Raw genomic sequence first — 144,179 nt, 5'->3', positions numbered from 1 at the left:
GACCCACTCCTGTCTGTACCTGTTGGCAGCCGGCTGTCTCCGCAAACTGTTTCCAAACAGCTACCCATAGATCCCATAGATACATCCCATAGATACATCCCATACCCATACATGCCCATAGATCCCATTCTGCACTAAAGTGTGTTTTTCTATTCCTAAAGAAATGTACAACGCCTGTACTTGCAGTAAGGTCAATTACAAGATATCTACTGCATTGTTGCCACAAAGAGCCTTTACTCCAAAGAACATTATATCATGGCGGATGACCCCTAAATGAGGGAATCTTTTGGCTTTGTGGCCAACTACTCCCCCGAAGCATTTTTAAGGGTGCTAGGACCCTTTGTGTCTGCAACAGGATTATTATTACCTCCCAGACCCAACAGTGCACCCACAGACCAGTCAAGACAGTCATCCAACATAATTACACTGTTTATTACAGTACATCCATCTACTCATCACACAAGACCCATCACACGCAACACAAAATTTCTATAACTGCCTAACCTGCGCACATGACAACTTACAGAACAGTACAGGAACCCCAAGGAGACCCGAGTTTCCAAAACTAATGTCCCAAAGGAAAAGTCCATCATTCACATTATCACAGCATTATTCCCCCGAAAGCAGCTCCAGTAGGTGACCTGGTCTGCCACTTCCCGCCACTCCAAAGGAAGGGATGAAACTCAGTGCAGTACTTTGGTGGTCTTTAGTCCCGGTTGTCCTGAACAATGTGGTTTCTTATGCCCCCACCCTGTTTTTCTCCAAGCCGATCTCCAGGTAGGGGCGAAGGAAGGAAGGCTATGGCAGGATCTTCCTCCTCCGCAGAGTCCCTGGTGTCTGAGGTCTCTCCTGGATCCAGCACTGAAATCTGTGTCCCCTTCAGATCTTCCCTCTCAAATCCCCTCCCGAGTCAGACTCGCTCCCTGGGGGGGGGCGGGCGTGTCCTTTTGATGATTGGTTGTGGGCAAAGCATGAACTGGCTGTAGGCACACGGCCACGTCTAACATGCCCTGTCTATTCTTAACCTGCTCCGAAGCCCAGTTAGACATGTGTTGAAATCCCACATATCACCTCTGTGGTATTTAATCAGTGTCTGCGCAAAGATGATCTTTGATTACCGGCAATAAGCTCAAAGAACAAGGGTAGAAAAACAGCAAACTTTAGGGAGATACTGGGCATACAATACAAACATCAAGTCAACATAGTCCCTGACGCCTGTCGCCCCACAAACCTGTTTTTTCACTCTTGTGACATTTATTTCAGTTTTGATGTCACAACAGGATCTCATACATCACACGGAGTCACCTAAAAGGTTGTTTTGTGTGATTTCTTTCCCAGGAGCCAGCGTTCACAAGTTACAAAGGCCTTGCACTAGTTTGATACAATTAGCTTTTTGAGGCAACACCTAATTTGTACTCAAAACATATAATTCTACTTTACACACCTGGTATGAAATACACTGTCTTCATAATTCCAATATTATGTATATGGAGATAAATCTGCTTCGCTGTATTATATTTTAGGCTTATAACCTCGCACATTTAAGTTGTTCATTTCATCTGTGAGATTCGCAATCGAATAATCGATATAGATAAGAAGTTAACTGAATTAAACGTAGAACACTAGAAACCAAATACTGGTGGTCAAAATCTGAGAAATATTATTAGAAGTATTCTGCGCTTAAATAGGAAATGAGAGAAATACTGAATTATTCTGAATTATTTTAATTTCAAACATATTCTTTTCATTACGTTATGCAAAGTAAATCGCATGACACATAAACCTTGGGATTAAAAGACGATAAACTCAAAAACTGCGACATATAGCGCCCGCCGACCTTACCAACATGTGGGAAGGCCCTACCGGAAGCGTGGCAGTTTATGTTTCCGGAAAAGAAGGTCCGTTCGCAAAGGTGCTCCGGTGTAGATGTTGCTGAGCTGCAGAAAGGTGTAATAGGACGTAATGCCATCTGAAAGGTTTTTAAAAGACAATTCAGATTGGTATAGTTGACTGTCATTTCATATTATGTATGTGTTCAGAAAGAATTCGGAATTAGAAATGGACAATCAAACAGCAGAGGTAATGTCTCTAACTATCCACTCAGTAGTGAGTAAATCGTAGGCATTATGTTAGCCAGTTTGTATATTACTATAATTAAAAAAACATGTCTTGAATAAGAAACCATATTGCAAAACAGTGTAACCAATGGTGTTCAGTTCTGGGTTGGCGAAAGTAAAAGAACAGTGAAGTTTGTCTTAATTTTCAACGATTATGTAGGAGAGTAGAACAGATGTAAGGCTTACAAGTGGTGATTATTATGCATTGTACATAAAGGATGAGATAAATAACCGCATTTAAATGTTTTCTTAATATCTTTGTTTTAAAATACTTGAATTACATATTGGAAAAACGGACTACCGGAATTTATGAATTGATGTCATAAGGTGGGGTTTATGTTTCAGTGCTACACGATTAAGATGAACAAATCAATTCTCAAGATCTATTCGCTTTGTAAGCTCTAAGGAGCGCCTCATCAGGGAAGTTGGTGTAACTCCGGTTTATTCCAGTGACACCAGTTGAGCCAGTTATTATTATCACTTACTCAGCGCTGCAAAAAAGCTTGCATAGAACAGATGAGAAAACGGCGTGGATTTAGATTCATTTTAGGAAATGCTGATAAGATTACGCGTCTTTGAAAATGTATTTCCACGTTTTTGTCATATTTATGAAAGCTGTGAAATTCCTTTAGTTTTCGATCAGCGTACCAAAATGTCACTGTACAGCTGGCAGAACTGTATCATCAATTTCCCCACGGGATTAATAAAGTATTATCTATCACTCCTATATATATACTATAAAAGAGTGGTTGCAGACATAATTGTCAGGAACTTGTTTCCAAATTTATTCTCTCATTTATTAATATTGCCTTTTTAAAGTATACTTATTCCTTTATACATTTTTGTTTATAGAGAAATATAGTGTCATTTCTTGTGCCGAAACGTTTGCCTTGGCGGAAGAACAATCCATCACTCGCCGTGTCAGCTTGAAGCTGGTCTGAGAGCTTTAGCTTTTCATGTGTTTGTGGATGTGTTCTCCTTCCTCTTTCAGGAGATGGCCAGCGAGGCGTCCATAGAGCGAAATGGCATCAACATGTCCGAATTCTCAGATGAGATCTTGCTGAACATTCTGAAACACGTGCCCACCCATGACCTGGCTCTCAGCGTCAGGAGAGTGTGTAAAAAGTTTGCCACTTTGTGTCTGGACAAGAGCCTCACCAACTACGTGCAAGTTTCCAGGGATTATCAAGTAAGCCAATACTTTGTGGCTGTTTACTAATAATTGTCTCTTTGCTATTTTATTGATTTGAAAAAAAAATCCCAGTTCTTTATATTTATATTACTTATTTCCCATGTGATAACATCCGCCTAGTGTTGTGGTTGCAGAAAAGAGCTCTGTTATTTGAGACTTTGACCACAGGCACAATGGTGGGGTGTGTTTTTCCTTGGATGACACAGAGAAATATTCCTAGGGATTAAAATGTAGCGAGGCAGACCATTTTGAATCCAAGTTTCATCCCTTCCCGATGTCACAGTGAAAGCTGATTTTTGTGGTTATAGTTCTTAATGGGGAACTGCAGTCCCAGTTTCTTGAATCTTGGTAACAAAATAAATTCATTGACAGAGTAGTTAAATTTGACAAATTTCTAATTGAGCACAAAATCTTGAACTTTACTTTACTGTGAACTTTCGCCATGTTGTAGCAAACCCCTGGTCTCACTACAGGCAAGAGCGAGAGTTTGCGCAAATTGCAGCACGATGCGGCCCTTCCTGCTCACTAGTCACTGTGATGTAATGTGATGTACAAGCGAATAAATAGAGGTTGTGCAGCAGACATCTCACCGCAGAAATGGTCCAACGTGATCTGCAGGCAGAGTTAACAAATAAGTAGTATTGATTGGCAGAACTATCTCGAAATTGAGAGCAATATTTCTTTTCGATTAAAAGAGATTTATTCACAAGCCTGCTTGTTTACAATGTAATAGGGCCGCAATACGTCACTGGACGTTTTGTTGCCTTGTTCTGAATTGCAGAACGTGGTGTTGTGAATACCTGTACATTTTGTCTATTTTGTGATGTAAATTGGAGGTTTTACAAGTTACTGTGTACAATTTTTCTTTTATTATGGTTTGAAATGCACTCGTCAGTGCTGATTATTTCTAACCCCCCAAAATAATAGCGTCGACACTCCCCTTTAATTAGATGACGCCTGAAATAAAGAACATGAGAACATAGCAAAATAATGCATCTGGGTGTCTTCTTATCTTTTAGGTAAACGATGAGACTGTGAAGCAAGTGGTGAAAGAATTGGCTGCTGAAATCCGCACCCTCAGCCTGAGTGGCTGCTACTGGCTGTCTGGGTCGGTCATTGATCAGCTGTACAAGTGCAGGAACCTGGTCAAGCTGGACCTGTCGGGCTGTCGCCTGACCTCGCTGCGCCTCTCCAAGATCCTGTCCTCTCTGCGGGACCTGCGCTCCTTGGCCATCGACATCAACCACGGCTTCGACTCCAACCAGCTGAGCAGCGAGAGCAAGGCCACCCTGAGCCGCGTCACGGAGCTCAAGCAGACCCTCTTCACGCCCTCCTACGGGGTGGTGCCCTGCTGCACCAATCTGGAGAGGCTGCTCTTGTACTTCGAAATTCACGACTTCACCAGGGAAGGGACGACGGTGCCCTGCCAGCTGATGGTCGGGCAGAGCAGCGTCCCTCATTACCAGAACCTCCACGTGTTTTACGCCAGGCACGCCCCTGGCTATGTCAATCAGACAATCCTGAGCCTTTACCTAGCTGTGTTCAGCGTGCGTGTGCCAGACCACCTCAGGACTTTCGTCATCTCGATTCCGGGGAATTTTCCAGAGAGCGGGCCAGCTGCTAAGAACCTCATGGATGGCATGGCCAAAAACGGTGCCGTAGAGGCCTTGCAGCTTCCCAAAACCTGGTTGGACAGCTCCTCCCTTTTGCACATCCTAAAGCTCAGCACCCCTCGTTACTTGAATTTCAGCCGCTGTACGGTGTTTGGGAGCCACCTTATCCACCGTGTGCTGAACGATGGCAAGGACCTCAAGCACCTCGTAAGCCTGAACCTCAGTGGCTGTGTCCACAGCCTGGCCACAGAGTGCACGCGGAAAGCCGAAGATGATATAGACTGCCAGGTTCTGGAGACTCTTGTCAGGACTTGCCCCAACATCAGGCATCTTAACCTGTCCGCAGCGCACCACCACAGCCCCGCGGCCACAGAGAAGCACCTGTGCACGGTCCTAGCTAAGCTCAAAAGCCTGCGCTCTTTGGCGCTGCCCGTGTGTGCTGTAGCCGATGAAGGGAAGGGCTCGGACCAGTCGTCGAGCAATAACCTGCTACCGGTTTCGAACTCGGTGATGTTGGGCATCAAAAAGAGCGTCCGCATTGGGGTCCCAGCCTACAATCCCAAAGCCGGCAGCGAAACAGCTCACTCCAGCTTTAAAGTCCTGATAGAGGGCAACCCTTTCTTAGAAGAGCTGGAACTGATCGGCTCCAACTTCTCCTCAGCCATGCCCCGCAATGAGCCTGCCATCCGCAAAGAGCAGGCGCCGTGCTCCCGGGCGCGGCACATCGGGGATGAGGAGGTGGCCGGACTGGGGAAACTGAGGTTCCTGAGGCGCTTGACTTTGGCACAGCTGCCCGGGATTCTCAATGGGGCTGGGCTATTGCAGGTTGCCATGAGCTGCCGGGACTTGCAGGTGCTCTCGCTGTCCAACCTGGGCATGCTCAAGAAAATCACCTACATGCCAGCTCTTATGGAAGTGTTGGTTCACTGTAAGCAGCTGAAGGACCTCAGGTGAGGATGCAAATTTTTTGGCCTCATACTATCGACTCCATCAGCTGGAGTTAGTGCAGTCTGTTACCAAATGGCAAGTTCCAGTTCTATATCGTTGATTTATTATAGTATTCATTTCACTCATCAAACATCGTGCTTCTACATGATTCTTTCATACTGTACACGTGAAATGGCAAGTATTCAAGATGCCTCCTTTCATGCTACATTTGTGTTTATGTGTGTAATTCACAAGGCACAGTGCAGTTACACAATGCATATATGTGAAGGGAGAAAAAAGAACAAAAAGCCCAGCAGTCTGACTTCGTAAAACTAAGAATGCAACTAAATTCAGCTTTCAAAGCTGAATTAAAAAGATCTTCCAAGTGTTTAAGTGAGATTTAGGATGTCTCTAATGGATATGGGGAATAAGCTCCACAGAAGAGGTGCTTCTGCTCTGGAAGAAGGTTCTGTCGCTCATCGAGTCAGCAGATCCCAGGTTTATTTCACTGTATCCATGTTCATCCCAATGATAACCTGGACTAGTCAGTGTCTTGTACATGAGCAGGAAAACATTGATGTACTAAGGTAGCCAGTTTTGTTTTTTTATAAGAAATGAGCTACATCATTCTACGTAATATCTTGGGAGGTATTCCAGTATGTTAGTCTAATCTTAATGACATAAAGTCATGTATCAATACTTAAGCAATACTTAGGCAGAGGAAGGATCTTAACTCAGCCGTGATAATGCAGGTGGAAGAAGGATAAATATGGGATGTTCTTGATATTTGCTTCAAATGACACCACAAGGTCAAAGTAATACTAACGTTTGTGACTTTTATTAAGTGTTTGATTTCAGCACTCTGAACAACAACACTCAACTCACCAAGTACAACTTCAAAGTTGATGAATTTAGCGTATTTTTACAAAAGGCTTAAACATAGCATAGCACTGTAATACGCTGAAATAAAGGGGTGATTTCGTGGTCAGCAATATTTTATCCTAATTTCGTTTAATGAAGCAAAAGAAATTAGGAATTGTTATGTGGAACAACAAATGTTTGATAACGTTTTCAAAAACTCAGATGTTTTGAAATTTGTGCACCTTGAATGAATACCACACAAAACGGAAAGGGATGTTATTCTCGTGTTAGGAAACATGCACATTGTTAGAATCTTGGAAGAATGCAGGTCTGAAGGCCAGAGTCTGCCCTTTTCTGGCATCTGGATTTGAGATATGCTGCTTGTTTAGCATTGTGAACCAGATTAAGATAATCAGGGAGTCTATTTGTATTTCCGAAGAATACAAAATCTCTATAGCTCACGTTAAATGTTTCAGTTAAGCAACTTGAGTAAAACGTAGTCGAGAAGAACTTCTTCATTTTTCGTTTTTTGTTATATATAGGTGGCACAGTGACGCAGAGGTAGCAGTCCTGGGTTCAATTCCAGATCTTGGGCTGCTATCTGAGTGGAGTTTGTATGTTTGCATGTGTTACCTTAAACAGTCCAAAGACATACTGGTTGGATAATTGACTAATGGGAAAATAGGTAGATGGACAGATGTTATAGAAAATCTGCCTGGCCAAAAAACATCTTTCTACATACTGAAAGGTGAGAATCCTACCTTATTAAAATTGCCATCAGGTTGAATAAGGTTTTAAAGTGTGGTCTTGGAATTAGTATTTGCAGTTAGAATTTGTCATTCTGATTTTTTTTGTTACTTGACAAGAGGGATGTTGAATCCACTCTTGAAATTTCAATAAATTGGTATAACTATAAATAGTTCAACAACTGGAGAAGAAGCATTCCCCTTTGTCCAGGGATGGAAATGATTTCAAACCATTGTACCTTAAGCGAGATGCATGTTTTGAAACATCTGCCCCTGGAAATAGTGTTAAATTTGAACAGAAGTGAGCACCAGTCACTGTCTTGTAACAATATTTGACATCTTTGCTCCACTGACCTGTAGCCAGGGGATTTCAGAAAGCGTGGCATGATTTAAAGTTGCCAGCAGAGGGCACAGCTTCCCTGTTCTGAAGCAACAAAGATCTTGTTAATGGTTTAACTCTCCGTTTTAGAGTTATTAACATTGACCGGTAAAATTAGTCATTTCCTATGTGCAGTGTGGCTTTCCAAACACACTACAGTACTGGTTCAAGTCAGTTTAACTCCGTCATTTTAATAGATTAAAATGTGTAAATTGTGATAGGTTTTTAGAGGGAAAGAGGCAGGAGATTTATATCCTTTCAGATTTCAAATTGCCTGTTTTTGAGACCGTTCTGAAACTTATTAAGTGAGAAAACATCTGTTTTGAAAAAGGTGGGGTTTCTGTTGCATAACATGATCAATTAGGCTTAGTTTGTTCTGCTGTACTAGGGAAAAGTGACAACTACAAACCACATGCTTATTGTAGAGAATTTATTAATTACATCATGAATTCTGGGATTGAATAGCAGGTCTTGTCATTTCAAAATGCTCACAAGCTGACTAGTCTATACAGACAACACAACTAATTCTGCTTTTTCATATATGAAGAAAAAACATAAATGCAAAAGCAGAATTAGAAGTCTGTTAAGCTAGTTCTTCTTCCAAGCATTGTGAAAGAGTTTTGAGCTGATTAATGTTCATTTCCATAATTCGCTTGCTCTTAAAACACACCACACTTATGAATCACACTTCAGTTTTTTTTTACCTTAAACATCATTCTGTGTTTGTCTTTCTGTGTGCTGTGTTCTATCCTTTGCTGTCATTTTTGGTAAATAGTGATGTCTTAAGGCTTACAATTATGGATTTGTCCCTTTTACACTACACAGTCGCCAGTAACTATGCATAGTCACCAATGTAGTTCAAGTAGGTAGCTGCGTCAGCATGGGTAGGCTGTATAGGAACAAGGTGACACCCGAAGAAGGCTCCACATCTGAAACGTTGTGTTTCTTTTCTTCTCTTTTCTGCATGGAATAGTCACCAGTGTGCTTACCCTTGTGACGAACCATTATACCATTCCTCCAGGCGAAAGAAAATCAGAATGAAAACGTTTTCCACAGAATTTCTTTTCCTTTTATTTTGTATAGCTAATCAAGAGTTAATTGTTTTGGCAACCCAATAGGATACCTATGTATTTGCCTTTGTCATTTGTAACAAGCGATGGTTTGAAGCTTCTAAAGCTTTGGGGGGAATTCCTGTGGTATTTTTCAATTCGTTTTTTTTTTTCCCCAAATTTCCACCATGGTCGAGGAGGAGCTCATTATACCTTTTTCTCGCTTTCTCCCTGATTCCGGGTCCAAACCCTGGCTCCGCGCTCCCTCGCTCGCTCTGCTCGTAGGCTGGAGCAGCCGTACATCAGCGCCAACGCGCAGTTTTTCCAGGCCCTGGGTCACTGCCACTCCCTGCGTCGCCTCTGCATCATCTCTCGCAACGGGACCTTCCAGCCGGACGGAGTGCTGCACTTCATGTCCAGCTGTCGGGACGTCATCATGTGCCACATGTTCATGGGGGAGACCCTGGTGGCCTGCAAGAACCTGCAGCAAGCTCTTTTGCAGAGGTGAGACATCTTATTATAATAATAATGATGATGATTGATAGTCATTAATAATAATTCCTTACACTTATATAGCACTTTTCTGGACACTCCACTCAAAGCGCTTTACGGGTAATGGGGACTCCCTTCCACCACCACCAGTGTGCAGCCCCATCTGGATGATGCGATGGCAGCCATAGTGCGCCAGAACGCTCCCCATACCTACCTGTGGGTAGGAGAACAGAGTAATGAAGCCAATTCATAGATGGGGATTATTAGGAGGCCATGATTGGTAAGGGCCAATGGGAAATTTGGCCAGGACTTTGGGGTTACACCCCTACTCTTTTCGAGAAACATCCCTGGGATTTTTAATAACCACAGAATGTCAGGACCTCAGTTTTACGTCTCATCGGAAGGACGGCGCCTTTTTACAGTATAGTGTCCCCGTCACAGTATAGGACCCACACAGACCACAGCGTGAGCGCCCCCTGCTGACCCCACTACCACCTCTTTCAGCAGCAGCCTTAGTTTTTCCCCAGGAGGTCTCCCATCCAGGTACTGGCCAGGCTCATACCTGCTGAGCTTCAGTGGGCTGCCAGTGGTGAGCTGCAAGGTGATGTGGCTGCTGACATAGTAGTGCCTAGTAGTGAAGTTGTAAACACTCAATGTCTTTCAATTCCGCCTCTCTCGAGATTCAGAAACATGTCCTTTCTCAGGCAGTTATTGGCACTGGGGCATTTAACGAACTTTCAACAAACTTTTTTTGGGGTAACATGGCTGAAGATTTGTGTTGAATAGAAAAAAAATTGAAAATGGATTAAGATGCTACTGTACAAGGTTTGGTGGATCATCGTTACACCCACCCCATAATGTCAGAATATCACAAGGTGTCTTTACCAGCTGGCGACAAACGTAGAAAGGAAAACAGTACCTGGAAAAGGACAGGCTGTAGCTCATTTAAAAAATATATTTTTAATTTTTCTTTAAAAACAGTATTAATTTTTTAACTTATTTTACTGCTCACTATTTTAAAAAGGCAAATGAAGTAAGAGTGTTAACAGTGGAAAGGAAAAAGGTCGACATTGTTTGAACTGCACTAGAGACTCAAGGGGAATTTGTGTGCTGTGTTTTTCAGAACCCTGTTGCTTGTTCTTCAAGAGTGTTTGTCCTGCTTAAACATGAGGCTGCTCTGAATAATAACGTCATACAGCAGGAAACAGAACAAATAATTACATAACAAATGGACATACAGCACTTGTAACAGTTCTGCTGAAACATGACCACATCACAGAATTAATCTGCATTAACCGAAATCTTTTAAACCGCTTATTATATTTTGTGTAGTTTTACATTTTTGAGGAAAAAAAATGGTTCTTGTGTTTCGAAGCAGAAGCCCTGGGATTATTTCAGCGAAAAAAATCTTGAAACGGTCGTAAAAAATTCCAGTTGTTTCAGCCAGACTTGCCTTGACAGTTCTGAAACATGTGAATTACTTAGGCTACTTAGATTCAGGGTGCCTCCTTCCCAAAAACACTGCCTCCAGGAGGTCTAGAAACACTGCAGCTCAAGAAATATTAGTCATATAACGCATTTGTGAAAGGCTCAGCGTCTTCATTATTAATTTTGTGTTTAGACTGCAGATTAGAGATGGGATTTTATTATGGCACAGGCAGAAGTGACAGTGTCTTTATAACTATCGCTTTACTCCAGAGAAGCAACGAATGACCCAATTTGTAGCTGGAAGCGAGTGACTCACGACAAATTCCCAATACCTCATCCTTGTTCATGAATATAGAGTCTCTTTCAAAGGGGGAGAAAAATAGTAATGTTGTTTAAATGAGAATTTGAATGCTAGTGTTATTATCTTGCCTCGGCTTGTAACTATAGGGTGAATCTCGGTGTGGCTTGAAGGTTGAGCTCCAATTGATCGACTCTCATCATGTTAGAACAATGATCAGTCTGCCTGTCATCATATTCTTAAATGGTTTATTCTGAGACCGCAGTATTGAATATTTTTTTTTAAAAGAAGGCGTTATTTATCCTAGAGCAGATAGCTATCGATTGGGCTGGACACAATACTAGCCTAGTCATGTCAGATAAAAAGGCTTTACAACTGAGACGCAGACACCAGAGTGCTATTGATGGAGAGTGTCTTCCTTTTTTGTCTACTTGAAATTGCAAACTGAAATCAAGTCCGATTTTCCTCCACCCTGTTAATTCAAAATAGTCCGACTCTTCCCTTTTAATAATACTTGCTTTTCTTTTTGCTTGAAAGCGGTCTCCAAGTCTTTCACTTACACCTGGACCCTCAAAAACCTGTACTATGTAGTTTCTCCATGTGTCAGATAGTGCATTTGTGCCAAAGTAGCACATAATGTAAATCTGTGTCATAAGACTCATTGTAGAATTGAGGACCAGCCTTTACTTTTAAGAAAGGTACTGGATGTGGTTCACCATTTTTAAAGATCTCATAGGTCAGCTTTGTATTGCTTTTATTTTATTACCACACAGATTTTCAGCTTGACTCATGATGATAGCACTGGTTTCAGGTTCATTTTCAGATCACCTCCATCTCTGCAACTTCAATTAATGTCCCAATGGTTATTACCAGTTGCTGCTGAATCAAACAAGGTGTTGAATTCATTGGCTGAGGTGGCACCCATCGAGCCCCACCTATGGGATCATTTTTTTATCCAACAAAGAGCAAAACCAACACCTAGAAAATTCACTAATCACACAAATCTGTACCTAAGCACTCAGATGACTGCAGAGATGAAGAAACTTATTAGTGTGCCACGCCTTCTAATTGTGGTGTAGGTCAGCCATGCACAAAAGCTACAAAAGCCTGTTTTTCTTAAGCTCTCAGACTATAAATAACTTCTAAACAGCTAGATGTATGGCCCTGAGGTTTCTGGTATAAATTTCCGCAATTCTCAAGAAACCCTGCGTACCCCTTTTTTCTCTCATATGAAGGCTTTTAGGCTAAGAATTTAATATTTTTCTTTCAAGCCAGAGATGAAAAGCTGGTCGTAATATCAGGTTATATGATTTCATTATTGCAGTATTCAGAGACACATCCATTGTTTCTTAGTTGTTCTTAAGTTTCTGAATTATTTTGTGTGGTAAATGAGCTCTGTATGAAATACATGCTCAGTAGGAAAAAAGTGAATGGGAGGTATTTTAAGAAGACGTTACAGGCTTGTAGTGTTGGTTTAATGAAGCTTTGCTGTTGCCTGTCCTGGTTATTGAACTAAAATATTTGAATTGTTTTGGCAGTCGGTGAAAGCCACAAATGTATAACTGCAGTTCTTTCAAATGAGCTTTTCTGCAACATAGAAATTTTGCCAAAACTGCCCTTTGAAAGCCGTAAGATTGAAAGCTTTTCTTAATTATTTAAAAGAAAATACTTTCCTTTGCCCCGGCTTTCTTTCTCTCTTTCCCAATGTTTGGTTTAGGGGACAAGGAGATGTATTAACCCCTGTGACCTTCACTTGGGAATTGGTGGGTACAACCATAATGGTCACATCTATCAAAAGTCAAACGATCTATCTCCTCTTTACGATGGAGTCCTCATTAGGTTGTGCTTATTGAGAGTTAGGGAACAACAGTTCCCCACATCTATTCCATACCAGTCCTGCAAATCTGTAAATGATTCAGTAGATCTCTATCAGCTTAAATCAATAAGGAACATTGAAAAAACAAAACCCGCAGTAATTAAAAGACACTCAATGACGGAAACCCTGAGGTGAATCAAATAAAAGCTTGGTTTTGGTTCTTTCTTTTTCAGTGAGCAAAAAAATTGACCTCTATGGTATTGACCACGAGATGGCGCCAGTGTTCGCTGTTTGCGTTTAGTGCGGCTTCATTTGACGCGCCCGGCTATTTTTACTTGATAGCTCCCGCCATAGACAAGCCGTTGCATGGCAAACAAGCAAGAATTGAGATTTTTGCCTGTGGTAATAAGCTCCTTGATGCTGGATAACAGCCAAGATTTTGATTGTAAAGAGGGGAAAAAAAACAACAAAAACGAAATTGAACACATCTGAAAGAAAACGACGCAAAACTACCCAACAACAAAAAAAGAAAACTAAATTGCCTTCTTCAAACAGTGTGTGCTGATAATGGGCTTTTAGGGGGTGTTCTTTAAAGCTCTGTAAACAGTGCCTTTGTGGTTTTCCAAGCCTTGGGTTTCTAAACAACAGATTGGTGCCCCAGTTGCATATGATTTACAGCACACATCAATGTGTACTGACAAGGCTTGATGAAATATGATCAAGAGATAGTTAGCGCTACAATTCTCTGGGAGGATTTTAAATGCAAAGAACTATTTTCCGCCATCTCTCCCTCGATCTCTCTCTCTCTCCTTTACCTGCTCTAGGCAATTTCATACAGACAAGAAAAAGAGAGTTATAAAGTAGCTTAGAAATTAAATTACACCCTCTACCTCAAAGGATGGAACAGCACAAGGTGATGGACATATCGGGCCTGCTATAGAACGGTAAAATCTTTATTATTGCCAGTCTCTAAACGTTAATCTTCACGTGAACACTCACACACCCAGACAAAATGTCAGGTAATTTGTGTGTTTGGAATTTTTACAAATCTAGATACAGAGTGCTTTTTTGATTTTGATATGAAGCCAGGAGAGGCATTCTAGCCACCTTTTTTATTACCCAAGTGCTAAAACAACTGCATCTCCAGATTCGGTGGTGTCCGTAAGGGCTGTTTCCCTGAAACATCAGTCACTAGCATGGCAGTCGAAAGCGAGTCACATGCCTGCTTCATTAAACTGCCCAATACATAATGCATTTTTATTCATTCAAATGCATTCAACGTGCTGTAACCTTTTAAAGGACCTCCCGTCTCCCTAGGGAGCACTTTCTAAGCTAACGTTTGGGGTTCCGGACTGTGGGCCAGCATGCTAAAGCACTAATTCCGAAAATAAATAAATATAAGAACAAACTGATTAACACACCAATGGAAAATGAGCTTTAAAAAAATAACATTCCGTTCGGCGCAGTCTAATTTAGAGTCCCTGTCAGGAAACATTAAACGACTGCAATTTACAGGCTGTTTTGCATTCTATAGGTTGCTGTTCAGATATGGGCTGGCTGTTTTCACAGGGAACTATTCAAGCTCTGTCTGAGTACACATCTTCTGTTTGATAATGCAATTTTTTCCCCCGTTCTTGTTTTGAAAGATGTATGTGCACCTGTATATTCCAATAATTAGTCTATTCGAGGAGTCTCTTCCATCATGTCCCCTGCATGCGTTTGTTTACTTAATATCTTGTTTTCTTATTAACATTCCTTGAAATTAATAGGGTTCACGCATAAATAGGTTTATATAAAGAACTACAGAGGAGTGATATTAAATTAAAGGGCTGCTGGTGGGGGAGGTGTTTTTAAAATACTTTAGAAAGATGGGCTTTATATGTCTGGCTTGGACTGATGTGACATAAAGTCCATTGTATTAAAGAAATGCTTCTGGGCCCTTCTGAAATGAGTTCTGGAGGTCTCAGAGCAATTTCTCCAGGTCTCACAGCAATTTCACATAGAGCGAATGTTAGGAAAGTAGCATGACCGGTGCTGCAGACTTTCGCTGGCTGCAGAGCTGACACACCAGAGGAGAGAGAGGTGTAGTTGCAGAGGGCGATGTGACCACCAGTGTGCTTGAAATCTAATCTAACACTTAGAATCAATGTAAGTCTCCTTCGCCACCGGTAAGTTTAATATAGTCAAAAACAATTCTACTGACCAACGCATGTGGTGCATTACTCAGTGTTCAATATAAGATATACAATTCAACATTATTACTTGAAAAACACTGCTTTATTTTCCGTTTAGATCCATCGCTGTGTTGAATTTTTAAGGAACCACCTCGACTGATCTTTAGTAGACCATGGAATCTTAGCTAAGTCTGTTAGATAGATCTTTGCTCTGTTTCTAATAACAGAATCTCCTTTTTCAGTGTGATTCCTGGTTGTAAATTTCAGGGAGGTCATTGCGCACAGTGTGCTTTTTCCTGTACAGCACCTTGAAAAAGTATTCACAGCTTCCACATTTGTTGCTTTAAAGCTTTGCAGTACCACTCTATCTTAAAACCTTATCCATGCATTGAATGGAAAAGAAAACTAAAATAAATAGCTAATTAAAGTAAAAGAATAATCAAAAAGTCATGATTGCATACAAATTCAAGCCTTTTGCTGTGACAAACTAAATTAAACTAATTTAGGTGTGCAGAATTACCTTAATGAGCCATGCAATTAGTGGACTGACCTCTACCTGCAATATTAGTGGTTCTCATGATTTCAGAATAAAAGTACTTGCCTGTGTGAGGTTCCTTTGGTCAGGTAGGAAATTTCAAGCAAAGACTCAGCTGTGAAGACTTTCAAAGAAAGTCAGGGATAAAGGCACGGAAAGGCATGGATCAGGAGAAGGGTATCAAAAGTCTCTGTATAGCCCTGTGAGCACAGTCTACTGAGTCATCAAGAGCTGGAAGTTCTATACCACCCAGACACTGCCTAGATCAGCCTGACTGTCCAAACTGAGCAGCCAGCAAAGGAGGAATCTGGTACGAGATGGCACCAAGAAGCCAGTGACAGGTTTGAAAGCGCTACAATGGCTGTGATGGGAGAAAATGTCCCGCAGTCAGCAATATCCAGGACATTTCACAAAACTAGCCTATAGGCGGGATGGCCAGAAGGAAACCATTTCTTAAACTAAGCCATCACACAGCTTACGACGCAGCAAATACGTGATTCTTGAGGAGGTCAGATAAGACCAAAGTTAAGTCTTTTGGTCTCAATAGCCCAAATGGTACTTTGGCAACAGATCCAGTCAACCTCATCCCCATCACAGTCAATCCTGATGACTGCGGCATCATACTCTGCTCCTGCTCAAGAAACATGGGCAGAGCAAAGTACAGGCGAACGCTAAAGGAAAATCTAATTTAGTCTTCTAAAGACCTAAAACAGGGGCAAAAATTCACCTTTCCGCAGGACGAGGCCAAAGCTACACTGGAGTGGCTTAAAAATAGGAAAGTGAATGTCCTTGAGAATCTGTGGAAAGACTTGAGGACAGCTGTCCATTAGCAACCTGAGAGGGCTCAAGCAAATCTACCGGGAAGAATGGACAAAAGCACCAAGCCAGGGTGCAAGGTTGGTAGAGACTCGCTTTAAAAAACTTCCAACTGCAATTATGGGATTTCCACTATAAAAAGAGTTCACAGAACTGCATAAAGTTCTAAATATTTATGCAGTCCACATATTTCATTTTTTCTTTTTAGTTTTTGCTGAGATTTATTGTAACAGATTTTACCCAAATAAGTCTTTATTTTGAGCGGCCATGTTCTAAAATGTTCTAAAATATTAACTTGCAAAAATGTGTACGCAATTTGTAAAATCACAAAATGGGACATCATAGGAAGGGTCTGAATATGTTTACAAGGCATTGGAGATGCAGTGTTGAGTGGGGAGCTGCATTCCATCAACATGGAGGATCTTGTGATCCAGTGACGGTTACAAAACTTTGAATTATAGTTACATGTAGTTCTCAAAACGTTATCTGTATCATTCTATATCCTTTTAATTTAATTTATGTTAGAACAACATAATAACAGAGATATTTAAAGACAAGAATTCGTGATTAATGTAATGATATCCAAATTCATGATCAGAGATCCAGTAGGCACTCATTTTTTGAAAGCTGAACGTAATGGTGTTTTGGGGAAAAAAAATTCTTATTAAAGTAATAATCTGCAACTCTAGTCAGGATTGAGCAAAAGAATATTGATACTCTGATACTTAGAAGAAAGACTTTTGGGATCTTTTGTAAACGTTAGGACATTTTAGAGGTCTTAAGGAAGATTTAAATGTTTTTTAAATGTTTATTATGTAATGTTTATGTATTTGTAACTTTATTATTAAAATTAAGATGATTTTTTAACTTAATATAATTACAGCACAGGGTTAAAAAATGCTGCTTTTATAGACTGATTATGTCATGGGAAGTTAAAGCATTAGAAATAACATTGAACTTAATTGCAGTCTCGTGTCTTAACGGATCTATCTCCTTATATGTCCAATATTTTTACTTTCGCCTGTACTTAGTCAAGGCCTTTAATAACTGAAAACAAAGGCTATCTGTACCTTTCTGACTTGATCGAAAAATTGATTTCTACTTTTACGTGTTTGATTTCAGAATAGAAAGGCTGGGGGAGCAGTTCATATGAATGTGCAGGTTTAACGTTATGAAGGTAGCATGGACCTTACTGCTGTCTCTTCCTGGCTCCAGTGCATGCATACTCAGCAGAGAGAAGAGTGGTACTTACAGAGTGTGATGTGAATAGTACCTGTCTGAAGTCTAAGTAGATTTAAAGCGCTGTTTTCTCAAGCACAAGCAAAACTCTGCTGTCCAACAGCTGGTTAAGTGTTTGTGTTACAGCCCTGGGAAGTGTTTATGCTTCCAAAGGATAAGATATTAAAGTACTGTTAATGCCGGGGAAATGTCTGCTGTTCCTGTGTGTTTATTTTAACAAGCAACAGAGGATTATGTAAGATAGTGTCCCTGGCCTTACTAATGAAATAAAAATTCTGGACCGAATTCGCCAACTCTTTACTTGATGTTCAAATATTTGTTATAATATAGACCAGCCTCTTTTGGTGTTACAGTCCATCTCTGTTTTTTCATTGTCTGTATCCATGGGTCATAGCAGTCTAGCTGTCAGTGAAATATATGTTTTATAGCAGATAGGCTTAATTTGTTCTTAAGATAGAGTTGGAGATAGGCCGAAAACGTCTCCTGCCTTCAGGATTAGCTTGACAATGAGGCAGGAATCTGTCAATGGCTTCTCTGTGTCTTGCAATCAGAGCAATTCATCCTTGTCCATCTACCAGCCTGATTCCAGGTGCTAATGGGTTTGGGTGCAGTGAGGGAGACACTACCAGTTCAAAATTGGTATTTCAGCATTTTAGAAAAGCAGCAGTTCTTCAAAATGTTCTGAGCAGTGTAGGTTTAAATATGCATTCCTAATGATTTTTAATGATGAATTTAATACCTGAATTAAACCTAAGCTAAGAATAAATCCTCTAATATGGCAGCAGTTTTACTGCGATTCAAAGAAAGGATAACAAATTACTTAACGCCTCAGCAATTAAAGAGAATCTACAGAATTTGCAAGTTGTTCGTTTTTAATTATGTTCTGAAATATAAGCTGTTGAAATGGAATTATTCTGGCATTGCCCAGATTATAGCTCACCGTGAAACCTTCTTTAAAGACTTCACCCTGCCTTTTTTTTTTTTATCTTGGTCCCTATGTTACATGTAACGTTAGCCCTGCATGAGTCAAACTCATGACAAAAGGTCTTTTCTAACACTGTATGAGGTTTACCTTACTCAGGAGGTCTGAATGTAACATTGTTTGGTTTGTTATGTATTACGTGTCATGAATTAAACATCATTTTTCATTTGGATGCTAAAAAAAATGTTAGTGGTTTAAGCCTGAAATCGTCTGTGGGTTTAGACTTCAAAATAGTGCCTTTAGAAATTGGCGGTGTCCCTGAGTACTGTGTAGACCTGAGGTGGTTGAGGAAAAATGAAGCAGCCTCTCTTTCAAGATCTCCTGGTCTCAAAACAACCTCTAACTGATCTCTGCAACATTTCCCATTTCCTTCCGCAACAGGCGATAGCTTTGTAACATGCTGTTTATAGCTAGCCTTTAGCAGAGTGTGTGCGATTCCTTTCGCTCTGTTTTTTTTTCCCACTTCATCTCTCGTTTAGTGTGCGAGCTAAGAGAGTTCGCTCCGCACGCGGTGAACTGGAGATTGAAAGTAGCCGTGCAGGTTGTGACATGAGGGAAAAAAAAAAACACCTAAATACTCCTCCTTATTGCTCCTCTTTGGCGCTGAGGTGTTGAAGATGCCGGGAGAGGTTCTCTCTGACTTGCTCTTGCCTGCTTTCCTCCCCTTGCCTCCCAGGGTTTATTAAGCCAGGCCTTGTGTGTGCTTTGCTGGCTCTCCTGCTTGGTGTGCAAACCTACTTATTTTTGCTCTGACTTCACTGGAAGAGGTAGACCAAAGCAAAGCTCGCACACGGCACTGCCCAGTCTCGTGGGCAGAAGCAGGCAGCAATTAAACATTCCACTGGCCTTTCAGTTCAGAATGGGCCACTGTTCTTAGACTGGGCTGCCAGCCCTTCTCACTGTTATTTGTTATTTATGACCCTGGTCAGTAATGTCTGAGGCAAGGCCTGGTTGCAAGCCATTGCCTAATCGCTACCATTAATGTGTGATTAACTTGTTTATTTATAGTCCACCTTTATTTCGTATTTAGGTTGACTGACTTATTGAACTTGACTGTCGTGACTCTCTTTCAAGACAGAACTGGCTTAGAAAACCATAAAAAACTCAAACAATCATTGAGGCATTACACAGGAATTCATTGCATTTCAGTTTATTAAATGAGTCAGACTGTCCAGTCCTCCAAGTATCGGAGAGTTTAGCCATTCCAGTTACAAAGGGACTGTAGTACTTTGTTTCTGTGTAGATACAGAAACTTGATTATACACTGCATTTCTAAAGGCAAAGCTCAATTCCATGCCTTTTTTATTAAATGTATCGTTTACCTCAGAGGGAATCTATCACACCCAACTTTGGCAATTAATCCTGCTTCTGTAGTTTCTTGCGTGAAATGGAGCACGAAGATGCCTTGCTTCCATTAGGTTTGGTATGAAAAAGAATCATTACCCCATTCCCATTCATGTACGGTATAAGTGTAACAAGTTCCTTCAGCTTGCTTTTCGTTCCTCTATTGGCTGCTGCAGGCGTGGCGTGTCCGTACATGTCAGTATGTTGTAACGGTCAAAGTGGAGCTAACATCTGTAAATCAGCCGAGCCGGCGCAAATCTTTGAAATGAGATGTTTGCCACGTCCTTTTTTTTTACAGTGTGAAATGCATTTGGAAATCCAAGCAGAAACTGTTGACTTCAATCTTTCTCTGTGCATGACGCCCATCGACAAAAGGTCGGGGTATATTTAAATCCGAGTAAAAGCGGCTTCACATCCAATAAGTAGTTACATTAAGTTCCAGTGATTTTATTCAGTGTGTACAGCACACTGGATGTTTTGGGAAAAAAAAAAGTGAAACTCTTGATTCCCATCATCAGACGTGATGAGCCGCGGTGCCAGTTTCTGTGCGAACAGCTTGTAGTGGATCAGTATATCTCATTAAGGCCGACTAAAGTGTCTCCACTAGTCCTGACTGCCTATCATTTAGCACAGTGACAAACTGTCCATTCTACTGTTCCATCTGTCTTTGTTTTTTTCCTTTTTCTTTTTCTTTTTTTAATCCTTAGCTCCTACTTCAAATACTTCAAACATATCGGCATCCGACTCAGATCCTGAGAGGCCTGGCAGACCCCTCTTGAAAGAACTTAAAATTCGTCTCTGCTCTTATCTTTTGGTGAAAATGCATACTGTGCTATGGGGGCCACAGTATTATGTGTCTCATTGACATGAGATCACCACTAGTCGACCTAGAACTTGATTGAGTTTTAAAGCCTCCTGTGTTTTGTGTGAAAGTCCGAAAAAGTGTGCAAAAACACTGGTTACTCCCCCCCAGACTCAGCCTTCTTCTTTTGGGGTTTCCAACTCAGATCTCACAATTCACCTTCGCAGTGCTTCTCGCAGACAGTTCTGGCTGCTCTGATCTCGCCTACCGAATGTGTAATGGGCGATCATGTCTTTGCGTGTCGCCGCACAGTAACCACCCCTGTACTCACACGGGGAGAATGAGGGCATGCAGGCAGGCTGTCTCCCGCTGAGCCATGCATCTTTTAATAACGCCTCCAGATCTGCAGCCACACTCAGGAGGGTTAGTGCCCGTTGGTGAGGAGGCACCCTCCCTGACGTCACTGCGGGCCTGTGCCCGTGTTGTCAAAGGGCTTGCCCTTCCTCTGCTCCTTACCTCAGATGTTAATTTTCTTTCTGTTCATCCTGTACCGCAGAGTCCTACATGGCACCCACCACTGGCAAGTGAATTTTAATTCTCTGGTACCATCAATGATCTTAATGTTTACATTTTGTATGAACTTGACAGTATGTCAGGCGTTCCGTGGGGTCCCAAAACGGAAATTACGTCCGCTTTTGTATTTCTCGTTATTGTCTCTTAACTGCTCATCGAACCGGTCAGTTGTGTCCATGACTAACTGACTGGTAGTGGCAGAAATGTACACCCATCACTCCAGCCCTCTCTGGAGCTGTGTTGCTTTGTTAAGGGAACAATTTGCCAAGCCCGGTCTCCTAAGAAACACTTCACTCGGACATTTGAGACAATTATTTGTTTATTTTTGCATTGCCTTGTGCTTAGGTTAATACTTAAGGAAATAAAACTTTGTGCGCTTGTGCCTGGTGGGTGTGTTGTTACCCATTAAGTATTCAGTGAAACAATAACAGTGTAGTTCAAGTGCAGGTCTTTTGCTGCACATACATGTTTCCTGCTTCCAACACAGGTTTTACATGATCTCAGATTCCCTCCACTTGGTCTCTTCATCACTGTTTGAACGTTGCAAATCAGCAAATCAGTCTAGATGTTGAAATATTTTTTTTAAATATTGTAACCAGTCCTGAGTGGGTCTCAAAGAGCAGCAGTTGGATTTCATATCCAGTTATGAACATGTACAAGAACAGCAGTCAGTCTGGCACTTTGAGTGGCTACGAATCAGAAATAATAACTCTGTTAGGTTTAGTCCACATACAGTATGAAAGTGACTCGGTTGAAAGCTTGGAATCGACAGAATGCTAAATAGAGGCAGTGTGGCCTTCGTGGTTTTTTTTTTGCTGTCTCAAGATCGTCCGTCTTTAGAACTGATGCATCCTTCCCTTAATTCTCTCTCACCTGCATTTTATCCTTTTTTAAAATGTTCATTCTTTTCCTCACTCTTACTTGCCCTTAATCTCTCTTCTCCCCCTCCTCCTGGTGCCTGTCAGCTATACAGGAGATGACAAGACAGGAGCCATCAGGCAAATAATCCCCTCTTTGTTCTGCTAGGGAGTGTCACAGCTAACTAACTCATCAACAGCACGGGGACGAGATGGGCGTAGCGGAGCAGAACACTGCAGCAAATGGTGTGGTATTTTCCTCCCAGCTCCTGTGGCACCCTTGCTCTGGTGTAAACGTGCGGCACAAATTCTTTTCAGAAAGAAATGAGAGAGCAGGGCGAGGTGGGAGCAGTGGGAGGGGGGAGGATGATGGTGGTAGCACAGCGCCTCTTTTTCTCTCGTGTTTAATGGGTCGTTGGGTGGCAGGGTGTCGAGCAGGAGCATAGCTGCCTCACGGGTTCAAGTCCAGGCCAGGGCAGCTCTTAGGGGCAGTTTGCATGTTCTCCCTGTGTTCATGTAGGATTTCTTAGGGTGCTCTAGTCCAGTCATTTCCTTTAAACATGCAGGTTAGGTTAATTGGTGTCTCTTAATTGTTCCTGCGCTCACATACTGTATGCATGCAATCTCCTGCCTGACACCCTTCCCAGGAATAAGCATCTTTTTGCTAAAAGGTGGGTAATTGGTGGCCAATTTACAGCAACCAGTTCTGAATGCATCAAGCAATCTGAACCAAAACCTTAATGTCGTTCTGCTGCGTTTTCTTCCCCCATTCGGAAAGAATTTCCTGCTTTGGCCATAATTCGCGGCCAGGAGCTCCGGTTTCAAATTTACACTCAACCGTTTCAGCTGCTTGTTCATCATTTGTTTAAAGAAAAAAAGTTTGCTAACCTGTGATAACTTGGTTTTAGAGGCTGCGCTGCCTTAACAGAACAGAAGAGCTTCTCTTCAGAATTTAGGGCGGCCTGTCTCGGTGCACGGTTCCATGGTGGTCATGACGAAGTACAGCACTCGGTCTGTTTCTGCTAGTCTGAAGTCTCTTTGTGTTGCACGTATCTGTAGGACAGTTACTCAAGCGTAGTCAGTATCAGAATTTTGTGGGGCCTCAGTCATCTGTGATGCTTTTTGCTTTGACATTTTGAGCCCAAGTGCGCTTGGATTGCTTAACCTAAAAAGGAGTCATTAGATCCCTCATAATAAAAGTCCGTCAAACAGCTAACAGAGCAAGGCTTTGTGAGATATGTGTACAGCTGTTATTTTGAGAGCTTTAGAATGGGGAGCTTTGTCAGCTTGCGATCTGCAAAGAAACAAGTAGAGGTTAATTCAGCGTGGAGTTAACCTCTGCTTGTTCTTCTCCAGCTGTCATTTTATTTTTCTGTTTGTTTGTTGCCAAGCAAAGCAGCGAAATGTGTTTATGCTGCAGAGTGCAGGGTATTGAACTGTTTAGATTGCTGCAGGCCAAGGCATCTCCTTGTAATGACTGGAGCTGACCACCAAGATCAGCATCTGAATGAGAATGTGCAGCAGAGAGGTTGGTCAGACTCATGGTATCAGTGGGCTGAGAGATCCTGACTTAAATATACAATATATAATAGCTAAGACATCTGGTAACATGACTCTACAGAGAGACTCCATCAATATTGTGGTCAGCAGGACTTAAAGTGCCTTCCTCAAACAATTCTGATCCCTGCAATTACCATTGTTAAGCATGAATTGCAACATTTTAAAGCTTGGATTTTAAAATGTGCTGCTTTTAGCATTGGTATGATTGATTTTTCTTTTATTTTCGTTGATGGATGACTGTCCAGTGAGACTCAGTTTCCACACAGTTAGGCCGCCATTAATCTGTCTACCAACCCATATACCCATCATCAGCCTCATGTCTTCCAAAATAATGCGGTGTTTTCCGATTAATTGTGTTTCAGATTTTTGGCATTGTTCCTCATTGCCAGGTACCTTAAAGGCAGGGTAATTTGTTATTAATGTTAGTTTCATCAACAGAAACTACCCTAAAGGCAGTTGGTAGTTGTCTAACGAGGAACTGGGAAAGGATAGCCCAATAGGCAACTACAGAGCTTGATATATAATTCAATTCAATTCAATTCAACTTTATTGTCATTAAACTTACACAGGTGCATAGTATAATGAAAAGTGTTTCTCATTAGTCACTCAGGTGCAGTATATAAATAGGACAGAAGATGAGACAATAGACAGTTACACAATAGCAATAACAGTAACAACATGTAATAACATAACATAAATAACATGTAATCGAAAACTGTGCAAAATTCCGCAAACAGAGAAAATTTAACAGGACAAAAACAGTGCAAGGTAATTCTTGGAACAGTGCAAAAAAAAAAAAAAAAAAAAAAAAAAAAAAAAAAGGATAGTATGGTTAAAAGTAGTATGGTTAATTAATAAATATTAAATATTATTATGCCTGTTACAATTTTACTGGGCTATCGAGGGGACAGTACAATTTTGGCTTACATGTGTGTGTGGTGGTGTAGGAGTACAGTGGTTGTGGGTACAGGAGGATGTTAGGAGAGATCATAATAAGGTGGAAGGGAGTGGGGGCGTCACCAACTTGACAGCTCTGGGGAAGAAGCTATTTTGGAGTCTAGTTGTGTGTGACTGGAGTGACCGGAACCTTCTGCCAGATGGTAGGGGAACAAACAAGTTATGACCAGGGTGAGTGGGGTCAGACATAATATATGCCATTTGTTTTTCTTAGAATAGATCCCAATCATTTACTAGAGCCTGTTAGGGAAATAAAAATGTACAGAGATTCCATCTAACGAGTTCAGACTGACTACAATATTCTTTGTGATTTTTAATGTATTTAATTATTTTTGTGGACCTTGTGAATAAGCAAAACCTTTGTAGTGTATGTAATGACTTTATGCTGTTATGATTTCTAAATTAAGGTTCTGTAGTTAAGTGATCCTTAATATGAATCACACATTTGTGTTGTGTTCTGATGAGGTGGCTCCATTTTAAGTAGAGCATCTACACTGCAATCTACATAGCATAGATAAAGTAACACACGAAACACAAACTGAGAAAGTTTCAATATGTCTTTTAACACTTTCAAAAACATGTTATGTCAGGTGATAAAAATTGTCCCTCTTCAGATGTGTTGGTCAGACCCAGATACCAGAAAAGCATGTAAGGAAGAAGTAAGGAAAATTATCATCATAAGGGTCTTCTGAATATGAAACAAGTGTGTGAACAAATATCTCTACATGTACCAATAATAGGTTGTGCTTTTATTTCTGACCGATGTGGTTTATTCGTGTTAATTAAAAGTAAACCAGTAAAAAACCACTGACCCCTAAAACTTGGTTCCCTAGTATCAATTTTTAATTAAAATGCACACAGTTTATGTGGTAGCTTTAAGTCCTGCATGCCTGGTTTCAGAGAGGGATAAGGTCATTAAAGCTGTAACAACCCATCCGTCATCCACTTTGAATTGAAACCACCTGCCCAGGTGTGGAGAACACAGAAAGGCCTTTATACTCCTCACGCCGACTGTGATCAAAGGGTTTGCTCTCCTCTACCACATGAGTCACTGCATCCTTGGTTAACGCTTTCAACATGCAGATCCACCAGCGCAAGGCCACTCTTTCTTCCTGGATATAAAGAGGACGCTAGAGAGGCTGGTCACTTTTACAGGGCCATGCTCGGTCGGTCTGTGAATGTTTGCCATCACCGTCTAATTATTTTACTCCTCTTGTGTTTTTAGGGACAGGCACCCTCTTCAATTCCATGGCTGGAGACTTAAGCTTTGGATTCCTAAATGGTTAATTAGTACCTTGATTGGTTAATTACTAGAACACCTTAAGTACCACTTTTTAGAATGGATGACTATTCAGTAAACTAAAATGAGGTAGCATTGAAAAGCAGTTATAGTAGTTTTACAAGCAATATTAATTAGTGAATAGAAATGTTTCAGATAATTGGATACATTATTTTATATAATCTGTGTCTGTCTAGTAATGTATCTGTTTATCCTTCAACTATTGTTTCTTGTTCCAATAAAGTAGGGATGATGCCTGCCTTTTCTTTCATTCTGATTTCATAATATGTAATCCATCGAGCTATGTATGTATTACTTTCTGAAGTGGGCTTTAAGCCACTTAAGCCACTGTCCATGCTTACTCAGGTAAAATATTCATTCTATATTTCTCAGCCTGGCACTTGTTGGTTTACTTTTGGCATGAAAGTATGATGACACAGAGGTCATCGTACCTGTCTGTGAGAAAATGAGCTGCGCATTTTTTGTGAAGTTTTGCACTGTGTTTATAGGGGTGTTTGCTCTCCATGAAAATATGAAGGAATGTTTTTGATCAGGAAGTAGAGCTAAACCTGTATATATTTTCAAGATTATAATTTAACCTGAAGCGCCGGTTAGAAATAAGATGTTAAAATATTTTGGTCCCTTTCAAGTCAAAAGGAACAGACATTACGGTAGCCAGTTTCTGTACATATTTATCTTGTGAAGAACAGATTCTGATACCCAAATGCCTTAAAGGGCTAGTACTAAACACAGTAATGACCAAATATCTGTTCTGTGCACTAATACCATGCTTTGTTGTTTTAATCCCCGTTTTAAAAATGTAGCTACTGTATGTTTTTACTGCTCTTTCATTGTTGTTTTGTTATTGACATGAAAGTGACAAGTTTGCAGATAAATGGATTGGCTATTTTCCTGCTCTTTGTTCAACATGCAACATTATTTACACGGCTGTAATTTCAGCTCTAATTTCAGCTTTTAGTGTTTACAGGGTCAATTACTTGATGGGCACCAGCCACACCTGCCTTCTAAATGTGTGCATGATAGTTCACAGGAAGTCACAGAAATTAAAAGACTAAAGAACAAAATGAAATCAGTTCACTTTTTTTATATATATATATGTTACATTGACTGCTGTTAGCTGGCACAGTGACAACAGCCACTTCTAAATCCATCTCAGTTTGGATTGAATGCTTTCCTTCTGTCCTCACAATTTCCAGGCCTTGGTGTGTTACTTCTCTTCACTGAAAGATGACTTGACCTGATTAGTATCTAGTTTATCTTTACCTGGTTTGAATGGATGGGAATCACAAGCTGAATATAGAGTGGCCAAAGGCAGTTTTGCATTAGATCTAACCAGTACTTTTCTTGACTGTCCTTTAATTCCTTAACTGATCCTGTGGCTGAAGAGCATTTCAGTAATGAAAGGTGTTATATGAGGACCCTCTCAGTCTTATTTGTGCTCATATCCTTGTTTCAAAACCTCTCTTTCTTCTTCGTTCCTCTGCCAATGCCCAGCTTTCTTGCGGAACGTCCTGCTCTGAATGTGGTCATCTACCCTCTGCTGCACGAGGGCCTGGCTCATATCATCAGAGATGTGCCTGTGGTCCACCTGGATGAGATCACCCTCTTCAAGAGCCGCGTGGCCGAGGATCCTCCCCATCTGTGGTGGTAAGATGGTAGGAACCGCAAAACCATTCTGGAAACGGGACGTGCTGTAAACACCCTTCAGAAGCAGAATCCAGCCGAGGTTTCATTTCCTGTGGAAGCGGACTCTGTGCCCGTGATGCTCTCAACCCAAGAAAGAGTCCCAGCATCTTACTCTATGTGCTTCACCTGGAGTTGGAAGCTTTTACTTTTTCAAAAACAAATGTCTTTCTCTTCAGATGTCTGTCTTTAAAGTTTCAAAGCAAACTGTAATGCCTTTATATCCTTGTCTCTGTTGTTGTCACATCGTTTACTGTACTTCAGATCCTGAATCACACTTAAATGACCCACTTCCAGAAGTGTTTGCCCCTGTTGTATTTCTTGTTGTCTAAATAGAGCTCTCCTGCTGGTGCGAAATTTGCAGTGCCAGGCAGGTCTCTGTAGAGGTGGATTATTACTGTCTGATTACTTTTCAGCCTGCACTGCTGACACCACTCCAGTCTGGCTCCCCTGTGACAGATGTGAGCACGTGGCAAAGTGCATAGCCTTTATTAACACCGCTGTCTGGTAGGGTTGGAAGGTTGCGGTGCTGTGAATGGAACTGATTGCTAATTTTGTATTGATCGCCAGTAATTTGTTAACAGTGCAATCTGAAACGTGACGGGGAGCGGAAAGGGGGAGACGAAAAGCAATACGAGTTCTGTGTTCTCGTCTCCTCCTTTCTCTCAGCTGGCACACTTTTACAATCATCAGGGAAGAGAGGCTGGAAGTGTAAAATGTTCTTTTTCAAGGCTGTAATAGCCACTGATCAAACCATTGCAATCACTGTGCCATTCTGAACACTTTTCATTTTTTGGGGATTTCCTGCCAGTTAACAGGCCTTTGGATGTTCATCACTTTATTTGTTGTTGTAATAAGCCACGAGTACTGTGCTGTTTTTTGCCGTGTCAGATACATCTTCGATTTGTATCTAATCCATTCCAGGCCACTCGCAGCTAGAAATTCATGCTTTTTGGGGGGGCATTAAAGCTAGTTCTCACTGCGCCAATGACTTACATGAGTTTCTGGAGGGCTGCAGGGCTCTTAGTACACCCCTGTCCTCATTGCTTTAAATGATCTAATTATTTTATTAATTAGAAACAAATCACACTTCTGTTCATGCATGAAAAAGCTGAACTGTTTCTCGAACGAAGTGAGGCTTGTGAACAACAAGTTATAGTTTAATTTCATTGATAGACCTGTTGGTTGAATGAGATATTAGCATCTATAGTGTGACTCAGTGTGTCGTGCAGTGGGCAAGATTTTTTCTTTATACCCTTTGCTTAAATGCATGGAAGTAAACATGCATACCTCTTTTCCAGTGTGAGCTTGTGGGAGTTGCTTTCTGAAGGCTTAGAAAAAGAGCTAAAAGAGCATAATCTTATGTAACATTGTGCCCACTGTGTAGCCTTTTGATTAAGTGGTCCAGTGATTGTTTATAATATGCTGTTTGAAGTACTTTCTTCTTCATTTGTACTGTATTTCAATATACGTGTATTGTGTTTTTATAAATGTGCACACATTGTGGCAGACAGCCTACAAGGACATTCTGGGAGGTGAAATGACAATATGCTTCTAAATTTGCTGTGAATTCACGTTTTGACTGTTACATCTCTGTTGGACATACTGCTTCCGTGTAATCTAAGGACTTTAAGTCAAAGTGCAAAAATACAGCGTTTCACACACCACGAAACCTTTTGTGCACTGCAGCTAAAGTGTTGCAATCATATAGGAATGGCTTGTATAGCAGTTGTATGGGAAATGGTCTTAATTGTTTACAGCTTTATGTATTGTTTAGATCTCCCAAACTTTAAACATCTGTATTTCAGCATGAAAATGTTTGGATATTAGGTTTGTGCTCTTTTCTTTCTCGGTGCACTTAAATTTTGAATTTGTGTTCTCCTGTTAATGGCGTGGAGTTTAGTTTCTAAACATATTATTTGAATGAGATGCTACACTGTAAAACATTTGCCAAAATAGTATATTAAAATGACTTGCGGTTTTGATTTGTGCCTTTGGTTTTATTTAGACAGTCTCATTACTGAGCACTGCTGTCTTGTGACATTGATAAATCCAACACTTCAAACGGACACTATAGTACAGTTAGTTTAATAGACAAATAGTGTGGAAGGGTGTGTTCGTTAAGGCAAAATGTCCATTAAATCATGAATGACGTTTTTTTTCAGCCCGAAAACACTATTATATGAGTAAAATATATGTACTATACAGTATATATTATACACATACCTCCTGGATCTTTTTATGTATTTTTAAATAATTGCAGTCAACACAGTCAATAAAAAATTGCTCCTGTGCCTTTTTCATCATAAATATACAATATACTGTATAAAATATTTAAAAACATAAATATACTCTATAAACTTGACCATTGAACTCACCATATAAGGCACCTTTGATATTCCTGAATTTGAAACCTGTGTAGTATTTAATTTTACCTTGTTGTATTAATTGTGCATTTCCCCATTATGGTGGGGAAGGTCCAGTATTTCTGAAGAAAAGAAAATCCCTTTTTGCAGATTTTTTCAGTGAAATGTCCTATAAAGAAAGTTTACTGAATTGCTGCAGTGTTGAAATATTCTTTCACTGCAGTTACAAAAATTAGAGGTTCACTTCTCTGTGAAAGATGATAGATGGAGATAAGTGTAAGTGACTGACATACATATTTGAGAAAAATTGTGTATGACAGTTTTTTTATTCTTATATCTGGAGCCTTTGCATACATGCACTATTGTTTTAAAAACGTTTTCCTGATATTAAAAAAATATCAAAGCCAGTTGGTTTTCATGCATAAATGCAACCTAATAACATTCTAGCTGTTCTGTTTACAGCTGACATTTAATCCTGATAGATTCTCTATTTTGCAGTTTGAAAAAGTAGCCTTTTCTCTTTATGGATGTGTAAAGTGGAACATCTGATAAACATGAGTCATTTAGGGTTGATTAGTAAATGTGATGGATGAGCTACTATAACGCTTCACATCGGCTGTTTATGTTTAGTTGATCTTTTGTGAGATCGAGTTTTGAAAATGCGAATCAATGTGAATTAAAGATTGTTAAATGCCAGGCTTGTTTTTTCACACCCAAACAAATCTGTATTAGTGACAACGTTGTTACATTTGTAGAAATCTAAGACTTTCAATCAGTGAATAAAAAAGGGCCTAAAACACTTCAAGACTTGTAACGCAGTCTGAATGCTAGTTAATAAGCAGTAATGGTAAAGGTGTACCTATAGTTTAGGGTTATAGGCTTTGGGAAGATTTTTGTAGATGTGGTTCTGTGAGTGCTGTCCACAGCCTGTGTAAACACACAATACTGAGCAGACAAAAGCACTGATACAGAAAAGAGCATCATTTCTAAACCAACAGGAGGATAGCAGAAGAATGTGAAGTTAGATTTTTAGTATCTGATTTTGGTAATTGTGGAAAAAACTAGCACCAGCACAACAAAATAATTTTGAATAGTAAAATGCTGCTGGAAGCACCTTTTGTCATAGAACTGCTTTCTTTTTTCAAAGGGAGCACAACTGCTGCAATTCTGATACAGCTTAATGCTGGTAACATTAACAAGAGCTGAAGAGCAATTCCCTGCTGACAAACCACAACACCGACCACTACCTGACTTCTAGGGCAAAACTGTTCTCAGAAGTATTTCGTCATCTTCTATTTAAGTCTACAAAAAAACAGTTAACAGCAAAGCACAGAACGTGGTCTGTGCTTTATCATTTACCAGCTTTTGTTGCCCAGCTTTTTTACGCTGAATAGGAAACCTCAACAGGGGAATTAAATGGTCTTTTTGTGTCCTTGCCTACCCTAAAAGGAAACCTGAAAACAATCCAAAGCAGTTGCACCAGTTTTTCTGGGCACAGCTCCCTTGTCATCTCATGATTTAAGGCTGTTTACACAAAGTTACCTTGACAGGATCTTCCCTGCATGTCATTTGCATTTTCATTACGGAGATTTTAACTGGCCCAGAAGCAGATCTGTTCATTTTCCATGCAGGACATTGACATATTGAGAGTGAAAGCCCGGAGAATAGCTGTATGATGAATTCAAGAGTTCATTTCTTCTCTGCTGAAACGGTCTCTTCTGGGAGATTGTGAGGAAGTGTGGAGTGACAAGGATCAGTCATGTGACTCATCACAGTGGTTACCATTACATGCTAGGGTGTTCTAGGAGCAAAAAAACACTATAACACTAGTGGAAACCTGTGTAATTCATCCAAAGTCTGCTTTAGCAGCATGCTGAATACAGAATGTAATTGTTAAAATTCAAGGTTCATATCTTAGTTCGTGATTTCTGAAATTGAGCTTCACAGCCAGGTTCAGTGAGACTTATAAATACCCACTTGTTTGGCTAACCTGACCACTGTTCCTTAGTTCAAATCCACAATATAGATAGATACTTTATTGATCCCATGAGGGAAATTGCAGTGCAACAGCAGCTTAACACAGACAACACAGCAACAGTGTAACTAATGATACAATAATAATAATACAATACATACAATACAATCAGTACAGTGAGAGGTGCACTAAGAAGAGTTACTCACAGTCCAGAACACACAAAGAACAAACCAGAACAGTACACAAAAAGTTGTATTGCACAATATAAATAGAAATATAAATGTATTGCACAAATCCCTGGCATATATTGCACAAAAACGGTTGTAAATGGGAAAAAGAAAAAGAACAGATGTAGCAGTTTACTGTTCAGTCCAGAAACAGGTCACTGTCAATGTTGCCTCTGCCCAGATGCAAGTGGATGCGTTGTACAGTCTTATGGCAGAAGGCAGAGTGCTACAGAATGACCTCCTGTAGCACTCTCTGTCCCACCGTGGATGGATCAGCCTATTGCTGAACGTGCTCTTCATTTCTACAAGCCTGTCATAGAGGGGATGGGAGATGTTGTCCATGATGGCCTCTAGTTTGGACACCATTCTCCTCTCAGCCACTACCTCCAGGGGGTCCAGGCCAGACCCAATGACAGAGCTTGCTCTTCTGATGAGCTTGTTCAGCCTGTTAGAATCCCCTGCTCTAATCCCAGAGCCCCAGCATAGAAACCGCGTAGAAAATGGCACTCACCACAACCGACTGATAGAACATATGTAGCATCTTACTACACACATTGAAGGACCTGAGCCTCCTCAAGAAGTAAAGTTGGCTCTGACCCTTCTTGTAGATGGTCTCAGTGTTCTTAGACCATTCCAGGCTTTCTTTTCAGCATGGAATAAACTTTTTTCAGCATGGAATTTACTTGCTGCTTTGCAGTCTACACATACTGTATTTCAAGTAGGTAGCTGCGTCAGTATGTGTAGACTGCACTCCATGCTGAAACACGTTTATTCCATGCTGAAAAGAGATAAAAAGAAACAATGTTTCAGCTGTGGAGCCTTCATACCCGAAGAAGGCTCCACAGCCGAAATGTTATGTTTCTTTCTTCTCTTTTCAGCATGGAATAAACCTTTACTTGTTCTTCCACAATATGCAATACCTTCCTAAATGATTTTGTACTGTGTATCGTATAGAAGAATGACTGCTTATGTTTTTTATGGCAGAGAGGAGTTTTCAGCCAGTAATCGAGGAAAGTCATGGGTATTCTCAGAGGGAAAAAGGTTTTAATGGGCAGGAATGATGGGTTAAACTTCAGTCCAAGTCCAATATTGTTTAGAATCAACACTCTTGCATAGTAGACATGTTCTGATAATGCGTAATCTGGACCTTTATTTTATGCTTTAATAAAACAGGGTGATCTACTTTACTGAAATTACTTGAAATGGTTTACTCCGAAACAGAGAAAATGGGAACACTCTCCATTCCATGTACAATACAATGGAAATCTTATTTTAACAAGACTAAACTAATAGATTTTGTCTCTAAGAGGCAAATCCCTCTCAGTGTTGAGTTCCCTTTTTATTGCTGAATCGCAGCAATGAGAATCAGTGACAGCTGTGTTTCAGGACCTGGTATCTAATGCATCTGAACTATACACTGTGGTGCAGGATTGTGAAGCAACAGGCTAAATCATTCTCATTTGACAAAGGGGGAGAATAAGGGGGGAAAAACACCTTTAACACAACACTGCATGTGGAGATTTTCACAGACTGCTCTACTAATGGGGTTGAGACAGTAATTTTTCCAGGTTTGGATGAAGGGCTCTGGAAGTTAATGTCAAGGGCTTTAGCCCACAAAGCTAACAGCCTGAGCTTTGATCAGTAATGTTGTCTTTTACAGAAAATAAATGGAGTTTTCTATTGAAAGTGTGCCTGACATTGAGAGAAATACATGCTCATGACATTACTGGTTAGTGCAAAGAAGCTTTAAAATCCCTAGTGCTGAATTTCTTTCTCAGCTGCACCGATCAGTTTGATAAAGCCAACGAAAGACCTGTTTTTCTGCAGCTGTGTGGTGCATAAAACTGTGCTGTATCCTGTTCCAAAGCTCCAACAAGCTGCAAACATGGCTAGTTAATTGCTCACGTGAGAATTATTTAAAATGAAAGTGGCCTTACAGGCTACACATGTTATTCTGTCAGCAGCATCAACAATAAAGGGAAGATTTTAAAGTTTGATTTAAATAAGTCAATGTTGAACACAAAGAGAGCTTGTTCCCTCCAACTTCAACCACTACATCAACAGATCATCATTACTTCAACAGCCTAGAAGACCTCTAATTGAGAAATGGTATTGTTGATAAGTGCAAGTATCCTACCCTTTTTCTTTTTACATTACAATTATACACCAGGGAGTAGATCATTTATTGCATTATTATTACTGTTATTTTAGTAGGAGTAGTGGGACTAAATGGTATATCTTAAAATATCACACATTTTCTGGAGCAAATACAGCACAACTTTATGTTCTCGACACTTTTAAACACTGCTCTCAACACTGATGAAGTAGCCATTCAGACCCAGCAAATACTGGAATGGACTTGATGTGTTTTTTTTATTTTGTACGGTTACAGCAGATACATATAACTGTAAATAAAATGTGTTTTTAACAATCATGTTATATGTTAGTTCTGGTTGGAACGTGTTGAAAAAGGGTGCTTCTGTGGACTTTGGGGTCTGGATCACAAGAGTTCTGATTATCACACACTGAAACAGGGTCTTTGTTTAAAATGCTGAATTTTAAAGACAACGTGAGTCTAAGAAAAGCAAGCCTTGTTTGTTTCTAATTTTGTGAGATGTTCCAGTAATAACACAACGTGCTCTTTGCTGGCTTACAGGGAAGCAAAGAGATTGAATTGTTGATGGATATCCATTTGATGCTACAATGCCTTGCTGTTATATAAACATGGCATAAGAAGAGCTCACATTGAGGCAATGTCATCCTTTTTATTTCCATGGTAACCAGTTTTAATGGTTTTTTTAGCTTTCAGAAAAACATGCGCTTAAGTATGGAAGCCATTACCAAATTGAACACTAATGCTCAACAGATTCAGCTGACTGGAAGACAAAATTGAGTCCGACTTACCTGTAATTACGCTGAATCTAAATGTCAATATCTCATGCCATTGAAGGCGGGCTTATCTGACAGTATCTATAGGAAATGAGAGGTTAGAACAGTCTGCACAGACTCATTCCCTAGCATGGTTCTCCATTACATAGCAAACCAGAATTTGACTGGCCTTAACCTCTACTAAAAAAGGGCACACTCTTTTCAAAAGGCTCTAGAATTTCTTAAAACACCCTTGGGAGCATATACAACTGTATATTCTAAGAAAATGTAGTTACAATATTAACAGCAGTCTGTTGGTACTGAAATGATGAGAATGGAAATGTCACCTTTTCTAGGCAGTATGCTTAGAAATTAGTCAAATAATGTGAGCAACATATTTCAGGACATGACCCATTTTGAAGCTATAAAGGTAATGGGTGGCCCTTTCTCTTTTTATTTTGTTTGGATAATGATTCTTCTGTCCTGTAACTTATCCAACTAGTGTTAGATTACATCCCCTGACTGGTAAGCAGAGACACCAAATGTGACATTTAGCAAAGCTGCTAGAGGGATTGATTGGTTTAAAATGATTTCTTTGACTGCAAAACGGCACGAATTCCTTGTCGCTGTGCAACTCGGTTTCAATATACTGCCCAAGCTAAATGGAAAGCTCAGTTTTTTTTTTCTTTTGTTCTGTGTGATCTATTTATCTTCGCAGGTTAAACTTATGGTAGCCTATAAAAATGATTTTCCTGTAGCCCAGGTGCCCCTTTGGATTTTCCTTCTGCGTGGGTGCATTGCTCTCCAGTAGCAGATTTTCATGAGTATGCTTTTGGCTTCGGGCCTCAGTTTTCTTCCAATACTTTCAGAGAGAAACTCCCATTAATGTATCGCCTGTAAATGTTAGGATGTCTGAAGGTCAAAGCAAATTCAGGAAGAGAAACAGCCTGTCACTGCTTGGAGAAGGAAAAAAATAAGGATTGAGATTTTTGCAGAACCTGTTACAATAATGAAGTTTTGCTACATGATAAAAAATACTATAAGGTGTTTCACCTTATAGTATAGGGTGTCATATCATTGCAGTGTGTTCTGACTGTTTTGTAGAGCGAGATCAAACTAGATTCATAGTGCCCCTCTTTGCTTAGACAATGTACTGTAGCTGTTTCTTGTTAAAACTAATTATAATGTAAATATTGTAGCAAAGAATGCTCACTGGAGATGAACAGAAGCTTTTTTAGACAGGTGCTGTTTATCAGAGTAATCAACTAGCCATGATGCTTTGATGATTATCCTGAGTTTGTTTGGACTTGATTTGCCACACTTAAAGTCCACTTGCTTTTCATTAGCTCATCGCCCTGGAAATCAAGTAGAACACAGAACCAGCAGCCACTTTGCATGGAGAAGTGTCATCTGGCGTGCGCACAGGAAGTAAAAATTGTAAACAGATCTCTTCAGTGGATTTGTAGATGTAAATCTTAGTAGAACAAATTAGCATTTATTTCAAAGTATAGCATCAGATTTGAGAATGGTAATACATGCAGATGCTTCTCTGGCTTCAAAGTATATTAAGGCAAGGCACCAAAACGTATCTCATTTTACTTGCAGCGCTGTGCTTGTTTTGGTTTTACCCTTGAGACGTCTTAATGTTTGCAGAATGACGATGATGTGGAAAATCTTTCATAAACTTTTCAAATTAAAGCCAGACTTAGAAAGGATGACAGAATATATTGAGATGCAGTGCACGGCTGTAACAAAGCACTCCAAACAATACTTGGATTTAGGACATTTTTACTTTTTCAGATAGTGTTGGCTTCGATTTTGTTTTGTCAACCAAGATTACAAAAAGACATGGTGTGGCATTGTGTTCCCTGCTGACTGGTGGTACTCAATCAATACAGATATACAGCTCTGGAACAGCTAGCTAGGTAAGAAACAATTTCAGACTGGCCTTTGCCAGTATTAGTATAAGTATTAGTATTAGTCTTGCTGTCCTACAGGATAGAAACTCTCAAACATGTGACAACTCTCTGTGGATTTATAGGTTGGTTCTTGTACACTGAACAGCAGTGGACCAGTTTAATACTTAATGCTCAGCTGATGTTCTTTTAATAATGAAAATTTTAGTGCTTAAAAAGTGAGGAGCTTCAGTATACATCTGAAAATATGCGATCACAATCTTTTTGGCTCAACAGTGCCATCCTACCTATTTTGATTTATCTTAAAAGGTTAGGCAATGCTTCTGACATTTTATTTATATGAGGAGGAAAATGGTGGTGGTCTTAATGGCGTAGTTTGCACTGAATTCTCTGCTTAGTCTGTTTGTCTCCAATTAGAGGCAAAGTAGACACATATCTCATAGTAATATGACCACAGAGCTAAATGGTAAGACGTTGCATTTAAGAGTAAATACTCAGTATGACCAATAAAACGCTTCTCTTTCTTTCTTCTGTATGAAACCAGTTGTAAAAATTATGCAATTCTTTGATGCATCATTAATTAAAAACTGACAGCTCATTGTAAATAAAAAATATTACTTTTATAGTTCAGGAATCCCCAGGAATTCACCACGATATGGTGAAAACTAGATCTAACCTATTAAACCTTAAAACATCTTTTGGAATGCTTTTAAGTAGAAGTCAAAATGCAGCTGGAGCAGAGCAATAACGGGCTGTATTTTATGGACGTACATTTCAGCTCTTTATGTTGAATTGTGTCTTGTTGGATGCATTCATTTGTGTACATGTGTATGGTAACAGCAAACTTGTTTTCCTCATTTTGAAGGAAGGAAATTGATTTTTTAAGAATGATTTATGCAAGGTCAGTAGTGCAAACACTATTTCTGCAGCAAACTTAATTACACAGAACATTAAGATTTACCTCAGTATTAATGACTACCTTTGGGTGTATGTTGATCTCTGCGCTCACAAGTGTGAGGCCTGAGTCATGTCACTAGCCGACTGTGACCAGGATTCCCAGAGTGGAGATGCGCAGTTGGCTGAGCAGAGCCAGAGGCGGGGTGCCATTCGTCAGTCAAGGCTCTCTCTTCAGCGCAGTGACTCCTGTGGCCTCCCGGTCGTTTGCAGGCTTGTGGCACTGTCGTTGAGGGACTTTCCTTTCCTCTATCCTACACTGAACCTCTAATAATGAACAACCTGCACTGAACAGTCCTGTGTTGCCTGTGACATATTAAAAGCGAGGCTCTTGGTAAGCAGATTGGATGAGTCCTTCTCATTCTCCCCTGTATGAAGTCATGGGAGTTGTAGCCATGAGGTGAGATGTGAAAGAGTGTGGGTACACAAAAATATTTGGTGATTCTATCATTTTAAATATAAATATATACAAATAGAATGTTTTCTGTCATATCTTTCTTTTTAGTAATTAAGCCAAACCCTTATAAGGATCAAGACATAATTCAAATTCAGTTGACTTATTGTCTTAACTTGTCTGAGCGAGAGGAGCACAGAGATTGAGATTGTGGGAACAGTATGGCTATGTACATGACTGGGAATCCTGAAGATTCAGAGATCTCAGTGTAAGTGCCAGGGACAAGGGCTGTGAACGAGGAGCCCAGACCTGACAGGGTCAGATGCTGTGTGTTAGGAGGCCCAAGGAGAAAGCACTCCTACAGATAGAGACAAGATGGATGGAGTGAAAGGGAAGAGAAAAAATCACAGAAGACATTGCTGAGGTTGTGGGCACGGTGGGTAGGATGCCAGACATTGAGGAAGGGATTGAAAGAGAAGATTGGAGAAAGAACAGACATACAAGGATCACTGAGTGGTCATGGGAAAATGAAGGAAAGGGAGTGAAAGGATGAGTGGCAGAGTGGGCAGGGTTGGGGTATATCCCCAGTGTCCCAGATGTGCTGCCGTTACAGCTGGGTGTGACGTCATCAAGGAGAAGGAAAGACATTTGGCAACTCCAGACAGCAGGTGGTTTTCAATGGAGTGTGGATAAATAGCAAGAAGCTGCTTCTTGGAACTGGAATGGGAAAGTGTCTTCCCAGACTGCTTTGCAGGCAAATGACCCTCTAGGCTCTGAGATCAGCAAGTCATAGGGCTGGAGGCTGGGCGATGACGTAGGACCGCACATGAAGGGTTGCAGGTTTAAAGGTGGAGGAACGACTGAGTTCCAGGAAAAAATCTGGCTCCCAATTTGGGCTAGAGTTCCGTGGCTTGTTGTATCACAAGGTCTTTGGTTTCCTTCCAGCAGGTGGAAGAAAGAGGGAACCACAGGGAAGTGTGTGGCAAGGTCTGACTCTTGCGACCACAGAGTGATATCATGTTAAATCATAATTCTTGAGTGGATGTCCTAGATTGTGATACAGTTTGACCGTCGCCCATATATTCAAGTAAAATCCATTATATTCTGTTTCATTCTCAGTGAGAAATGAAAAGCATTTGTCTTTACTTCTCTGACACATTATAAAGGATAAACAGCTTCTCTACAAATAACATGTTGGACATTTTATTCAATTCAATTCAATTTATTTTTATATAGTGCCTTTCACAACAAGGTTGCCCCAAGGCGCTTAACAAAGCAAATGACCATACACGTTGTGAATACAGAAAAAAACAGAAATGACCAGAAGACAACGGAGGAGAGGATCCAAAAAACTCCTTAGTAAGGAGAAACAAACCTCTAGGGGTCCAGGGCCAACTGGATGCCCAACCCCTTTGGGCATGCAATTAAAAAAAGGAAAAAATGAATAAGGGTATTAATCCATCCATCATGTCTTCTGTATGTTAGTACTCCATGCAGATCTCTGTAGACCAGCAAAATCCTCCTAAACGATAGCTATTTCCAGGATGTCCCTCTTGGATCCATGGCAGTGATGCAACAACCAACTCAGATGGTGCCCAGCCCGGGCGCCATCCGGACATGTGGGGAGGAGAATAGGATAGTTTGGTCAGACCAGATGTATCTACCTGTTGGGCCAACACAGAGACACACAATGGCATGTATAGCAGCACCAGCAGCCATGGTTGCAGCAGGCTATAATGTAAGGTGTGATTAGGCTAGGCTGAAGTAATAGGCTTTCAGTCTGGATTTGAATACTGAAATTCACTTGGCATCCCGAATATGGGGTGGGAGACTGTTCCATAAGCTTGTGGCCTTTTAACTAAAGGCTTTACCGCCAACTGTTTTTGTATTAATGCGTGGAAAATGAAGAAGACCTGAATTCTGTGATCTAAGCGAGCGACTTGGATTGTATACATTAATAAGTTCCACTAGATAGACAGGTGCCTGACCTCTGAGAGCCTTATAAGGCTTATACTTAAGTAAGTAGAAGAATTTTGAAGTCCGCCCTGTACCTGACAGGAAGCCAATGAAGAGAGCTAAGTATGGGGGTTATATGGTCGTACTTTCTGCTCCTAGTAACAATTCTAGCTGCTGCATTCAGAATTCGCTGTAACGTGTTGAAAAAGTGATGGGTGCTCCCTGATAGTAGGGCATTGCAGTAGTCTAACCAGCTGTATACAAGAGCATGTATTAATTTCTCTGTATATTGAGTGGAGAGAAACTGCCTTAGTTTTGCAATATTAACTGTAGGAAGCATGTTTTTGATACTGTTTTAACATGAGAGTTAAACGAGAGCCTTGTGTATAATATGACGGGTAGTTTACATGCTGAGTCTTTGAGGCAAATTTTTAAGTCCTCTGAGTTAAATGCTGAAGTTATAGCAGTCCTATCAGTATTGTTGCCTCCAAACAACAGACCCTCAGTTTTATCAGAGTTGAGTAACAAAAGGTTTTCATACATCCAAGTCTTTACTTCATTAATGCAATTAACTAAAGTGATAATAGACGAGTTGTCGTTAGGTGTAAACGAAATGTATATTTGAGTGTCATCAGCATTTGTATGAAAGTTAATATTATGTTTTCGTATTATCCTACCTAGTGGTAGCATGTACAGAGAGAACAGTATTGGTCCCAGCACTGATCCCTGTGGTACCCCGAATTGAACTGGTGACATTGACGAAGCAGTACAATTATTAGATATTTGAACACAATGAAAACGATTAGTTAGATATGAAGTAAACCACTTAAGGACGGTACCACATAAGCCAACCTCATTTTACTTCAGAGGAGTGGTGATGCAATAAAAATTGTCAAGAAAAACAATTTAGTTATGCATGTGTTTGCAATTTTCTTTGGTTTATAATGAAGGCATCATAAAAGAATACCCTGTGGAGACTTTCCTTGACATCACTCAGATTTTTTTAAAACAAATGATTGTTTATATGCTTTTCACAAATTGGAAGGGACTTTGCATTCCTAGTGCACCAGATAAAGTATTTGATGTGAACCTGTAAGATTGCTTTCCTTTCTTTTATGCCAATCTCTTAAAATACTTAAGCCTTCCATAAACATCAAAAATCCCTGTTGTTTTTCTCTGCATTTTCTCTGTCTTATCTATTTAGAATGTGCTGGAACATAAAAGTTTATTAATGGTCTAAGGTGCTTTTTGTTATACTACTGTATGCTCAATGTTTTCAATTACAGTAAACCCTTGGCTTAATGGGCTTTATTGCCAAATATCCATCAAATCACAAATGACTTTTTCGGGCACATATTATTATATGTGAAAAAAATATGTACTATATTTCCATATAGATATATGTGCTTCAGGGATCTTTTGAAATATTTTTTTAACAATTACAATCAACGCAGTCGATGAAAATTGTTGCTGTGCATTTTTATCATACAGATACAGTACAAGCTATTTGGTTAATGTGCCTTAAACGTACCGTATACATTTTTCAAATGCATATGAAACCCAAAATACACCCATCGTTAGCGGTCGATCTACCCCCACAGGGCGCCATTGATATTCCTGAATTTTAAACGTATGTATTATTTATTTTTACTTTGTTTTATTATTTGTGTATTTCCCTATTATTATAGGGAGATTTCAATATTTCTTCAATTCCCCTTAAGTAGATACTCTCAGTGAAATCCAAAGTCTGGTAAAGTGAAGACTTACACTGAAGGTTTACTGTCATCTTCATAGCAACAGAGCAGCCACAAACTCTACAAGCTCACTACATCACTTTTAAATCGAAGTTAGATAGTTTGTTATAAAGAAACGCTTTGTAGTAAATGTGAATAAAATGTATTTTCTGTCTAAAAGGACTGCACTAAGAATATAAAGATTCCAAGACTTTGACAAGACCTTTATTTCTACAGGAATAAAAAAAATATAACAAAGCTGTCTCATTATAAGAAAATGTTGAACTCACCTTTTCATTTTTATTATAATTATAAATATAATTATATTAATACATTGGTATACAGCTTTGCAGCGTTTAATCCTGAAAGATTGGAAAGCATATGGCAGGGAGGAGGGAACAGACTACACCTATGAGATGGAACAGTATAGTTATTTTATACTAGGTGTGCTCACTAGATGAGATAGAAAAGTGAATAATGTTGCGGCCATCTCAAATAAGTGTTTATTTAGAAATTTCTAGATTCTGAGGGACGTTTGTTAGTTGGATGTCCAACAAAATCAGAATGATGTTTTCCAGCAGCAACATGATTTTCCTTAGATGTCTCCCATCCTGACCAGTATCGTGTTGCTTAGCTACTGAGATCTGACAAAATGAAGCTTCAAGCTGTTATTGTCACAATTAGTGCAGAGTTGTTAAAAGGTTCTTTATTCTTTCACATTGTCATAATATTTCACATGAAGCAGTTTGTGAGAAGTGAGAAGTAATGTCACTAATTTTTAAGGTGAATTAAGGTGAATTGGACTTCTAAAATTTCCGAGTTCCGAAAGCAAAAATCTGTGGTTGTGTGATGAGCACACACCATGTAGCACAGCAAGTTAAGGATACAGGTTGCTCCTAGATGAGTAGGCCTCTCTCCCACGAGTCCAGCTGGTAAGACAAGAACCTATGAGGATTCAAGGTTTACAAGACCATCTGTGTTTGCAGCCATATAAATGTACTGGTGTGATGGAATTATGGGGGGAATATGAGAGCTGTCTACCTTACAACCACATCAGCATCACCACTATAAAGACAGGTCTCTTGCGCTCACAGCTTCTTACATTTTCCCTATGTTGGGTAACATGATGTATTTGAATTTAATTCCTATGATGTTCATTTTTTTATGTTAATTTAGGGGACCCCCTGCCATTATATCAAAGCACATGTTTTATACATACAGTAGCTGGTGAAAGCAGATGAACTGTTACTGTTAAGGACTTTAAACCGTGTTTCGGTATTCTTATGCAGTATATTAACATGTTGTCTAGCTTGGAATGCCTGTTATTAAAGGTGCCCACTGCACCTAAACCACTTATACAAGCAACCTCTTCAAATTTAGCTCTGGCAGCCAGAAGCTGTGATGTCCTTCAGCTTCACAGACCCTCTATCGGGTTTCTTTTCAGACGAGTGGCTTTCATTTTAGTGAGAGCTGACCCCTTGCTGCACTAGGTGGGAGGGTGTGTGTGTGAGGTTTCAAGTTGCACATCGGAGTAACGTGATGCCCTGTATACATGCTGACCTCATGCATTCTGATTTTCCTGACTTGTAATCATCTGAAAATGAAAGCTCTCCTGAATAGTAAATTAAACAACAAACAAAAGGTGCATGCTACTTGATAGCTCTGAGCTTGTAGGGGGAAAAAAAGGCTGCTGTTTGTTAATCATCTCGATTGGCACAGGGAACAACAAAAATTTGTTTAAAAAAATGGCTCACTGAGGTGTGCTCTATGTAAATCTTTAAAGGCCTAAGGTTACAGGCATGTGGAACTCAGATGCTTTCTGCTAGAAATGCAGTATTGTTTTGTGAATCAAGCATACATCTTATATCACTATTAACCATGTTTTTTTGTACAGCTACTTCTTTGCAGTTCATTTACCTTTGCAGTTCATTGATAGGTCTAAGTGAAAACTCCCTCCACCTAACCACTCTTTGCTGTTCATTTCTAAGGTTCATCAAAGCCCAGCTTGAAGCCATATTGTTATCATTCAGATATACAATCTGAGATGGTATGATCTATAAAAGGTATATTAAACGTAATGTGCACTGCCAGATAAAAAGGATATTGTCAGATGCTGACGCAGTGTTTTTTTTTTTAATCAAGACACTGTGAAACAGTTCTTAGAACTGATTCTTTGAAGGTGTGAGCGGTGTGCTAGACTCACGTATTCCAGATGCCGATGATGCTTATAGCTTCTCCAAAGCCTTTTCATTATGGGTTGGAACTTTGAATCGCTGTCAGCCACTGTATGTTTTTTCTACCGGTGACTGAGCAAGCAGGGATACATTTTGAAAGTGTGTCTTTATTCGCTAGGTTCAAGGCCACATCGGAAGGAAAAAAAACCCTTCAACTTTGCCTTGCTTATTTCAACAGTAAGAAACCCGAAACCGTGCTTTTACCATTATGCTGAAGGTGTTAGTGTTCCTTTTTCTCTCTCCTGCCTGGATGTCGCTTGTAAACAACAAGTTACCGATATCGAATGTTTTACTCTTTTAAATCTGGTTGCCTTGGGAACTGCCAAAACATGTCCTTTATTTTTCAGTTACCTCTTGTAAGATAATAGTCCTTGATTAGAGTAGATTGTGTATTATGCTTCTCGGAACACTACATGTGAAGCGCAGAGGCTGCCCTTGTCGTGAGAACCACAAGAGAGTGATGTTTGAATTTACATTTTTTTTTACAGTAATAGCCCACAATTTCAAAGCCGTGTAAAAGTTTCAGAGTCATGTGGAAAGAGGGCTCTAAATTACAGTGCTATTACATCTGTAGGAGCGGAGGGAAGAGTGCAAAGCACAGGATCAATTTGTCAAAACCACCGCTGCACAAATCACTAGACAGGTTTCACGACGAGCCATGCAGGCGTATGGTTGTACTGGAGCCGGACGGCAGGCTGGATTGAAGGTAGTGAACTCGAAAGGGGCCCGATGTTGCTGTTACGTTTGAACCTGTTTGACTGGAATCTAGCTGAGTTTGGGGGTGGAGGGAGCATAAATGCGACTTGCTGTGTTTGTAAATAGTTCTGTGTTAAAGGTCAGGTCAATCAAAGCCACAGTTAAGGACCTTCAGCTATCCGCACAGACAAAAGTAATCAATTCCTCCTTTCCCATGACTCTGTTCATTATCGTAGGGCTGTTAACCCTGGTGTCATGCTTAAATTCCACTATGAGCTTGTACAAGCCACCCTTCCAAAAGTTCCCCCTTAATTCAGCTGGAGAAGCAGCGTTTCCCCTCTCCACCTGATCTGCTGTGCAGTTGGGCTGCTGGGGCACAATGGCTGCTGTCAACCAGGCTTCAGTCGTAGATGAAGCGGATCCTTCTTATATATAAAGTGCCTTGTATCCTTACAGATGAAAAGTGGTATCCATATTAAAGCAATAATTTCTTCCCTGGCTTGAACAGCAGTATCTCATTCCAAAGAGATCACTGCCAGAGTTGTGTTCTATATATAATATATAAATTTAATTAAAATAATATATACTATGTATGACAATTATTTTCCATTAAATTATTAGTTATATTGTTGTGCAGTGTTACTTTGAAGGTTCTAGGCCTAGTGGATGTATCTATACTAACAAAAATATAGTAATTTAGTGCTTTAAGTTTTCAGCTTTCCATCAAATGTGCAGAATGACTTTCACACCAGGACATCATGCAGTTGTACTTGCAGTTTAGTTGTACTTAGTTAGCTACTTTAATTAATTGATACCATAAAACAGAGAGAAGAAAAATAATTGCTTTGGACTGTTTCCAGGGTTAAGAAGTTTGTAGACAGACCATAAATGTATCTGCAGTTGCACAAATTGCTCAAGAACTTGCTAATTATTGTGCTGTTTTGAAAAAAAATATTATGCTTGTGTGGTGATATTAAAATATATTAATATATTTGAGATATTAACATACTGAAATGAATGACTGGCTAAAATAAATGAACATTTTTTAACAGAGAAGACTACAGGGATACCCAATTGAAGTATTCAATTTTTTCTCAATTTTGGTTGTTTTTTTTTAAGTTTGGAAAGTTAAACCAATGGACAGATTCAACAGTGAACACAAATCACAGAATATCAGTAGAAACAATTGACTACACACACTACATATACAGTAAAACTGAGAAAAGGGCACTTTTAATACATAGGTGAGAACAAATTTTTCAGCCATATTGTTAAAACCATTTCTTCTTCAAGAAATGACTGGATGAGATCTTGAGACCAATTAGCTACTCAAGAAGACAGATGAGCTAGCTGGGACAAATGAACCATTTTTGGCTTGTAACTGTTTTTAATGCTCCAAAGGCTCTCATTGAAAAAAAAAAGCAACTCTACTGTATGTTCTACAGACGTCTAATTGCTTAGGCCCACTAAGTTGCATTTACTTGACTGAGGATATATGGAAAATTAAGAACTAATTGTGGTTTGATGCTAATCACTAACCTCATCCTAGGAATTAGCAACCAGTGGTCAGTTAACCTACTAGATTAATACAGCAGGTATCAGGAAATGAGGAATCACTCTTCTGAAGCAGCACTCAAGAATTAAATGACCTTGTGATTTCAACATTCATATTTCCTCATTTTAACGTATTCAGCTGGTTATACCCAAGAGCTATGGCCATGAAATAGTTAAGAAATGAAACTGAATAATGACGGTAATGGGGAATATCAACAGCAGGCGCAGTGGGAAACAGCATAGGGAAGCTGTACGGGTTACAGCAGCGGTAGATGCAGAAGTTCTGCCTCAACCTGTCACTTGGTCCCATTTGATTTCCCTCAGGACCTAACTACACAATCATTTATACTCTGCCATAGGTGCCTACACCCATTTCATTAAATCTAAAGCACTTTACGCCGTTAATAAACTTTTTTTTCCTTTTACTGGCCAAATCATACTGAATTGTTTACCCTGTGGCGTTTGAGTTGAGTCGGTTAGGAAAGGAAAGCTTTTCTCCTGGTATCGAGTACTTACCAGTAACTCTCTTTCTTCTGGGATGCATACAGGCATTGCCGAGCTGCTTCTTCGGCCAGAACACGGATAAGCAAAGTGAAACCGTGCTTAATACATGATGGGAAAATTTCCGCTCCTGTGAAGACACTTCATCATCCTTTAATATCAAGTATAACAGCTCCAGGATAAGGGGTTGAGTAAGTGGAACAGGGATTTAATTGAAAATGGGAATGTCTTCATACCCCTACTGATCTGAAATATGTCCCAGCCACATTTCGAAACTGTTGGAGCCAAATCTCCTTTATATTTTTCAAATGAGCTGCACTTCATAAGGAAACAGGCACAGCATCTAACAAAGTCAGGATACTTCCTTTTACTTTTGTGCTGTGGAGTGCTGTGGTCAAGCAGGCAATCTTGCCCTGAGTAAAGACCGTTTAAATCAAGACAGTGCTTTGGTTTTTTTTTCCCCCAAAGTACAGTCGTAACGAACACTAGGATTAACAGCCAACAGTCCCTTTTCAGCTGCAGTTTTAGAAGCGTAATGTATGGCTCCAGTGAGCCACCACAAATAATATTTTCAGTAGGAATCGGGTTATCTGTGCACAACTGATTCCCCACGATGAGTTCGAGTGATTTGATTGTAATGCTTTTTTGCTTTTCAATCTGACTAATGCAGGTAATGCGATTTGGGCCAGCACATGGCTTTCGATAGTGGAGCGTGAAGCGAGACTTGTCTTTTTAGTGGTCCATTTGCTTGAGTAGCCTGTACATGCCAGAATGTAGAGCTGTACATTAGAAAGTAACACCGACGTGACCCCCCCCCCACCAGTGGATTTCGTTTTGAAGTGTAACATCACAAAATCTTACTATAATGTCAAAAGGAGTTATGAAAGAGCTGAACATTAAATGTAGTGGTGGCCCTGTGACAAACTGGCATCCTAACCAGGGTGTTGTCTTGCCTTGCACTCCCTGACAGTTGAGTGTCTTTCGGGTGATGTATGTACAGATGTTATTGAAATGTTTTTAATCCAAACTGGTAGGCGTTCTGTAATATTTTTTCCATTTGGGACTCCCCCTTTTTATTCCACAGATTGTCTGGACACTCAGCTAGAAAAAAACTAGCATGAGCACCCAATTGCTATTAATTAAAAAAAAATGTTTTCATCGTTTTCACATTTTTTCTTCTTCTTAATATACTTACCACAGAACGTACAAAGAAAGGTATGGATAACTTTACCCAACAAGAACTACACCCTTTGGGCACCAAAGTTATTCCCCCCCCCAGTGTTCTGTTATGGCACATTCAGCCAGGTGAAAGGGATGTGTGTGCTTCTAACTAAAGCTGAAATCCAGACCTGATCTCTGAAGGATTATTTTCCTTTCATATTGTACACCAAGGACACCTCCTCAGTTACCAGCGTAAAAAAACAACAAGACGATACTGCCCCTCAGACAGTAATTCAAAAGAATATGGTAATCTGCAATCAGAAGTGTCAAACATAATTGAACTTCACAGAAAGAAGTCACCATATGAGACTCCAGATTTCAAAGCACTTTTGTAAAGGCTTGCTTTGTCACGGCAAAAGAAAATTGCTTCGCGCGATCATACTAGAAAGTCATACTGTGTGTCCTAGCTTCTGTTAAACACACTTTTGTGAGAAAGGCTTTCAATAGGGTGTCGGTGTATAATACAAGTAAACCGCATCTGGACTTTACAAAGCCTTCCTGCTAGCAAGCTGGAGACAGTCGAGACGAATCTGCAGTGTGTTCCTGCAACAGTGTGTGTGGGGGGAAGAAAAATAAGGAGTGGTTGTCTGCTTACCCAGGATTTTAGAATGTTACATGTAAGCTCACATATAAAGCACTGCAAGGTCTAGCTCCACATTATCTTAAAGGTTTATTGCACAAGTACAGCCCAACATTTAATCCGAGATCTGCCTATTCAGGTCTTTCTTGCTCAATTGAAGGCAAGGCTCCTAACAATGAGGATAAAGCTTTCTCGTTGTGCAGCACCACCTCAGTGGAACTTGCGGCCCAAATCCATCCGAGAGACTGCGACTGTCGACATTCGTAAAACTCACTTAAAGGCTTATCTTTTCACTAGAGCTTTTACTGTATAATTTAGTTCTACTCTCGTTTTGATTGGATGAACGCGCTTTTTTTTCTTTTTCGTACTACGCCCCCTGCCATACAGTTCTTTTTGAGTTTTTTTTTTTGAAAAGCGCTTAAGAATTACAAAGCATTACTACATCACAGCTGTAACTTTTGAGGCCAAACGAAAAATCAATTTTTAGATTCAACATGTGGGCAAAGCCTGCTCAAGACAAGAAGGGAAAAAACACACTCCGCAAACAGTTCATTTTATCTCAGTTTATTGATGAATAAACTATAAAATCTCGAGTTACTAAAATGCTTTAAAAGGAACACTTTGTAAAACTCTGTAGTATCAATAAAAAAGTTCCACATGTGAGTTTTATACATGAGCCACATAACCCCACTTTAATGTTTCTTGTTGTGGGCTTTTTCTCAAGGTCTTTTTTTGTGTTCATTATTTTTACACGATTAAATGTTTATACAAAGTAAGATATTCATAGCAGATATTCCCCTCAAATAGAATCATTTACAAAATCTCGACTTTTAAATTTCCAAAATAAGCTCTTTTTTTTAATTGTTTAGTATTTTGTAACACTTTTTCATACAGGACCTTTCGGATGCTGAAGGAACAACAGAGCAAAGACGAAGGAGGACCAGCCTCCCGTCTGAACCCTTTAGAAAATTCTTCCTTTTTTTTTTTAACTCTTTTCATCTTACAAGCAGTTGTCTGCCCACTAGCAGCTACCTCTGAGGACCCAATCAGCAGTATTGCACATCAAAAATGGAGAAAGATTGTTCTGTTTGGGTGGGGGGAGGGGACGGGTACAAACATAAAGAGGAAACAGCATACAAAAAGAACAAAAATCCAATATCTTAATACAATAGACTTGAGAGTGAACATACACACAGACATACATATGTATTAATACAGATTTCGTGCTTTACATTACGTCACAGTTCACACTATCCCAAGGGCAGTAACTGCACTCGCACCTTGTGAAGGGAGCAGTTATGTGCGGAGAGTCTGAGGCCCACCAGCTGTTCACACTAACCCTGGAAATATCCATCAAGCACGTCCCTGGTTCACTGCTTCAGATCAGCAATGCGTTTCAATGCGCACACCCAACACTGGCAAGCAGCACAACGTCAAAATGTGTTGAATTGGCACTGTGCCAGGAATGGACCGTACCCACACTCTGGGTTTGGTAATGGGACTTCAAATTCTTCAACGTGAAGTTTCTAATCTTAGGTTATAGCGGACCCCTCTCTTTCCCCACTTACGGGAGGATAGTGTAGCCTTCCATTTGGGGAAAACAACAAAATACATTCAAAAATGTATTTTTGCCAAGCGAAACTGGCGTAACCAGCAGAACACTGCTGTACCTGCCCTCCCGAGTTTTAAGGGCAGGGATCCCGTTATCTCAAGATTGAAGAAGCAAGGCTACTGGCAGACAAATCCACTATATGATTGTCTTCGTTTCCTTCAGTTTTTTGAAAATCAAGAGCATTTTTCCAGCTGTGTATCCACCCAATACAGGCAGCAGCTCATGAAGGGGCCTCAAATTCTCCGGTTCTGCCCAGAGGTTTAATTCGTGTGATACCGAGTGTGACAGTTAAAATGTATTTGCACTCTCTGACCTGTTGCCCTGCCAGGCCAGAGGAAGTGACAGTGTGACTTACAGCGTAAAACAGGAAACCGATAAGCCGTACCACAGAGCAACTGCAGCCTGCATTTCCAGACAACTGAAAATGACCTACTGGAAAAAGGAAAGAAAGGTTTTGGGACTGATCTAAGTGCTTGGTGGACGACTTTTAACTCAACGTTTTCAAACAACGCTTACCAGTTTAGACAATGACCACCTCTTCTGTAGCTTGGGGGGTGGGGTAAATAAAACAAAATAGTGAGCAATTCATAACCCACTTTGCTGTGCTGCACAAATGTATGGTCAAATAATTATAAGTAATGAACTATTAGCCTTGCTTGCATTAGGTTCTTGTTTGACTTCTTAGCTTTTCCAGTGAAAACTATCGAAGGCTATTTCACATCCAATCTACCTGTAGTTCTGTTTTAGCAAAGCATTTTTCTTGGATAGTCTGCAGCTATGCTTTTGTAGTGAACATTAGACTATGTTTTTCAGATCTGCAGCTAAAAACCCAAACCATAAAAGTGAAGAATGAATCAGATACAAGCATGAAAACTTTTCAGTGGTAGATGAAAAGTTACCGTTTAGGTCCTGTAAGGCTTTTAGTCACATCAAGAATCCAAATCCATATTTCATACCATAAATCTACATAATTTGGCACCTTTACAAGTTTCTTTGGGTCCATTTTAAAGACTCGGGAGTCAGGAACAAAGAGTGGCTATAGCTGTTAGCTTCTGTGCTTGATGCCAGAGGAGAAGCAGTCATTTTTTTGGGGCCATTTTGGCATGCCGTTTTATTTTGCTTTCATTAAATAACCGTTGTGATTTCCGCATGGTCCCCCTCATTTCTGCATTGTCATTTGCCAGTGTAACTAACAGTTTCAGTCCAATAAAAGTGTTTCCGGAAAGCCTGGTCGAGAGAAACGGCCGGAAATATCAGCATTCCACACCTTGTTGTGTAACACTTCACCGTTTTCATGGTTGGTTTTGGTACGACACTAATCTGCTTCCCTCATGCCTTTCCTGGCCGTTTCGAGGGGTATCTCTGCATAAACAACTGGGAAGCACAACACTTTTACGTAGCCACAAAGAAGAATAAGTGCATTACAACAGAATACATAATGTGATTTAAACAGAATATGGGTAAATGAAGACATTTTATTATTAACCCCGTTATCTAACCTTGATTTAACCAGGGAATTCTCACGGAGATTATGATCTTTTTTTAAAAGAAAGATCTGGAGGTGAAGCAGAACCCTAGTAAAGGGTTAAACCCTAATTAAGTTTTTCAGGTACAGTTCACTGTCCGTGCTGCTAAGACAAGGGCTTGGTAAAACAGAAGAAATGTTCACATGTGAGAATGTCTCCATTAGTGTTTCTACATCTGATTACCAGCCAGAAAAGACAAAGACCTAGGGGAATGAGCTTGTGGATACATGTTAGCGATGATTAAATGTCCAAACTGGGGAGCACCCCTACAATTTCATGGAGCTGAAAATACAACTTGGTCTCACAATCCTGGACTGTCCATTTCCTTAATTAAGATTAATTGCTTCAATTAACATGCATTTCACTGGGAATACACATGGCATCAAATTTAAGGACACTGGCAACCTGAACTTCACAAGATAACCACAAACAAGTGCAAGGAAAGGCTTGTCTTCAAAGGTAAACATCTGAAGCAGTGAACAACCTTGAGATTCAACACTATGTACGTTAATGACTCTTTACCAGAAAGCTGGAGTTCAAATAATAGAGCGAGGCAAAGTTGAATTCGGTATTAAGCGAGCTGGAAAATATTTTTAGAACGTGACAGATGAGCACACATTTTAGAAAACACTTCTAAAAATCTGATGTGGTGACATTGTTTAACTTGATGCAAATGACATTTACTGAAACTGATAAAGGACACGCATGCCCTGACTTGCCTTGTCATTTCAATCACAACGTCCAGTGCTAAGAACTGCCTTTCTGGTCTGAATGCCTGATTAGTGCGACTGCAGTTATAATGATTTCTCCATTTCGCTGCATGGCGGTGCTTCACCTTTTGAAATCTCCAGCTTTTTTTTGTCATTACAGCCTTTCTATACATTAAAATTGCTTTAGAACCAAAGGAACAGAAACCTGTATTTGAGAGCAACTGCAACAAGTCACAATCAACACATTGCTGGGTGATTGAAGGTTGGACATACACATAGCCAAGAAGACTGTTCAGTCACTTAAGGACAAATGTGTAGTGGGTTAGGCTTAAGAGTCAAGTAGATTTGATCGTCCTGGGTAGAGCAGCAATCACAGAAACTGGTTCCCACAGTAATACGAAATGACAAGACTTTCAGAGAACAACAGCGAAGCCTTTGCTTAGAATACAGTAAACAAGGATCAACTGGTGTGAATGAAGAAACTGGTCTTACAATCATCTTTGCTTGGAATACTGTGGTAAATTTGAGACATACCTTTTTTAAGTGCTATATATAATGCGCAATTAACAAAAAAAAAATCAGCAAATAGGCGGGAATTCATCCCCATTTTATGACCGGCTTGTGTTTCCACCACTCATTGGCTGTTTTTACTCTAAAGTTATTTATGAAAAGTGCTTCCGCAATAACACAAAAAGAAAAAGAAATGGCTGGGCGCCATTGTGAAACCTTTCAGTGGAAAAACACAAGCTGCGTTTACAAAACCCTCTTGTCACTTCTATACTGCTGTGGAATGAACCATACATGGCACAGTGGTGAAAGACCGGTAGAAAAGCACAAACAGATTGAATCCCATCACACAGAGCCCTGTAACTCGTGGATACAGGTAATGGAACAGCATAACATTTCTCCTGCTCGATTGTCTAAATCATTCTCTTCTACACAAGGCAATGGGCAGTGGATAAGTGCTCTCGGTTAACAGCATTTCCTCATCACCCGCCATAGCAACTAAAATGCTGTTAGTATTTTAACACACCCCCCCCACCCCCGTATTCTAAATCTTTAAAACGATTAATCATGCACATCGACTTGCTGCTTAAGTAAGATCCGGCAACAAGAATAAACAATAGAACTTTGACCTTAAGTTTCCTGACTTTTTAAACATTTTATTTCACAGTTTTATAAAGCTTTTCTTTCTTTTTTTTTTTTAAAAAATGAATTTTACTTAAAGATATAGTACATGAACGTAAAAGAATCATTTCAGATATATATATTTATATGTATATGTAATGTACACAAAATATTGGGATCCCTTAAAACTCCAGTTCAACTTGAGTCATGCAAAGGGTGTTTTTTTTGCTCTCTCTGTAGCATTTTTTAAAAAAAATGAAATACCACTGTTTTTGCCGTTAGATGTGGTTCCTTCAGCCATGTCCATGTGAATATCGAAAAGCTTTTACTTTGCTGGGAAGAAGCAAACCAAATAAAATAAAGAACAGTCCAGCTTGTCGATCAATTGTCTGCACTAGGGCTTGTGGAAAACGTCCTGGTTTAATTCCTTTTATAGTGCTTGAAGAGCTTCTCCTCCGCTGCCCCAAAATCTCAAATTAGTGCCTTGACAGGCAATGGTGATGGTATATTCCAGTGGCAGAAAGACAAGTGCTAGATATGACAAGGCCAAATCTGTCACTACTCTACAGAAACCATTCTGACTTAAAGCACCATGATAGATTTTTTTAGAGGGTTGCAGGACGATGATGTCATCTTTCCTGGTGGGCTTGTTTTCTCTGTCTTAATGTGTATTGTCATCCTTAATTAGTTGCTTTAGAAGCACGGTACTAGGAACGCCTGAGGATTATTACAAGCAAACCTTATGGCCTCTGAGTTGCACCATTTCCCTTATGAACGGTGTCATCTTTAATTGAAGTTTTGCTGGTAGTGGTGTGTGCAGCTGGTGGGGGCATATTCGATGAAACAAAAGCAAGCAGTCGGCTGAACAGAGATCACTTTGCCTCATAGACGGTTTTCGACACTTTCTCCAGCCATGCCCCCCTTTTGCCCTCACGCCACAGTTAGAGCTCTGCAGACAGCGAATGTATGACCTTGATTCTGTCCTGCCTTCGCAGTTTTTGTACCCACATGTCATGTAAGCGCAAAACTCTCTTTTCCCACAGGTCAGGTTTGCAGCTCTGGGATCTGGTTAAAAACTTTCTTTTGTGTTCTGTCATTATTCTTTGAAAAGTCAGGCAACAGGCCTCTCAGAAGGAGAGCTTCCATATTTTAATGTCATCATGCCTCTGTGGGCTCTTACTTCAAAATAGATATGCTTTGAGCTGCCATAGGCCTGATTTTTATTCAGAGTCACACCAATTCTACATCTCGAGTTGACGGTGTTATTTTGCACTGAGGGCAAGCTCTTCTTGAGGCGTCAGATCATTCCCACCAGAGCCAACGGCCATGACTCACTTTCCTGTTGAAGGATGCATGCATTCATGGTTGCAATGCTGTCCGCCGGTTGTGTTTTACAAATCTGCTCGTTAAATCGGTAAGCCTTGAAGGTCACTGAAGTTCTCAAATAGGTTAACACTGCTTGTCTTCAAAGCTCTTTTCACCAAAGGAGATGCCAATGTATTTTTCTCTCCTGAAAACATGCACACATCTTTTAGATGTTGGACATGCTGTGGGCCAAGGGGCCCTAAGACTGACAGAAGACAGTTCAGCATATAACCGGAACGCCATCGGTGTTGAAGATCATGCCAGTTGTGGGCTCATAGGTCCCTGCCAAATAGTAAAGATCCTCACTGTCCTGGTACTTCTTGGTTTTAATCATCTGTTCGTATTGCTCTAGGCTGACCACCAGACACTTGTGAGAGACGGTTTGCACATCGTTCTCATCAATGTGGGAGGACTGGTACAGAGCACGCTGAACAGGGGAGAAAAGAAAAGACAGTTTGAACTTTTAATTTTCCTGCACACAGTTATGCACCAATGCCACTGATTCATGACTGGACAGCCAATCTTACCGATCTATGGACCGGAGAGGAGAACAGATTTGTTTGCTGTGAAATGCATCGCTGACACTTAGTCAACTCTGCTTTCACAGCTAAAGGGAATGTGTTTGGCTAAAATATGTGAAAAATAAATATCTGGCACATGCCGAGCTTTGAAATTAACAAGTTTTCGCTTTGGTTTTACATAATTAAAGAAGCTGCAGAAAACTTTATCCTTTGCTAATGTTTCCAAGAAGTCCTTGACCCTGCTTGACAACTCGAATTAAGCAAGAAAACTTCCCAGATCTTAATAAGTTACAATATGCAGAGCTGCCATTATATGGGACTACAACGACTCTCACCTCCATGAAGTCCTTTCTCTGATTTGATGCCTGGAGGGCTGCTGGGAGACCCCTACCAGATTTCTGATCCCAGTTCTGACAACGAGACGGAAATAGGATTATACAGGTCTCCATTTAAACCGAGGAGATAAAATTCATAGATTTATTCACAACTGCTAATGAGAAGTCGTCAGCACAAGCCCAGCAGTGAAAAAAAGAGTATATTTATTCAAGATTAAATTAACCTTTTGTGTTTCTTTATCCAATATATTTCTTATATTCTTTCGCTTTTTCACATACATTCCAATTGAGAATTTCTAACTGATGGAAACGTTCGAGCTAAATTTAGAAACCGAACTGACCTTCCCATCGTGCAGTTTCTTCCCCGGGTTGGTCTCCTCTGGGTGGTAAAACCACTTCACTCGGACCACCATGTTGTTCCCCCAGGACTCCCACATGCTTTGGATCCGTCCGATGTAGGGCAGATTGGGTCGGCCCGCAGACAGGAACACGGCGCAGTCCCCGATGCGGATCATCTCCTTGCCCCGCATGATCGCCTTGTAGAACAATTTCTTAGCCTTCCCCTTCATTCCTCGTCTCTGCAAAGCAGAAAGCATCAAACGTCACCAGCAGATCTTTTTTTTTATAAGAAGACAGGAAATGACAAGAGGCTATTGTCCTCGTTGTGAGCTGTTAATCCCAATAAATGAGGAAAAACACCGTTCTGGCAATGGACAGGAATCAATGCCTTAGGAGGGAATTTAATAAGCACGTCTGAGAGAGTTTTTTTATGGTTTTATACTACCTGGAGGCAAAGCAATAATAAAAACCTGTCTGTCGTTAAGAAGCGTACCTGTGTGGGTTTGCCGAACCACTTCCACAGCTGTCGGGCAGGCAGGAAGGCAGCAATTTTGGGCCTGTTTTCCACCGAAGGCAGTCTCTGACGCTTGGCCAGTTCCTTGGTGGTGGGCAGGTGGATACCCTCTCGTTTCTTTGGGCGGTTCTTGCCCTGCTGCTGTTTCTGCTGCTGCTGCTTCTGGCTCCTGGCACGGGACTGGGAGGGAGCCAGGATCTGGCCAGAGAGTTTGTCGTCCGCTTGAGGGTGGGCCTGCTGGGTGGTAGAGACCGACTGGGGCGAGGCTGAAGTCTCCTCATCTGAGCTGCAAGAGGAGTCTTCATCCGTGGTGGATGAGGAAGAGGACGAGCTAGAGCTGGAAGAGGAGGATGAAGATGAGGAGCTGCTGGTGGAGGAACTGGAGGAGTTGGAGGATGCGGGACTGGATGCCCTGGAGCTGGAGGAGCTTGTGTCTTCTTGTGCTCCCGCCTCCTGGCGTTGTTCATCCTCCTCCCCTTCAGACTCCGAGCTGCTGCTGCTGCTGCTACTGCTGCTGCTGCTGCTGGTGGAGGTGGTGGTGGTGGTGGTGGTGGTACTGCTGCTGTCCGTTTCCTCTTCTTCGTTCACTTCTGGTTCTTTCACTTTGACCAGCCCATCCCCGCTGCTCCCCAGCTTCCCAATGCTGTAGGTGGAGACTGTGCTGGGCTTTGGACTTTGCTTCTCCCCAGCTTTGGGCTTGGGAGACTTCTGTTTGGTGTCAGCTGGCAGGACTGGTGAGTAGGCCATGCCCATCACTGTTTTATTGTCTTTCTTGCCCGTGAGGCCCTGATCTTCCATCATCATCAGGGCTTTTGTCTTCTTGGTTTTCGGGGACATCACCCCCTCGTGATCAAGCTTGATCAGAATTTCCGACTCGGGCTGCTTTCGTTGGCCCTTGGTGGCCACCCCCACGTCCTGATGCTCATCAGTTTTCCGACCTTTCTTGGGCTTGATTTTTCCTGAGCCGCTGTTTTCGCTGGATATGAACGAACCCAAGGAACCCGACAGGTCACTGTAGGTATCCACCGAAAGGACTTTTCCATAGGCAGGGGATGTGTACGATGTCTGCAGCTGAGTGTTGACTTTGGATGGAGCCTTCACCTTTGCGGTTTTCTTCTGGGTCTCGTTAGAGAGAGGAGCTGAGGAGCTGGCGCTGTTGCTCTGCTGGCATTTCCTCCCTGGTCTGGGCCCGGGTCTCCCGGAGGAGAAGGACCTCTCTGGGGTGCCTATGGAAGCAGACACTTCTCCCTGTTCAAGATCACTTGGAACTGCCTCGGGCTCTTCAGCAACAAGGGAAGAAAAACCAACATGAAGGTTTTAATATTTCGTGCCTATTAACTGATTTTTAGATAGAGATATTTCATTTTCCCCCATAAATATCTCACAACGCAGAGAACAAAAGCTTTTCGTAGTCTTAATTGTGGCTTTTCTCAAAAATATTAATTACTTTGCATGTCTCATTATATGTATTATAATAACTGGGCTATTAGAAAGACACTAATGAATTAGTGAGCTCAAAAGAACAATCCCTGTTTTTTCTCACTCCAGAGTTCTCACTGTACCATCTTTAACTTTTTTTCTGCCAAATAAAACATTTCAAAGTCGGACACTGTTTCCTTTTGTTATCATGAATAAAAATTCATTATACAACAGAGTCCCCGGACTCCAATGTTTTTACAAAGATGAGAGATTAGACAGTGTAGCCGAGTTCCCAGCCGAAAAAAAGATACCATTCATTATGTATTTTTTTATTAAGTCTGGCATCAGCTCTTAACTCTTCTTGGATTTGAGTTTTAACTACAGTTATTAAAAACAGTTATTTACTCGTCCCTTGTAAATTTACGTGAAGCAAAACGAAAAAAAAAGCTGAGCACGTCAGCAGTGTTGACGGTATTCATAAAGCGTGGCTGATTTTAGTCGGTTTGCTTCTTCTGTTCGGAAAGAAAATTACCAGGTTTGGGCTTGGGCCTCCTCCCGCGGCCTCGACTCTTTGGAGCAGCCTCCCCTGATGGTGGAGGGTTGGGCTCTTTGTTTTCCCCGACATCCTTGCTGGACTTCCTGTTGCGCCTTTTAGTACTGGGTAACAGGAGGGCAGGAGAGGGCTCTGCACCTGTTTCACAACAGCCAGTTCAGACTCTTAGAAGGATATTTTAACAGTACACGCCAGAGCTTAGCCAGGTCTGCACTTAAACAGCTGTCGTCTTATCCACATAAAGTGGTACCTCCACAAAGGAAATGGCTAACCACAGCGCGTTGAAGCAGCAGCTCCACAATACTTTTTATCAGCCTCGAAACACACAACAGAGGACATAAATGGAAAACAAGGAAACCGCATTTAGAACTGGAAGCAAGACGTACGTCTTTACACAAAGGGTTGTTGGAGTTAGGAACAAGCTGCTGAACCGTACCCCTGGAGCCCACTTTGTCACTTCTTTCACAACACAGTGGGATGAGATTCTCAGATCAATTAGATGGCAAAAATCGAATAAGAAAGGTGGGCCAAATGGCCCCCACTCGTTTGAAAAATGTATGTGCTTTACTTTACACCCAGTTAAAGTGAGGGATCTTATAAGTCTGAGTACAGAACAGAAAGTACAGACAATTCTAGATTTACATGGCAGATGTGTTCCTGGACAATTTAAATCAAAGTAACACTACAAATTATTATTTCTTTACATAGGTTTTTAATTGATTATTAACTGTTGAGCTCTTTATTTAATAGTTTGATTTTTAAAATTTTAAGGCTGATTATTTTAAACCCTGACTTCAAATTCTTTGCATTGAATTTCCTTAAGATTTCTTTCACACAGTAGCTCATAGTTTTAGGGTTTTATTGATTTTTAGATTTTAGACATTATAACCGTAAGTTACAGACTAAGACAACAACTACACAATACATGTACTTAGTCAATTGTGAGAGAATGGGAGATGAACAGTGTCTGAAAGAATACAAAGGCAAAAACTGCCCATTCATCGTGGTGAACACGCCTCCAAGTTGAGAGTTTCTAGCTGCACCCAAGAATGTTAAAATGAGAACTAATAGTCCTAATGCATGTTTGTTTTAATGTACATATTAAAAGCATGTAAATCGAGAACAGCCTGCATTTTTTACCTTGTTGATTCAGCTATAATGTACTTGTCTTTGCATTTCCAATTTAATAGAAATTTGCATACTTCTTTAGGTGCCTCTGTATCCTTATACTTTAAGGCACAAGTGAGCCAAAGGAATAAATTAATATTCTACGTATATTCTAAATATTTTCTGTGAAGACTATCAGCAGAGAGCTTCTCTCCAACTGTTTTAACTTTTGTCAGAGCATTCACCCTACAGACCTAACAAGCAAAGCCACAGCAACCAACATCACTTTAGCACCAGTTTTGGGAAACATATTACATTTGAAGCATTCATCATGACACATCAAAAGCCAAGTCCAACAGACTAAGCACCAGGAATAAATCCTGTTTCTTAGAAACTGCGCATTGATTACCAGAATTGGGTTATAACATTTGTCTTCAACCAACTGACGGAACACCTACACTGGATCTTGTAGTCTGGAGGCAGCAGGCGGATGTGAGAGAGGGGTATCCTCCCAGTGTCTCCATCATCAAACTCCACCGTTATCAAATCATCGTCCTCGTCCACATCTGGGCTTCCTAACACCACAGGAAATGGGAAAAGCCTTTAGGAGGTGGCAAATATACAGCTCAGCCTGTAGCATTTCTTTGGGCTTTATAAGGTTTAAACTCCTGGAGTCACTAAATACTCAACAAATGTCAATCACACTCTCTAAACCAGGAGTGTAAAGCATGCGACCCATTGGCCGAATCCAGTTCGCCATGCCCATTTTCTTGGCACATGTAGAAGCTGCGGTCAGAGTCACGGAAAGCCCACATATGAAGCAGACACCCTTGGTGATGTCACTGTAGGCTCCCTGTGGTTCTCGACCTCTATCCAACTACAGCGTCCCCGTTTGATGATGTCACAGACCTTCCTCCAATCTCTGGTGTTTTTTATTATCTCAAAAGGAGATTTCTGGACATAGCAATGGTAAGTAAGGGCCACATATTTATGTTACTGGTTCGCAAGAAGCAGATAAACTCATATTGTTGTGTAGAAATAATAGAATAGCTGACATACTTGATTTGAACAGGTATCTATTGCCAAAGAGAAAAAGCAATAATTGCCGTAATGATTTTTTCCTGTTTCTATATAACTGGTATCTAGCAAAGTGTTCTGCATTTTTGGCGTTTCTGGTCACGCAACGCCCCTTTAATGTTTTGGAGATTTGGTTTTCCAGTTTAAAGCTCTGCTAAATACAAAACAAGGAAAACTGCTTCTCATTTATCACCACAGTCCCTCAAGCAGAGCTTACAGGAGATTCTCATCATTAAACCCAAAACCTGTAAAACTGGCATTTTGGGCCTGCAGTTTACCAGTTGATATGCATACACTGATAACTTCTCCTCACTTCATGAAAGCAACTCATCTAATCCGTCTCAGAAACTATATGTGAAATTTCATACAACAAAAATTACTATTACTTTGCATGTAGGAGCTTACAACTCATTCTTGAGATGGCCCAATATTACTCAGTGTCATCTTAAGAGTACTGAACTGTCAAATTTAGAATACTATTGCATGTTTATGATAATGAGTTCCTTTAACTAGTGCAGTAGTTAACGAGACCGAATATGTAAAAAAAAAAGAGCTGCTGAACATATACCCAGCGCAGCTACGATTTGCATTGCCTTGAAATCTTATCAACCACTCGCCTTTTTAAAACCTCTCCATCATTTCATGTGTTCCAACCAGGGAAATACTTCCCTTTTTTTCCTTGTAACACCTCAAGCACTGGCAACATGTTTAGCAGACTGGATGTTAAAAATAAGGAGGATGATTAGCAAGATCACCAGGGAAGCGCATTCGTTGTAGCAAAAACGGCTTTGTTCACTGCAAAAAAACGGGTTTTAAGATGCTTGCAAAAGTCAGAAGAATCGAATGTTCATATAGCAAGGGACAGATGTACAGTATACAGTCGCTCATTTATTTTTGCCAGTTATTGTATGACTGTCCCTACAATATTCTTTTGAACAGAACAGAGATCTAGAGTTCTACGTAGTGTACATAATCCCAAATATGATATTTTAAAATAATTATGGTTCATAATGCTAAAATAAGTAAGACAATGGTTATCCCTAGTTTCTTTTATAATTTATGGTGTGCACAACCTGCTTAAACTACATTTATCAAATTACATTACAAACATGAATCAAATCTGTCTGCCACAGCAAATGATATTAAACCCATTACATACATCCAGTCCCTATAGCCTGAATTTAGTTCCACCCAAGTGAGGAATCAGAATTGTTAGAAATCTACCCCAAAGTAGACATCTCCATCCCTCGGCTGTGGGAAAACCCTAAAACAAATCATCCTAAATCAGCACTTTCTGAAGACTGGGAATACAATTGGGAGATTACTGATCAAATACAAAAAAAAACTCTGGTCCGAGAGAGCTAACAAATCATTTCAATTGATCTCTCACAAATCTTCAAAAATTGCTAATTTTGGTTCCCATAATGGTGCGGTATTGTGACTCTCGAGGAGCAGGGTTCCTGAGTCCTGCCCTAAAACTGCTGGGCTCTACTGACGGACTGAAGTCAGGAACTTCAGGTAGCAGATGCAAAATAAATTCATCACCATCCAATCTGCAGTCCCTCTGAGCTTTACGAGTATACAGCTTGAATTGAGATGTATTGAAACTTGGTACATGGATGAACCTCTACAAAAGCTCTTTCACCGTCTAAAGATCCCCCATGGGGAAAATTAGGCACAGCTGATTTAAAAAGTCGTTTTTGCCTTCCAGCATCCCCCCTTATCCCATGCAATACATGTTCAGTCAGAACCGCAGTAACAGCTCGGTATTCCCATCTCGGCCTGACTATGATGAATGGATTCTCTTTGTGGGCCGCAATTCCAGTTTCTCTCTCCCAGAAGCACGAAAAAAACATTTTGCCGAGTACGAATGTGAAATACAGAGGCCGCTGTATGAAGGGAGGCACTACACAAGTTTTATTTTTCTCTCAGGCCCATCCACCGCCTGAGCTCTAAAAAGGTTTTTTGACCATTTTCCAAAACCCTTCCACCCCAGGTAAAAGAATCCGAGCAGTCTCTGCAGAGCCAGGCCCACACTGTGCACACCACACAGTCCTTAACCCCATGTCACTGTGCCTCTGGCTGGCTGGGTGTTTAATGAGGTTGTTAGCATACCTTTTCTTTTACAAAAAAATGGTGAAAGTTACGGGAGTCCAGCTCGGGTGGGGGGGGGATGGAAAATATGGAATGTCCGTCAAGCAACCATTTCCAAGAAGTATTTTATGAAGAGGATAACTTCCCAATAAGAAAACATAGAATGTATTAAAGACAAAGATCAGAATAAAACCCTTGTACTCACCTCAAGTGGAAGCCCATATTAAAAATTTATCTACATATACTCTCAACACTTGTATACATCCCATAAAGACCTGTAAAGGGCACTGGAAGACACACACTGAAAACGGACGAATAATTACAAAAATAAGAGCATGCTTTTTTTTTAACGTTCAGAAACTTCCCATTACCTCTAACGACTGTTCCTGGGTACAGGCAGCGGTACTGCTGGCTCCAGTAAGCAGCAATTCTGGTCCCTTCAGGAAGGTATCTCACAGAAGGAGGCTTCACATCAATAATCTGGGGAAGGTTGTCGGAATGCATTATTTTAAATTAGCAAAGGGTCACAGGCGCACAGCTTTTGTAAACTTAATAGGCTGCAGCTCCCGCATAAATGAACTTGAGATTTTGATGAAGCCCACAGAATTATTCAAAGGCTTACAGCACAGAATACGGAATCAGACCCTAGCGAGGCTGCGACTTGTCCTTTACGTGTTATTAGGGATGACTCACTTTGAAGTTTAATAATGCTCTGATCCGATCAACAAGCTCTGAGACAGGGCATTTCCTCATAAATATGGCTAAACAGAGAAGGGTAACATAAATAAACAAAAATCATAGATGACTGAAAGAACATCTCAACATCTTGGTTTCACTATACAATTATGTCTGTATTAAATTAGTACCTTTTGTACCTCAATTCGGTAGGGACATTTTAAATTCCCATGTGATACATGTACAAATGCCTTTAAAAGCAGCAAACTAGAATTTCTTTTCATAATACTAATATAATTAAAGAGACTATATATCTACTATACTGGCATTTCAATGAACAGCTATTCAGTTTTAGGATGGCAGGTTACCCCAAATCTCCATGTTACTAATCTTTGTCACGACCACAATATTGGGAACCCAACAAAAAAGGCCAGTGACATTGATGAGGTAAATTGTCTAAGAAATGCAGGTTACCGAGTTGAAATTTAATGTTTTGTTTAATTCCATAGACTGTTAGGAATCTTTTTGTTTAGATCACACCCACACTATAAATCACCACCCCCCCCCCCCGTGATGGAAAGTAGCTAAGCAGGTTTCTGAAATGGACAAATCCACATCTCTGTCATCTATGTGCTTAGAAAAGGGGGTTACTTACTGCTTCTTGTAGCAGTTGCTCCAGGCAGTAGATGTGAGGCCTGTTTCCTCTCTCCCCCTCTACTACGACCCTGTAACTGAAAAAACACAAATCCCAGATTCATTTCAGACGGAGCACCGCACCGACAACACCAACGTGCCTGGCTGGGATATGAAAAACCAGACATTAATGAGTTATGAGGTGTGCAAACGAAAAAAATCACAGCTCACACCAAGTTTTTCGAGGCCAAGATGTTTTTGGTTATGATGGTCTTTCATACAAGACTGAGAACAGAGTGCTACACTTCCAACCACCATACCAGAAAAGCCATTCATTCCCCCTCTGTTCTGTTTTAAATTAGGGATAGGAAGAGTTAAATTTTAAACAAGGGCAGAACTAGAAGGTTCCAGCACAGGTTTAATGCTAAGCCGGAGCTCTATAAAGGAACAAACACTCCTTTGAGCTGAAACGTTAAGGCAGAATACCCCCAGAGCACTTCACTTGTGCTGGCAACTTGTTCACGTACAGCCGTTCCCCGAGAGGGCAAGATCTTACTGGGTATTAGGGGGAGACTCAGAGATTTACTGAAACACTGAGTTGCCTGATAAGTTCATCCCCAAGACTGATGGTTATTTCTTTGTTAACCAGCTTCAGAAGATTACGGATTGGGTAGGAGAAGTAAAAAAAGAAACTTAAGACAACTGTTTTCTCTCAAAAACCCCTGACACTACTTTTTTTTAACAAATGAGAATACTGAAGAGTCATCAGAAATATTTATAAATACACATAAATCACAGGGAAAAATGTGAGAGTTGTCATCAATTTGCAGGTGAGGTTATTTTTGGTTTTATTTCAAAACTTAGAGCATAAATTCACAGGCTGAATTATACTGTATCCTTGCCTAACTCTTCCCTCAGGGACCTGTTATGTTTTGGTATCACTCACTGATATTACTGTTTTCACCCGATTCATTTTTCCCCCCAGAAACATCAGATTTCTTGTACAGTAAGACGAGATTTTGTTTTAAAGACATTTTAAACATTTTAGACTTTCTTTTTAAAAGAGATATTCGCTTCCACTGACAATGCTGTGAGGAGAAGTACATCCAAAACAAAGATTTGCTTTTACAGGAAATCAGGCCAAGGAATACATCTGTCTCGTGAGCAAAGCTGGGGGAATATTGACTGGGCTCTGAAAGCACAACTCTTCCTCGTCTGAAGCCAATCAGTTGTCAATTTGCATTACATTGCAAGATGTTCTGGGAGTCAAAGAAAAAACTTTGCTGGAAGATAAAGGGATGAAGAACTTCATCATAAAGTCTTATTTCTGGCAGGTTTCCTAATTGTCACATGAACAAGGTACATCAGAAGGACATGGCTAGGGAGCTTCTCTGATTTGCAGATGTCAAACACCAGTCTAAGGAGACATCTGTCAGTCAGTGACAGCTCCATTACTTTGATTTAGAGTTTTATGTTGATAGTGGCTTCCTTAAGCTTATACACCACTGGCATCAGTCCACATGGTCCATGACTGTTGGCTCTTTGGACTGCAGTTCTGAAAGCTGGAGGAATTGTTAGGTACTGAGTATCAGTTATGTCTTAGGGGTTTGGGTAATTTAAGATCTTACTGCTCTGGGAGATGAACGGCTTGCCACTATCATGTTCTTTTAAGGCACTGATGCAATTCAACAGGGAGCTCTGTTACTCCGCAGTGCAGATCAGATCAACAGCACATCTTGCGGTTTTTCATTAGCAGAACCCACTGCCGAGCAGGTATTCCACATTCAGAAACCCCACTTTTTACATGACAAAAATGAGAAAAAAAAATCAAACAAGAGCGAACGTATATTCCAGATTGGATGATATGCATCTTTAAGCTCCTGCTTGTTTTCAATGTGTTTGAAAACCAACATTGTTATACTGGATTGCAGTCTCCTGTTATATTTGTACCTCTTCTATAATCATTAAAATTATAAATGATAATATTTATATTATAAATATAATGATAGATACACAAATGTCTTCATTTTACAAGAGTAGATGTCTTCTGTCTGGCTACATTTCTTCACAAATCTTCGTTTCCCATGAAAATGAAATGGATTGGACGCCCGATGAAACAGTCGTCTTGTACCGTCACCAAGGGAACACTGGGCCTACAGGTTTCCAGGAGCTCATTTTGTCAGAGGGGTTTTAACTTGGATTACTTTTCCCAAAGGAAAAATAAACCTTATCAAGAAGATTGAGGCCTTGCTTACACAGCATCTGTCTGTGTGTGAGTTAGGATCTGAATGACTAGCAGCCCATCAGTTTGGTACTGAGCCTCATAATCCCATTTTTTTTTAATGGCTTGTCAGACACAATTACCAAACCTTCTGAAACTTGTGATAAAATAGTGATAAAATAGTCAACATTCTTTATGTTTGTTCACTTTCATGCATGTCATAGTCCCTCAGCACGTTATCAAAAACACCTTAAATTAAAATCTCCCTTAGCTTTTCCCTAAAGTGCTTAAATTTAAGACTGTTGCGTAAATTAGCTCAATGTAAGTCAATCGCAAGGTTGAGGAGGAAATTATTCCCATTTAATCCACAATGCAGCCAGGCCATCCATCTGTGGGTGGTCCCATGAAGAGAAATTCTAGGCCCATTAAATCTGTGCCATGTATCTCACTCTAGTTGAGGGCTGCATGCGGTTGAATCCTGGATCCAAGCCACTGTTTTAGGAACGCTTTTGAATAAAAGTCAAACTGGCTACACTGATGCTCCTGACACAGGGAACTTGAAAATCGTAAGTACCGATGGGAGTGTCATCGTCCTAAGGGCTTCACAATGCACAATTAGTCTCTTTTGACTTTTCTATTCAACAGCACTAGTCGACTAGATCCACGCCATGGATCCACTGTTGCTTATGTGGACACATCCCAGATCCAAACCTGCACCTTAGGAGAAACGTCTCAACTTTTTAAACTGGCAAATCCAGAATACTGCTTTCCTGACACTGGGGATCTAACAACTCTTGAGAATTCTAGAGTGGTCCATCATCCTGGGCCATTTCACTCTGTGAGCTCAGATACACAAACACAGTCTGCTGGTTGTGTGCTTCTGATCTATGCTTACTAGGGTCTTGCTCTAGACCATCAGACTCATTTAGTTAGTGATTAGTGACCTCTGTCTCCCTTCAGTTTAGAAAGTGACTGGGCCATGACACACAGCAGATCTCTATAAGCCAACTAAGTGTGGAAAGAAAGTTTATACCACCCGGAATTAAAAATATTTTTTCATTTATGTTTACAAATTAAGAAAATTAATTAAAAATAAAACTGAAATAGCTTGGTTGGATACGTGTCCACCCCCTTGTAATAGCAATCCTAAATTAGCTCAGGTGTGACAAATTGACTTCAAAACCACACACCAAGTTAATTGGCCTCCTCCAGTGCTAGACTGTACTGAATCACATGATTTAAGGATAAATTCAACCGTTCTGGTAATTTCTCTTTTCTGGGTAGTGCACTTCAAAGCAAAGACTCAAGCTGTGAGCACCAAGGAAAAAAAAACAGAAAAAAGTTGTGGAAAAGCACAGATTAGGGAATGGGTATACAAAATTTCAAAGGCCTTGATATCCCTTGGAACATGAACAAGATGATTATTTAGAAATGAAAGGTGTTAAACACAGACCACCCCTCCAAACTGGATAACTGAGCAAGCAGGACACCGATCAGAATGGCTACCAAGAGGAATATGGCAACTTTGGAAGAGCTACAGGCTTCTGTGGCCTAGACTGGTCAAAGTGCATATGACAATATCCCAAGCACTCCACAAATTTAAGACAATAAGGAAGCCATTACTGAAGAAAAACACTAACCAAGCATTTACAGTAATACTGTAAACATATGACAAACACTACTGTGGCCTGACAAAACTAAAATGGAACTATTTGGCTTAAATGCAATGAATTACGTTTTGCACAAACCCAGCACACAACATCACCCAAAGAACACCATGCCCACTGCAATGTATGATGGTAGCACCATCGTATCATGGGGATGTTATTCACGACAGGGACCGGGGCACTTGTCAGGATACAAGGAGAAATAATGGCGCAAAGTACAGCAAAATGTGAAGTATGTTTAAGACAGTATAGATAGTATAATTTCTATAAGCAATGTATATTCAGGTGGGTTTTGTCTTAAAGCACGTTTTCTAAAATAGACACAATTCCAGAGTCTAAATACCTTACTGACATGATGAATGCATGTGGCAGGTCTATCACAAGAATCTGTTATCCAGAATATTGATCTGTGACATAAACAAATGAAGTACAATGATTAACAGGATGGGCAGGGTTAAGTAATATTCCAATCACACCCAGAAGTGGCAGCACTGAGCTAGCCAGGAATCCGTGTTTTAGATGTGAGCCGTAATGATCATTGAAGCAAAAAGTTAAACGTAGCTTCAGGCAAAAAAAAAACTCTCTCAAGACCGATTCATCTTCAGAATTTAAAGCAGCAGTAACAAAGACATTAGATAAAATAACAACACAGCAGGTCAGCACAAATGCTAGTAACTGCGATTATTAATAATGCATTCAAATTCTCCATCCCACGGAAAAGTAGGTCATCACGACCTTCATGCACATCATGGAGAAAAGCACCAAAATCGTCAAAACATTTCCATTCCAGAAAAGGGTTTGCAAAAATTCCCATCTGCAGTAAGATGCTCAGTAAGCTGAGCAAAACTGTGCTGCTGTGCATGGAATACAGAAAGAAACTTCAATAGGAATCGGGAGTTGTCCTTTGAGAATCATTACTGAAGCTACAGTCTGAACCAGGCCAGTACATGCAGAGCTAAAGCACCAGAAAATTAGCCAGATTCTCATTTAATTAAGCAAGGACTATGCATGTCACTATTAATAATGAAATGATACTCTGTTCTCAACAGTGGCTATAAGTTTATTATATTAAATATTATATATTAAATGTTGATTTTGTTTTAATACATCGATTGGAGGTGCAACACTCACGGGAGTTAAAAGCAAGCTGTTTGCTTTGCAAACTATATATGTGGGAAACAAACTGGGATTTCCAGATGGTATGATTTGGAAGCAGTTGCGCAAGGTGCTTCACAATGAGAGACTAATCCACAACGAATATAAATCTCCATACGGGATCCATCCTGCTAGGATAAGGACAACGCATGCTAACTTCGTCACTTCTGTGCTAGTTCTCGAAATACTGAACTTCAAACTTTACAGATATCAACGTAACTCGCCCGTCCTTCGGATGAGACATAAAACCGAGGTCCTGACTCTCTGTGGTCATTAAAAATCCCAGAGCGTTTCTCGAAAAGAGTAGGGATGTTAACCCCGGTGTCCTGGCCAAATTTCCCATCGGCCCTTACCAATCATGGCCTCCTAATAATCCCCCTCTATGAATTGGCTTCATTACTCTGCTCTCCTCCCCACTGATAGCTGGTGTGTGGGGAGCGTTCTGGCGCACTATGGCTGCCGTCGCATCATCCAGGTGGATGCTACACATTGGTGGTGGTGGAGGGCAGTCCCCATTACCTGTAAAGCGCTTTGAGTGGAGTGTCCAGAAAAGCGCTATATAAGTGTAAGCAATTATTATTATTATTATTATTATTTCTGATGTGAAGGTAACTCCTATACAGTAAAATAACTTTCTATTCTTAAAATAAGATATAAATGGAAGCTCATGAAATGGGAAGAGAAACTGAAATTAGTTTACCACTACCCAGAATTAACGGTCATCAGCAAGCACCGGATATAAGACACACAATAAAGCCCCTGGCAATGGCTCCCCTTGTGAACTTTCAATTGGACACTTGTGATAGGATAGGCTCAGGCAGAGATAAGGGAGGGCTTTTGTTCCACGGAGTTCTGAGTTTTAATTCAGTATTGATCTTTTTAATGCCAGCTCATTAAGGACTCCAAAAGGGGAACAACAGTTTGTAGATATTTCCTTTTTGATGCCTGCAGATTTATTGATCTTCTCCCTGAGACAGGGGTCTAATGCATTCATCTACTAAGGAAGAGACAAACTAATAAAGACACTACACACATATATAAAAACACAGATTCACATGGATGTCATCTCAACAAAAAATGTAACCACTTGGTCTTTCAATGCTTTAAATGACTTTTTAATCCTTCCCACACCTAGTGTTTTTATGAATAGCAGAATGTGATATATAAACGTGCAGCTAGATTGTAGCAGAACTGTAACATTCAATATTCTTTTGAGTACAGTCTGTCTCAGTCTTCCGTGGGGATATGTACTCTTTTCAGAACCGTTTTAGCAGTCACAAAAAACATGCGAGATGGAAAATACAAATGACATACAAACGAACTCTTTGAGGCATAAGATATTGGTTGGATTGGATAACGTGAAGATTCACATAGTCTGATTTAAAAACACAAAATGGATGATTACCAAACAGATAAGCCCAAGAAGTGGAGAATAAACTTATCAAATATAAGAAGTATATTGTAAATAAAAGAAAGCAGTAAAATCAAATTTTGACTGCAAACACAAGGTTTTAAAGGTACAAGGAAATGACGAGGTGGAATTCTTAGTGAAAATGCAGTTGAATACCTTTCAAATTTTTCATCTTATATTCAAGCTATAATTGTCTCTTTCAGAGAAATTTCACACCTTGTTAAATTAAACCACAGGTCACTGTCCTCATTTGATAGCATATTAAGCTATCACAGTGTGTTGCCTCAAATCACCTATGACCTTGTCAAACCTCCTTTTTAAAGTAATCATAGTCCCTTAGCCTTTGTAGATAAAGTTAAGACTAACTTGTTCAATGATTCTGGTGGAGCACTCAATCAATGGAATATGATTTTCGTGTTCTAATAAGGTGTAATCTAGCCCCCACCATCTTTATGAGATATATAATGAAAATCCAAATATCTTTTAAATGAGAGAAACATACCATTATTAAAACAAGCTCAAAATAAAAATGTGCTACAATCCTGGTTCTACTTACACTACAGCCTAGTGGAAAAGACTAATCTAAGCTCACATGCTCCTTTTTATAATGGCCAGATTCTAGCCAAGTCACAGCTCTTAAAATTTTCACAATTACATCTGCTACTTAAAGTGTGCCAAGAGAAGCACTGTATTCCAGGTGTGAAGCCTCTTTTATTAGGAGGCTGCCTAGAGGGCAAGGTAAACTCCTGCACAGTTCACAAGGAGAACTTGGTGTTTTATGGGGTGCGGGACAGGAGATTTGAGGTATGCAGGAACTTTGGAACAGGCTGGGCTGCTAAAGAAAGGGATGGGAAATGCTGATTGTGCAGAGTTGGCAGGTCTGAAGGTTTTCTTTTGAGCTCTGCTTTTAAGGACTTAAATCAGCTCGTTACTGGCTTAATGGGACCAGTTTAACAGCTTCTCCCAGCTTTTCAGGTGCTGCTGCTTTGAAGATACCTACAAGACCTGTAGATACACCAGCCTCCCAGGACCAGCATTGCCCATCCCTGGTTTAAGAAATGAATTAAGAAACATCCCTTGTCCAGTGAGAGATCTGCATTATTGTATTAGTTCCACATTCAATGTTCCAGCACTTTTTAGAGGAGCAATCAAAGGCTGCTCATCCTCCTTCTCTCTGCTCATGCATTTTCAGGATATATTACACAAGCCTCAATATCATATCTTACAACAAGCATCTTGAAAAGAACTGCCCATTATTAGACACAAAAGAAAAATTTCAGAAATCCCTCCGGACTGGGCTACGCAATATCCCAAAAATGCGGCAGATCAGAGGCACAACTGTTCCGTTTGCATCTGGACGTGTGGAATTGGAAGCGAGTTTGTTACACAGCTCTCGACAGGTTTTCTGAACAGCTAATGAACTCTCCAGCTTGCACTGCCAATAATTAAAGCAGGTTCTGCCTTTTCCTGCTTACGCCTGTAAGCCATTTCGCTTCAGCGTTTCCCCTCATCCTAATTGCTCCCTGGTACAGAAGCAGGAAGAGCTCGCTTGCAGAAACCGGCAGCCAAACGCAGTCAACCTGATGGGGCATTGTGGGGGATCTCCTTCAGCTTACATGTCTGGCGAGTGAACGGTTTTGACGTGGCCGGCGTAGAGCAACTTGTCGTCCATGGGAATGAGAACCCTCAGGCCATCCTTCAGCTCGTCCTTGTCGATGACACAGTTGCGAGGGGCTGCAAGACAGGGGGGAAACTCAGGCTGAGAAGCGGACAAATGTCTTGCTAATGGTCTGACTGTACAAAGGGGATCTTGTTTCCGAACTGACCTCTGGGCCTGCAGGGCCCATCTGCCCCGAAGCACCAAGACCAACAAATTACAGCGCCACAGCCTGGATGTCCCGGTGTGTAAAGAAGCCCTCAGCCCTCTAGGGGGCATCTCCAATCCACTTTCAAAAGGCTGCTCTCCCTGTTCCTCCAGGCCTCTGTATTCTGAACTCTGCCCCTCTTGCTTTTTTATGAACTTGTAAAACAGACTTCCCTGGCAGGTCAGTTATTTCAGGCGCCTTCAAATTAAATCCAAATTTGACACCCGTCTGCGATTAACATTCCAGTGGTACCGAATCTACGCCTGGACGCTCACGTTAGTATGGGGATTGGTTGGTTTATTAATGAGGGGTTCTTCATGAGCTTGTGTCAACATATTTTTACCAAACATGCACAAAATAAACACTGGTCCATTGATTTTGAATTGATATGAAACGCAGACATTCTCCCTAGCTGTAGCTAATGCACGAACAGTTTTCTAACACTCCTTGGAATGCAAGCAGTGTAAAATAATAGAACAAAAGGAGACAAGACAGCTGCAGCACCACTCTATGTGAGGCTCAGAATGTCAATGATGTGTAATGGGGTTTCAGTGTGGCTGGCATTCAGAGGAGCAGCACGGGAGACTCAGGCTCACCAGGGGTGCTGGGCCGGTCTGTGAGAGCACTTGGTGGGACGTTCTCATCCTCGGAGAAGCTGCTGTCCTGGCTGGGCTCAAAGTCCTCATCGGCGGCCATGCTCTCCATCAGTTTGCTCACTGCCCCTCCTTTCCCCCGGGCCTGCTGGACAGAAGACACACCAGAACACACTGGGTCCAGATCTGCCAAACACAAGACGCTGGGTATAGACGCTTTTAATTCAGCCTGCCGCACATCAGGAACACTCAAGTTCAGGAAATCATTTTTAAAGGACCGTTTTCTCCTGCGAAGTCAAAGAAAGGTTCTGTAGTTGGCATGTGGTAACAAGTCACTGTGCATGTTCGTTTTTCTTCTTTTTTTAAGGGGGCGGATTTCTGGCATGCATCAGAAACTCATGAGAGGAAGGTACATAATATTTAAATAAACCCAAAAGCGCTAAAAATCAATATAAAGACCCTATTCCCTCATTTCTCTCCTCATTTTCAACAGTGCAAGTCTTGTTAAAAATATTAATGGACAAAATACTTACAACAGTGCCTTGCAAAAGTATTCAGACCGTTCCTAACTAAAACTTGCCAGGGTAAGATAAGGCACGGTAAATGTCAGCAACCACCGAAGGGAAAAAACTCAAATATGGTGAGACCCCTAGACACGATAATTGGCAGAAGCACCTTTGTCAGCAATTGCAGCCGCAAGTCTTTTCAGTATATTAACTTTGCACATTGGCAAAACTCTCTGAAATAATTGTGGACTCTTGATCGGGCTCATTCGAGATGACCGATCGGTTTTTAGTGCTCATCCAAACACCCACTGCCCTAGCAAAGGACAGGTCAGGACGCATTATTTTTCAAGATCAGAAAAGGGTTTGGTCTCTACCATTCTGCGCTTTGACTGTGCTGTCGATTAGGTGTACCACATATTTATAGGCTAGCAGCTTTACATTTTATTTGGACATTACGTTTTGTGCAGGACTCCAGAAGGGGAATCTCGTCTTTGGATATCAGTTCAAACAAACCTCGATTTTAACATCAGTGCTTTGTGTAATACAAAAGCAGCACTGGGGCTGTCTGTTGGCTGGGGTTGTGTGTGTTGCACGGCCCACTTCTTGCACTTTACCTCCTTTTTAACCTCTCTGGCCTTGGTCTTCCCCTTGCTCCTCCTCCCGGGGCTTGAAGGGGGACAGGGCAAGCACGCCCGCCCCTCAGAGGGGGTGCTGGAGAGCTGGGGGGGTGACAAACACAGAGGACTCTCTTTACCTTTCTTCTTCTGAAAAATATAAAAGGAAAGCTAATGGCACAGGCCCAAGTGAGGATCCACAGGGAAGAGTGTCACTCACTGCTTCCAGACAAACTGTGTGCAAATGTATTTTTATTAATAAGCCACAGGGATATAACGAAAGACAAACAAACTGGTAACACTCGTTTAAAATTCCTTTCCCCACTTGGTTTCAAATGCACAGATCTTGGTCATTTCATATCACTATATAGGTCTGGCTGGGGGAAAAATATTTTCTTCATGTTGGCAGGCGTGCTTGGTCTAATAGTAAACTGATTCTAAATAAAACCTTGTGGGGAAGGTGGCACAAACAACTTAAACCTAGTTCGGTAATGGTGTGAAATCACTTCTACTGTGTCCCAGGTGAGATGGGGATGAGGAAAGGGAGTGAGAGGTAGGAGGCGGAACATTAAAAAAAATTATCACTGGCAAATCTCAGCCTGGATCATTCCAAATTCCAATTTATGCTCGGTTGGACGCCTGTTGTACTATGAAGCCTTGTAGGACACCTGCTGTGAAATATGCAATGTAAGCCCAGGCTCAGCAGTTGTTTTGGAGGCAGCGGGTGGTGGTATGTGAAGAGCAAAAACGCATTGTAAGAGTGATCGACACTCAGAGAGCAAGCTTACCTTAGGAGCATCTTTTCCCTCCTTTGCTTTGCCGGCTTCTTTCTTGGGGCTGTGCGGCACAGTCCTGGGGAAGCGAGAAGGTTTGGGGGGCAGGGGGGCCGTAGGGCTCCTGCCTGATGGTGAGACAGGGGTGGCAACAGTAGCGTCATGGAGGAAGATCCTCTCGCTCCTCCGGCGTGTCCAGCGGTCCTCGTCACTGCCCTCAGCCCCGAAGTCGAAGCTGAACTCCCTGGGAGACTTCACCTTCTTTGGCTTCCTGCCCTTCTCGGCCATCTTGAGCTTGTTGGGGCCTGCCTCCTCTAGCACATCTCCCGTCGAGGGCAGTGACGGCTCTGGCCCGGCCTTCTTGCCATGCAGCAGAGAAGGGGACTTGATTTTGACGTCGCTCTCCGAGTCCGTGTATTCAAACTCCGTTCCTGCGGGAGCGAAGAAGAAAGGTGTCACGAAAAGGGTGCTTCCAAAAGCACCCTGACTGAAAAAGGAAAAACAAAGGTGGCAAACCGTCTCAACACGTAGACAGCCCACCGCCAAAGAGTTTTCTTGATTTTTTTTTAACTTCAGAATTAGAAAAAAGCAAACAATCTGTTCATGTACAAAATGAGTGGCAACGATCTTTTCGTGCACATCTGCTACCGAGACAAAGGCAGACGCACAGCCGTTCCACCTGACGGCTTTTTCAAACGAAGCCCAGAAATCCCCTTTGCCTGTTGGTTGGGAATTGGGTTTCATTCATTAGCTAAAGACAAACAGATTAGCTATCACGACTGCTTTAAGAGTCCAAACCAGTTGGGGAGAGAAGTTCACGCAAATTGTTTTGCCACTTTTCACCTTTCCTTTTTTCAATGAAAAAAACGTGCTGCTTTGAACTTTCTGGAACTTGTATTTTCCATATGTTCTTGGGGGCAATAAACAGAAAGGCAGATTCACTTTTGAGTCGGGTTTGTTCTCTTCTGAGGCTGTCTTGTGCGCCTTCTGGTGACTACAGCTCTGACTGTGTTAGATCGCTGTAAGCCAAATGAGCTCACATAAGACTGACCATCACCCTGTAGGCGTCCCTGCAAACCGTGTTGAGAGTGCCAACTCAATGCTACTGCAAAGGGCGCAGTGCAAGCCAGCCATAGCTGTTACAATGGGCTCTGTGCACCACATCAGAATTTGCTTTTTTATGTAGTGGAAGTGCCGCTTCAGCTAAAGAAAAAGAGAATAAACTGTTTTTTTTTCCCCTAGACATGAATGGTACAAGAAATGCGCACTGATTTTTTTTTTGTTATACACTGCCTCCTGCATGCTGAAGAATCAAGGCAAAAAGCGACAGCCTGCTTCAGAAAATAGCTGTTCTGCTATGAACACATAAGAACCTTGTTTTGGAGAGTGACTTCACTGATGGACCATCTGTTTGGAAAGGTCAGTGTATTGGCTCCCAGGCATTATTTGATCGGCACAAGCTGCACTGTTCAGGAACCATGGAGCTTTCAGATCCCTTACTGGCCCTTCAATAAACTGTGTACTTTCTCCCCCCTGTCAGAAGCACTTATTCAAGATTCATCAGCCAGATGTGCAATCTGGTACAGGTTTATTTCCTTAGCCCATTCATTTTACTTAGAATGAATGTGCTATCGTTGTGGTACAGAGCTTGAGAGAAAAAAAACATACACTTGGTTGCTAATGTGAGGCACGTCTGCCTCAGACGTGATCAAATGTTTGGCAGCATCACACGCTCATTACTCTCTCTCACCAAACTGCTGTCTTTGAGCTTCTCTCTCTATGAGGATGTGCCACACAGAAGTACAGAATTCTCTGAAATTTGTAGATCCCCCCCCCCGACACCCCACTTTGCTTTCAACATTTGGTAAAACACAAAAATTGCCCACTCCAAATGGAAACAATAATGCGAAAAGACTGCAGGACGCAGATGAAAATGAAAGCCAGCGTTTTGAAATGCATGCCAAAGGCCACAGAAATCAAATGGCTTGGCTGTATGGAACGAGCAGAGGAAATCTGATCACCAAGGCAAAAGAGAAGGGTTTACATGTCATGAAGAGCACATTCTCATTGGCATGCGAGTTGTTAATTACCCAGAAGGCTTTGTCTCTCTTCCTTCTTCTTAGCTTTCTGTTTGGCCTCTAACTGAACGACGGAGAGAGGAGTAGAGATGATTGGGGAGGGCATGGCACTGGCGGCAAACCGAGCGAGCAGCCCTAACCCACTCTCATCCAGAGAGGGAGAGCAGAGGCCATCACTTCTCTCCATCTCGTAGTCATACTCTTCGTCGTCATCCTCCTCTTTCTCAGAGGTGTAATCTGCCAACAGAGAAGAAAAAAAAAATTCACACAAGGCACTCTTGACAGAAGGGGGCTGGTCCATGCAAAACGCACACGAGTCGGCTTAAGACAGATTGTATTTTAAACTTTGAGAGAGAAGCGTAAAAATGCCACAAAAGAGCTTTACAATTTGACACCTACGTGTAAAAAGGATCAGTGGGGATCGTTATACTTCCCCTGAATCACTATCCACAAAAATAAAACATTTGAGGAAAAAATTAACAGTAGTTAAGACTGGCATTTTGAAATACTTCTTGACAGCTAAGATTTGCCTCAGAAAAAAATTCTGTTTTAAACCAACTCGTGCAGCATGTAGCTCTATCCAATCTTAAACTGGTTTTGACTGATCAGATTACTATTTGCCATGAGGGTTATTGGATTTGCTTAAAGAGTATTCTTGGAAAAAAAGAAGCATGCAAACACATACAGTCATGCAGAACAGATGTACACTGAAACACAATGTCGCCTACAATAATGTAACACACATGCATTTTCTGTCATACTACCACAGACATTTTAAGGCTACTTGCTCACTGAATATGTCAACATGGTTCTCATCTGTCAAAGTAATCTGGTGCCGAAGAAGCTAAATTTAGCCCGGATAAAGTGTTCCTTTATTTATACAGGCGTTTATCTTGCCAATAAAAATGATTAAAGTACAAGAACTAAGCTTAGTTCAATGCTGAAACAGTGTGACAAGCAGGGTGGGCAGCATCTAGTAGATACAACAGAATTAAGGGGAATTAAAGCAGGATTTTATTGTGCATGCTATTCAGCATCTTTGTAAAGTAAAAGGCTTGTGATGCAAAGCTACAAATAAAGCAAGACCTGACAAGAAAGGCTGGTGCTACTCTTTGCTGATTTAGCTGAATGAACACAACAATGGGGTAAAAAAAAAGAAAAACATATCTGCTGCAAGCAGAAATCCTTACTAAAGGAGACATAAATTATTAACAGTTAATTCTAAGAGAAGCTTGTCACAAGTGGGGAGGGTGGGGAAAGAGCTGTCGAGCATTTTCAAGGACTGGATGCTACAAACAATAAGTAGCACTAACCCAAGATCCCACACATTTAGCTTCATTAGCTAATGAAAAACACATTAATAGACACAGACAGAAAAACATCTTAGAACACGACATTCAAGGTTATTGGCAGCCAGATGCTGGTTAGAGCATTTAATAAGCAGAAGGTGTACAGGTTAATGTGAGAAGTAAACAGAGGATTTAAAAGCAGGAGACGTTTGGAATAAAAAAAAAACCAATTAAGTTGAAGCACCATGATTTTGACAGAGCACATTCTTCTTAAACATAAAAACAATTAAAATATATATATATGGTTAAGGAAATTCAAGCAGGCCTACAGCAAACAAAGCAGGCTGTGTGCAGGCAGACCTTCACAGCTTCTGGGGTCTTTGTTAGTTATCATTCCTAGTGCCTTTCAAATGCAAACTAATGAACAGTTGAAGAGTACTATACATCTGAGAGTTGTTTTGGAGTTCTGGCCTTTTTAGCCATGGTTATTTCTTTAAAACAGTTGCCCCTGTAAAAATGTATCATGCTTCACAGTCTAATACTGTCACAGTGAGTGGGGGGGAATTTGTGTTTGAGAAGGGCAAAGGAATTCAGCAAAAATAATGAAGTCCAGTTATACAGATTACGAGACTGATTTACATTGATATTTATGGCAGCGCATTATTTCAAGCATCATGAATAGATTAAAATATTATATCAACTCAAAACCAGTGCTCTGGTCAATATGGAGGTTTAGCGTCCTTTGCACTGTTTAAACTTCAAATGGGGATGAACCTACAAAAATGACTAACTTATAGCCACTGATGGGCCTCTGCATCAACTGAATCACTGGAAGTGTTAAAGAGCTGGAACTGGAGAAAGTATCATTCTAGCTTCCAGAGAAGAAACATTGCATCACCTTATCACACTCTAAAGTGGTTGTTTCCCCAATTTTCATGCTCATGGACTTTGCCTGCATTAGGATACTGAACCAAATAACTCCTTTACAAAAAAGGTTGCGATATGCAGGTCTCTATCTGCTTTTGCACATGGCTGATCTTACAACACATGGAGGAACACACCCCCCCCCCATCTACTTTTGTAAATTACTGTTATAAAACAAAACACTGAAACTCAATCATTTCAAGTCATAATTATAAATGCTTCTAAATAACGTTTGAGGTCATGCTGCTGGAAATCCACTGTGTTTTTACTTCAAATCTAAATATAAAAAACATTTTTTTCCAAGATGAATGCTCTTTTTCGGAGAAACCCACCAGCAGCGTTTCAAACGTCCATTTGAGAAGACAAAATCTGTGCAAACAGTAAAGCCTTCTTTAACCTCAGTCTTGGAAACCACAACCCGTTTACAGGAGAAAACCACAGGCTCCCTTTATTTGACAGAGCATTCCCCATCTTTGTCCAGCACCCATGACTCCTAACCCAGTTCTTTAGGATCTTCATTGGTAGCATTAAATTAAAATTGTATTGGTCTGCTGGCAGTAGGACGCAGGATGATGCATTTAGGAATTAGTGATGAAGTTTTTCACACCGTGTATGAAGATGCACAGAGCCATTATGGGGAAGATTATGATGTGAAATAAAGGCAAATTGACCATAACTTCACAGACCTTTTAGTTTAAAAACAGTTAAGGTATAAGTCATCTTCTCAATTAGAAATTAATATTTCACCTTCATTAAATACATGACTAGCTAGCGCTTTTAAGCCCGCAACCCAGAAAAACAATGTACAAAAGTGATCCTAATTCTCCCATTCACTTTGCCATTTCTTGAACAAGGAAATACCCCAGGGATTTCACCAAAACATTCCATATTTTAAAGTGTTTATTCCTATTCATCTTTGAGGACGGCACTTCTTAGAATCTTTACAGAGGGAATAAAAAGCATATTTCCTCATTCTGAGTGTTCAGTCTCTGCACCGCGTTCCTGTCTGCTCTTTATAACTCACTTCTTCAGGTCTCTATTTTAATTAGAAAGGGATTAGTAAAGGATAAGATCTCAAAGATGGGTGTAAACTTCGGGCTCTTGTGCCTAGCCATGGTAGAAAGACAATTTCCAATCCCTGCCTAAAACCGGATTTAAGGACTCATGGAGGCCCTCTCGAATACCAAAGAGATCGGTTTTGATGAATGCTTATTCAAAGAAATAACCATGGCATTTTGACAACTTTGGCAAGGTTAAATTTGAAAAATTAAACAAATTCAAGAGGATTTGTGCAAACATCTCATTCATAGGCTCCATGGAATATTAAAAGTCAGGTTTCAGCTTTTCTTCTGCGAGGTAAAATGTGCGCGCACATTGGGGGAGGCGGGATTAGTAAAATGTTAAAATTCAAAAGCTTACATCAAGAAAAGGGTGACGCTCCTACCTACAGAGCAATGGTCATGGCTCAGGTGACATGGAAAGTGACCTCGTGCTGCGCAGCTGTCTGCCCTACTCCCAGCCAATCACTTTGCCTCTTTTTTTTTTGCGGAGGGATGAGCAAATGCATAGACCGATACAGACATTCAAAAGCATCATGGGTAGGAGGAGGGGGTCAGAGGTGGAGGGGTGGCCAAGCAGCTGCAGGGAGAAAGCAAGCAATCTAGAAAAGCTAGGTTATTCATTGTTTAGTAAACAGGGAAAGCCATTAGGTACCCTATTGTCCAAATATCCCTTCATGATGACCAAAGAGGAGCAGTCCGACAATCCAAGTAAAAAACTTTGCTGGAGTCATTCCAAGCAGCGACCAGTTGCTGTACCAAGCACCTCTACTGTAGGGGAGCTCACCACAGGATCACAAACACCCATTATGTCACCTATGAAACATGCCGATAGGCTTCATATTGCCCTCAATTCTCTTGCACCCTTCTCTAAAAACAATTATCTACATGACTTAAAATATGGTTACTTTGACCTAACTCTTACGATATTTTGCACTAGAAGATGATGGCCCCAAAGCAGCTGAGATAACTAGCACCATGCTACATGCTGATCTGCATAATCTGGGTTTTGTGACACGTGGGCAAAAGGGCAAAGTACTCATTAATTCGGCTTTTCCTCACACGTTCCTCCCCTTTTAAATGAAAAGAAGAATGTGCTACTACTGTAGTGAATTAAGTAAAAAAAAAGTTGTTAAATGTATTAGTGTTCAGCAAGCAAGGGTGTCCAGAACATCAAGAAAATAATCAAATTTAACTCTTGCCTACTACCAGTGCTAGTTGTCTTACCACTGGTGTTCATTATTGTAAGAATTTGCTTTCAGTTTTAATTTTTCTTTTTGACCATTTTTTTTTTTTACAATACAAAAGGTCATCTTCCGATTGGACACACAATATATAAATTTGCTTTGACCAATACTGAAACAGTGTTGCAGTTTCAGCTTGGAACTTCATAGGATTATCAAATGTCTAACAAAAAGGGATATTTGAATAACAGAGCAGTAAACTGCATTTGGGAATGAAGTGAAGCAACCTAATAACCTAACAGGAGACACAGCAAGAGAGACAAAGCACACTGTTTTCTTTTAGTTAAAAATGAAATCAACATGTTTAATAAAGCTTGATACCAAACCGCAGTACAAAGAACAAGCTATTCACACACCCACACAACATTTTCCAATTTACAATTCCACTGACGCCTCTGAACAAGGCCAAGCAAAAACAGGAATAAAAAAAAAGAAAAATCAAATAAAAGAAATCATAAGGGGGACTCTAAAAAGAGCCAATATTATAAATCACAGTGATACAGGTAGAGAAAATGGCAGGCTATGCTGCCAACATTAAAGATGGCCGCCTTAGATTGAGGTCACCACCAATGATGGCCACAACCATTGTTGGGGGTGGAAGGAGTAAAATTGGGGCTACCATCTTTTTTTTTTTCTTTACGTATCGAGGTTTTGGTCTAGTAACCTTGGTCAAACGAGTCTTCCGAAGAGTCACTGAAGGAAGACCGGGCCTCTGCCTCCTGAAGCAGCAAAGCAAAGTGCTTGTGTTTGTTCTTGCTGACCGCCTGTTTTGATTTGAGAGTTCCTGATGGCAAGCCTCTCTTGCACGATTGTCGGCTCTTCTTGGACACAGAACTGTACAAGCCAGGCCTTCGGGCCTTGCCTGCTGGGATACTCAGCATGGAGTGCAGTGGCCATCCCTCCTTCATCGATTCATCCTCCTCTTCCGAGTCAGTATCTGTTTTCAAAGACAGGCGTCGTATCAATGGGACAGTACAGCAACTCTCCCCTAGTTACACATCATGACCCTTCTGCTTCTATCACTATTTGTGCAGTGATGCCGGACATCCCCTTAAGACAAAACACATCAACGATATACTAAAAATGCATCCTTTCTTTACAACAGTACAAGCAGAATAAACAAGAGCTACAAAGTACATTTCACACATTAGAGCTAAAACAAATACACATACTTCACCTTCCAATCAAGCTAGATATGTCAAAAAGACTGAACCAAGAGCTTTGCTCTATTACACATGCGGAAACCATTAATTTTTACAGCTTAACTCATAGGTTATGAGTATAGGAACATGTAGCTTCCTCCTGGCTGCCCGCTTAGAGAGCTGTTTAAGCTCTGCAGCGAAGTACAAGCAGGTTACCACCAATTGGATAACTGGAGAAAGCACTTTGACCAACTGAGACCAACATGGACACCTCTCTACTTTGTTGTTTAATTTGGGTTATCAGTACTACATTTATTTTGAGTATTTCATTAAATTAGTATGTACTCCAAAGTCTGAAAGTATGCTATACCACACCAAATTCAGTCATGTTCATCAATATTATATTTAGATCATGGAAGAATAAGAACAATCAGAGATAAATTACTGAAGTTGAAGACAACTACATTTGACTACATAGAATAAAATGAAATGTATTTATCTCAGAGTAAATGATTAAACAGTGCAGCAGCAGCAAAGATTCAAACGTGCACTGCGATACCACTTGCACAGTGATAAAGGATAAAATCATACATCTTTCAAAAAAATTGTCAGAAGGCACATGACCAGAAATCGGGAATGTGCAGTGATGCATTACCCTCCATTTTCTTATAACTACATTCTTTGAACCAAAGAAAATTGTGCGTTCTTATTCCTATAACACATAAATCTTTAGGTCTTGTGCAAACGAACCAAAGGAAAACCTTCAACAGATTAAAAAAAGACAACCTCTTGAAGAGCTTAAACTTACTGTATGAGTAACTGCTGACTTCAGATCGAGCAGGAGAATACGACGCTTTCAGCTGACCTTTAACCTTTATCTCAGGGTCCATGTTCTTTGTTTTGGCGGCCATTTTGTTTTTACCTCTGGATGGTTTCTGCAAGAGGCCAAGACCTCTGGAGAGGTTTTTCTTGCCTTCCTTGCCTTTCATCTCCATCTTGTGGAACATCATGTGCTTGTTGCAGCTCCCCGAGCTGCTTTTCAATTTTCCTGAGGAGCCATCTACAAACTTAAAAGGGGACTTGTTCAGTTTATTGAGTTTGGTCAGAGACAAGGCTTTGTCCAGTTTGGTTGCTAACTGCTCCTGTTCACTCACTCTCTTCTTTTTCTTACTTTTTAACTGCACCTGTTGGGGGAACGATTACATTACATTCATTAGATTGCAAAAAGAAAAAAAACATTTGGATGACTGGAGTGCGACAACAGCAAAACAAGCACATTGCAGCCTTGCTTTTCACACTTCTAGTAAACGGAAGTAGAAAAAAGTATTAATTGAAAACCACACTCCCTTCAAAAGAAATTAAACCACCAAGCATGCACAAACCCAGGCTAAAAGGCTAACCTCTTGAGAGCAGCTCGAGGACACCTCCTGGTCATTCCAGCTCTTGCTTCTCCTTTTTAATGTCCCAAGTCTACTATCCACATCCTCGTCATCCTCGGCGTTTGTCCCACGAAATCGTTTCCTCCCTCCTTCGCCCGTCTCTGAGTCTTCGGACAACAGAAGACTCCTCCCAAGCCTGCGAGGAGGAGTGAAACAGCCATTTCCAGCCATTCTCCATCACTCGTTGCAAAACGAGCATTGAAAAAGTAGGATGGTCTTTTTGTTGTTCAAAAGAATGGGGATTCAAATAATAATAATTAATAATTGTTTACATTTATATAGCACTTTTCTGGACACTCCACTCAAAGCGCTTTACAGGTAATGGGGACTCCCCTCCATCACCACCACCAGTGTGCAGCATCCACCTGGATGATGCAACGGCAGCCATAGTGCACCAGAACACTCACCACACATACGTTATCAGTGGGTGGAGAGCAGAGTAATGAAGCCAATTCAGATATGGGGATTATTAGGAGGCCATGATTGGTAAGGGCCAATGGAAAATTTGGCCAGGACGCCGGGGTTACATCCCTACTCTTTCCGCAAAACGCCTTGGGATTTTTAATGACCACAGAGAGTCAGGACCTCGGTTTTACGTCTCATCCGAAGGACGGCGCCTGTTTACAGTATAGTGTCCCCGTCACTATACTGGGAGCATTAGGACCCACATGGACCGCAGGGTGAGCGCCCCCTGCTGGCCCCACTAACACCTCTTCCAGCAGCAACCTCAGTTTTTCCCAGGAGGTCTCCCATCCAGGTACTGACCAGGCTCACACCTGCTGAGCTCCAGTGGGTTGCCAGTTGTGAGTTGTAGGGTGATATGGCTGCTGGCTTATGAACTTGGATAGTTCTAACATGATTGGCTGTGACCTTGTCACTGTTCTTTCTTGATTTACATTACATTTATATAATTTTATAATTTTTAAAAATGTGGCATTCTATTTGGGGGTTTCAAATACTTGGAAAAATAAAGTAATGCACTACGTATGCTGAGCATGGTAGCTGCAAAAGGACTACAGCTCAAAGGAATTGGAACCAGCTGAGCTCATCTTATGGAACATTTAGTAAAAATAAAATACTTCCTTATGAATCCCTCAGATTGCTCCTGTCAATATTTACTTGGCAAGGTGAACTTAGTAAATCAGGTTACCCCAGACGACTCTCTCTCCTTTCACGCCTTGCCACAAAACGGCTAACTTCACACCAACTTAAAAAGTAGCTGGTCTTTATTGGGTCAGCAATGACTGAGCACATACTTTCCACACTTAGTGTCCAGTCTTCCAGCGGGCGGGGAAAGAGCACAGAGACCGTGTTTCCTCTTCCTGGGCCTTCCCGGGCCTCTCTTGGCCAGACTGCGGTTCTTCTCGTCATGCTTCTCCCTGCAGTGAGAACAAACCACAGGATTTACACCATGTTGGACAACTTCAATAAACCAAAGAGTGTTGCATCTTTTTACATAGCAACGTCCCACTTCCTCACATTTGTTCTACTGACAAAGATCAGTGCAAATAAAATTCACTGTGTTGTTGGAGTATCTTCTACCATGTTCTGCCTAATTAAAAGATGAAGCCGTCTTGAAAGAAAAGGGCACAAAATCAATGACACCACTAGATGAACTTTAATAAAAATCATAAATAGTGCCTTTCATGTGATAATCCTAAACAATAAAGATGATTTTAATTCATACAACAGTTAACAAGCAGATGAATAACTCAAACTATTAATGTACCTAAGCGCTAACCTTTCATGTATTCTATTCAGAAGAATTCATAAAAACTAGTGAAGCAAATATGAAAGAAGCAGCTCTTCAATAAACATGTTGATTCTGAAAAGGCGATAAAAGCTCATCTTCTACGTAAAAAAACAATCAACCCAAAATTGCAAGCAGCCGGGGGGGGGGGGGGGCACTCACTCTGAATCCCTGCGTTTCTGCAGCTTGACCAGCTCCCTCTGTTTGTCCTTGTATCTCTTCTGCAGCTCTGCTAGTCTCATCCGGTAATCCAGCTCCATGGCATCCATCCCTTCCATCGCTGATTTCATGGAGAACAGCTGTAGTGAAACGGGAATCGAGAAAGGAAAAAAAAAAAACATTTACTTGACCCACACTGCCACGTCCTCAATAAAAGGCCTCAATCTTTCAATGATGGGCAAGAGCAACTGACAGAGAAAACGGGTCACTATTTATCCTGGTGTGCCCAACAATGAAATTCAGAACAAAGTGCACTTTGAAAAACTTTGAAAAGGGAAGCATACGTGCTTGGTATATATACATTTAAAAGGTATTTAGATCACTGTTAGATTTTCTTCCCAAAAAAAAGCCTAATTTTCCAGTGGTAGAAATGCAGGAACTGTTAACACAAAGCACTAACCTTTAGTAACCATCTAGTTTAATCCACTATGCCACATTTGTTGTGTATCACCCTTTAAACTTTAATTAAAATAACTAAAATCATTTTATCTGCAGTGTCAGAATTCAAAAGAGAAACATTAAAGTTTTAATGGACCGCCTCTGCCACCCTGGAAAGCATGCAAATTAAATTGTTCTAATTACACGCTTAAAACACTTTACGATTACAAAACGCATAAGACAGTCTGCTTGAAGAGATGTCTGCGCCAATCAGCAGTGCAGTTGAAGGCCCTTGACAAAAAAGATTTGGAAATGCATCTGCAAATCCTTCAAAAGAAATCAACTTTGACAACCAGCAGCTTGCATCCATACATATATGCAAACGCTAAAAAAAAAAAATCTTCTGAATAACATATGCTGCACCACAAAATCAAACTGCTTACAGGCTCATCCTTCTTCTGCATCCAGCTATACTTCTTGTTGGGGTTGAGCTCTCTAGGGAGACGAATGGTAACCGCAGGCTTACACTCCAATGCCTCCATTAACACCTGCCTGCCAGCAACCAGAAGGCTCTCCAAGCCACCTTGCATCATACCTGCAAATGTACAAAAAGCTTGATGAAAATGCACATTACAAAATGCTACCCTTTCTCTTTGGATAATATCTAAAAGAGAAGCAACGGAGCATCACTTCCTAATCTGCCGAACAGTACACAAGGAGGAGGCTCTGTGGTTCAAATTAGACGAGCAAGTTCAGAAAAGAAGTAAGGGTGTCTTCTGTCCTTACAATGCTCCATCTTTTTCATGCCCTCCCATCAATTTATAGTCAGCTTCAACATTTCAAACCAAGCCATTTCAACATCAGCGTAATTCATCACACTTAACAGTGAAGCACTAGGACCTGAAATGGCAAGGAAGGACCTATTGTGTTTATAAAAGACCACCCCCCAACCCAGGATCACCTCTTTTTAAAACACACAGCAACAGAACTTACAGTGCATCTCGGTCTTGCGCCTCTCCAGTTCCAGCTCGGCTATCTCGCTCAACAGGGCGATCCCCTGGAGAGCAGTGGACTCCAGGCGGGTGAAGCCCGGGGTGCCCTCCAGGACAGTGGTCAGGGGGTCGCTCAGGGCTGGGAGAGAACTCGCCTGGGGCAGCTCGGTTGCTGCCACCAAGGCAATCATGCCTGCCATTGGATCTTCAGGCGTGATGTCCAGAGTACCCTTTGGAGTCAGGTGTGGAGGTAAGGAATCCTGCTTGAACGGCGCATCCTCGAAAGGAGCTTCCGTCGCATCCGAAGGCTCGGAAAAGCTCTCCTTCGCAACGGGTTCAAGATTCGCGTTGTCAGGCTGTAAAAAGCTCTGGCTTTGGTGTTCAAGCTCTTCTTTTGTTTCGTAGTACGACGTGGAGCTGTTGAAATCTGCGGTCAAGGAGCAGGCTGGCTCCTCCTCCAGCTCTGCTTTGGGCCCAGGCTCGGCTGTAGATTCTGGCACCTGGTACGAAGCCTGCTGGCTTTGGAGGGACTCTTCTTCTTGTTCCACCTCCGCGCTCTTCTCGGCCTCCTCCACTCCCTCCTGTGCTGCCACGCCAGTGGAGTGGCCCTCCTGCTCGGCACACAAATCTAGGTCTTGGCTGGTGTTTTCGGGCAGGTCCACACTGCTGTGGAGCTCGCCGTGGCTTGGGCGGCCCAGGCCCTCTTTGCAGTCTTCCAGGCCTGGCTCTTCCCTGAGTGCTGTCCGGTCCTCCATTGGCTCTTCCTCCAAAGAGGCCTGCAGAGGCTCCACCACAGCTGGCGAGTGCAAATGCAGGGGCTTGACATCGGCTGAGGTAGCCAGGTGTTCCGAGGTCTCTGCGGGCAGAGGTACATCGGGAGCCAGCCTGTCAGCCTCGGAAGCAGCAGCTGGCTGAAGGAGGTAGGGGTAGTGGCTGCCAAACGGGGCAGTTATTGATTGGTACGGATAGCCTGGAGGGATTTCTATAAAAACATAGAAAGGAAGGAGCGTTCAAGACTTCAGGAGTGTATGCAGAACAAGTGAGTTTCAATGGACTAAAGCTCCCTGTGACAGAGTGACAAAACGATTAATCACAGGCTTATACTTCAGCACTGAGGCTTTATGAAAGTTTCATGAGCCATATAGCCCTTCTCAAGAACAAATCCCCTCTGTGCTCCGGCATACATATACACAAGCACATTACTGCAAGCATAAAATTCTATTTATACTCTACATCTAACATATTAAAAATGTGTTTTTTTTTCTGAAATCTACTTTCTGTATTCAGAGCAAATGTCAGGAGACCCATACACAAAACATAATATAGATCTTTTGGTTCACAGTACATTGCTCTGGAGTGAAAACTGGTGCTGTGTTCAAGTCCCTTTTGTAGTGATAACTTATGGGTTATTCATCTAGATTTTTGTGTAAGCAAAACAAAAGCAGCACTAGGCACGACTTCACATGTAACACAGGAAAAGCACTGAGTAACTTTCAGGTCATTTCTACAACTACTATTTTCTTGACTTTTTCATTATTCTGTATGAAAACCGTACCAAATCTGAGTCTTTGGTCCACCAATCTGTTTTCCCCAAAACATTACCTAGAACATTATTCCAAACTTTCAAAAAGGTAGAGAAGAACTTGAAAGGCAATGGGAAGACTCCTCAACCTTACCAGGAAACAGGGCCTGGAAAGGTGAGGAGGCCTCTTTCGGCAAGTCCAGCTTCTTCTTTTCCGCCTCTTCCATGGTCTCCTCCTTCGGTGGGCTGGGGGACGGCGGCGGAGGCGAGGCAGGAGCCGGGCTGGGAGGGTGAGGGGTCGGGGTGGAAGGGTGGGAATAGGACTGTTGGGGCAGGGCCTCCTCCGATTTCTGTCGGACCTCCGACTTGAGGGCGGCAACGGGGGAGGGCAGCGGCGTCAGGGCTTTGCCATAGGACGTCGAGGGTGTGGGGGAGCGCGATGGTGGCTTTCTGGTATGCAGGGCTGTAGCTGAGGTGGCCGAGAGACCCTGCTTGGCGCCTTCGCTGCTTCTTTTTGCCGCCTTGTCCTCCTGCTCCGCTCTATGCTCATTTGCCTTTAACCTCTCCTGTTGAAATAAGAGACTGTCATTAGGGTGGTTTGTCAAGAAATTCTTATTTCCATATGCATTGCTAACCACCACCACAAACTTTTTTTTTTTAACAGTAGGAAAATAATGAATGACAAACAGTGAAAAATAGTATAACACAACAACATCCCAACACAAACTGGAACAACCAATTTTCAAACCTCTAAACTACCAACACAAGGACTGAAAGGCAACAATCAGACGGATATAACAGAAGCAGTATACAGAACAGATCTGACCCTGTCACCCCATGTTCCCCCTGTTCACAAATCCAAGCACTAGACAATGATACATAAAGGATATCAAGATAGGCCAGGATCCAATGATCTCAGGGGGTGGAATACAGCTGCTCCCAGAGCTGTGCCGAGCTGTGGCAATACCAGCTAATAAAATATATTACTTTACAAGAGCAAGAGAGGACTGCAAGGAATTGTTGCAGTCTGGAAACTGTTGCTTGTTTGGAGAGAGAAGTAAAACTCTTTAAATCATGCTTATTTTCTTGGCAAGCGCTGTTCTAGTGACCGTATCATGAGGTTTATCCATTTTTTAAAACCCGCCACTCATAAAATCTTTAAGAATACTAATAACGCTAAAGCAAAGTTGACAATGAAGTTGGTCTTTGTTGGTGCAACAGTCCTAAAAGCAGCTGCTTTCACTATACAAGGATTTGATGACTGGGCACCATCTTTAATCATGGCAGAGCAGCTCAGGCCAAATACACCAGGGAAGAAAAACAGAACATCTAACAGCACCTAGGAAAGAAAAGGGAATTATACCACTAGACTCACATATCACTCACTGAACCTTTAAGTTTCAGCTGTGAAGATGGTATCGCATCTATTTCCAATCTGTAGTTCATCTGCTAATTCAAAGCCAAGATCCCCCAGGAAGAAAAGTCCTTTTTCTTCAATCAAACAGAGATGATCACTGACCTCATCAAACGTTATAAAAGACTCGGATGCGATCCACGAAAAACCCTCCCAAGCAGCAAACAAGTATGACTTGACGTCGGGGATTCAAGGCAGGAAACTCACCACGAGTTGAGCGCTTCTTTGAAGCTCCATGACCTGGGCGGCCTGTTGCTGTATCATGTAGAGCTCTTGTTGGCGCAGCAACTGCTGCTGAGACAGTAGCTGCAGCTGGTGGGCATGCTGGAGGGAGCTGCCTGTTGGAGGGTACATTGCTGACCAGAGTGGGGGTGCTCTCTCCATTAATTCAGCTGATAAACAGAAAACAGCCAACAGCATCAGCACCATGAAATCCTGCCTTAAATGGACTCTTATATGGACCTTTTGAGGCTGGTCCTCGGAATATCCTTCACCAGTTTGATACTGATGCTTCAGCACAGGGCTAAAAGCCAATAAACTAACAAACATGAGCAAACCTTGCAGTATTAATTGCACAAAGAATGATGCCGCTTAAAACGAGGGAAACTGTTCTCAAATGTCTGGCATGTTCGTAAGTCACAGCACTACAGCACTCCAGTTATTCACTAAGATGACCATAGAAAAACCCTCTCAAGAGGGCATCACTGGGAGTCCATATAGGCTCTGAATATACTTAAAACTTAACTACAGAATTTGCCCAGTGATTTAATATAGTATTTTTGTCAAAAACCACAGAAGTGAGAAACCGGTCAAAGAGGCCAAAGAGTATTGCTGCAAGCCTAACCAAAATGTTTTTTTACAATCAAACTATTAAACGAATTTAAGGTATTCACAATATCCCACAATGCATAAAGAACAGTTCACATTTACAAAATGAGACATGAAGACCCTAACAGATTGAAACATTCAGAGGACAAGCTGCATACCAAAATGCGGCAGATGTTCAGTTGGGATAACAAGAAGCTGGCCAGACTGGGGGTCCCGTGCAAACTGGTAGGTGGAGGGGATGGAGCCAGGCAGGGTGGGTGGGAACCCTGGGGGCAGTCCTTGGTGGAGTGACGGGTGACCCAGCCCTGTTCAAATGCACAGGAGAAGAAGAGGAAAAATTCAGGCTTCAAACTTCATGCATCATCCTTTGAACCAAGTGCACCAACTTCCATCATGGAACTTTCCTGGTGTGCTTGAAAATGTCTGCAGCACTGCAAAACGTACAACTCTCATTTGGTTTCAAGTTTTTTTTTTCTCGTGTGTCGAGGAAGAACTAAAAAGATCAGAATAGGAAAGAACAAACAGTTCTTCTGTTGGCTTTGGAAACCAAACTGTACAACAAAGATAAGACCAACAAGTGTTCTCTGTCTTATGACCAACAAGGCCGAGCAATTGAGCCAACCCAAGAAATACAAACAAGAAAACTGATCAACTCTAAAGTTACTAGTTTAGCCTCACACTGGATAAATGTATCAACTCATCCATATTCCACAGAGTCTTGTGATAAACTACCTTTCAATTTTTGTTTTCCCAGACTCGGTGAAATAACCATGGGAAAAAAAAACAGCCCCGGATGGTTTCGGTGACCTAAATCCGTTTTAATAAAAAATAATGAGGCATCTAAAAGAGCTCGACTAGACCGTAAACCCAATTTAAAGTGATTTACAATTTTATTTACTAAAATGTATGTTTATCCAAGAAGATAGTCTTAGGGCTTTTAATTAAACAAGATTAAATAAAAGTATGGTTTTAGGCTTCAGAGAGGGGAGTGTTTACTAATGCAACGAAATGTTAAAATCACTTTAAAAGAGTGTGCAGCTCAGAGATGAAATGCATTAATACACCCCTTCCACACACACAACACAAGCGCCCTGCGAACTTCAGAGGGCGAATAGATCCAACACAAACCTTCAATTACAGATTACATTAAAGACTGTTCTAGCAGTCATCCCTGAAACTATAAAAGCCCCATAGCCTGCTGATCCTAACCGGGATGTGCGCTTTGATAGAAACCTAAACACGTTTCGGTACTTTTTCACATTTCGCATACCTCCGTCACTGTGGTAAAATCAGTCACTGCTTTTTTCCCCAAACCTACTGGAAAATCAGGTTCACTCTGCTGCATGTTTTTCTGGGACAAGTGGGACCGGACAGAGGATTTTACTGCTTACCATATGGGGAGCTGGGGAGCCACATGGAGGGGCTTCCGGTGCGGGGAATCCAGGGGTGGGATGGCAGGTGAGAGGTCGGGTCGGCAGGCCATCGCCCAGCTCCAGCCAGGGCTGGGCCTCCTGTCACCATCAGATTAGGATTTAACCCACTGGCAGAAACGACCGGAGGGTGGATCCGCGTAAACTCTGCCAGCTCTTTACTCTCCCTGGAAGTGAGAAGTTGAGCACTGAATGAGAATGGAGGAAAACAAAATGGCCAGGCTTGGGCCATGCGGCAGTTATTTTCATGGGAAGAACTGGTCATGGCCAGGAGATCAGGCTTCACATCTTGAGCACTACGCAGTGTGCACTCATCTTCCCCTGTAACACCAGCTTTGAGGCATCAACACGAAGAGCACAGGGACAGCAGCTTGATGAAAAGGTCGACATTACACACACACACGAAAGTCAATTGCAGCCTTTGGAGCTATAGAAAAAGATCTATATGCTGGAGAGAGCAAACAAAGTATTACTCTAATTATCAAGAAAACAGCAATAATAATTCACCTCACAAAGAATTCCACACGGTAGACGGTAACTGTAAACAGTAACAGTGAGAGAGAGAGAGAGCAAATAATTTCACTGGGCCGGCTATTTCCACAGTAGGGGAGTTTGGGATTTTTTTGTGCAATCTGGATGGGTCCCTGCTTTTGAAAAAGGTTTATAGCAGCTGAGAAACCAATTATATAGCGATACACAGACCAAAGATGGAAAAAAGCCTAACAGTAAAACGTTTTATTAGTAAGAGACATAATATCTTCATAGATACAGTACTTCCAGTAAAAAGAAACTTTTCTTATAGCAGTAGTATTTAAAGCTAATTTAGGGTTTTGCTCTTTACAAATGCTTTTTTTCTTCTCCAGTTTCTTTGTGGCAAGTCTTCTCTTTTGGTTTCTCACAATGGCCATTTGCTTCTAAACCACGTCTCACCATGGGTGTTTGGAGGATTTATATAGGTTGTTAAGGACATTTTTCTTAATATGGTGCATGCCATAGTGGCCTGTATTCATTAGTTATGGGAAATTAATTCTTACAACAAGCAACCTTCAAAGGACAAACATCCTCGCTTTTTATCAACTCTTATCACTGTTTTCCACACAAAAGCAGGAAAAATAAATCTCTTAACAGTGCAGTGGTTCCACACCTTTCTGAGAAAATTGGGGGCAGGCTTTCTGTTGTGGTTTCATTGTTCTTCCTACGGGTTTGAGCCTGACTACTGCAACTCAAACAACTGACTTCAGGGCCAAAGAGGACAACATCAAACCCTCCAGACTTCAATGTTTACACAATAAAACGGCTTTCATCTCAAGACAATGCAAAAATCCACCATAAAAGAACAGCAATAGATAAACAATTCCTCACATTTTCACGTTCTGAAAGTCTAAACATGACTCATTTGGTTTAATTTTTATTTGCTTTCCCATCATTGATTATTGGAGATATTTTCAGAAAAAAAAATCAAGTTAATGTACTGGATTGATATGCCAATCTAGAGCAAATAGTAGCCGACTGGCCAAAACGATACTGAACCATTTCCAAGTTAAAGGCCAACATGACATGGACTGCATTTCTTTACAAAATGCAGAAACGGCACATGATGCAAAGAATTTTAAAGTCTATGAGAAATAAAATTTAAAGCTGGTATCTCAAAATGTAACATTTACATATTTAATTCAAATAGACAGCAGCAGGAATCATGGATGCAGTTTCTGGAAAACTAGTTAATTTTTAAAAAAACTCCATGACACAGATTGAGAACTGAAAAAAATACCAAGGTATTGGTATTTTATTCTTTACACAGATCTCTTGTGCCTCAGCTTTCTTGTTTTCACAGGCTACGTTTAAAAGCACATCATTATGAAATTGTCTCATCTCATTAACGACGGTGAAAACAGTAATTAATGCAAAGCCAGGGCTCCAGGTTCCTCACTTACCGGAGCAGCTTCTCTTGTTCCCGTTCCAAACGGCCTGTCAGGAGACGGTCGTCACGGTGACGGCTCCGGTCATCTCCACGATCCTCCTCTGACCGTCCCGACCCTTGATGGGAGAGGGGAGAGCTGTTAACTCTTCAGCACTCAAAACGGCAATTCCATATTCGCCGACAAGGACGTTGACGGGTGTAAACAAGCATTACAGAAAGGGCTGTTTGATTTAAAATTTAGTCTGGAACAGCTCTGAGGTTGGCTAAACGGTCAATTCCACTTTGTAAGCAAAATATAAATGATTTAACACATGTTCTTCGCTGGCTGGCTGGCTGCAGTATAAGACAGTTGTCAGCAACAGCTGGAACTTCACAGTACTTTTTTATTAAACAAGGTTCCAAAAGTTGTTTTTAAATTCGAAGTTTCCGTGTGTACTTTAAATACTGTCACAAGGAATGGTGATATTTTTGTGCATGAAAGTCACTGGAGTTTTAAATGCCCAGTACCACGTGGCTAAAAAAAAATAAAATCAGAACAAACCCATTTTCAGTCCCATTGAAAATGCCAGGATTTGATCAACACACGTTGCTGTTTTTTTCCCCCAACAAATAAATAAGAGAACATCAACTGAGCCGGCGTATTCTCTGTGGGTAAATCGGGGGCTAAGCAACCCGAATCAAAAGACCAATACAACCACGACTCTGAAATAATCTTTCAATCACCACAAAATAAGCAAGTAGAACCCTAACAGAAACATTTTTAATTACACTTATAAGAAAAGCATTAATTAAATGCTTAAATACAGGGTTACTACAACGTATGCAGTTATGGGTATGGAAGTGAAGGGCACATACTATAAACTTTCACCAAAACATTCTTAAAGCTTCCATTCATGTGAAAAACCTTTGTGGGTTTCAATTCCTGTGTACAGCACAGGAGGTGAGAGATAGCTCTTCAGCCTGTTTGCATTGTTATATTTCAAGGACACACACTGCCATTGTGTGGAGTAGTGCCAAGTCTAGTATTATGTACAGTGGCAGGGTGCAGTTTATAAGATCACCGATGACAACTCCAGAAACATTCACAAACACTAGCTGGCATGTTTTTTTTTTAAACGACACACATGGAAACGCTGCAGTGGGGATAAATTCTTGATTCTCAACTAGCAACGGCTGTTAATGTGTTTTAAAGAGGGCTCAAAGCTAGCACAAGCACCTAAGCTGTTTTCCTCAGCAAGCTGTCCTTAGGATGAGCTACGCATCTTAGAAATTGTGTGATTGAAGCAAGTATGGCAGCAATGCACTGTACTTATCTTGCTTTGTCATGACGGTAGAAAAAAACAATTCAATACATACTGCATATGTCAGTTACAAATAAGGAAAATATACACTGCCATAACTTTAAACCTGGTTAACTACAGAGATTTTCAAACTAGTAGTTACCAGTCACTTTTAGGCAAAGAAGGAATCCGTTTTTATCAATGTAGTCAACCTTTGAACATTCACAGGGACAACTGGACATGTGTGTTCTCAGCAAAGAGGAATTGTGCTTCTATATACCTCAAAAGAAGAGAAAGAACACAGATCTGAATCACGTATGCTTTAGAGGAAAAGCTCAGGCCTGTTTCCTAGGATACCAAGACCGAGTTCTAAATACCAGCATTTTACTCCACAAACACTGCAGATTAGTCACCTAAAGCCTGCTTTCTATTTTTTAAATACTCTGTAAATTCAAACATTCTCCTCACAGCACAAGCAGGCTAATGTTATTACTACAATCTCCTGGCACAAGGGAGGAAATAAATTAATGCTTTTTCTCGCTCTCTCCCAAAGGCTGATTCTATTGCTTAGCAACAAACCTCAAGGCCTATTAGAATTCAGTCCTTGTTTGCAGTTTTTAGTTCTGCTCAGTAAATTACATTTAATGCAGGCAGGCAGTGTCTTAGTCAGTGAAAGGCTCAACAAACTGTTCCCCGATGCAGGTAGGGCCTACTGTGGGCCAGGGAGGCCCTAGCAACAGCTAACTTCACAGACAAAGGTTTGGGCTGTGTGTCCCACATGATGTCTCGGCTGATGAATGACTACACAGCTGCTTGGAGAGAAGAAAAGGAATGGAATGCATTCCCGTTTCTCCGCTCCCATGGTGTTGTCAATCAAGTTTTTTTTTTGTAAACAGTGAAGGCATGTCTGGTGGGAAAACAAGGGTGGTCACATGACTTGGCTACTGTAGAGCAAAGGTAAAATTGAAGAGCAGGACTGCACTTTTTTTTAGTACAGAGGGCTGGATTCAGGCCTTGTAATCCGCTGTTCCTCCTCACATTTCTAGCGGCCAAATAAAGTGAATAATAAATAAATCCAAATGGAGAGAGAAGGCCAACTTCTTAAATTTAACAATTGCACCTTTTTTTTCCCTTAACACAAAAACATTTGGATCTCAAGGCGTTTACCACCAGATGATTGGAAAACAAGTCACATGGCCCAACCTTGTGATCAGAATCAATACTGGGAAGAAAGAATATCGTGAACTGCATTTTTTCTCTTTTATACAACTCATAGCTTAGTATGGAAGCAAACAGCGCTGTGAGGTCTCTTACCTTTAACGCTGCCCACAGGAACAGGCCGATCCCTGTCCACCAAGCTGGAGCTGGCCTTGTTAGTGCTGTCCTTCTGACGGGCTACAGCCACAGCAATCCCAACTGGCGGGTGCCTGACTTCCACCTCCCCCTGAGAGCCAATACTCTCTCTGCCAAAAGACTTGGCACTCTCTGGTCTTTCGGGGTCCCTTTTCAATTGCTTCCCAGGCTGCTGTGGCGGAAGATGCTGGACTTTGGATGCTCCAGGTTGGTTAGATTCCAGCTTCATGTGCCCGAGGCCACCAAAGGGACTCTTCATGCCACTGCTGGGCCTGGCACCGGACTCCTTGGCAAAGTTACCGCTGTACTTAATCAAGCTCTGCATGGCGGACACTTCGCCATGTGAACCCGTGTGCAAGACCTCAGAACCGCCTCTGGAGCTTCCACCCGCTGCAGGTCTCTGAAGCCCTGATGGATCAAGGTAGATCTTCTTACTGTCCTCCTCCCCTCTGTTCCCGTGCCCATGTTGGGCGACAAGTGCTGCCATCTGGCTGGTAGCATAGTTGCCCATTTCAAAAGGTTTCCACTTAGGCTCTGTGGGCGCCGAACTCTTGAGCTGGTGCTGTTCCATGTGGATCCTAGAAGGATCTAATCCATTGTAAATTTTCCCAGTGTCTCTCATGGAGGCCCGCTGAATCCTCTCACGTTCTTGGTTGCGAGAATCGGCTTCCAGGCCCATTTTTACCAGTTCTTTGGATGTGGCGCTGTTTAAGTCCCTCACATCTGGGCTATGCCCTGATTTGCTCAGTAGGATTTCTGAGGATGCCGGCCTTTTCATCGCCATAGAATTTGACCTTATAACTGAGCCCTCCTCCCTTAACATTTCCATCCTCTTGAAGTCACCATGCAACGGAGACTCTTGTGCATGAGGTGGTCGTAGTGGGTCGGTCAGAGCCCTTTCGTTGTTAACCGGTAGCGCTCCTAATCTGTTACCGTCTTTGTCCCTGTTTTTGTCATTTTTGTTGTCCCGAGCCTGTGAAGCAATTTGGATTGGCCCATTTCTCTCATCATAAACCTCGACAGAAGGCACAAAGGTGGGTGCAATCACTCTGTGTTCCCTTCCGGACTCCTTGGCTGTTGGGTAGAGGGTGCACAAGCTGGAGGAGGTGTGATGAGAAGGGGGGAATGTGCTAGAAGATACCATTCGAGGGGGGATCTGGGAGGAGTTACTATGGGGAGAAGGGCAGCTACAAGAAACATGCAGAGTACCAACAGAAGTCACAACCGTGTCACACTTTTTCAGCTTGTCCGTGTGGACATGCGTCCCAGGCCGCATGTTTTCATCGTGCTGACTTAGGTCCTTGGCACACTTGTCCTGCTCGGTGCCCGGATACCTCAGCAAGGTACCACTGCCGCCATTGTTGCAGTTGCTCAGCGAGGAGGTCTGCAAAGGGTTCTTGGACTTTGGCTCTCCACCACTCAGACCCGGCGAGTGCTCATGAAAAAAAGGGGACGTGTGCTCCCCGCTTTTGAAAGTCCTGTCCAAACCGCCCAGCTTCCTCTCGCTCTCCAATTTCGCGTCTTGAGTGAGGTCCACCACGCTCCTCGGCCTTGGATCCTCCTTAGGTTTCTCCCTCTCCTTCCTCGAAAGAGGCTGGCTGGGCTCAGCCTTGCTGGCCTTTTCCCTGCCCGACTCTCTGCTCAAGTCCTTCGCGCTCTTGTGATGAGAAACGGCATCCCGGGGAAGGGAGCTGGGGGTGTGACTGGCTGCTGTCCTTGAGATGGAAGGCTGAGGATGCAGGGCTGACTGTCCCGCAGTGCCGGGCAAGTAAAAGCCTTCTGCAAGCGAAAGCAGAGAAAAGAAGAATCCATAAATGCAAGAATGTGTACACAGGCTAAGCAAAACGGTTCACTGCCCATGCACCTGGGGACCACCGCGCAAAGAATAATTCCATTCTGTGCGCATTCAGTTCATCCCATTTTGCATTCATCGCACCCTACCCTTGTGCAGACTCCTGCATTGCTACAACTGGCCTCACTATCAAGATGACTAAACCGCTACAAACTTGAAACGCCGTCGTTCGAAAGTACTACGCTATGTACAGCTGTTCTTCGCGCGCGTGGCAAATGAAATAGAGCCGGCTCTAATAACCAACAATACCATTTCATTTTGGTTAGTACTGAGCAGTGGTCATTGTCTGCATCCTAAACAAAGTTATTGAACAACCACATTCCATAATGAAATCCTCCCTGACAGCCCCACAGAGAAAGAAACACGCACACGCACACACACACTGTACTGTCAATACACAGTGCCTGTCTACACACAGGGTAAAGGCCTAATAAAAGATAAAGTAATTAAACGGGCAGAGGGTGGAAAGAAAAATCAATACAATAATAATAATAAAAAAGATAGCAGTAGACCTCCATCTGTTCTATTGACCAGTGAAAACATATGTTTGAGCAACATCACACGCTCCAGTTATTTTCAATGAGAAAGCACTTTTCCTCAGCCACACTCCTCCCCAGTTCATTAGCTGAGCTGTAGGAGGTGTTGTGATTGTCCACAATGCAAGAGTATAACAGTCCTCACTCTGACAGGAGTGGGAGGGATCAACAGCAATCCTCCATCTGAAGTCGCTTTGATACCAGCTGCAGTCAATTAGGCAACTTAAGTAATTAAATAATTTTAAAGGGCATACGTAAAATAAATAACTGCCATCTGGCGAGTATAGAAAGAGTTCAACTAAACGCCGAGTATAAAACAATCAATAGAGAGGATTCTATAACAGGCAATAACAACACACTGTTTCACTTCCACTGGTGAACTTATCAATATGAAACTAGCGTGTTTGTTCCAGAGGAGTGGAGGAAGATTCCTGGAAAGAAGTGACAATTAAAGGAATATTCAAGCCAAGAGTTCATACCCCTTCCTTTGTGCACCGTTGACACCGTGTCCCAGGAGACTGTGAAAAGTCCACTTTTTTTAAAAAAAAAGGTGCTATAGGTTAGCAATTTAAACCAATCTAAATGGTCCACACTGCCTGTATCATTAGGCAGTGTGTGCACACCCTGGAAGGCCAAGAGGTGAACTTTGGCTGCAGTGATTGATGCCGACCCCGGTGAAGAGAAGGGGGGAGCGAGGGGGTGTCCACTCACCTTTCTGGGATTCGAAGAGAGCGTGCTCCCTGAGCTGGGCAAGCAGGGGGCTCCCACTGCTGGGGTGCTCCATGTGTCCCAGGGGAATGTAGTGGCTGGGATACAGGCCACTGGGCAGGTGGGAAAACCCTGTGAACACCAAGCAGACTGCATCAGCATATCAAACTCCCCATATCTTCACGCTACCCAGCCGTTTCCAAATAATTCACCCCCCTGGACCACATGACGGCAAATCATTCTTATGTTAGAAGTCAATGTTCACTTTCATGCCCTTTTTGGGTATTTAGTTTGGGATCAAACACAATCTTGAATTTTTGCAAGGTAACAGTTAGAGGAAATAGATATTTTATGACAAACCAACCAACAGTTTGAATAGATTACATTGTTATATTTGTACATTGAGACCCTGAAAAGGCAACAAATTCTATTGGTTCAAATATTCCATCTGTTGTGTTTGCAAAGCCTCCAAGTATACGTGGCTTTCCCCCAAATCTTTCGTTTTGCTTTTCAACACCTTTACCTCTTTTTTATTTCTGGTATTTAAGAATATTCCATCACACATCATTCTTTTAGATTTAATGCCTTGTAATGCAATGAATCTATTTAACGCGAACAGAGGAACTCTCTCTAGTGGAATCATAAAAATATGAGTTATGAACCTACACAGAAGAAGGGTTTAAAAGGTTTTGTCTCGGCAGTTTATGATTGAAACCCACCAAGAAATGTATACCCAACATGCCCAGCTCTTTTTCTTAAATTCAAAATGTGGAAATTCATTACGGGTTTCATAGGAAAAGAATGCCATTTATCACACAAAATAAGGGATTTAATAAAATGCTAAATCTACACAGCAAATCAGACAACCTTAACTCTAAAAAGAAAACATCAATTTTTATCCATTTGAAGTATAAAGAGAATACACAATAGGTCAGGTTGTACCAGTTGGATGAAAAGTCTAATCAGGTTGCTTTTATCATTATTGTGGCCCTGAGATAACCTCTTCTTTCAAATTACAAAGATGGATTCGGGACTTTTTGTCTTACACTGCACTGACTACATCTTCAAAGAGGGATGTAACAAAAAAAAAGCTTGTTACCAGCAGGAAAATCTGTACAGAACAGAGGTCATGAGGCTCCAATGGGAAAGATGGGACCCACTGAGCTTCAGGAATAAAATGGCAAAATAAAATACAGCCTGCTAAACACCTCAGCCTCAGGTTAAGAGACCCTAAAGGATCTTGCCCTCATTACAGCAACAAAATTGACGAATGAAATATTCGTTTTCAAAGCAACCAATCTTCATGGCACCCAATGATTAATAACAGTGGCAGGAGATGTCAGTAGGCCTTGGCAGTTTCAAGAAGGTCATAGGGGTGTTGCAATGCTTAATAATACAGTTATAACAATAAACCCTGACTGACTCTGAAAACCTAATCTATAAATAAGCCATCTCCATGACTACAGAAAACCTCTCAGCTAATCATAGACAACTTCTTTTGTTTTTGTTACAAAAGACTTATCCTGGCAATTCTTGACGTAGCAATTTGCTTGAAGCTTTCAGAGTTAATGGAGATTGTAACCCTAGACATGGTAGCAACTGAATGAAGCAGAACAACGGTCAACTGTTCAAAACACACCGCAAGGAGAACTTTTAGGACTTTCAGAAACAAAAATTTAACAGGGGGCAAGGACATTTTGACTTTTGGTGGTGGAAATGAAACTTAAGATGTAAACACATAGAACCAAAACAAGATTTGGAAGAATGGTCTCAAATTATGACCTTTTCTGTGCTGAGCTTGCCTATGCTTTAGCTCAGCTGTAAAGAAACATCCCCTTGCAGTGCTCTTTAACCAGAACTTCCGCAGGTAAAGGCAATCCTGGTTTCGTATTACATTATATAAAATGTTTTATACTGCAAAAATATACCATGTAGCATTCACATTGGAACTATGATCTTCGCCGCAACCAGGATATAGTTCACCAATACTCAAGATGAATTTTGAGAGACCAACAAAATAAGAGAGGGGGCTGTGCTAAGGAATCAATGGAACAAATATAGGTCAAATTGCACGGACGTCAAACGTTGCCGACATCCAGACACTTTGCCCAAATACAAATTAGACCCCGTGTCAGGATCTGCCAATAAGGGACATCCAACCAATGTCATGGAAGATCACAGAGAAGAGGTCCTGGTAGTGCAGGGGTCAGGTCACTTTAATGAGTACTACCAGAGGTCGGGGAGCTGCAGCCCGGGAAACAAAGACGAACTGGGGCAAGGGGACAGCACATGCTTGGGTTATTTGGAGTTGCTTTTCTACTAGACACCTGATGTATTGCAGACACACAGGTCTTCCAGTTACTATAATATCTCTGGAGGCAAATTCTTCCAAAGGGCTTGTGCATATCATTCAAGTGAGGCCATGTGCTGCAGAAACAGATGAAAACGGACATGTTGACCCTTCAAGTCCCACAAAGACTGTAGCTGTGGAATGCTGACCTTTGCTTTGGTTTACTAACAAACGTCCAAATCAAACTCTTCATTGTGACCTATCACTTACTGGAAACCAGAACCAAACACAACCAGATTAGAACAATTTAGCCATTACAAACATAACTTTGGGGAAAGAGAAGTTTAGCATAAGTCCACTTTGAGCCATTTAACCCGAGTGGCAATTATCCAATTTTGTTATTACTTGTAAAATGAACCTCTTTAAAAAAACACACACTCAGCTTTTAGAAAACAATGTACCACGTCATTATGCCAGTGTGTTTTAATCCTTGTGCACAAAAACAACTTCAAAAGTCGATGTGAATTTTCTATATTGTGGCAGCTCGTATTCTAAGTCTTCCCATGCATTAACGCCTTAAAAAGTACTCTCTAGAGCCAGGTCCCAAGTATGCAAATTATTAACTGTATTATTTTGCTACTTCAGACATAATTCGCTGCCAATTTCAGTGGTTTACCATTTCCACATGGGAGGAGTAAGAGCAGGTATGATCCACAAGCCTGTCGCAATGTGCAAGATAACAGTTCTGCAAAATTATGTTCATTTCCAGAGAATGAAGGAGAGAAATCCCTTTATGCAGACGGCAGTTGCTTTTTAAATTAGGAACACCACTAATCACCTCTAATCTCTGTTTTTCTTTTTCGATAAACTAAGCAAATGTCAGCTTCAGCAATTTCAGAAGGATAATTAGGTTTTATGCTGTGCATTAACCTCTTGAACACCTCAGCCATTTTGCCACAAAGTGCTATACGGCCAGTGTGTGGTAAAATATTGAAGCTTGCCTTAAAACCAAATGAAGTGTTAGTTAACGTCCACAAATGATTAAGATTTTAACCCTAGAACTGCCAAGGTTGTTATTTTATACCACAAATTTGAAAGACGTGAGGTGGCATGATCTCAACTTCTCAAGCATCTGGGGTGTTCACAGCCGGTTATTTCTAACCTGGCAAGATCTGAGAGCCCACAAGCCACAACACCTTGATCTGCAGTCTCAGCTTGCTCGCCATGGAGCTGGGGAAATGAGACATCAGTCTGGACATCAGCCTGGTTCTGGAGAGCTTACAGATCCTCTTTCAATCGCTGGCGTGATTCAAGTGTGATGACGAGGAGCATCTAGTCGCTACAAAACTTCACTTGTAGTGGCTGATGGCAACCTGACTACACAGAGCTATACTTGTCAAATCTTGGGGCCTCACAAGCTGCCCATCCTGATCCATTCCAGCAGGACAATGCACATCTTCACAATGCTCACGTAACAACAACTTTCTTGCAAGATGAGAACGCAACAGTTTTCAGATGAATGCCATCATCTCCAGACCTAAGCCCAACTTAAAATATTTAGGATGGGCATCACAGGACTTGGAGACAAATGAACAGGCACTTGTCTGAACAGACATGAACAGGCAAACTGATGTGAGGTACGTGTTACATGGTTTGCTGGTGCCGATATAACTGTTGGAGCAGTGTATATAATCATGATTTAATGTATAGATTTTCAGAGGAGCTACTCCAGAATATAGCAAAGCAAGAAAAGAAAATGTTATAGTTATCCATAGTTTACAGAATCACAGGTTTAACATACATAACACCATATCTATAAATTTATATGAATAAAAAATATTGTGCTGCAAGTTCTTAGCAGGGCATAATAGCTACTTTAAATTTTTGCACCTGGGCCTTTTAATTTTTTCTCAGCCACTTTGTACCAAAATGGAGCTCCAATGTGGCGCTGTGAGTGTACGACAACTGCTCCACAAGGCACACAAATCTTTATTTAGCACACAAAGTGTGAAGAAAACAGCAGGTCGGCATCTGTGACACACTATTTGCCTGAACTTCAAGGAATCACATGAATTCTGAGGGGGGGGGGGGGGATAATACCTATCCAAACACGACTCTTCCTTCTGTTTCTCCAAGGTTAAAAGAAAGCAGAAAAGTCAAATGTTTTACACCACATAGAGTCAGATTCTCAGGTGCTTCTTTTCAGAAAGGTCAAGTAGTTTGCGTGTGTGTGTGTGGGGGGGGGGGGGGGGCGTTAGCGGAGGGCTGGACCCTGCATGTCACAGATCTTTAACTGCAGCCTTTAGCTTACTTTTAAAAACAAACAGCGATAAAAATGATAAACCACCCCTGAATGACTTGAGCCAGGCAGTAAGGCTTCTCTCATCTCTCTCAAAGTGTCATTCCCAATCCAAAACCCCCAGAGCTATAACCTCGCTGGCTGCTTGTGTGACTAAAACCCTTCTCTCTTTGCTTCTGACATTTAACCGCTTTCCACTGAAGCTCTGAAGGCAAAGCTGGAGGAACCTCTCTAATTTTTCGGAACATTCGAGCAGCAGGAGCCAAATTATGGAAGCCTTTCCTGAAATACAACCACTAGAGCTCCCCCCCCCCCCCCCCCCCGAACTGAAATAGCACCCTGGCCTTCCAACACATCAGCCAAACCCTTAAAACGTGAAGCTGCTGTTTTTCCTGTAGATTGAAAACACATGCGCAGCAAGCGTGGCTGGCTGACAAACTTGTAGAGGTGTGTGCGGAAATGTGAGAATCCACATCAATCAAAGGCAGAGAGACTGTGGGAGGAGCGTGCATACACAACTCATGGCCGGGCCTGCCACAGTAAAAGCTCAGCATTTGAGCCCATGAACAGATTTGTAGACTAAAAAGACATTCAACCAGTGAATGCTGGCTTTCCCTCGATTCAAATCAAGGACACGGTGGAGCTCGTATTGAATAAAATGTCAACTGCATTAATTCCCGCAGACATGCCTACAAAAATAGAACCACGAGGAGCTCTGCAGTTCAACACAATAACAAGTCAAAAGCATTTGTTAAGTTATAAAATGTCCGAAAAATATTTCACCCCTGAATAATAAAAGAAAAGGTTGCCTTGACGAGCTCTAGGTTTGGTCATTGCAAAGAAAGTTAAAAGTGCAAGGACATGCGAAGAATCTCTGAAAAAAGCAACAAATTGGGTTCAAACTTTTGTCTTATGTTTGCACTGGGCAAATTGTCCTTGACCAAAATGGGGAAAGAGCATAATGACAAACAGATCTAACAACATCAACAAATGCATTCACCACTTGTATCTTTAACCTTAGCCTCTTATAATTACTTTAGGACGAAAGGCAAACCTTCTAGAGATGTCTTTCAGTTACCATGTTAACAACACATTCCTAGCAGGACTGGAGGAATGAGTTAGCAGTATAATCAAGAAAATCTACACTGAGGTCACCATTATTAAACACGAAATCCAGCAGCTGTGACAGTTTTCCAGTCACGAATAAAGAATTACTGTAGCAAATTGCTACTGAATAGTCTGTCCTATAGATGGCAAGCAAGGCTTCTACACTGCAGTAGAGGATCTTAGCCAAATGCCTCACCCCCTGCCCCCATCCCACCCCCACCCTCCCCATTCAAGCATGTCACAAAAGTCTCTTAAAGCCAGCTGTGAATGGCTGTCACTGTAGCTACCTACTTCTTAAAGGGAATGATCACAGCAGCATCATCAAATGACCAGTAACCACCCATAACCTCAAGCCATTAATCACAGCGATCTCCAGCAATCCCAACACTCAGTGCTCCAGCCTTCAGTTGCAATTTTGAAACTGAAAATGAATCTGGAAGCCAAACATAATGATTTCATTATCAAAGGGGGCAAATTGTTACAGCACACTCTCAAACAAACAAAGCTAAAGTGCACAGGTTAAAAAAAAGTGTTGCCTTTTAAGTACACAAAACCAGTATCTGCTGACCTTGAGCAATCTGCTTAAAATTTTTTAAACTCCTGTATTTGCTTTTGAGAGGCAGGACAGAAACAGTTAAAACTGTGGTATGCTGCTCTACCACAAAGCTCCCCTCCCTGTCCTCTTTTCCCTTTATCAGAACCAGGTGCGTCCTTTATAACAAACATACATGTTCAAATATTTTCACAGGCACCAGAAACACAGTGCACTTCAATGTCAGCCATTCATTACATTTCAATGCTGGCCAGGCAGGCAAACTCATCTTTGAAAATTCTGACAGCGAGATTTATAAAGTGCTCACCCCTGTGTTGCTCTATAGTGGCGGCCACAAAGACCTTATGTTTACCTGGCCCTCCCAAAAGCTATCACGATGAATAATACATAAATCACAAGAACTCCAAGTGGAGCTTTTTTTATCTGATGGCTTGCCAGAGTTCAAAGATGTCTTTTGGATTTTATACAAAAACACTTTCTTCTTCCCCCCCCCAAAAGGGTTTTAATTAATGTAACAGAAATCTCTGAACAAACTGATGGAGTGGTCGCTTTTGGCAATCTAAGTGTGCGCTTATGTATCTGGAATACCAAGGCGGATTATAGCCTGTGCTGATCACACAGTCCAGGGGGCCCCACCCTCACTAAAAAGGGCCCCATGAGCTGTCATCGCTCCCCTGGTTCATCCGTCAAACAGCCCTGGCCTTTCACGAGAGCTGGCCATCATATCTGCCACTATGTAATTACAGCATTGCTGAGTTCTGAAAGTATGGAAGTAAAAAGCAGCTCACAGTTGAAAGGCAAACAGTAATACTAATAATATAGTGATCTGCCACCTCAGACCATTCACCGGTTTTGATGAGGAAAGATCTGCAGTGGCAGTCACAGATTCCACCTCGTCAGGACTAATAAACACAGGATCACAGATGCTAGTTCTTTTTCCGTCTGCCTTGAGTTCAAGGCCACAGTGGATGGTGCTGACGGCATTGCTTTTTGAACCTGGGCTTGGACATCAGCGCCCAACTAAATGAAGGCTAACAACAACTGTCTGAGGGGGAATTGTCTCAGGAACGCCCCTCCCCCCTTCCTGGCTTTTACCAATGGCGACAAAACGAGAATTAAATTAATTCCAATAAAGCCCAGCCTATGGCAGCCTTAGCGTACAAGACCTGCTGTCGCAGCTCAACTTCTGCGGAAGGCCTGGTGCCAAGGTCATCTGGCCGATTTCAGAATGCTGGAGGGGACGGGCCTGCATTTCAGGACTTGGACTTTTAAGAGAAGCTGCAAAGACCCGCTTGGAACAGAGCAAGAGCTTTTATGTGCTGCCCCTGGGATTGAGATCACAGGCGTCTATGGGCACTCGCATGTGCCCACATTCCCCGACAATCAAATCCAACATGCTTACAAATGAGATAAATGCTGCACACGACACTACAACCCGCCATAAACCCAAAATCCAATATGTTGAAGCTGTTAACACTTTTTTTGTTTTCTTATTCTTTCCTATACAAAGCAGCTCTTTATTAGCTCAGTTTAAAACCCCCAGAAAGCACCCCGGCCCTCCCGTGCCAATAACGGGGACTGCTTCTCATTATGCAGTTTCAATCAGAACAAGTCTCGCGTTTCCTGAGCCACTACACCCTTACTTCGTCTGGGTCGAATTCTCTGTTAAATTTACACCTGATTGTTAAATCGAATGCATATCAAGGTGCCCGGCTTCGAAAACCTCAAAGTGGGGTTTTAAATGGCAACACGCAGAGACGTGCATCAAAGAAATGTAAGCGACAAAGACACTGGAGAAGCAAGACGTTACCTTCGTGAGGATGGGATGCCCACAGCTGCGCCATCTGTAGGTTGGAGGGGGTAGGAGCCCTGAAGGAGGGGTCTGGGGGCATGGGGGCGGGGGCGCCATGGGGTGTGGAGGACCCAGCGAGCCCACCACCTACATAACCGCTGAGGAAAGGGCTGGAACTGCCCGGAAAGGCATCACCTAAAGAAACCATAACAGAAATAAGCCACAATGAATGAAACCTGCCAAATGCCACAGCCAGCACACAGAATTTTCCAACCATTCAATTCACTATCACACTTGTAGAGAAGTGTTAGTTAAGAGCGGCCTATGCAGTGGACAACGTGCAAGAAGAAAACATCCTTAAACTTCAGTAATACAATATGCAAACTGCTACATTTTCCGGTTCAAAATGTTGCATTTCAGAACCTACCACTCTTGTTTTTAACAGCAGACTTTTATAGCGACCAAGTCTGTTCAACACTGAAAGAAACACCATTTCCAAATAAAGGCCACCTTGAATCCAGCTAAAATAAAAATATTTGCCTTTTTAAACATTTAACATGCAACAGTCCTTGAGATAAAAATACACCCTACATTTTTCTTCAATTAAAACAATGTTCGATTTTGCATTCTTCTAAAAGAAAAAAAGTAGCAGAAATGAAACAATGCAGATAGTTACAGCCCATAAAAAATACATGCTGCTTAGATTACAAGCAAATAGCCCCATGATTCATTCTTAACTCACCCTACAGGTTATTTTTATACAATATACTAAGAAGATGCTGCCAGATGTGCCCTGTACTTACAGCAGAAAACCCTGCAAATGCACCAATCCTCAACCTGGCTCTTCTCTTACATGAAATTTGACATCCAAGCAAGAATACACCTAGGCTTCCAAAGAGCCTTCACAGTACCATAGCTGTAGAACAATTCTGTGACTATAGAAGAAGGCTTCAGAGGAAAAAGGCAGAGGCTGAAACCCTAAAATTAACACTCCTGCTCTGCTCCCTCAAAAACAGTTGCCTATCTTCATAAGAACAGGTACAAATGAGAAGTGCTTTGAGTGGAAAGTCCAGGAAAGCACATAAGTGTAAGGAATTATCATATTATTGTATTTTGCCCCTTATAGATCCCTTTTTTGGGTAGCTCATTGATCCAAGGTTCTCCTCCTGAAGGAACCAAAGTTAGCAACCCAACAACAACAGAGTAGCTTGCTTCACACTACCACAACCCTTTATTATGCTTTCCCATTGCATCCCATTGAATCTGATGAACTCCTTACTTTCCTCTCTTCTGAATTTTAAGACTGACTTTGTCAACGCTTCTGGAGGATTTAAGACACATCAGGTCCCATCAGTCTTCTCTGTTCAAGACTACAAAGGTTCAATTCTTTGAGCCTGTCAGCATCCTTTGAGCCTACAAACGAATCTGGTTGCTCTGTTCTAAACTGATTCAGAGACGTTTCACAGTCTCATCTTGTTATATCTTCAGAGATCTTTTGTCTTTGAAAAAGGACGTCTTGTTAGAACACTGGGCCGACAAGGGATTTCGAATTTCTTTAAATAAACTGCTCCGCCAATCAAGATCCCATAATGCAACAACTGCTCTCTGGCCACGTAAAGCTACATGCAGCTACCTGCATGAATTAAACCCCAAAAAGCATGCGTTCTTTCCAGACTGCTATCCAGTAATACGGATGGAATGCAATCCAGCCCGACGGAACCATCTTTACGTATTCAGAGAGCACACTACCACAAGAGGGGACCCAAGCCTCACTACCAGCTTTTGCACCACCGTTTAACATATAATTAACCAGGAAAGGGTGTGCGTCTGTTAGGGGACAGTGGGTAGGTGCAAATATTAGGATTATTAGAGGTCAATATTTTGGTATAGGGAACTGTGGATCAAAGCTAAACATTGCCTCTAGTACATAGATCATTTCAACAAACCATACACAAGAAAGTCTGAAAAAGAGTTTAAAAAAACATCTCGATCAGTTGATGCAGAGATGCTTTGCTGTGCAATTCTCATGGCTTGTTTAGCGTACACTGAAGAATTACTTTCATCCCATGCTTCTAACAATGGACCTGATTAGCATTTTTAGACATTGTTATTGGGCCTCTAGAGTTTCCTAAACTCACTTGTACGTACAATTTGAAGTAATGCTTTAAAAAAAAAAAGAACAAGCTCCGTGTTTATACAAATGGGATAACCAAGCTCAAGGTTATAGATAAAGGACCTATGCCTTTTCTTTCACCGGCCAGCAGGTCCTGCTGCCCTCAGGGTCACAGCAAGCATGGGAAATTGACAGCCTTACCCCATTCCTGCTCTCAGCTCCCAATGAGCATGACAGGGACCACAGTCTTGTATTAACCCCTCCCCCTCCCGAGCAGCTGGGAAGAATGCATCTGTCAGCAGGAACATCCAGACCGCCTTCGGAGAGCCAAAACTGCACTTCATTTGAGTAAAACCTTAATTTGCTGGAGATCTGAGCCTTCGTTCAACCTCGATTACAGGCGTCTATTTTTTCAGGATGAGGTTCCAAGCCTTCGCAACCAGGAAGACCCCCCCCCCCCCCACCAACTCTTTGCTTTAGTACAGGAACTGTTCGTCGATGAGTTATGCCACAGCGCACGAGAAACGCGATGCTTTCACGCCAACAAAGGGGTGGATCCCCAAGAAGGTCACGTCTGTCTGGCCAAATTCACTCATAGGCAGAAGATCAGTTTTGTCATGTAAAACACATCTGTAACAGACCGGAGCGCAAAAGGAAGTCTTGTGCTGGAAGATGCTAACTAGCTGAATCATGAACGCATTAGCCGTGCACTTTTACTGGGTGAGCAAACAATTCTACAAGATTCCCGTCAACGACTGAGGTGTGTAATATTAATCCATTTCCTTCCTAATCACCCTGCCTTGCAATTAGAAAAACTATTACAAGTCAACTGCCAGGGCGGTCAAGATTTAAGGGTTGAAAATACTTTAACTTGACCAACAGGGTCTCCTTTTCATTCAGTTCCTTTCTTTGAACTGACGCGAGAGAGAAAAAAAATCAGTGGTCTAGCAGAAATCAGAACTTGGTTAAAAGGGGAAGTTGGCGAGAGGCTCCTTTCAAGTAAATAAAACAAAACCTCAAAGCAGACGTTGTGTCTGCTGGCAGTTCATCTTTGGCAGTTCCCAAACTGCACCATATCAAAATAACAGATATAAAAAGTTAAGAAATCTGAACACAGAGGAGATTGAGCTGTTCAAGCAAAGGCGTCAAAAGCTGATTTAGAAAACACATCTTGCAAGAAGGACTACTAAGACACACTCCTTTGAACTGCCCCTTAAATACAGACATTTAAAAAAAAGACAGGAAGAGTCACACCACACTACATTTATATAATGATATATATTCAATAATTCCATCACTGAACAACAACCCCCCAAAAATTATTTTGGAAATGACCAGATGTTTTCACTCTGTAATATTACAGGCAATATAAAATCATCACTGATAAATCATATTAAACACCACCATCCATGCACAAGAACATAATGCAGCAAATCTCTCTGGAGGTATGTACCATATTTGCCACAGGGCACAAACCGTTGGCTAACTACTGAAAAGAAGGAAAGAATTGTCCAATTCCTATGACCGCTCAGCTCCACAGCATATTAGCATACCCAGTGCCGTTTTCAAAATAGCCCTGCCAAACACCCCCATAATTGAACACAGACCACTGCAATGCACACTTCAGAAAGAACAGTTGTATTTGGGGGAAAAAAAATCAACTGGAATTCAAACCCTAAAGCTAAATTAAACATAAATGAGGCCATTAAAGTCCCCACAGTCTCCACGCCTTTAAAAAGTAGGATTACAGTTTGTACTACAAAAGTCTAGCTACTAATAAGTGCAGTAGAGAAAAACACACAGGTGGTATACAAGAATCAATCCACAAAAATACATTAGAGAACCTACAACAGAAAGAGAATGCAGGATAGTTCGTTCTGTACAAGTAAACACCTTGCTCAGTGTTTTTTTCAACTCTGCTTTGCAAAACATTCACCTATGGCCACAGGTATTCAAGGGACTAACAACCAATCTACTTAATAAAAAAAGACACAAGTCCCTCTGAATGTCAGACCTTTCCCAAGTGACTCCGGAGATAGCCAGATTAGTAACAAAGCCAAGTCTGAACTACCTATGCCACAGGCTTCAATTACGGATAATTGAGATTAATCACCAGCGTATATCTGATTGCTTTTCCATGTCACTCTGATCTGGTCAGACTGTACAATAGCTAGGAAACCTATCAATATGGAATTTGATCATAACTTATAAAACCACAACCAAACACAAAACTGTGCAGCAGTAAGCATTCGCTGTGGTGATTTCTTCAGGTTTTGGTCAAAAACATTACTTTGAACTGCGGTGAAAGTATGTCCCTTCAATGTGGGACTCGTATAGCTTCACTGAGCAATAAACGTCTGCTCTGAAGTCCAGTCCGCTGTTTTAATGAATGCTGACCCACCACTCACTTAAGAGGGGACAGGAAAAAAAATGTCAGCCCTTAGGCCATCCTCTGTTTGAAAACCACACAGTACATTGCCTTTTCAATAATATATGGCTTGCAAGTCAAATCAAGTAGAGATCCTCCATTTGGTTTTGCTTTGTTTTTAAAATGACCAGGACCTTTATTAGTGTGCTGGATAAAGGGGACTCCTAAACAAATAAGAGTCTCTGGTATCATTTGGGTATTTTTTACCTCAGTTTTGTGATCCTCTCTCTCTCTCTCTCTCTTCTGGAGGCAGTGCTTTATTTTTGTATGTCTGCCTGTGAGGACTTAAGTCCTTCCATAAATATATACAGAATACATTTTCCATGGCTGTGGCTCATTGTAATAGTTATCTGTAGAAGACTAGGCTTTAGCAAAGGATGAACAGTCTTCTCACTGTAGGATCCTACATTCCTCACCACAAAACAGTCACAGGAAATAGCTGTGGGTCAGAGCCTTGTGCAAGAGGTGGTAAAAAATAAAAACTCAGCTCAAATACTTGCGGTATTTCACTTTGTCACAACGCAGCAGAGATTTGTATATATTTGGTTTTGAAAAGAAGATAAACTGCAGGAGGGAAGAAGGATTTGACTTTACCTATGAAAGGATAAAAAAAAACCTTAATGCGTACATACTCCTCGAAAAGCAGGTAGACGCAGATACATTTTTCTCACCAATTTCTTTGCTAAATAAAAACGATAAAGGCTGGTGCTCATTACAAATCAAGGGCTTTGGTTCGGTGTAGCAAGGTAATATAGTCTGAAGAGCACACAAACTCCAACATTTGAACACATATGCATAAACTGCACATGAAAATGCATTTTCAAATGTTTCTGCAGATATTTCCGCTCATATACCTAACCTTCATCAGTCTGGCCTTCACTTTCCTGCACTTTCCGTTTTCTGACAAGGCTGAAGATGTATGAAGCGGCTTCTGGAACTTTCCCTGCCCGCGTTAGGGGTCCCAACACAGTGCGTCTGTGGGATTTATTAACATTATCAAGTAAGCACAAGCACATTTTTTTTTATCATCTTCTAAAGCCCAAACTGCACTGACCAAAAGGTATGCCAAAATCCCCATCTTGCAAACCATTTCCACTTGGAAAGATTTGCTTTTCATCCAGCACGAGGGCAGTCACGGACGTTGCTCGGAGATTTGGTTTCTTTTTGAAATAACCAAGCCCTTTTTTGTTCACCAGAGTTTCACTGTTTTTTTGTCTGAGGTTTCGTATTTTTAGCCCCAACCAGCTGCTAGATTGCAGTGTAGGGAAACAGGCTAGAGAGAGAGAAAGGCAGCACTTAAAAAGGTCAAATATATCTGCCGACATCAGCACAAACCTCTCCTCCAAACGTACAATGGCGTGGTGTACATTAAACAAGTAACATTTGTTACATGCCTTAGCTTTTCGAAATCCTAGCTGATATATTTATGTTGGGCTTGGGTTTTACGGGCCGTCAGGCACTGTTTAAATAATGCGAGTGACCCACGGATTGCGGAGGGGGCACCGTTGCAATTTTCCTTGCTGGATTGCAATTACGTGACCATGCCTAATGATGTGAAACACACAGGCCCTCATATGCACAACCATTCCCAGCACAAAGAGCACAGAGAAAAGGAACACAGGGGCTGGAGCTGAACAGATTTATATTGCACGGCAGTTACATTATTAATGAGTTAATTTCAAATACGTAGCCACCGCAGACAAACGTCTTTTGAGATCAGTGGGACAAAAAACACAAAAAAAAAACACACTGCTGGACCCGGTCCCTTGCCAACTCACACACATTCGCATCTTACCAAAGCTTAGCCTTTTTTTCCCTGCTTTAGTTAAAGGCGTATCTACCGGGTTTGGGGGATAAACATAACTATGAACGTCTTTCCACCGTCCTCAAAATTAAGTACTGGTTTTCAAGCCGTTTATTTGCATGCAAGAACAGCAGTATGCTTATAACAGCTACATCCAGTACTTAACGACGCATTTTCTGCAAGCTGCTATTAAGGAAAGCCAAAAAACCCTAAAAGCTATACCAGACTAATGCGAGTCCTGTTTAAAGTCTCTTTGTAAAAATAAAAGCATTCCATAATACAAATGTATACTTAAAAGGGGGGGTATTAACTATTACGTAATTGGAGGAAATTGGTATTTATGACTGAATCAAAGTGATTTCCCTTTAGCAAAATAATAAAACCGTCAAATCTTAGTACGGAAAGCATTTGTTTGCTCAATATTTAAACACATGCTTGTTTTTATTTTCTCCCACTACTTTTCTAGTTAATCCACAAGATCTGGCTGAATAAAACAATAAGGCAGAATACACTTGGTCTCAAAATAGTTGAAATGAACTACAGGCTACATGAGTGTTATGCACAGTTTGAGAACAGCTTAGAATATATATGTATGGACAGTACTTTCTATATCACAATTGACAGGCTTTAGTTTACAGTTAACTACAGTGTAGAAATGACTGAAAAGAATATCACATTTTAAAGCTGTAGAAAAGGTTTAAATGATTAAAAAATCATGTTTTGGGATATTATGAACAGCTGAAGAAACGCTATTGTCTGAAACATCTGGAACAAATTATTTTTTAATCATTTAAACCTTGTGGATACTATAAATACTTCCTACTATTGTTATATTTGAAGTCTTTATTTCATAGCCTTTTGGACCAGACAACTGTTAATGAATTTATTTTATGCTGTGGTGTATTTTGTTTTAAATGGAAAACAAAGTAACAGATCTTAATCACTCAGATAATTTGCAAAGCAACAACAGGACCGTACAGACAAATGAGAATCTCTTTTCTTCTCTTCCCAGTGTAAAAACACTGGCAGGGCCTTTTGGCACCAGGAGGCTGAAATGCTGGCATTTACTGGCATCTAAACTATATTTAACTTTTTGCATGTTTCAGGAAGCACGTCCAAACTGTTAACTTAGTTTTAAAATTAAGTACAGCACGTGAAAAATATATTGCTCCTGACTTTGCAAGTCTGTGCAGTGGGTACTGAAATAACAGTTTATAAAACAGAAGTCCTGCTTATACATTTTCAGTGCCTTTTTTAAACAACTTCTCTCGTCCAGCGCTACTTCAATCTATTCGTAGGTTTCAGATGCTTGCTGAATGTCAAAATCTGAAACTAGTGAAAAAAGGATTCACGCAACATAATGGCATGTCACAATGAATAGGTCATTTTTTGCTTTTTTTTTTTAGTTTTTTAAAGGAACTTTCCAGTTTTAAGTGGAAGGTGTTACAGCAATGCAAAAAAAAAATCAAACCCTATTCATTTTCTAAAAAAACTGCATTGTCACTGAAAGGATTAAAAAAATGTAAGTCATAAGACCCAGATCTCAATGTCTAATTAATGCCTTTTAAAGCTACAAACAGAACTCCTCTCTCCCCTACTAGAAAGTGATTAATACTCAAGGGAATTCTCCAGAGTACTTTTCTTTAAAAGAAAATCTTTTAAATTGCTTTCCTTGCAGTATAATTTGTAATAAAATGACTAATTACATCATCATCAAGGGATGTGGTAATTTAAAAATCATTGGTATGGCTAACAGGTAGTGATTGTGGGCACACATTAAAGATTCCCCTATCCAGTTCACAGAAACTTTCAAACGTCGGCACACTTGTCGGAGGGCTGTGCCTAAAGGTGTTGCATCCTGAGTAGATCAGAGTGCCAAAGCATTCATGAATTGAATTGAGATCATGTCATATCTTCTTGTGGGTTACATGGAGCTTTGGGAAAACAATGTCAACAACAACGCATTGTTGGCCAGATGACCATACTGAATAACCCCAAAGCAGGCATCAGTGTTTATACAGCACAAACAACAAAATCTAATTTCTGAGTAAATACAATCTAATCAGCAAAAAGTCTGAAAAAAGCTCAAACATTAGTAGTGCTGTGGGGAATCTTCAATGCATTTTTACAACACACAGCCTAACATCATAAGGTAGGTCTAAACAACAAGACACAAAGTCTTACAAGTGCTTTAATGAATCCAAATTTGTCCATAAAGACAAAAACTCTGTTAAATTATTTGATATATGAAGCATTTATTTTTAATTAAGCTGACAGTTTCTACAGAAAGCATCGTTTTTCAAACAGAATTACGCGAAAAGTCAGTCTCTAAATATAGAGTGAGCCTACCAACATAATAAAAAGGCAACCTAATTTCTCAGGTTAGAGCTACAAATTGCCGAGTGGAAATTAAGCAGCATAGCAGTTTGGTACACATTTTCTAGGCCAGTGCCGCACAGCTCTGAAACTTGATCTCATCAGCTTTCAAATCACTTATCGCAAAATTACAATTTAATAAGCCTCTTCTACTGCTGTTTCTGAGCAGATGTTAAATGTGGGATTTATCGAATCTGGGTGCTCTTTTTAATCCTTTCCCGTTCAATATGATTACCATCTATGGCTTTTTCCATTGTTTTTGCACCATTTCTGGGTTCTTCTCTTCCGTATACAAAAAACAGATTAGCTTATGTAAACATGTCAATTGCTTGTTGTGATGATACCTATTTATTAATCCGTTAACCTGTGGCAAAAGGGCAATCGCTATGGGGCTGGCAGACGCACCTTTATAATCTTTGGTGCTTCAGTACATTACATGTTCACGAAAGGGGAAAAGCTAATGTGCCACTTGTGCCATCTGGGAATTGTACAAGAGATTCAGCATCATCCTTATTACTGTTTAAAGGGTTAAAGACTCTCCTAAGTCAATAAACCATCAGTCAGCTTTGAAATAAAAACACATGCATTTACACAAGAAAAACAGCAGGCTGCCGTCTTTATATTTAAAGCGCAGCTCATAATTGCACATAGAACATAAGTTTGGGTATATTCTGAAAGCATGCAAGACAATTTAAGGCTCCAATTCCTTCCCACGAGTCAGCCCAGTGAACAGAACAGCTCCTGTGCTGTTTAATTCACAGCTCGAGACACAGATACAGTGAAGGCTCTGAGACATCTACTCCTTTTGCATGCGTCTTTATCCCAGGATTCTCCTCCAATCACTGTGTTTCACAATAAAAAGACAGGTTTCACGCTCTGCATCATGTTAAACCGTACGCTGCCTGTGCTTATCACAGCCATACCGTAAACCAACCACAGCAGAGGATGTGCCTGCTGCCAAGAGGAACCTGTTAAAAGCAGGAATGCTGAAGAGACTCACCCACATTTTCACGCTGCAAGCTCGAAACAGATGAAGGGTACCTTGGACATGGCCGTCACAAAAACAACATCAAAGAACGCGAGACGTGATGAATTAAAAAAAACAAATGTCTGACAACCCCTACCTCATCGTCCTTCTCTCCACTCCCTAACAATCACAACACACTGGCACTAGCCTCCGCAGAAAAATCCTAAAAATAGGTCTTTTTTTCCCCTTATCAGATTTGAGAATCTGGAAAATGTATTCTGCTCCGCCCCTCCCGAGTGTTGTGGCCAAACTCAAGACCCTCAAGATTCCGAAAGTAATAACCATATAAGCTCAGAGAGCTGAAACGGTTTGTAAACACGACTCTCCGTACGTATACATTTCTTCTTCATTTACAAAGAACAGCATGCATACCGTGTCTATCTGGCAAGTGCCATCTAACACACCAGCAGAATAAAACAAAACCCAACCAAATCACTATTGTTTAGATCTGCCCTTTAGTTCCACTCCTGCAGCTGAGCACATTAGCACTACACTGAAGAATATTTGCAGCTCAATACCATGTTAATATGCACAAAACTCTTATGGTTCCTGGAGTTACTGTAAGCCTGCGCTGCTACTGAGGCGGCTTGAAAAGGTATTCTCCAAATTATCACCTGTGGGTATTACATTCAAAAGCAGATTTGGGAATTTTGCTGATCCCTTTGTCCTGACAGCCAGGAATCCACATTACCCCACCACCACCAATCTTGGATGCCCTGGAGCGAGCATGGAATCCCAGATCTCTGAGCTGCAACCCTATCCTATGGTGGAGAAGCACCAGAAGAGCTAGCAGAGCTGTGGGCCGTGATGGCCAGAGATCAGCACGTCTTTGCCGTCGGAAACGTCCTTTTCACCCTTCAATGGATCACCAGCAAGGCTGCTATTTTACCATACAAACCAAGGGAAAAAAAAGGAAAACCATGGTGATTTTAATTGGACAGATGCTTTTATCCGCAAAAACATATATACGTATAAAATACGTATAAACGTATCCCCCATAAGTTTGCACCGCAGATCCTATTAAAGAAAATTCAGAGTGAAGTTCCTTGCTCAGGGGTACAATCGCGTCCCATTGGGGACTTGATCCCAGAACCTTGCTGGTAAAAAAAAACCCAGAGCCCTGACCCTACTCCAAGCCCATGCAACGCTGACTACAAAACACAACCAAGAATTCAGATTAAGCCGGAATTCATCTGGCATGATTTGTCTTTATTTTGTAAAGGTTTTACATCGACTGGCCTGGCCATCAGGACTAATTTAATGGTTTGAACACTTGATCCGTAAGTGAAAAATTAAGAATTTGAACATTTATTATACTTTCTCCTTGGACTAAAGGTCCATCAAACTACTAATTGATACTGCAGTGGGAAAATGTTTTCTCCGCGACTGAGGTTTTAAGATAATGCTATAATGCACTGTTAAATATGACAACTCAGAATTTTGGGGGATGATAACTTTAAAAATGCTTTATTCAAATAAGGGACCGTAGAGGTACAGAAACAGGCAGCTCTCCATCACGGTAAGCGGAGTGCTTTCCAGAAAGCTTGTTTTCTTGACCGACATATTCAAGATGGAAGACCGACCTATTGTGTAATTTGGAAGTGTAGCCATCGTTAACCGCTTGCGTTTCACTGTGATTCAGTTTCACATGAAGTTTTGAGATGCCAACACAAATACATAGTAACACCTCATTACCAGGAGCTGGGGGTGGAGACAGTTTCCTCAACATTTTCTGAAGTCAGTGTAGCATTCTGCTGGGCAGCTGGTCATGTGAGAAAATAAACAACTCCTAATTATCAAAATGATAATTTTGACAGTCCTGCTACTGACAACTGACAGAATTACAATGCAGCCCTGGAAATGAATGAAAGGTGCTGTATAGCCATTGTATCAGCCCCTTGCTCCCAAAGGTGCGAGTCAAGATGTTCTCCTACGCAGTTTTAAATGGTGTCTGTAAATCAATAGCATCTTTAAAAAAAGATTAGAGGGGAGTCCCAGCAGATGTTCCCATCTCCAATTTAGAAACCAGGGTCCCTACGTTAAAAAAAGCCAATAAACCACTGACAGGGATAAGGGCTTCAGAGAAGCTGGTCACCAGAGAAGAAAACTGATCAATCCCCCCCAACCCTTCCGCAAGAGACTCTGTTTCACACAAATAAACCAAGCCTGGATTTCCATTTTCCAATAGCACTATATGTGCTTATGTACTTGGCTAAAGAACAGGTCACCGAGGACCGTATTCCCTCGTGTGTTCTCATAACGGATAGGATACTGCCCCAAAACAATTCCTGCAACACAACAGCAGTGCATTTACCAAATCATTTCTTAGCGCACAGTTCCTTTCCAACACATTACAAGACCGCTTACAAAGAAACATTTTACAAATCTGTCCGACCCCAGGAGACAACCTCCCAAGTCTGAAAATAGTTTCGTTGGCTCCGAGGTGCTAGACAGGATTAGTGAATATTCTAACGAGCCGAGAGCAAACCAATCTCCTCGGATATTGACGTACTTTCAAAATGAAGTAAAAAAGCAAACCTTCGCACCAGCACAGTTTGCATAGTAACGATGTTGTTGCAGTTTATTTTCCTTAAGTATGCAGACCTGAACACACCTCATTTGACAGCCCCGTTTAGAAAGGCTGATTTACAGAACCTCCCAGAGGCCTACAGCCTATAGTTTAACAATCCCCCCCCCCACCACCACCACCCTCCCCACCTCCTCCTACCGCTCCCCTCACAGGTACCTCAGGCAAGAAAGGAGCTCAGAGCTCAAGAAAGAAGAGGAGCCAACTGCAGCTCGTGTCACAATCCTGACCTGCCCATTTCAATCAAACGGAAAATCCGCCCACCCTACAAGTCCGGGCCAAGAAGAAAAATAAAAAGGAAAAGAGGGTTTTGAGAACAGGCTAGGGCTCAGAAGAACCCTTCCCACTTACTCTTAAATTACCAGCTTCCCTGCTGCTGCAAATTAGAGCAAAAAGCATAACAGAAACTTAAACCAAATTAACACCAGATTTGTTTGCTTTAAACTTATATTAAAGAGAAGCCCTACCTTTGAAAATAAAAAAAAACGGCACCAGGGCAGCTTAGACACAGACAATTCTGGTTCCTATGTCCCCAATCGGAATTGTTCATGCATAACAACGCAAGTAGATTGAAGCACGGACACACCCACTCACTTCAGTGTATTTTAATGCCGTATTCCAGCGCACTTTTTAGATGGGGCACTATGTGGCAATGCAAACATAAAGGCAAAAGCGAAATGCAGGACAGCTACTACACGAGCAGTGAATGCTTGGTGAAAACAGTGAGTGAGATAGGATTAATTCCGCTATCTATGGAGGTGTCAAGGTTCTCCACATTTGGAAACGGGTGTGTTTTCTGCGGAACACAACTGCTGCCACTTACAAAATAAGAGTGCACACTAAAACTGCATACATGTTTTTCACCACGTCTTCAGGAAATTAAAGGAAAAAAGACTGCAAATCGATTTATTTCACACATCGCCATGCAGTTTTGCCAAGAACATGCTTTTAAGCAATACCACCTGAGCAATTCTTCTTAGGGGAGGGAAGTCTCTCCCAATCGATACATCATCTCCCCCCACTGTATCGCTTTTTAGAAACCGTTGTTCCAGTTCAAACAAAGCCGAGCTCAAGGGTACCAGCTCCTTTCCTTCTGACCACAAATTCCGGAGGTGTGGGACATATTTCAGAGGAATTTTAACAGAAATGTAATAGGCTTTTAATAGAAGTGGCAAAAAAAAAGATACAGAACAAAACATTTTTGAAATGCTTATGCTGAAAAACAAAGCAAAACGCCAAGAAAAATAACTCAGTTGTCTGTGGTTAAAAAAAAAACATACTGTACTAAAAAATATTACTCCTGCTGTACAACAGGAAACCACGTGTACTCCATAAAATATATTAGTCTACAGGTTTCTGCTATGGTCTAGAAAATATTTAGTTTTAAATACCTGCCCTGTTAAGAGAGTTCTATTTCAGCATGTTTATTTTCTCTTTTAAAAGACATCATTACACTTCATAATGGCATGTTAAGTCTCAGTACTGATTTGGCTATAAACCATTCTAGGAATTGTAGTGAATGTCTCTCATCTTCAGCCTTTCCATAGCAAAGACTATGTATTTAGAGGCAAAAAATAATCATTTACAAAAGCCATCATCTAAAAGCAATAACCATCTCCAACTAGAATTCCATTTGCGAGCATCAGCAGCGCATTAGGTATTTCTACAATGTTTTTTTTAAAGCGAAATCTTTTTTCCCCTCGGTTTTAAGATGCCAACGTCTCCGTCTATTATTCGGCATTTTCCAGAGACGTCTGAAGTTATCGCACTGAAAACAGGATCATTTCTTTTGGAGACGGGGGTAAGGGGTTAAGCACAACACCCATTGTCATGATGTATTGCTTTCTGAATGGCCCTTTCTCCACGAACTTGTAAATATTCATTTTTAACCTTAACAGTTATTTGGTTTGGGGGTCAAACTGTTAACCAAACCTCTTTCTCTGCTGACCCCTCTGTCTGCCATCTCATACACTTCCTACCCTATTTCATCAAATAAGCTGAAGGCTATCAAATAAAATCTCCACCCCACACACACAAACTCTCTCACACACACACAACCCTATGTACCAATAAAGAATGAAAGGGAAAAGAAAAACTCTGCTGAACATTTTAAGCAGACCCTCATCCATTATTGATAGGGAGACTGCTGGTCACAGAAAGATGGGAAATTAGTGGGGCTTACAGAAATATGGCCAAGGGATTTGAGCACACTGCTCCCAGAGCTTAATAAAGCCATTGTCAATCTACACAATTTGGGATGCTGTTCGTTAAAAAAAAGAGGTGACAGGTCTTCTGTCCCCTTAAGTCAGATTTCCTTTTCCAATACCGCTGTCCAAGTCCAGAATACCCTTTTTTATCTCGCAGTTATTCAGGATTTAATACAGCCATTGCAACGTCGCAACAATTACTGTGGCGTAATGGAATATAGAAAGAGAAATGAGATAGCAGAATTGAAATGTATAGAGGACAAAATGCAGATGACAATCCAAATTTCTCTTCTGTTCTCCACACTGGTTGGCTTAGGTAGAAATGTTCGCAAGGAAACATTAAAGAAAAACAGCATTTAGGACAGCGGTATTGGGTAAAAAGAGCAATTTATATCAAATGTTACTGGATTTATTTTACAGACAACAAAAAAGTGGTTTCTAATGGAGCCTTCTGTGGAGAAAAAATGCATGCTGCTCGTGTTAATGCCATAAAAATGCCTTTAACTCAATTCCTCTCTTAGAACATCACACATTTCTGAACCTAAATGAAAAAAGGTGCAAACCTCAAAAGAACTTTAAACTTTAGACTGGCTTGTAGCTATGAGAAGCCCATTAAGATGAACCATTGAAGACTCTTGAACCATTTCGAGTGTAATTAAAGAACAAAATAATTCCTGTTTAATGCTTTTGTTTTATGTTCACTGTGCACAATTTACATGATTTTCCCTGTTTTTTTTAGAAGATTCCATATGCCAGAATGTAGGAAGACAAAGATTCATTTGAATAGATTTTAATTTTAAAGAGATGCAGAGCTAGATAAAAATCCCAAGCAAGATCATATGTCATCATTACTAACCTAAAAACTTTATATATTTTTTTTTTTAAATTAAAGTTTTCACTGTTAGTACCCTGTAAGTTTTTATACTTGATTAAAAGGGCCAAAGTTTTTAAAAGAGAGCCGTACCCAGAATGACAAAGGCTTGACTCAGGCAATTCAATTTACAAGTCACATTTGACAGCCTAAGCAGTCAGGTTTTCTCAGAAAATAATACATCTGTAGCTCACCTGAAGGGGAGTGTGGACTGCCAAAAACTAGCCCTCTTCCCTAACCTTTCCAAGAGCTAAATTCACAAAGCACATTTAAAATCTCTGAATCTTAAGTAGCTCTGAGAATAATACAGCAAAGTATTTTGGTTTTGATTGGTTTTTACTTCTTAAGGGTATTGAATAGCAGGTCTTAAGGAAACATTTTTACAGACCCGACGCACACAAAATATTCACCCCTCGTTTTACAACTTTCCAGTGTTTCAAAAAGATCTGCTTACACAAACATGTTAGGCAAAATAAATTAATCATAGAAATCTGTACTATTAGCATGCTTAAAGCTGTTGAGCTGCAGACTTTTCTTAAACCAGGACAGCTTTCCTATAATCAGGCAGTTTCCTTGCACTGTGTGCTGAAAGTACCAGGCACAGAACACTCCTGAAAATTCACTGCTCCACTACCGCACTCTCTGCTAGGATTTCACACACTCCCATAGAGTTAATTATCCAAAGTAAGCTCCAATTTGTTTTTACCACATTGATGGTTTATCGCTGTTAGCTCAGAAGATGGAAGAGATAAGACTGACAGAAACTAATGTGTGGTTACAACGAAAAAAACCTCCCCTAGAATTGTACACATTTCAGAACTGGGTAGGCTGACAAGTATAGACATCTTAAACAATTTTAATGTTGCTCTTTCTAAGGTCGTTTTTTTTCTTTTAACTTTCCGCGCAGATCTTTAACAGAGTCAGCTGTGACAACAGCAGAGATAAGTAGTAAAGACCAAATTAGTTGTGTTTTTTTTTAAGTATCCATTAGTACTAATTAGCAGTAGCATTTGGAAAGCCGGGAGATTTCAGGGCAGCTTTAAGGATATTAAGTCATTTTATAAATAAACATTGGAACTCATTGTTTTAAACAACAGCGAACTGTTTATGAGCCAGTAAGGTTCCCTTTCACACAGTGCTTCATAACATCAAACATACTATACCGAGAAGAGAAACATTCTACCGACAAGGATTCAGATACCTGCTTGATTTAATACATTCACCACAAGTAGAAAGCTCTGGAAAATGGCAACAACTAAAGACACCAACTCCAAAGCATAGCATTTCCTTTTATGCCAGTGGAGGGAAGATGGGCACAGCCATGGGACTGTCATTTATAGCAATAAAGGAAGATTGCAAACCCCCAGAGATGGCTCACATATAATTTCTATCAAAGCAAGCAACAAAGACTTACATGTCGAATTACACAGGTAAGAAGCAAGACAAGATCCCACAGTTCACATCACGAAAAGTGTCAACCCATTTTAAAAGAATTAAGATTTTGTTTCTGCCTTTAACACAGATAACGAATGCAAAGGTAAAACATGTTAAGCATTTGTTTAGTTCTTTAGCAAACTAACGTGACAACAGCCTCAAAAATAAAAATAAAAAAACTTACAACCTCACGCCTAGAATATAATATCTGCATTTCCACACGGATGTCTGGGGCACATTATTCTTAAAATCCGTAAGATATTTCTGGGATTTGTTTTAATTAGTGGTGGTATCTTTATTTCAAACTACGTGTCTGGAGAACAGCTGTCACTTTCATAGTTTCATAATAAAGATGCGGTCAAAACTAATAGCTTACACCATCTACTGGACTCCCCAACAAGGTTACTATGAGGTTAGATGGTTTCCTGTGATAATGAAGTGTGTCTGTGTGCGTGTGCAGTGCTGGTGGTGGTATGGGAGGGGTGGGGGTGTATTTAGATTATAAAATCAACAGTGTAAGATGATATGAAGATCACAAGATCCTAACTTACACTCGATTAGAATCCCAACTGACAACACTGAATTTAAGGGAATCAATTTACCAAAATGATCTAAATTGATAAAATCTGGTGTTATCCACTTTATGATGAAGAACTCCCATACATAAGGCAATATTAGGTAAAATGTTGTAAGGATATTTACAAAACCATATCGTTTATGGTCTTTTATATACATACAATATGAGTTCACTGCATAGCATTCAAACCATGCTGATGTGATAAAGGGATTTGACTTCAATTCAAATTGATTGATACTCAAGGTGTAATAATAGGGTTTAAGAAAACAACTGTGATATGCAAATTACAGAAAGTGTCTGATGGACAATAACCATTTTGTCGACCCAGAATTAATCCTACTTTTCTAAAATGCTTTTGAGCCATTTTCGAAAGGAAATGGTTAAGGTCCATATATTTATCATTCGTAAATACATGGACAGCAAAAGACAGAAAGATAATTTGAGCTACAATTGGTTTAAAAATAAAGTTTAAAAAAACTCTAAACAGAATTTAGTTAACATTAGAAATGATATCTAAAAACACAAGCATTAGTTGATGACATCAAAATGAAGAAAATTTTCACTTCTGGTTGTTCTAGTCAGATTAAACAAGAAAGGGATCTTACAAAATCCGTTTGTATAAAATATCAATAATAAAAAGAATGCAGCAAAAAATATGCGAGCAAAATTAAAACCTGCCTTCAATCAGACTGTTGACTAGATAACAGATCTACTCTTAAATTAGTAACTTTTCATACAATATTTTTCCTATGAGAAGGCTTGTAGAAATATGTTCAAAAAACAGGAATTTACACCAGAGACAGCTTTGTTTTTCCCCGTTTTCTCTCTCCCCTGGGAAGAGAACCTTCCTTCACTGTCAATCAACGAACAGGCTTTCTTCTACGCAAACACTTGGACCATTAAGAGGACCTTTCATCTCCTGGCTTTCTCTCCTATTATACATTCCTGATAGGACCAGATCACGAAACAATAAGGAAAAGAAACCGGCCGAACGACATTGTGTTTCTCTCTTCTTTAAAAAAAAGTTCTGGAGTCGATGTTGCTCTCGCTACGTACTTAAAGAGACATTCTTGTTGCGCAGGTGGTCTCAAAAAAAAGACGTTCAAAGATGGAAAATAAGCTTTACCTTTCTTCTCTTTTACCAACAAGGGTACTAGAAGAAACCGAATTGTGCACATTTCCACCCTTACAGTCCCCGCTAACCCAAGGTAGCCAGGTCTTTTGTGAAAGCCTGAACAAGGCGATTGTGATTTTGCTTGGGCCCTTTTTGTGCTTGGCTACATCAATGCCGAATTTTCAATAGTCCAAGAACCTAGTGTCCTATGGGCTCAGAGCCCTTTTTTCCCTGCTTCTACCCGGGAGGCCAACAGGGAAAACTGTAGTGCTCCTAATACAGACAAGAAATGAACGGTCTAGCTCCTGATTTACATTATAGTATCCACTTCTCTATTCATGTCACAAAATAATTTGCCTGAGTTGTTTTTTTTAAGTAGGCCTCTGAAGTTGCGGGGGGGGGGGGGGGGGGGAATCATGGATAGTTTGTGTCCCAGAAGGAAATAAATCATACCCCCGGCTCAAAAAGGAAAGATAAAATAACCCAGATACAGCTACACAGCTTTTTTTAACACCTACTTCACGGCAAAAACAAAAAGGAAGAAGAGACAAAACTCGCACTCCAGTTTTGTACAGGAAAAAAAAACGAATGATATTTGATCCAATTCATCCTCTGGCATGTTAAAAACCTTGGACCTCCTAAGCAAATGTAATTAGGATTTACACTGGAGGGTTCAAAATTATTTGCAGATGCATAACTGTACTTGCCTTATTTTTAATCCCAGGGTTGGGTTTTTTTTCCTCTAGGCCCCTGGGTGGGTCTCTTCTCTTGGGGGTAAATTCAGCACAGACTCAGGTTCTAACCTGAACCACAGAAACCGAAACTACTGCAAGGTACAATCACATTCTTAAAACACAAGCACATCAGGGTTAAAAACAAAAGTATTCTACCTGTGAGGCAATCTCTTCACCACTTTCATGGGGTCTCCTAACCTTTTATAATAGAAATAGGGCTTTCCAGCCCTCTGTCACACCAGACATTACATTTTACAAACTTTAGAACAAAACCTCATGGGTAGCTCAAAACAACACCTCTCATTGTGTCCGCCAAAAATACTTTCGAACCAATATTACCAGAATTCAGCAGGCGTCTCACATTGGCAAAGCAGCTCATTCGCAGATTCTACTCCTAATGGACTATAAATAGAGTTTTGTGAATTCACACATTCCTGCAGTGCTATCTAAAATTCAAAGAGCCCCAAGATCACACACAAAAAGAGATCTGAAGGAACCTTAATGCAGCATGCAGTCTTAGCTGTAGGAAGAAAGAGCCTATCGGCACAGTAGCACCCAGGTTTCACTATGTCAGATATCCTATAGCTGAACGATCAAGCATTTTCATTAACCCTGTGTTTTAGCAGGTTTAGGCAAAGAGCTCTTCAAAATGAATGAGTTTTATTTATTTTTTTACTACAAGAATAACAAACGATTACAACTACACCAATGGAAAACCAAAAGCCTGGTGAATCCAATGAGAGAGCACTGTCTTTTATTGGTGATGTCTAGTGAAATGAAGAAACTGTCACGACCCATACATTGACCGGCTCTGTCACAGAGAGTAACACAAGCAGAGAGTCCTGGCTGGTTCCCTTGGATGAAGACAGTTACTTCACTTTATGTTTTCAGCTTAAGACTGTCTTAGAGGTTAAAGTGGGTGTTCTCCATGAAGCAAATAGTTTCAATACATCACCTGCCAACAAACACAAATGTTCAAAAAACATTCAACGTTATGCAATATACCGCAGATATTTTAAGGATTTAAGATTTGTTATATGCTGAAATTAACAGTATTGTGAATTAATTTTGAAGCTTCCCTTTAAAAAACACGAACACTAGCAGTCTGTCTAAAATCTAAAGCTGTCCTTTATGGGTACTGACTGCTATATTTCATCATATTGTTCTGTACAGTGGAACATAACCAAAACATACAAGGAAGAAAAGCATTTCTTGCAAATCTTGAGTGTTCCACAAATAAAAGTACCATCTGCATATAATTAGGGTACATTTTGCACAAAAAGGCTATGTAATCATTGAAGTGCCAGAGTATTAAAAGTCATACCATTTTTATTTTAAGGTAAAAATTAGGAATGGAGAGGGAGATAAAAGATCTTACTTATATGGTTATTCAAATGAAAGCACAAACCATAAATAAGGGCCACACTACGCGTGAGACATCAGCCTGTAGAAAACGGCAAGGTTAAAAACAAATTTGACCCTAGCATGGAATAAATATTGCTGTCCAAATTTATTACAATTGGTCGACTGCCTGCTGTAATCATACAATTCTGAAACAGCCATATTACAAACGTGCTTTCGGGTTATTCTAGACAGCGTACAAAACACCAGACACACTGAAAAATCAACTCAGCTGGTGACCGACAGTAACAAAGCCTTTTCTTGAGTCAACCTGGTAACTTCACCCTAAAGTGAACATTTTTTTTTCTAAAGACACCGTGCTGTTATCTGCTAGCTATGGAGTGGTACTCCATAATAAAACGTTCTCTCTCTTCTTGTAATGAAAAACTATTGAGATCTGCGCTTTTTTTTCTCCTTAGGATTATGTTCTTTGCCCTGTCTGCATATTTAATCTGCTTGTAAATGTCTTTTGCTGAACTGTAATTGATAGACAAGGGTGCAACGTTATACAATGGAAAAGAAAACCGACAGCTTCTTTTCCCAGCGCAGAATGAAACAAAATGCTACACAGATTGAGCTTTGAAACTGTAGTATCAGCTCTCTCCAAGTACAGATGCTAGGAGAAATTTATTTGCAAGGTGAACCGAAAACAGGAAAGGAATATCTGCAATCATCAGATAAAGATCTACCATCAGTTCGAATGGGTTGGAAAATTACGATAGCATATTGCTTTTTGTATAAACAAATCAAAACAGAAACAGGCCTGCCGCTCATTCTCCCATGCAAGTCCATAAACGTAATGTAGCTCTAAGTTATGGATGTATAAAATACTTAAACAAATTCTAAAATGATGGATTTTCTTAATCCAATCGCCCCGGACGATTTAAAATACTGTGTAAATTAGAGCGAGACCCTGAAGTGTCTTGGAAACCCACCGCATTCTAATTTATACCTCAAAACAAACATTTACCTTTATATCTCCATAAAAAAACATCAGCACATGAAACGTCCACGATGAGCAAGATCGATCTCGCGTCCCATAAAGCGCTTGAACTCCTTACAAAAAGTGCCCCTGTTTGAGTTCACACCCAACCCCCCTCCCCCGTCAAAAAAAAAGAAAACATTAGACTAAGAATGATAAAATTGCAGGTATTTGCTCAAGAGAACAATAGAAAGGCTCCGCGGTCCACAAAAAAAGCAACGGAAACGACAGCTTTAGCAGGAGTTACAGATGCTGTTATACATAAGTACACAATGCGAATAACAAACAGTGCAACAAATGCAACTATTCATGGCGGTTAACATTTTACTGCTGTGTGATATATGGTCCCTTTTCCCTTCTCCGCCAGAGATTCAATATTCTACGTTCCTCCAAGGTATGGCTGCGCTTTCTGAATTGTTGAATTCTCTTCTACGGGACTTCATTTTATTTTCTATATACCAGTATAAAAGGTCGGAAATGTGTGTGTGTATGTGTGTGTGTGGGGGGGGGGTATCGCGAAACGTTCCGCTCTGTTAATCACCACAGAAAGTGCAATGCAAAACGCGTCTCATGTCCAATTTCCAGGTGTTACGTTTAACATAAAACGGTATTCTAATGCTTCACACCAACATTCCTGACTTGTCCATGAGCCTGGAGTAACAAGACGATCGGCGTTATAGCGAGCAGGCGGCCATTTCGAATGGACATCTTGACCGGTGACAGAATTTTTAAAACGCGAAAGAGGTCACTGGGTCTTAGCAATTTACAAAGGTTGTCTGTACTTCCTACAGAATTTGAGGTTACGGGGGTTAAGGACTAAAACCCCAAAATATTTCATAAGCCCTTTAAAACTCGGGCATTTAGGAAGGGGACTTGAACTACTCGCCACACTTTATTAGGACGTGGTACTTCACCCGAAATGCTCACGTTTGAACAAAATAGGACGCGACTGCTTTCGTTCAGTACCTCAGGTTTTTAAATGCTAAATTCTTTGAATGCGTTTAAAAAGTGACTAGGACTCAAACAACAATCCATAACGCAGAGCAGGCAAAACTTGAACAGAGATAAACCTTGAACCTTAAGACAGACTAACTCAAATATTTGATATGGGTGGCCGTGGATTCTCCCCTCGGCTGATAAGCATAATGTCATCTGGAAAGCGTTTGCTGTACAACCTATCGGACGCGTTTGAACCGTTATTTTGGTATGCTATAAGATCTAAGGAGAAATAAAACGACAAATTCGCAGAAGGTGGATAACTAGGCTCGATTAAAACCTTTTTATTTAAAAAGAGGCCTTGTGTGAATTGAAAGGATGTTAAAAGCGACCGATTTATAGACATTACAGCGGATCTACGATGGAGGAAGATAATTTAAGAGGATTTGTTGTCGAGCACTGGACTAGTATAACCTTATCTGCACGAGGTGAAGCGTGGATCATATTACCCAGAGAGCCCACCTCCTTTCACGGTCGCGAATCGCAAGCTTTTACAAATTTCAGTATCACACATTTTACTCAAGAATAAAATAATATGAAATACTAAAGAGGAGAGACCACAGTGCCTTTACACACACGAACTCTGAAGATCGGAGTTATGGGAGTGCAATACACGTCCCCACGCCTTTAAAGGACGAAAATGCGCTTTACATTCATTTAGACACTAACACCAAACACTACTAAGTAAACTGACTTGCAATCTTTCTGCTTTATCTACATTACAAAATACGTCTGCTCTACAGGGCGCTGTGCCAAACACAAGGAAAGCACTAAAAACATGTAACGCAATTTCTAAAATAAACAAAAACAGGATTCAGGCAGCACCAATAAGCAGCCATATTTGATACTTTGTAATTGTTGTGCAATTAATATTGTTGAGCTGAAGAGTTTTTTTTTCTGTTCAGCCCCGCTTTAAAAGTATCCGTTTTCCCAGAGCCTTTCACAAAAACGATGTTATTTGCGTCCAGGGTGTGTAAAGTAACAACTACCCGCATGTGCCCTTGAATTACGTAACACTTCAAACGTTTACATTTAGTCCAAGTAAAGAGAGATCGTTCTAAATTTATTAAATGAGGAACTTTTAGCCCACGTCGGAACTGAGCTGGTAGAAACCGCACTACACGAATTGCCTCTTTGGTTACTGTCTTATTGGTATTAACACACTAAGGGAGCTTCATTTTATCCACTGTTCTCAATTTTTCAATAAAGTTTAAATTAACAGTAAGAAAAAACGATTACCGTTCTCACACCTGCCCCCTCCTAAAATATACATACGGTTGTCTTGTTTGTAAATCATCTCCACAGTACGCCACAAAGTGTTTTTTTTTTAAACGCGGCATATTTAGTTGCATTTAACATATAAAAATCCCACAGGACTACCCAAGAAAAATGAACAAAACTAAAACTCGCATCAAACCGATTTTAAAACAAATCCCCGTAAGCGTCAATATATTCATACAACACTTCTTTTTTATTTTGTTAAATCCGGTTTCTATTCTCAGCGAAACCTCTCCGAATTTTAAGAAAGCTTCAAAACGGGGATTTTAAAAACTCACCGTGATGAGAATGAAGATTCATGGCCGATGACATGTATTTTCCAGTATGGAGAGGCGCCGGGTGCCCCGAGCCCAAGTGACCGGGGGAATGTGGAATTCGCCCGGCTGCGGTGGCTGCTCCGAGCCGGTGAGACTCCATAGCCAAACTCGGGAGCAACGGAGGAGGTACGTGGACAGATCTGGGGGGTCCGAAATCACGGCCATCCATCATCCAAAACAGGTAAACGTGATAAAAAGAAACGGTCCGGTCAGAAATTCCGAGAAACCCAGGCTGTTAAACAGTCCCTGTATTTCCAGGCAAATCGGTGTCCGTTTTAGGCATTCTGCTTACCTAAAAATAAAGAAAATACTTTTAAACACAAACTTTCAAACTCCCTTAAAGTAAAATACTACATTAAACTCTGACTTTAAATTTTCACCCCGAATAAACCGAACAGTACTTTTCCCGGAATGTTTTTTTTTATTTTCATTGGTCCCATGTCTATTTTCTTGTTTTGAAGCAGTCGAAAGCTTTACTGCATTTTGTTGCAAATCACGAGCTGTTCTTCTAATTCAAACGCGGCATTCAAGACTCTGTTGTACCCCGAAATTCCCACTTAAAAAACATCTAAATTATATACATTTATGATTTAGTGTGGTTTAAATCAAGGCCGTCTTGATTGCAAGATTCCCCTGAAGGCAGTTTTTAACTTAAAGCAAAATCTCTTAAGCATTCATTTCACAGCTTAAGGAACGTATCGCCATTTTTTCCCTCTAGTGAATGTCCCATAATGTAAATAAACAATCGGTGCCGAATATATTGTCTTGCATCGATATAGCGATACAAATATAAAACATTGGAACATTTTTGAAGGGAAACAAAATCCAAAGGTTTCTTGACTCAGAAAGCTTTAAAACTTGTCTCTTTACTACAACAAATGAATTGTAATATTTACATTACAAGAAGATACTTCCGTAGATATAAACAAAAATATACCAATATTCAAAGAGTTGTTTTGTTCCTATTATAACAAGTATAGGAATTGTGTAAAGGATTAAAACACCTAGCAGTCAAGCCATTTCAAAATCCTATAGGACTGCTTCTCGCCTTGCGCAGATAGATGTAGCCATTAAAATATGCTCACAAAAGCCCGAAAAATATCTAAAATATGAATAGACTACCCTACTAACTTTTCCCCGTGCGTTATCAATTTTCTGGATTTGTTGAACTCTTGTGAGCTTTTGTGGACTTAAGTTTGATACCAATGTATCGCTTTGAGACTTACATTTTATACGAAATAAGTTTTAACCTACTGTATATCAAAATTCTTCCGAACAGTAAAGCACGTATACAGAAATCGCCTAAAATGGCCAATTCGTGTTATAATTAAAAACAGCCTGCTCCGTGTAATCACGAGATTGCTTACATCGGCTTAATTTGCTTCTTTCCGATAATATTATATCTTTGAATAAGAAAGTATTGCTTAAAATGACGATAGCGTAAAAAATACATCACTCTCCAGGTTATAAAAAAAACTCAAACTTAGTTAAGTTCACATCTTCTCTCAGAATATTATAGCTATACCTGGTTTTCAAACTTCTTACTTACAAAACTTCTTCAAAATTAACTTCTTTCTCCATCTTCTCTAACACACACAAAAAAATCACTTCTTATGGCTGCCGTTTTTACTATTTCGAGAAACATCTTCTGGATCAAATCCCATTTTATAAACCGTTGCCCGCCTTTTAATTTAGGTTTTTTAAAGAAAGAAATTCAGGAGTCCACTCTTTATCCATATGGTCTGGTTTAAAAACATCTCCTCCTGGTAAAAAAAAACACCTCGGTGCTCTGTTGTGATCGAGTCCCACATAAAAATTCCAACGCTTCGGATAAATCCAGCCGTTTGCAGAAAGATTTCAAATACTCCATATACAGACTATCCGTAGATAAGCTATAGGCTAACATTGAAAAAAAAACCTCCAAGTCCCTCTCTGTAGATCTCGGAAAACTCTTTAGCAATGAAACGAGCATTGTTTTACAAGCCCCGCCTCCGCACGACAGAACAGCCAAATGTCGCAACGAATACTATGATTGGTCGCTTGAAGTGCCGATCACTTCAATGTAAACACTTTGGCTCGACGCCAGTCCTATAAAACCAATTATGGACCAAGGAGGTTGTGCGGTTTCAAGGCTCCCCTCGTCCCCCCGACCGACTGATCAAAACAAGCAGTGAGAATTTTTAGGCAGGAAGTTTCAAGGCGGCTCCCCTTTTCAAGCTCTGCTGATCAAAATAGCAGAAGACGGACCTGGTAGTGGATTCAGTTCAATTCAATTGTGCTCGGTTCAGTTCATTTAGATCTCCGGAAAGCTTTTCAAGTTCAGTTTTTTTTTTTTAAAGAAGGAGTGTGTAGGTTTCACCGGGCAGAACTATATTCTTCTGGAAACTAGCATGTTGCTAAAAAAAAAAACAAAGGCCTGGGGTAGTTTAACGGCTTAGGCGAACACAACGTTGGTTTAACTCGATTTTTGGCGCAAGACGTGTGGCTAACTGAGAAGAAATATTAAAAAATTAAACCTATTTGAGACTGGGCGGGCTCCTTTGTAAACTAGTTCAGCCTGGTAAGTGAATGAGTAATTTCAATATGCTCTCATGAAATACGTTCAAAATTAATACAGCTATTTGTAAACTTCACTGATTGATTAATATCACCATTGTTAGGAGCCCGGTCCCTTTATCAGCGATATTGAGTGAGAAGATAAATCTTGTCGATACCGCTAGAGCAGCGTAGTCAAGGTCATAAGGGGTGCTTTTACCTTATTACGGACCGTGAATAATGGTCCCCCCCAAATAATCAAGCAAACCGGGTTCTGTTACAGTAACTCATTCGATAACAAGAACATAAATGTAGCCGGGGACGAAAAGGGCATCTCTCACGTTTACTGTTCTGAAAATAGTTAATAGAAGCTTGGGTTTCAACTTTTGAAGAGAGCCGTTTTCGAGTCCAAAACTCCACCCCAGCTGGCCCAGTTTAGCAGTACTCGGCAGGCGTAATGATCAATCGGTGGTTCAACAATTTTATGAACTGGGAGACGGCCGAAGTGCTGGTGTCGGTAGAAACGCAGAGGTGCTACCGAACTGGGGGTGTGTCCTTTTTTTTTTAAAAAAAAGTCATTGTTCGATTTCTTCTTTAATGAAAAATAAGCTCTGCGACCGTGGGGCCATACGACACCCCGAGAGGCACGGAGACCACCCCCTTTTACGTTTGGGGCTTTTATCTGAGATTCGGACGATCTGCGTTTCCAGGTTGCCACGTTTGTAATGTAACGACACAGATTTTAAATAGAACTTTTTTAAGCACTTTATAAGAGCACCAGTAACTTTTGTCTGTCAAAGATCATTTTCTGTCAACGTACTCCTGTGACACTGGAAGTGAGTATATGTGCGTGAATATAGGTTTCCCCTAGGAATGAACAGATGACCAAATTAAACATAAAGTACGGAATAGGTGTTCCTTTAATTATAGTGAAATGTTGAATTTAGCCCCTGCTCTGTGTATAGTATTAGAGGTTAAAGTATTTGCAATATATGGTATTGTCTAAACCTGCCTGCGTTTTAAATTGTAAATTTATACAAAAATTGGAATACACATAGTTAAATGGCTTTCAGTAAAGTCTTTATATCCGACTTCTATTTGCATTGTAAACTATTAACAGTCACAAGAGTTAAATGTGGCCCGGGAAACTTTTCCTTAAAGAAGTTAATTTTTACTCGTAGCCTTAAAAATAAAGTGTTACATTATGCTCACATGCAGACAGTTAAAAATAACACCGTGCACGTATTTCTGATTTTATTCCTCTCGGATAAAGTTGTGGGTCGAAAATATGTAATTAATACCTTTAATACACCGCATGGGTTCGCTTTTAAGTGTTTCAAATTTCAAGATAAAAATGTTTGATTCAATTCCAATTCACGATTTTCTCCAAATTAAATTTCATTTCGGATCATTAGAAAGCAAGACTGTGAGGTTTGGTGGTCCAGCCGAAACCATGCTGGTAAAGGCGTCTTATCTGTGGCAGAAGTATTTTCAAAACCTGCATGTCATTAGTTATATATTAAAGTTCATTTTTTACTACGTGGATACTTTTTCGTCATATTTTGAATTATGAACGCCACATTTCATCATGATCTTTAAAAACCGGGGAAAATACTTCGGAAACGGTTTCAAACTGCCCTTTGCCGTGCCCCGTGGTGGCGGTTTCACGGCCACCCTCTTTGGGAAGCAGAAGGGGGGGACTGAAATAGTAATGAGTCCAGGGGAAAAGCAGTGTCTGAACGTTATAGCAAAGGGAGATCTCATCTGAATATCACCCAGCCACCATCTCAACCCCCAATGAAAGGATAGCAACTTTTGCAGGACTCATCAAGACTGGATTGCTCCCAATGTGGCCACTGGATCAGCAGGAAGAAGGAGGGGGGGGGGGGCGGTGAGAGATGGGGGGAGGGGGTTGTTGTGGCGAAGGAAATTAATGCAAGAGCCGGGCTTATGGCAGTCTGAACAGAATGCAGAGATTCTAAATGATCAATGGAGCAACAATGAATGACAACCTCCCTCTAAGCTTTTTTTTTCTGTGCCTTGAGTGTTTTCTCCTCCGACCTTTATGCAAACACCGCAAATGAAATGAAAAATTGTTTTTTTTGTTGTTGTTGTTGTTGCTGTTAATTTAGAAGAGGTGTGCTGTGGGCCGCGACTTTTTTTTTCCCTTCCGCGACACTTCATTTTGTACCAGCGGAGTCTTTCAACGTGGATTCGAAAGCTTCTGACTTTTTTGAAGCACAAACATTAAATAAGCCCAATAACTTGGCTACATCATTTTTTAGTGGCTTTCTTGGGGCACGTCCCGTCGATGTTGTTGTTTTTATTACCCGGATGGTAACGAAGTTGTTATTTTAAAGATGGGTATGTATACAATAAATGTTTCAGTTGCTAACAAAAACCGAGAGTATATGTCCTTTGTAATGCAGGTCATTCGCTGTGTGAATTTACTTTGCCTGTGTGAGTCATGCAGTATTCTCAGTAGTGTTTCGTCATTTAAAGAGCCATAACGTTCAGACTAGCGCGTCCGATAATTGCAAAGCCGTGCAGAAAGTGAACAATTTGTCAGCCAACAAATTTGAATTTTTAGTTAATATTTGGGGACAGGGAAGGGTCAGTTTACTTTAGCCTTCAACATCCGTGCTATGAAAGAAAACAGCATTTACATATCGACTCCCCCCCCCCTCTTCTCACCACCTCTAACCACACGAATCGCTGCAGAATGTAAACGCGTAAAAACGTTGCCATGTCTACAAAACTGGGGTCATCGGCGGTCCTGTGGGCTCTCCTGAAATGTATCGTGTGTATCTTTACAGTAAAATAGATCTTTTAGAATGAAGTAATGGCTCAAATATAACCAGGGGCCATCTTACTGGGTGTGGCGAAGTCGGCTGCGGTCTTGAAACGCCAGTTTTGGTGTCTTAAATGGAAATATTATCAGGACTCATCTAGTCCCTATACCTCACTGAGTAAGATGACTGAATTTGGCTGAATGTATACGCTTTTGATATTTTCTATGCTGTTTTGTGTACCTATATTACTTAGCATGTCGACAACAGAATGGCTATAGTCATACAATATCCGTTTAAATCAATTTAATGTGTAGTGTTTTTCAGAGTATATTTGCTTCGGGCATCGCATATTAACTATACGGTTAGTGAGTTCTGTAAGATATATAAACTGTTCTATTCTTATTGTTGTTTTTATCGCACAAATACAGCTGATAAAAGGAATATGCTTAAGTGCTTTTATGCCTCGACAGTCTTTCCCATGTCGCCTGTAATGACAGGTTTAAGGTTGATCAATCTGTAATTTCTAATTACAAATTTATATGTCGATGATAAATCCAGCATAGTATAAAGTACTATATAGTGCTCTTTATATATGAGCGATTTTAAGAGCAACCGTACTTGTCCGGATACCATACAATGTGTTGATTGCTACACTGCTATTGTTACGATGTTAATAAAACTAGAACGTTTTAAATTTACTTTACGGTACCCATTTCTCAGAACAAAGGCGCGCACTGTACTTTCCCACAATACATTACTTTTCAGTGTTGGGGTTTACTGTCGTAATAAAAAAAAAAGATTTAGCACTCTCACTAACGTATTTAAGGCAAGTAATTTCATTTTCAATCCGACTGTACCGTTTATGGAGACAGTTAACTCATTCTCTCCCCGTCCAGCGTAATACTAAAATATACAATAATTCCACACAGAAAATCTCATTTGAAGTTCTTTCCTAAATTTCTGATAATTACAGAGAGAGTGGGGAATTTGTAAAGTAAACCGATTCCAGGTTTAACAGCAAATGAATGGCCATGAGCATTTCATAATGTTTCTCTTTTACGTCTGGGGAAATATGGACTGCGTGGCAGAATAGTCTCTGGAACAGAAAATTATTTGGCTTTGCCGTGGCTTCATGTCGAAATATTATCAGGACTCATCTAGACCCATGTGATCAGTGAGCTATATAAGCACAGTTGACATTTTATATGAGGATAAATACCTTTTTTTGCTGAATATAGCTCAACCAGATGTCTATAAAACGTGACATCAAGGTTTTAGTGAACACTGGGTACTTTATTTCTCGACAGTTCAAGCTTGAGTCTTAAATCTCAAGTACTGCCCGTTAAATACATTCTGTAATTGTCACCTGTGTCCCATAGACAAGGGAATTTAAAATTCTTTTATTTTTATGTTTGTTATACGAGAGCTGTTGGAAGCCTTTTCCCGTAAATCCGGGGAGGACGATGTGCAGGTTGAAATGGAACTTGGAAAAGAAAAACATTTTTGTTAAGAAAGTTGCATGGCAGTTAGTATTTGGCTGGACGTACTGTCCGTGAACATAACTGTCCTTCATCACGTGGGAATACCACTAATGCTACTTGCATTCATCTTGTAGGTAAAATATGAAAGCGGTTCGTTCTTGTTCAGCAAAGATACAGCGTCCAACTGTTCAAGTCGGTGATCAGGTAACAAGCAATGTGACTTCACAAGTCTCGCTCAGTCCGAAGTCAAAGTAATGTAACGAATCAGAATTACACTTTTGCATTCTACGATTTTACGTTTATCAATAACAAGGTTTATAAATAACAACATTGTAAGCAGGCAGATCTTCTGCTTTTTTTAAGACTTCGCACCGTTGTTTTTTGGGGAAAAGATTGCGCTCTCAAGGTTTGTGCGTTGACCACTTTATTAGATCGAATAATTCCCGAAACTGATATTAAAAACCTCAGCCGTATCGTTATTCCCTGAGAACATATCTTCTCTTCTGTGTACTGCCGTATATCTACGGAACAAGTTTGCATAAATGGATTTGTTCAGATGAAAAATACAGAACTGGAACCACATCTACTAGTTATTCTACAAGCATTATTCCATACTGTGGAACCGGACCTTGATTTCTGAACAATGGCTAATCACTAAAACCACTTATAAACTTATGTTCCTAAATGAAGGGCTTTAAGTATAGCGTATACAAACAGCAAACATATTTTGTGAGAACCGTTTAATGTTTTCAAGATGTGGGAAACGAGCAATTTGTATCTAATGTTTTTTTTTAAAGAAACGTCAAAGTTGTTTAAAAAATAGAGACGCAGAAAACAAAGTAAACAAAATAACAGATAAATAAATACCTCTTCATTGAGCTGTCGTTCTGCTAAGTTTTAGGGGGAAAGACGGCTGTTTTACAACCGAAATCAAAGGGACAGAAATAACTAATTGTCATGGTTGTATCCATTACAAGCGATTAAATAAACAAGGCTCGCGTTTAAGCAAGACATTTCAATGTTTCAACGTCTTACGAATGAGTACTTGATTATATTTTCAAATATGTATTGTGACATGTACCTTTAAATGTATGCAGTCAGACTGGAAAGCGTCAGGCCCCAAATGGATATCTGGGGTGACGAAGATTATTGTCGATGAATTAAAGCGGTTTATCCCACCATCAAGTGAACTACAGAAATCTAGGCATTTCTATCTGTGCAGTGGGAAATGAAAAATATTAAAACCTATATTACCTCTTTCAGTTTATTGTTTGGTCTAAGTAACTACTAAAAGTACAATTTGCGAAACCGTACTGTTTTGTCCTTGTTCTCTATTAAAAAAAACAACAGAACGCATAAACGTTTTTAAATATGTATATACATAATATGTATATATCAATAGCATTATTATAACTGGAAATCAGATTACAGAAGATATGATTTGTTCAAAAAGTAAAACAATGCATAAGCAGCTTGAAAACGCATAATGAATTCGGTTTTCAATTTTTTGATATACACCATTGCTGGTTCAGCCGGGTTGATTGTGATTTTGGTTCAAGAGGAACTCGATCAGTGTGGACTCGCTGGTATATTCACTGCTATATGAGAAGAGTCAATAGTTAAAGGTTCTGGTCTCATGCACCAATGGTTTGGGGGGGGGGGGTACCTTAACACATTCACGCTGATCATTTATCAGGCTCTTGCTGAATCGATTCGTTAATTTACCTTCCTTGTAAGTGATATTCCGCGACTACAATAGCGTGCTTGAGTAATAGTAGTTAAACCATACGTATATTTAGGCGTTACTTTGAGTGTCCCTTAGACGTTTTACCATATCTAGAGCGTCAAATATAGTTAAACCTAAATATACCTACCAATTGAATATAGACACTTGTACGTATTTCAATATATAAGGTTGAAAAAGTTTAAATGTGTTTGAGCACAACCTGCTTAAACATGTGCAAGCGCTATAGGGGACGTCGAAGATAACACATTGTACAGAAGTTGTTGGAATGTGTAGAAGCAAGCAGGATTTAAAAAATATCGAAACGCTGAAGTCGAGTGAGTAATGTTAATAGTTTAAAAATGTATTTGGCCGACGCCTTTGTGCAAGACGATAAGAACGGGGGTACTGTGAAATTTCAGTGCGTATATCTTACAAAACGTGTCATAATCCCTTCTAAAATACGTAGCCTACAATATAACAGCTATCTTGTGTACAGGCTTAAATAAAAAGTAAAATACACCGCTATGATAGTTTTAAATATTGTTTTGATGTAGAGACCTACATTTGTAGGCTATGCAAATTTTACTAGCACCGTTAAAATCTAATGATTGGGTTTTCTAAGAGCAGGTTGTCCTCATAAAGTGAAAAGAAAATGAAGACTTGAAGTGTGATACCTACGTCGTATAAAGATATTTTGGCATTGGGGAAATGAATCCAATACGAGCTAAAGGAAAGTCCGAAATGAACTTGACGGCGCGTCACAGCGATCTGATCAGCTGCGTTTGTAAAGGAATGCTGACATCATCGAAGAATATCCTCGGTTTGACCCTGACCGGTACCGAACCGGTTACAGAACATACCTTCCTTCATAACTGAAACATTGAACAACATAATATAAACATAATCCTTTTTTATTAGGAATATAGTAATTCAATACTCTTGGCGTGCGATACAATCCTGTGCTTCAGAGGAAAGGTCTTGGGGCAGTCATTCCTAAAATGGGGTTTTAATGAGATAAATTATTAGCTATTGATAGAGTGACCCTCACCTCAACCCTCTTTCATGGTTGTAATAAAGCTTCTAACGTTACAAAGATAAAACACAGACCACATATAATAAGAAGATAATTAAAAAAAACGGAAATATTTCCTTCCCGTTAACTTGAAATGACTCCTATTTCATAATATGACGTTCATGAAATGTGTAAACAAAGTGGTTTCACACCAAAAAAAAATCTCAACGTAGATTAAACATTAAACAGCCAAAGGGGATATACACAACATAATTAGTTTTACACTTTAGAACTCACAAAAACGCCATTCTGCTCCAGAATTTGGTTCGCAGATTGCAGGGTAAATGCAGCTCAAGAGCTCAATATTAAGAATACTGGACTTTTCATATGGGCACGTAATATAATCCATTGACACACTGTGATCAATACAATATAGATCAGAATTATTTCTTTATACAAGAACAAGCAAAAAAAAAACTTCTGAAGCCCGCGTTGTCTAAGTAAATTAATAACTAAAGTCGTTGTCTTGATGTTACACAGTAATCAAAGTTTGTACTGTCAGCTGTTAATGAATGGTTTTGTTGTCTGTGCACAGCACTGTAGTCCAGTCAATAATTGAAATATCCTGTAAATATTTTCTATGCCCAGCAAACTCAAGCAAGTCTCTGTACCCGTCGGTTAATATTAGAGCTGGACTTTAGGCGATATTTCCAGAAAAAAAAACTTTTACGAAGACAGCTTGTAACTGATTGACTTATGTACTCAGCATGATTTACTGACTCATTTTAGTACCATTTTATTGAAAATCTCACTTCTCGTTCCACTACGTCTACTCTATCACTAATATACTGTACAATATCATCGTCGTCATTTTTTACTTTCAGTACTGATATTGAGGTCATTCTTTTATGCATTACGCGGGCCTTTTAAAATCCATTTGCTGTTGAAATCTTTTGACAACCAGTCTGCCATTTTTAGTTGGGCTATAGTCCCTAAAGAACTTTTATATTTTCCGTTCTCTTTTCTGTGCGAGTTTATGCGTTTGCAGATCTTTCCCTTTTTAAGGAACAAACAGCACCAACAGGCCGAGTTTTCTGCTGATGTATTACAAATATAAAAACCAAGACGGTAAAATGAGTTCAAGTAGTTTGGACATTATTTCCTTTGGGAAAACAGTATCATTTCAAGAAGAGGGAAATGCATGGTTTTGTAATAGCTGAATTAGCTAAAAATTGAACGAAGAAATCCGTGTTTTTCAACCTGTCACATTTCGCCTTTTAGAGAAAGCGAGGAGGTACCCAGCCCAATGAAAACGCGCTAATTTTAATTTTAACCAAAGTAGATTAAATTCGGAAGTAACGGTGTAAGGTGGGGTCGCTGTCTTCTTACTGTCGTTGTTTCGAAGCACGTTTCTCCTGGATTCCTCTCCTTTTTGGTCGCACACGGGGTCCACTCATTCTCAGTCAAACAGCTTTGAATAGCAAAGACGCAGCCTTCTTTCTTTTTAATTTCATCGTGGGAATGGTTCAATGCAAAATACTGCATCCAATGAACAATAACATATCTACCAGAGGAATGTATTGTGCCCCTGCCAGGCACAGACAGAAGGGCCACTTCTGTACTGCGATTTGTGGAAATGGCACCAGACAAGTCTTTAATAT

General features: G+C 40.8%; 2 protein-coding genes across 8 annotated transcripts; one reads left to right on the top strand and one right to left on the bottom strand.

Moving 5' to 3' along the window:
* Window positions 1–1,918: 1,918 nt before the first annotated feature.
* On the top strand, window positions 1,919–29,725 carry fbxl18 (F-box and leucine-rich repeat protein 18). The gene is made up of 5 exons (XM_088937069.1): window positions 1,919–2,079; window positions 3,109–3,306; window positions 4,329–5,872; window positions 9,170–9,388; window positions 27,552–29,725. Exons 1-5 carry the CDS (start codon window positions 2,026–2,028, stop codon window positions 27,706–27,708), a joined length of 2,172 nt encoding a protein of 723 aa, XP_088793195.1. The 5' UTR covers window positions 1,919–2,025; the 3' UTR covers window positions 27,709–29,725.
* A 19,738-nt stretch (window positions 29,726–49,463) lies between these two features.
* Window positions 49,464–134,904, bottom strand: tnrc18 (trinucleotide repeat containing 18). Of its 7 annotated transcripts, none has more exons than XM_088937061.1 (30): window positions 134,522–134,904; window positions 132,934–133,264; window positions 108,745–108,921; window positions 100,689–100,817; window positions 97,551–99,368; window positions 94,970–95,072; window positions 92,997–93,202; window positions 91,764–91,910; window positions 90,985–91,169; window positions 89,518–89,929; window positions 87,843–88,823; window positions 87,293–87,444; window positions 86,415–86,551; window positions 85,759–85,881; window positions 84,464–84,638; window positions 83,872–84,247; window positions 82,586–82,858; window positions 77,419–77,643; window positions 75,344–75,759; window positions 74,556–74,705; window positions 73,439–73,583; window positions 72,594–72,711; window positions 64,546–64,621; window positions 63,587–63,695; window positions 60,503–60,619; window positions 58,917–59,075; window positions 56,945–58,245; window positions 56,454–56,690; window positions 56,113–56,187; window positions 49,464–55,683 (listed from the first exon to the last, which is right to left on the bottom strand). In XM_088937061.1, the coding sequence occupies exons 2-30, from the start codon at window positions 133,142–133,144 to the stop codon at window positions 55,477–55,479; spliced, it is 8,940 nt and encodes a 2,979-aa protein (XP_088793187.1). In that variant the 5' UTR covers window positions 133,145–133,264; window positions 134,522–134,904; the 3' UTR covers window positions 49,464–55,476. The 7 variants fall into 7 exon arrangements, with proteins under 7 accessions (XP_088793187.1, XP_088793191.1, XP_088793192.1 ...); XM_088937065.1 differs by having other exon boundaries at window positions 73,439–73,580; XM_088937066.1 differs by having other exon boundaries at window positions 74,556–74,660.
* Window positions 134,905–144,179: the final 9,275 nt, after the last annotated feature.

The sequence above is a fragment of the Atractosteus spatula genome, chromosome 18 (assembly GCF_055471065.1).
Source record: "Atractosteus spatula isolate fAtrSpa1 chromosome 18, fAtrSpa1.hap1, whole genome shotgun sequence".
Taxonomy (NCBI): Eukaryota; Metazoa; Chordata; class Actinopteri; order Semionotiformes; family Lepisosteidae; genus Atractosteus; species Atractosteus spatula.
This window is presented reverse-complemented; position numbering and strand designations above follow the sequence as displayed.

Coding starts and splice junctions, on each gene's coding strand:
- fbxl18 (XM_088937069.1), top strand. CDS start 2,026: ATGTATGTGTTCAGAAAGAATTCGGAATTAGAAATGGACAATCAAACA. Junction 5,873..9,169: donor AAGCAGCTGAAGGACCTCAG/GTGAGGATGCAA, acceptor CTCTGCTCGTAG/GCTGGAGCAGCCGTACATCA. Junction 9,389..27,551: donor CAGCAAGCTCTTTTGCAGAG/GTGAGACATCTT, acceptor GCCAATGCCCAG/CTTTCTTGCGGAACGTCCTG.
- tnrc18 (XM_088937061.1), bottom strand. CDS start 133,144: ATGATGGATGGCCGTGATTTCGGACCCCCCAGATCTGTCCACGTACCT. Junction 84,639..85,758: donor CTGGACACTAAGTGTGGAAA/GTATGTGCTCAG, acceptor TCCTCCTCGCAG/GCTTGGGAGGAGTCTTCTGT. Junction 56,691..56,944: donor GGTTCGGCAAACCCACACAG/GTACGCTTCTTA, acceptor TCTGCTTTGCAG/AGACGAGGAATGAAGGGGAA.